Here is a 103,092-nt window from a genome sequence, read left to right on the forward strand (position 1 = left end):
TGACCACAGTTACACACCTGTAATCCCATATAGTCAGGAGGTTGAGGCAGGAGGCTCACAAGTTTGAGGTCAACCTGAGAAATTTATGGAGGCATTGTCTCAAAACAATATTAAAAAGGGTTGGGGATATAGTTCAGTGGTAGTGTGTGTCTGGCTTCAATCCCCAGTACTGCCAAAAAATTCTCTGCATTCATGAGGGAAACTATATTATTTGTCTACAGTCATGCAGCACAGGATGAGGACTCACTTTCTGGGCCACTGTTGATCATAGTAAGCCTGTTTGCTTACTTAGCTGAAGAGCCCTCCTGATTAACACTGGTCCTTGGCTTTACAGTTCATGAGGTTTCTCCCTTGCCAGGGAGAATGTGAAGATCTGAAATGAACTCATGGTCAACAAGATTCCAGGTCATCTGACTTTCTTTTCTTTAAGATGAAGTGACTATGTTTTATTACATGATCATTTTTTTAAAAAGCATATAACAATGTAAAAATTTCAATCATTCTCTACATCCAGAGACTATCATTGTTATATGTTCAAGTGTATTCTTCCAGATGTCTCTCTCAAGCTTATTCATGCATCTCTCTTAAAAATTAGATCACATATAATGCTACTGTTTTGCCATATCTTTTGTCACTTAAAAATGAAGGAATTGTGCTAGGCATGGTGGTGCACACCTGTAACTGCAGTGCCTTGGGAGGCTGAGGCAGGAGGATCTCAAGTTCAAGGCCAGCTTCAGCAATTCAGAGGCACTAAGCAACTTAGCGAGACCCCATCTCAAAATAAAGAAATAAAAAGGGCTGGGAAGATGGTTCAGTGGTTAAGTGTCCCTGGATTCAATACCTAGTACAAACAACAACAACAACAACAAAAGAATATAGTGATTATCCTTCTATGGTAACAGATAATTCTGCTTTATGATTCTTTTTTCTTGTGGTACTGGGGATTGAACCCACGGGCACTTTATATTCCCAGCCCTTTCACTAAATTGTTCAGAGCCTTATTAAGTTGCTGAGACTGGCCTTGAACTTGTGGTCCTCCAATCTCAGCCTCCCAAGTTACTGGAATTACAGGCCTGTGCCACCATACCTGGCCCTCTTCCTGTATTTCTATCATTCACTTTCAGGCAAAGAGAGCAGGTCATTCCATGAACTCATTGAACTCCATTTCCAAATTTCAGAGAGTAGGGGTGAATTGGGTGGTAAAAGAGAGGGAGAAGGGATGGGAGAGGGAGGAAGAGAAACAATGATCTGATTGGCTGATCTCATATAGCTAATGCACGCCACCTCAGAAAGTTGTTAATAGTTTGTAGAAAAAGAAGGTCAATGGTTTGGATGTATATTCAGAAGTTTTTGACTACAAGTTGGTATTTATTATGATATAACATTCTCTAAAGTCTATTTGGACTCTGTGTGTATTCTCTGAGTCAGTTACCCTGTGACATGACCTTAGATAGTTCTATCTTACCTTGGCAATTCTGAGTCTTAAGGATTTGGAGGTCTGGAGGCAATTTAGGCTGTTCTGGTGAGATGAATCACTTTCCTCCTAGATTTTCAACTACTAAATGAGAAGAATCCTGAGACTGACCAGGTCTGGGTCAGTGGTATCCATTTAAATTTCTCATACGAAACACCAGACAAGAAATTCAGACCAAGAACATGCTGGTCTTAGGCATATTCCAGGCGGTGGCACCTGCTGACATGGCTCTGGACAGTACCTAGAAGCCCTTGGGGAATACTGTTGTCAGCTTTCCTTCCTGCTGGAGGTGCCCAGCAATTTGTCTCTTTGCCTCTCTACCAGTTCTTCTCCAGACCCTCTTCCCAGCAAAACAAAACAAAACACACAGAAATTCACATTTCTGGGGATCTCCTAATTTGGTAATGCCTCATTTCCTTTTCATATCCCATTCCTACACTAGAAGCATTTAATTGCAGGGAGGGGATCTTCCCTCATGTCTAACATGCTAGCCACCTTCTGCACAGTGGTTAGGGGAGTGCTATAGTCTGAATATTTGTGGTTCTTCCGCCTCCAAAATTTATATGTTGAATCCTAATACCCCTGTGATGATGTTAGGAGGTGGGGATTTGGAAGTGGTTAGGTCATGAGGGTGGAGCTCTAGTGAACAGGATTAGCTCTCTTATAAAAAAGTCACCTAGAGCTGCTGTGCCCCTTCCATCATGTGGTGACAAAGCAAGAAGGCGCTATTTTGTTGTTGTTTTTGTTGCTAGGGATTGAACCCAGGGGTGCTTAACCACTGAACCTCATTCCCAACCCTTTTTTGTATTTTATTTAGAGACAGGGTCTCTCTGAGTTGCTTAGGGCCTTGATAAATTGCTGAGTCTGGTCTCAAACTTGTGATCTTACTGCCTCAGCCTCCTGAGTTGCTAGGATTAGAGATGTGTGCCATTGCACCTGGCAAGAAGGCAATTTTTATGAGAAAGTAGGCCCTCACTAAACAATCTGCCAGCAGTTTGATATTGGACTTTCCAGCTTCCAGAACTATAAGAAATAATTACTATTGTTTATAAGTCATCCACTTTATGGTGTTTTGTTACAGCATCCCAAACTAAGATAGGGAGGGACAGATGTTTAGCATTCTTGGTCTTCAGGGATAGAATTCTACCTCCAATCTAATGAAAACCAAAATTTCCCCACAAAGTTTCATCATTCACTTGAGGAGTAGTTTACCCCTTGGAGATAATTCCTACAGTAGACTGAAATTTTGACCCACTCAGGTCTTTTATTTGCAAGGATTTCTTTGAATTATGTGGACAATTTGGGTGTGAGCTAAATTCCTAGTACAGCATGGATTGGTTAAGAGTTTTCAGTTTCCTTCAAATTATCATTCTATTGGAGTCACCAGGTTCAGGAACATTGTCTTTGAATCCTTGGTCAACACAATTTAATCCAAGGACATGGCAAGTTAGAGCAAGTTCTTGAGTCAAAATTTCTGATTATTTGTAAGACCCAAATTGAATCCAGCATGTTAAGGAAGTGAAGCAGGACATAGCAGATGGGGTGCTAGACTGAGAGTTTGGAAATCCCTTGCTAGCGTTATGATCTTGGGCCATACAGCTATGATTGATTCCCTTCTCAGTTTTAATTTCTTTCTCTGTGAAATGGGGGAGTTGGACTACACAGTCTCAGTTCTTTTCAACTTTAAAACCAAGATTTTAATGATTTGTTTCCATTCCATCATCCATAAGATTGAGACAATATGTGCTCACCTACAAGGAGGATGACTGAATTTTCCTTAATATCAGTGAAATATTCCAAAATTGTCACCACCCCAAAGTTATGTTGTGGTAATGATTCAAACTTCCACACAGTTCCTAGAGGCCCCCAAATAGTTTCTTTTTCTTTCTTTACTTTTGTTTTGTTTTTTTTTGTAATGCTAGTGATTGAACCAAGGGCCTTGTATAAGCTAAGCAAGCACTTTACCACTGAAGTATATCCCAGTCCTTTTGTGTTTTTTAATTTTGAGACAGGGTCTTGCTAAGTTGTCCAAGTTGGCTTTGAACTTGTGATCCTCTTGTCTCAGTCTCCCAAGTAGCTGGGATTATAGGCATGTATCACCAGGCCTAGCCCAAGAATAGTTTCTTATAAAATGCTTATAGGGCTGGGGATATAACTCAATTGGTAGAGTGCTTGCCTAGCATGCACAAGGTCCTGGGTATAATCCCCAGCTCAAAAAAAAAAAAAATGTTTGTAATGATAAATGATAAATGTTTATAGTAAACTTTATAAGTTTTATTTATTAATATATGCTGTTAAAGGTGTCTGTTTCTCACAAGATAGTCATTTGTAGGGGTGGGGCAACTAAAGACAGAAAGGGTGTATATTTCATACTTTAATAGAGGAATAGGAAGGGAAGGGAACCGAAATATAGGAGAAGGGCAGGTGAAGAAATCTCTGCTTACTCGATTCACTTTCTAACCCCACAGCCATCTCCTCATATTTACCACATTACTAGTTATCAATCTTATGGCACACTGTATTGAGTTTATATATTGCTGCCTCATTTAATTGGCAAAACAACCCTATCTCAGTAGGCACTTATTAATAATTGGCAGAAAGAGAATTTAAGTCCCAAATGTGTGATCCAGAACCTAACTTTTACTTTTTAAAAATTAATTAAAATTATTTTTGGTAGTGGGGATTGAACCCAGTGGCATTTTGTCATTGAGTTCAGTCCCCAGCCCTTTTTACTAAGATGGCCTCTTAGTTGCTTAGTGCCTCACTATATTGCTGAGGTTGACCTTACACTTCTGATCCTCCTGCCTCAGCCTCCCAATTTTACTGGGATTAGAGGCATGGGACACCACGCCCACTAGAACCTAGGTTTTCAAAGCTACTTTATTTTACTAATTCTTATTTCATACTGAGGCAGAGGAAGTAGAGTGTTTTCCCTTTCCTAAACATCCTGGTTACCCCAGACACTATTGATCACTTCTTCCAGTCTTGTCTTCTGTTGACATTGTGATGGAAATCATACTTCATAAGGAATCAGAAATCTGAGTTCCAGTTTTGCTGCATTGTATTTTTGGACAAGGCATGTAAACTCTCTTAATTCCCCTTGCCATATTTGTAAACTAGACAGAAAGCTACTTGAAGGCAGGCCATTTATTATTCATTCCTCTCCCTCAAGCCTGGGAGACTGAGGAAGGACGATTGCCAGTTCAAAGCCAGCCGCAGCAACTTAGTGAGGCCCTAAGCAATTTAGCGAGACCCTGTCTCAAATTAAAAACAACAAAAAAAGGGCTGGGATGTGGTTCAGTGGTTAAGCGCCCTTGGGTTCAATCCCTGCTACGAATTCTCCCCTTCCAACAAAACAAAACACACACTTATTGACAGAGGAGTTGGAGAGTATCTAAGCTTCTTTCTCAGTTTTTGATTTTGAAATGGAACTTTGACCAGGTTAAGTGTGCCATATACACTTGCCTTGAATTGTAAAGACAGAACAAGTTTTTCCAAATTCTCATGACGTAAACCTGTATTTTGAGAGGGTTGGTTCTGTCGGAGTGGGTGGTGTTCGTCTGGACCTGTGTCTGATGTTTGTATTGAGGCTTCTTTTATCTTCTGGAGACAAGATGCTACTGTTGCATAACATAAACAGCACCGATAAATCTGTGGTAATCATCTCGAGTGTGGCCGGGAACCAAGGATTCACAGCAGCATCCTTCGGGGAAAGCGGCTCTACAAACAAGTCTTTCTAGAGCGAGGGACAGACCCGTGGCTGGGAAGGCTGATTCCTGCGTGTGCACTTTGTTACTTGACCTTGCCATAGTCGGGGCCCCTTCCCAGAGTTCAGTGTCCTCACCTGCAAAATGGTGGGGTTGTCAGAGACGGAGATCCCCGAGCTCCTCCCCAACCCTAGGTTTTTGCTCCTCCCTTTGAGGATGGGGGCGCGGCGGGGAGGAGGTTTGGCCAAGAGCCGCCCCTCTCCTCCGGGCCAGCCCTTTCCTCCTGCCCTCTTCCGCCCCCTCGCTCCGCCGCGGTGAGGTCACGCGGGGGACGTCACGGGGTTGTGACGTCACTGAAGGGTGGTCCTTCAGGAAAGGAAGGGGCGGGGCCTGCACGCGCGCGTGCGCAGTGGGCGCGGCGCGGGAGGAGGCGGAGGTGGCGGAGAAGCGAGAGGCGGCAGCGGCGGAGGTGGCGGCGTTGGGGGGGGTGGGAGGGGGGGGAGCCCGAGAGTGAGTGGCTGAGTGAGTTTCCCCCTATGAGGCGGTGAGAGGCCCGGGGCCTACCTCAAAGGAGCGGGGTCGCGGCGCCGGCTAGCAGCGGGCCCCCTCCGGTCCCCGGGCCTGGCGGCGCGGCGGCGGCTCGGTAGTGAGCAGGCGGGGAAGCGGGTGTCCGGCCCCCGCCATGGAGGGCATGGACGTGGATCTGGACCCGGAGCTGATGCAGAAGTTCAGCTGTTTGGGCACCACCGACAAGGACGTGCTCATCTCCGAGTTCCAGCGACTGCTTGGCTTCCAGCTCAACCCGGCCGGCTGCGCCTTCTTCCTGGACATGACCAACTGGTGAGCCGGCCCCGCCGCGCCATGGCTGGCAGCGGCCTCGGGGCCCCGAGGGAAGGGAAGGGACACTCGAGCCTGGCTGCAGGGCGGGCCGGGCGGGCAGTGAGGTGGACCTCTTTCTCGGGGCGGGGAGGGCTACTGGGGGAGCTCCGGGGGCATGGGGTGAAATTTAGGGGCTGAGCGGAGCTAAAGGAGAGTTAGCGACCAGGGAGACTGCGCGGGGGGGAAGTCGGCGAGGTTCTGCGGAGAATTAGGGCTCCAGGAAGGTGGAAGAGGGAAAAAGGTTTGGCCTTAAACGCGTAAGTGGGTAGAACTGGGAGAAAACACAGAAAATCTGGATCTGGAGAGTGGGATAAAAGATTAGTTTGAAGTTAGGGGCTGAGGCTGAGAATTAGGAGAGAAACTTTAGGGGAGGCTTTTTAAATGGGGACGACTGGGGGACGGGAGAGAGTTGGGAGTTACACTTAGTTGTGTGTGTGTGTGTGTGTCTTTCCGAGGAGAGATAAGGGGGGGGGGAAGCATATTTGGGAGAAGACAAATGGTTATGGTGAGGTACATGACTTTCCGAAGAGTTGTGCCAGGGAAGAGTTGTATCTGCTAGTGAATCTACTAATGGAGGAGCGGGAGTGTTAGACCTGGGACGGGCCCTGGGCAGAACCTTAGGAAAAGTGGGAGAAAGGAGATGATCTCGGGTGAAGGAACTTTCTGAAGGTACTGGAGCCCTGGGCAAAGGGTTCAGCGAGAGAATTTTGAGAAAGGCCTCCAGAATACGGAGAGTGGAGAGGAGCTTGTTTGAAAGAAAACGGAGTTGATAGATCTTTGAGAAAATGGAGAACTTTAGTTAGGCTGGGAACCAAGTATTTTTGGCTTGTAGTTAGGTTGTAGGAGACTGAATTGGGGCAGAAGACTATCGCATAAAGGAGTGTTTCTTGGCTTTGGAAGCAGCACTTGCTATTTTTGATAAGCAAAACTTCCCCCCTGTTCTCTGAGTAGGGGTTGTTGAGTTCACTCAGGGTGAGGGAGGGAGTGGACACGATTAGACTTCCTTTGAAAGGCTTTCAGGTGAATCAACTAATCTTTCTTTGGGCAAAAAGCAATGGGGTGAGTGCCCTTTGCTCTCTGTGGGGCATTCAGTCTCCTGACATTTGGAATCTTGTTTCTCTTGGCATCACTTGCACAACCAAGCTCCCCTTTATTTCCACTTCTAACGAATGCCACAGTCAATACCAGAAACAGAGGGCTGTAAGTATGGTTTTTAGCCCACTCCTCACCTACTCTGAATGATGCTCATCTGTAAATGGGAGCCTCTGTAGCTGTGGCTAAACCAAAGGTGATGTGTAAATTTTTATTTTCTGTGCAACATCTTCAGTGGTTCCTGTTGTTTTATTATTAAAACCAATCACAGCAAGAGTGGAACTGAGTTTCTAGATGTTTAGAAAATTCTTTCCAGGCATTGAATGCAGGGGATAGTTTTTAGAATTAAATGAGCATTTCTACTTCTATGTCCAGATGATCTCAGACAGGGAATGTAGTTTACTATAGTTTTCTGATCACCAACCTGTAGTGTTTAAGTAGAGTGATAGGGTTATTGCAGAGCTATTACTCTGATGAAATTTAGAAGTAAAATCTTATCTGGAGAGTTGTTCTTTGCCTGCCTGCTTCCCACCTCCAGCTTTTTCTTCCTTGTTTATACTAGTTCAGCGTAGAAAACTTGGCTTGTTGTTGCTGCCAGTTTGGTAGAGGAGGATCTTTCTTCTCCCCATACCCTGGCAAATTTAACTAACTAAATGCTGCCCTATAAGTTTTTAGTTCTTTAAAGTCAGTGTTTATTAGTACAATTATTATGGCTACAAAACTAGTGTAATGAATTTTATGTGCTTGAGGTGTGTATGATTAATATCTGAGATTGTTCGTTTTTAGGTGTTGTGAAAAGTGAGGTGGTAGGTGATGCATGGTGTGGATGAGAAAAAATAAAAACAATGGGGCTATAAAAATTCCGTTTTGAGTCTTTAAATAAAAAAACGATTAAACTCAGAGACGTGGAGTAGTATGTGTAGTGATGATGTGTTATCTCTGTATAAAACAAAATACTTTTCTGAACCAAGTCATGAGGCATTAAAAAATGTGTTCTTAGTATTTTATGTTTTGGTATTGCTGGGGATCCAACCCAGGGCCTCAAGCATTCTAGATAAATCCTCTGACCCTGTGTTCTGATTTGAAAGCAGCTGGAAGTTAGCATTTTGGGAATCTAGACAGTGAAGTGATAATTCAGTTTTGAGTCATATTACCTTATTTTTTGGCTGTATAAAGAATGTTCTTTATGAACTGAAAAAAACTTGTCTGTCTTTTCTTTCTTAGGAGATCCTGTTAGCTCCATAATCCAGTATTAGACTTTGATACCTGTGTTAACTTTTCTAAATTCATTTTGACAGATTATTTTAAAAACACCCATCATAATTAGTAAAATACAGATATGCATGCATACTTGATCAAAATATGTGTGTGCTACTGAAGTAAATATCTGTAGTCTAGAATTGTGTTGCTTTAAGTGTCATTTAATGTCTAACTTGGGCAACTGTCCAGATAGTCTAATATGGGTTGGGAAAAATCACCCAACTTGCTGTGCTGTGGTGGTTACCTGTTGAATTGGTGATGATTAACCTCCCTGTGACTTCATAAGTGCTAGTTTTGGATTATAATAAATAACCATTCACTTGTCTGATTAGTGTTAAAAATAGTGTGGTAAATTAACATTGTTTTAAAGTGACCATGAGTCTTCCAAAATGAAGCTCAGATTTGAAATATTATGCCCTTTCCCCCAAGAGTAACAATTTATTTTTTGTCATTTTTTGAAAAAGTGACTAAATTGAATGTTTTGGTTCTGAAAATTATCTTCCCTGCTAACAAAAATTTTTGGCTAGGTTGACAGAGTCATATAGGTATTTCTATTTGTTTAATTTAGAATCAAACTTTCTTTTCATTTGTAGTGTTTATATCTGAGACCAGTGATGCTGCTAATAAACACCTTCCTTAAGAGATCAGAAAGCTTTTAATTCACTTCTCTAAAAGTTTTCAACTACTTAAAATTTAAAAATGTTCAATTTAGGGGCTGAGTTGTGACTCAGTGGTAGAGTGCTTGCCTAGCATGCATGAGGTACTGATTCAATCCTCAGCACCACATACAAATAAATAAAAATATTGTGTCCATCTACAACTAAAAAGTATTTTTTAAAAAGTTCAATTTAATAGGTTCATGCTCTTTAATGTAGTCCAATTGGTTTATATACGTATGTTTTTCATGGGAATTTGCATGATTTTAAAAAAGTTGTAAAATATACATATAAAATTTTACCATTTTAGGCAATTTTAAATTGCAGGTCAGTGTCACATAAAATTTTAAACGTGCTTCTGGCTCTCAAAGGCATTTGTCTCTATTGTGTATGTGTTTCAATTAAGTTGTTCTTTAGCGTTGAAGGGGCAAGTGATATTTCTAGATTAGAGGATATTAGTCTAGGAGCTAGTATTGGACTTATTTCTCACTATAGCTGTTGTAGCTGTAGATAAATTAATAACATGTAGGCAACATTGGCAGTTTCTCTCCCTCCTGTTCATTAAGCTATTACTGTGCACTTTTGGTGTTGCGAGTACTAGGATGCCTCCAGGTAGCCTCCAGGAGCCTTGCGTGTTTTCTAACATTACACCTGTGTACGGTAAATGGAACCTGTTTTCTAGAAAAGTAACTTGGAGAAATAGTTTTGTAAAATAATGTTCTACCGAACTCAAAGGCACCCCTGCTAGATAAAGATATAACCACTAGGTGATGGAATAAATCAGAACATAAATGTGAAACTCACTCGAACCTCAGATATGATCTCATGGTGCTTCTGGCTGTTCTTTTCTTTGGGGGTGGGGTGTAGGGAGTTCTGGGAATTGAACCCAGGGTCACTTTACCACTGAGGTATATTCCCAGCCCTTTTTATTTTTTATTTTGAGACAGGGTCTCACTAAGTTGTTTAGGGCCTTACTAAATTGAGTTGCTCAGACTGGCCGTGAATTTGTGATCCTCCAACCTTGAGTCCATTGAGATTACAGGAACATGCCCCCATACCCAGTTTAAATGAATTTCTGATCTATTGTAGTTAATCTAAGAAAAAGTTCCCTTGTAATGGAAATAAAACTTGATACATTATTATTATCCTTTAAAAATGTGTGTGAGGGACTATGCCCATTGGTAGAGTGCTTGCTTGGCATGATGAACCCGTGAATTGATGAGCCCGTGAATTCAATCCCTAGTGCCTTTCCACTCCCTGCACCCCCCAAAATAAATATTCCGAATAGTAGTTTTAGGAAGAGGGTATGGAAAGGTTCCATCACAAAGACTGTGCAGTTTTGGTGTTGCAAATACTAGGATGCCTCCAGGTAGCCCTGTTGAATTGTTAAAATTGGGAATTACTGTTTTACATAGTCTCCTTTTATACTTCTTTTAACCTGGTACATATAATTTGAGACTCTTGGTTAATATAAAATAGTTTATGCTGGGTGCAGTGGCTCACGCCTGTAATCCCAGCGACTTGGGAGACTGAGGCAGGAGAACTGTGAATTCAAAGCCAGCCTTAGCAATAGGGAGGTGCTAAGCAACTTGTTGAGATCCTGTGTCTAAAAATACAAAGGCTGGGGATGTGGCTCAGTTGGTTAAGTGTCCCTGAGTTCAATCCCCCGTACAAAAAATAAATAAATAAATAAATAAAATAAAATAAAATACAGCAGGCAGAGTTCTTTTAGGTGTTTTTGTTTTTTGCAGTGCTGGGAATTAAACTTGGGCACTCCACTGGATTAAATTCTCATCCCTTTTTATTTTATTAATCATATTAATTTTTGATACTGGGAATTGAACCCAGGGGTGCTTTAGCACTGAGCTACACTCCCACTCCTTTTTATTTTTTATTTTGAAACGATCTCGATGAGTTTTTGAGGCTGACTTCTAACTTGCCATCCTACTGCCTCAGCCTCCCTTTTCATTTTGAGACAAGGTCCCTCTTAACTGCCCAGGCTGGCCTTGAATTTGCAATTCTTCTACCTCAGTCACTGGGATTACAGATGTTCATCACTGGGACTGGCTTATTTTAATTCTGAAGAGACACAATGACAAATATCTCACTGTCCTGCAGAAAGTCTTTTAATTGTGCTATTACTGAAGGACTTGCATTTCCAATCATGAGTTAGGATTAATTATCCTTTTAGCCAAGACAGGCAGATGGGGCTCCTTTACCACCTCCCATCTTCCTACTCCCTTCTACCCCAAATTGATCTAATACATAACAACAAAAACCTAACAACTAGGCAATATTTAAACAAATATGTTCTGTATAGATCCATAGCAGATAGTGTAATACAGAAGCAGAAGACAGCTCTTGTTATAATTTGTTCTCTAATAGGAAACCCGCATACCTGAAACTGTCAGAGAAAAGTTGCAGGATACTGAGAAAACATTCTTGTTAATTTTGAGTTAACCGAGTAAAATTTTATAACAGGAGTGAACTGAATCAAATAGAATCAGGATTCACAAAGATCCTGTGCCTGCTGTGGACATATTGCTTTCTTAGAAGTTAATTTTTGAAATGGCGGGTTAGAATTGATGGAAGAACAGCAGCATATTGTAGTCAGATTTCCTGAGTGAAACCAGGAAGGAAAGGTTGCTGCTTTGAATATGTATGTACATGTGTGAGTGAGTACTTGTTTGCAGTTGTTTGGGATATATACCTTGGAGTGGAATTGCAGGGTCGAAAGAGCTTTTCTGTAGTTTTGAGTGTCTTCCAAACTGTTTTCCAAGAGTTGTGGATGTAGCTCAGTACTTGTCTAGCATGTGCAGGGCCCTGGGTTCAGTCTCCAATACCACAAAAAACAACCCCCCAAAAGAAAAGTCACAGTGCCTGAATGATTTTTGCATTCCCGTGAGCAGTGTAGGAGAGTCTGTCCCAATTTCTCCAAATCCTCACCAATACTTGCTCACTTAAAAAAAAAAAAAAAAAAATTATAGCTGTTTGAGTGAATATGAAATGATGCCTCATTATGATTTTGGTTCTCATTTTCCTAATTACTAATGATATTAAACATCTTTTATGTGCTTGCTGGCCATTTGTGTATTTTCTTGGGGGAAATATCCAAGTTCTTTGCCCATTTTTAAATTGGGTTTGTCTTTTTGTTGAACTGTATGGTCTTTATATTCTAGAAATAGATTCTTATCAGATACGGGATTTGCAGGTATTTCCCCCCTTCTGTCTGTTGTCTTTTTCCTTGATTCTAATCTTTGATACTCTAATTTCTTTAGTGATTAGGTCCATGGCATTTTTTCCCCCATTGCTTGTTTTTGGTGTCATATCTTAAGAATTGATTGCTAAACCCAAGATCATGAAGATTTATCCAGTGTTTTCTTCTTAGAGTTTTATGGTTTTAATTCTTACATTTATGTCATCACTCCTATTCTGAGTTAATTTTTTGCTTGTGGTGTGAAGCATCACTTCATTTTATGGAGCTTAATTTTGGTCATGTTTATGGTCTGGAATGGTATCTCACTGATTTCTGTATTATGTATATCCTTTATTTGTATTAAATATATACTATATTCTTTTTGGCCTGTTACTAAAAGTTGGAACAGAAATGTGTGCAGTTTTCTATTGGCCCCCAAAAAACTAAATGTGTTTAAAATATCAATTTATCCCTTTCCTCTGCTTGAACCACCTTTCGTTTCTGACTTTTCCATGTTCTGTTAAATAGCTCCTATGTTCTAAACATTAGATTTGAACTGTTATCATCAAGGCCTTTTCTTTCCTTGACACACCCCAGTTTGCCAAATCCAGTTCATTTGCACCTGGATTTGGCAGTGCACTTCTCAACTGTCTCTTTTTCATTCCTTCTGCCACAACTTTAGTTTGCAGGTTATGTTACCAGTTTAACAGGGTAACAGAGGCATAGGCTCCCAATTGGTTTTCTGTACCTAATGTTTTTCATTCCAGTTCATTTTGTGGACATACCACATAAATCTTTCTAAATCACAGCTTCGATCTAGACCTACCTTTTCTCCGAATCTTTAAACAGTGTCTGTTACCTTCCAGATAGAGAGCTTTAAGCTTGACTTTCAGTGTGAAGACCCTACAAAGATTATTTTCAGTTTTTGTTTGTTTTTGCAGCTGGACATTGAACCTAGGCAGGACTTCGTGCATCCTAGACAACTGCCCTACTATTGAACTACACCTCTAGCCAAGAACTATTAAATATGGTACTTACTATAAGTACTGCCTTTCCTGGCACATCCTTGTATTAGTTATCCTGCTTTTTCTGGCCCCATTCAAACTAGACGGCTGCTCATTGCTCACACATACTTTTGCTTTCCTAATATTAAGCATTCTTCTTTCCTTTCTTCTGATGAAATTCTGTTTTATGGAACTGGCATACTAATAACTTTTAATAGTGATCTCTTCTCTGAGCTCCACTTTATTTTTTTAAAATAACACTTATCATGTACACACATCGACACTTTTTTTTGGGGGGGGGGGGTACCAGGAATTGAACTCAGGGACATTCAACCACTGAGCCATATCCCCAGCCCTGTTTTGTATTTTATTTAGAGACTGAGTCTCATTGAGTTGCTTAGGGTCTTGCTGAGTTGCTGAGTCTAACTTTGAACTCTAAATCCTCCTACTTTAGCCTCCCGAGCCACTGCATCTGGCTCACACACCCACTCTTGAGAGGAAAATGCCCCCCCCAACAGTCTTTGTCCTTGAGCATCTTAGGCAATGCCTTATACATAGTAGGTGTTGAGTAATTATCTGTTGAAGTGGAGTACATGAAGGTAGATGGAAGAAAAAGCATAATTTTTATGGAATGAAGTCTAGTGCTATTGAAATAGCAAACTATAAATTAAACCCCTTTTCAGGCTGTTTATAGATTTTTTAAAAAAATTTTAGTACTGGGAATTGAACCCAGGGTTGCTTTACCAGTGGCCTACATCCCCAGCCTGTTTATTTATTTATTTATTTTTGAGATAGGATCTCGATAAGTTGCTGAGACTGGCCTCTAACTTGTGATCCTCCTGTCTCAGCCTCCCAAGTTTCTGGATTTATAGTTGTGCACCAGCACAACTGGCTACACACACACACACACACATTTTTTAAAATTAACAATGTGATGGTGTACTTTGGTCATTTCTAGTACAGTATAATTCTTCCTCTGTATTAAGAGACTCCCATCCTATAATTACATATACTTTTATTAAAACTTGGTTTTGTTGTGTTAAGAAGTAAACTACCAAGTAGTGAGCTCATCTGAATTTATGTAGTATTATTGTCAGAGAATGCAATTTATCAGTTGATTATCTTAGGAACTCAAAATGCAATAAGACTAAAACTCACTGAAGACGTTTAACTCTTAGTAAATCATCTGTGCAAATGTAACATACATTTTTCATGTATTGGAAGAGTAATTGGTTTTTAAGTGGTGTCCTAATGATTTGTCAAAGTTTATATATGTCTTAGGAGGGGGAGCAATTTATTCCCTAATTTAGAGACTCAGTTTAAAGACTCACTGTTAAAAATGAATGTGTAATTATGTTTATCTCCAGTGTTGTGAGCCTTGGGTCTGCAACAAGTTTCGGAGGGTTCATACTTGAATTACTGTACTTGAAGTCAGTGATTTACAGCCTATTAAGGTGCAGCCACCTCCTAATGATTGATTGAATGATACACAAAGTGCTTTAAAAGTGCTTTCTGGTGAACATTTATTTTCTAAAGAAAATTTTATTTTTCACTCCCCTCCGATAACTTTGATAACACGTTCTTTAGAGAACTGATTGGAGGATGGGGTTTGCATACAACTGACAGTAACCACAGCTTAATTTTTAGAAAATATAATTTATTATTTTGAATTATACATTGTGACATAAATACTTTATGTTCATTGTGGATGTTAGAAATAATTGATATGCAAAAAGAAAAGAAAAGCCATACTCACAGGACCCAGACATAATAAATGTTAACTTTTTAGTGTTATATCCTTCTAATTCTGTATTGTTTGTGTACCTGTGATAGCTTTACAAACAGTATTTACAAATAATATTTACTATATTCTAGATATTATTTTAAGCAGTTTGTGTTTAATATGTAATTTAATGCCCACAATAGTTCTAGGAACTACTGTTACCTCATTTTTCAGAAAAGGTCGAAAGAGGCTCAGAGTGGTTAGATAACTTAACCTTGTCACATGGGTGGAAGTGAGATTCAAACATAAAAAGCAGTGTGGGACCAGAGTCTGTTTGTACTCCTGTGTGAGTTTTCTAGCATATAACAAACAGGGTGACTTGAAACAACAGAAATACGTTCTTTCACATTTTTGGAGGCAAAATACCACATTAAGGTATTAGCAGGGCTCTGTTCCCTTTAAATTCTTTATTCTTTATTTACTTATTTATTTTTCCATTTGATGTTCTAGTGAAGAATTCTTCCTTTCTTTGTCTTAGTTTTCTGTGGCTCATGCCAATTTTTGGCCTTTTGTCTGGTAGCTGCATCATTCTGACCTCCTCTTCAGTGGTTACTTGGCCTTCATGGTTTCCAAATCTCCTCATAAAGACATCATGCACATTTGGGGCATACCCCAATTTTGTGTGCCCTTGTATTAACTGATTTCATCTGCAAAGACCCTGTTATCAAGTAAGGCAACATTCCCAGGTTCTGAGGGTACGAGAGTCTTGGTGGGGAGACTTCTATACAGTACACAACACTGTAATCTGTCTTCATTTAATCTATTATGGTCTTTTTTTTTTTTTTTTTTTGGTGTTGGAGATCGAACTGATGGCCTCACAGTAAGCACACGTTCTACCGCTAACCTGAATTCATTCTGTTGTATTTTTTAAAAATATTTTTTAGTTGTAGATGGACACAGTACTTTTATTTTTATGTGGTGCTAGACAAGCACTGTACCACTGAGCCATAACCCCAGGCCTCCTTTCTGTTCTTAATAAATATGGTTCTGCACTTTTACCTTTAAAGGCTTCATAGTATTCCATTATGTGAACATAGGATAATTTAATAATCCCTTTTTATTTAATATATAAGTTGTTTTCAATGTTTTATCAATATGAATTCAGTATTGAATATTCTTGGAGCTAAATCTTTGCCCACATTCTTATTTTCTTAGGATTCATTCCTAGAATTCAATTACTGGGCTAAGGATTTGCTGGGCTAAAGATAAACATGGCTTTTAATGCTCTTAATACTTAATTGCCAAATTGTTTTCCCCACAGATACTGGACTCATTTGTATTTCTGCCACAACTATAATGAGTGACTATTTCTTTGATACCTCATCCGTGCAGCATATTGTAATTAAATTTTTTCAACTTCATAGTTTAAAAATGGGATCTTGTTTTAATTTGTATTTTGTCATTTCTAATGAGTACTTTCATGTGCTTGAAGCCCATTGTATTCATGCATTGGCTGAACTTGCCCTTTGTCCATTTTACATAAAGAGGTTTGCCATTTTCCAAAATGAAATTTTTTTCTCTTCTCTGATTATAAAAGTAATAAAGATGGATACAAAAATCCAGCAGTTCAGAAATGTCTAAGAAAGAATAAAGTCACTTGTAATACTACTTAATCACCACTGTCGGTTTGTGTTCACATATGTACATATATAGATATTCATAGGCATATCATTTATTTTATGTTAAAATTGATCATACTATCCATGTTGCTTTGTAACCTACTTTTTCACTTAAATGCACTGTAACTTTTTCTCCAAGTCCCTTTTTCATGGCTCCCAGTACAGGTAGCCTATATTTGCAGTCTTAGATTCTAAGAATTCAACCAACCAAGGGTCAAGATGTAGTTAGGCCTGGCCTGGGGTTGTAGCTTAGTGACAGAGTGTTGGTCTTGATTTTACTTTTATTGAATTTTGATTTGTTTTTTGCTGTAACACATATCTGCTATGTGTTTAATCATTTCACGTCTCTCTTAATCCTTTTTTTTTTTTTTTTTTTTTTTTTTTTTTTGCAGTACTGGTATTGAACCTAGGGGTGCTCTACCACTGAGTTTATCCCCCAGCCTTTTTTATTTCAAGACAAGGTCTTGCTAGGTTGTTAAGGTGGCCCTTGAATTTGACATTTTCATGCCTAGGCCTGGGGTCACAGACTTGTATTTTTGCTCCTGTCTCATAATCTGTTTTTGTTGTAACATATGACATGTATTTATTTGGAACAAATTTTTAGAAGTAGAATTGGCAAGTCAGAGGTATGGTTTTTTTTTGTTTTGTTTTGTTTTGTTTTTGTTTTTTTTTTAGAAATTTTGTAAATGTTTCTAGATTGCCTCCATGAAGAATGTACCAGTTAATCTTTATAGATAATGGAAAGCCTGCTTTCTGGGAGTTGCAAGTTCTTATTTTTTTTTTTCCAGGTAGATTTAATCCAGTAAGTAAAAGGTATTACTTGAAAAGGTGTTACTTGTTTTCATTTGCATTTCCTTGATTTCTGGTGAAGTTATATGTTTTGTGTATGTGTGTGATGGTTACTTATTAATATTGTTTTTTTATAAAAGGAATTGAAGCCCAGGTTCCTTAACCACTGAACTGTATCCTCAGCCCACCTGCCCTGCCTTTTAAAAAATGTTTTATTTTGAAACAGGGTTTTGCTAAATTGCTGAGATTGTTCTCAAACTTGGAATCCTCCTGCCTCAGCCTTCTGAGGCGGGATTTACAATTTGGTGGGATTACAGTTGTATACCACCTCACCCTGCTAATATATTAAATTTTTATTGTGGACAAAAGTATAATAAACCTTGTGTACCCTACCATTTAGATTTTATAATCATTAATGTTTTGCCCTTTTTCCATTTTTGTTTCCACCAGGAGAATAGTATTTTAAAACAAGTCTCAACCTCAGCTAGATTAGTGACTTTTTATTTCCATTTAAAAATATTACAGCTGCAACAGGAGGATTGCAAGTTTGAGACCAGCTTCAGCAATTTAGTGAGGACTTAAGCAACTCAGGTCTGTCTCAAAAAAAAAAAAAGGACTGAGGATATAGCTCAGCAGTAGAGGACTTGCTAGCATGTTTGAGGCCTTGGATGCAGGGGATTGAACCAGGGTCCTGCATATGCTAGCAGCTACTCTAGCATCGGACTAGGCCCCTAGCCTTTCCACATTTTGAAACTACCTTTAAATTTCTTTACCTTTTGGTGTCTAAAGCAAAAAAGAGAAAGGGAGGAAAAAGGAGTTACAATTTACATATTATAAAATGCACGTATTTGAAGTGTGTAGTGCAGGGATTTTTAGTAGAGTTGTGCAGTCACCTTTGTAATCCAGTTTTAGAACATTTCTGTCACTTCTTTGTGCCAGTTTGATTAGTTTCCACTTTTCACCCCTGCTCCAGGGAACCAGCTTTCTGGTGGTTTTGTTTGTTCGTTTGTTTTTGCAACACAGGATGGAACCCAGAACCTTACACCTGCTAAGCAAGTACTCCACCACTGAACTACACCGCCAGCCCTCACAATTCTGTTTTTGATTTTTATGGATTGCCTTTTGTGGACATTTCATATAAAAGTAAACACATAGTGTGTAGCCTTTTTGTGACTGGTTTCTCTGCCTTAGCATTGTTTTCATATTATAGCACGTATCATATGCAGAAATTCATTTTTTATTACTGAATATTATTCTGCTTGTTAATGCTTCCCCTTTCCCCATGCTGGAGATCAAACCCAGGACCTTGCGTATGCTAGGCAAGTGCTGTACCATTGTACTACACCTCCAACTTTTTCATGTTTAAAATTACCTTTTAATCGCTTTACTTTGTGGGGGTCTTGGTCATTCTAAAAATGGATTTTATTTGTTATTTATGGTTCTGGAGATTGAAAAATGGCCAGTGTGGTTGTGCACACCCTGTAATCCCAGTGATTTGGGAATCTGAAGCAGGAAGAGTCCAAGTTTGAGACCAACCTCAGCAATTTAGTGAGGACCTAAGCAACTTAGGCCTGTCTCCAAAAAACAACAACAAAAGACTGTGGATGTGGCTCAGTGGTTAAGCGCCTGTAGGTTCAATCCCTGGTACAAAAAAAGAAAAGAAAATGGTTATTTGTAAGTTTTACTTTGTTCCTATTTTTCAAATTTACTATTTGTGCCTTGCCTTTTTAAACTTCCATTTGGATATGTAATCTTAATTTTTTTTTCATTTTTTAAAATTAATCTATTTATTTTGCATTACTGAGGATTGTACTCAGGGGTGCTTTACTACTGAGCTATTTACTCTAGTTCTTTTAAATTTCTTTTATTAGCCATAAAAGTTGCCCAGGCTAGCCTTGAACTTTCAATCCTCTTGCCTCCTTCCAAGTGCCTGGGATTATAGGTGTGCATCACCATGCCTGGTATTAGTATGTATTTCTTGTGAAAAGTTTAGATAGTTCATAAATTCCTGTGCCCCCTCTTGTCCACCTCTAGAACTAACCATCATTCTGTTGTTTTTGTGCTTTCGTGGACATGCATTTAATCAGTAAGATCCCAGAGTCTTTGTGCATGCTAATGAGAAGTTATTCTATTTTCTTCCATTTTCCACTCAGATTTAAGTTCCTCTTCTCGCCTTTTTATGAAAAAGAACTGTTCTCTGTATTGATAGAAGCTGGAACAAGTAGATGTCTTTAGACTTTGTTAAGCTTGTTAGGAAATTTTCTCTCTCTTCTTTTTTGTAAATGTTTTATAATAGCTGATATTTATTTGGAAATATGGTAGGTCCATATTTAACATTTTCTAGATGATTAGTCATTTCTTCCATTTATTGAAAAATTTACATTTCCCCATGATTTGAAATACTGTCTTTTATTATATTGAAGACGTGTGTGTGTGTGTGTGTGTGTGTGTGTGTTTGTGTTTGAGCTTGTTTTTATGTGTTGTCTTCTGTTGCATTGGTGTACATTTCTTGTTTTATCAGGGCTGTAGTCAGAGTTTTATGTTTACTTAAAATTATTCTTAAAGGAGTCAGGTGCTATGTTGCACACTGTATTCCCTCCACTTGGGAGGCTGTGGTGAGGGAAGCTTAGGTGTTGGAGGCCAACCTGGGCAACATAGTGAGACCCCCATATCAAACAATAAAAGTATTTTTAAAGGGAAGTGTGTGTGTGTGTGTGTGTGTGTGTATATATATCTATATATAGATATATATAGATATATATATATACATACATACATATACATATATCTATCTATCTATCTATCTATATATATATATATATCTCCAATGTTTTTATCTGAGAATTAGTTCAATTAATGTGCTAAGATTTGTAATTGTGGGGCTGGGGTTATGACTCAGCAGTAGAGTAGTAGAGTGCTCACCTAGTGCATGTGAGGAGGCACTGGGTTCGATCCTCAGCACCACATTAAAAAAATAAAGATAAAGGTGTCCACTTAAAACTGAAAAAAAAAAAAAAAAAAGATTCTGGAATTGTGCCTAGCACACAGTAATTGTTAGTTTCCACTTACTCCATCTTTTGCTCTCTCATTTTAGTTATTTATAATTTGGCCAAAACAGTTTTCAATATTTATCTTGTTATAGCTATTTAAATACTTATTGACACTTGATCCACTATAGTATTTAGATTACTTTTCCTTTCCTGCACAGTCTTAAGCTACCCTGAGGGAGACACTTGTCTTGATTTTTTTTATTTGCTCAGTTGAATACGAAATTTTGTGGGGAGGGGGTACCAGGGATTGAATCCAGGGGCTCTTAACCACTGAGCCACATCCCCAGGCCTTTTTTTTATTTTATTAGAGACAGTCTCACTGAGCTGCTTAGGGTCTTGCTAAGTTGCTGGGACTGGCTTTGAACTCTCTCTCGATCCTCCTGCCTCAGCCTCCCAAGCTGCTGGGATTACAAGCCTTTGCCACTGCACCCAGCGAATGAAATTTTCTTTTAAACTAAGTTATCCTCAATTCCTTCCAGCTTTATAATTTCTTCTCAGTAGGTTTAGGCATTTTAGGTATTTGATCAGCTGTATCTTTTGAAGTCTTTTCTAAGGCAGTTGACCTGCTCTGATCTCTGCTTATTGAATTAAATCTGCTGCACACCTCTCACCCTGGGAATTTCATTCAACACCATTGCTGCCCCTGTTTCCTGGACCCCCCTTTTTTTTCTTAACTTCCTGAGAGTGCAGAGGAGATAAAATGTGGGTCTTTTGCATTCTGAATCTGGTGGGTTTTTGCTGTTGTTGTTATTGTTGTCGTTTTTAAATCTTACTCTGATACTTGGTTGCTCCCCCAGGGTTTGACAGGGTAGCAATTATTTAAGTTCGAAAATGCTTTTTCTCAGACTCTCCAAGGCCATGATCCTTTGTCATTTGTATTTTACCAATAATGCTGAAATGCGATAACTGTTCTGATTCTTTGTTGTCTTTGAATAAATCCTATATTCTTCCCTCTCTGGAAGCTTTTGGTAACTTTGTGTCTCTGGTGTTCTGAAATTTGACAGTGATGCACCTCAGAATGTATTTTCATACATTGTGCTCAACTTTGGTGAGCCCCTTCAATGTGGACACCCTCCTCTTGGAAAATTTCTTGAATTAATTCTTTGATTTCCTACCCTTAGTTGTTTCTGTTCTCTTTCCTCCTTCCTTCCTTCTTGATATTGGGACTTGAACCTGGGTGCACTTCACTACTGATCTACATTCCCAGACTCTGTGTGTGTGTGTGTGTGTGTGTGTGTGTTCCTTAGTGCATGCTCACCACTGAGACACATCTCCAACTGTTTTTGTTTACAGAGACAGGGTCTTACTAGGTTGTTTAGGACCTTACTAAGTTGCTGAGGATGACTTGAGCTGGGAATATAGATGTGCACCACTGTGTCTGACTCTTCTCTTTTCTTGGAGCTCCTGTTTTTTTTTTTTTTTTTTTTTTTTTTTTTTTTTTTTTTTTTTTTTTGGTGCTGGGGATGGAACCCAGGGCCTCGTGCTTGCAAGGCAAGCACTCTACCGACTGAGCTATCTCCCCATCCCCGGAGCTCCTGTTTTTAAGAGAAAAATATTCTCTAAATTTCTGTGCTTCTCTAAATGTTTTTCTCTTTTTACCTTTTGACAAAATTTTGGCTGTTTTCTGGTAGATCTCTTCAATGCTGTTTTCTTCAAGTTGCTTTTTTCTGTTTGCTTTCGTCTTTTGTATTAGATGATGAATATAAGGATGTTCTTAGCTAGATACTCCTAGAGTAAGATACAGAAATGATTGGGAGGGCACACAGCTGTAATCCCAGTGACTCTAGAGGCTGAGGCAGAGGAGTCCAAGGCCGGCCTCAACACTCAACAACTAAACGAGACCCTAGGCAACTTGTCTCAAAAAAAAAAAGGTGGGGGAGAGGGGTTGGGAGCAGTGGTATGACTGTGACTGTAAGGCTTTTTAGCTGTGGCTTAACAACCCCACCCATTTCCTCCAGGGTGGGGCAGTCACCAGGCCATGCAGTATTAAGGCTACATTAGGGGATCCTAGGTCTAGCTGTTGAGTTCAGGCAAATACATCCCTTCTCCTGTTTTTGTCCTTATCTTCACTGTCAGTTGCAGGGCACCTGGTGCTATTAATTCCTGGGCCTTTTAGGGAGGTCCTCATTGTAAATGGGGTACTTCTCTAATTTCCCACTGTATCCTGAAGAGGATTCAGCCTGCAGTTTTTAATTGGAAGTTGAAAGGAAAGACTGAATTTGCATCTAAGTTTTTATTCTGCCTTCTCATTTTTACTATGATTTTTGTGATTGAATATGACAAAATTTTGGTATGCCAGTTGAACGATTGATCAAGTTGTGAATGCTGGTAATAGGTAACTTTCCTTCACCCAAATGGACTAAAAGAATAAAGAATGAATTATAAATAATTATCATTGGCAGATGGAATTATAGTTTATTTTTATTTTATTCTGTGTGCTTTCACTTTAATTCTTCTATTTTTTACAGGGAGGCCTGGTATGGTGGCCCAGGCCTATAGTCCTAGCTACTTAGAAGGCCAAGGCAAGGGAATCATAACTTTGAGGTCAGCCTCTGCAACTTAGACCATGTCTTAAAATTTAAATCAGCTCTTGCGATAGCTCCAAAGTGCATTGTCCCTGGATTCAATCTTCCTTAAACCTCCCTCCCCCCAAATATCTACTATGAACAAGCATCTTTCGTGTAGTTAGGAAAGAATAATATCTAAATAGAGAAAAAAATGCTAGTTAATTCCTTGGATAAAAATTGACCCTGGAAATCAATGTGCTCCTCTGTTAATTAATTCTAAATCTGTCAGTTGTGCTTTTGTCCTTTGTCTCCTTTAGGTATTCTGCTATTAGAAACATTAATTTTGAGTGTGTGTGCATGTGTGTGTGCGTGCACACGCGCATTCGTGCATGTTTTGGTACTGGGGAGTGAATCCAGGGGCACTTAACTACTGAGCCACCTCCCCAACCCTTTTTTGTATTTTTATTTAGAGACAGCTTCTCTCTGAGTTACTTAGGACCTTGCTAAGTTGCTGAGGCTGTCTTTGAACTTGTGATCATTCTGTTAACATGTAATGTAGATACCATGAATTAACTCCTTTTAAATGTATAATTCAGTAATGCTTAGTAAGTTTATAGAGGTATGCAAACATCACCTCAGTTCAGTTTGAGAACATTTTTATCACTAGTAAGATTTCTTCTGCTTGTCATAGTTAATCCATTCCTGTTAATCCATCCGTGTTCCCACTCTCAGGCAACCACTAATCTTTTTTCTACCTTTAAAGATTATTTTCCTCTACTTTTTGTATAAATGAAATCATATAAAGTCTTGTATCTGGCTTCTTTCACTTAATATAATGTTTATGAATTTCATCTATGTCTTGGCATCAGTATTTTGTTTATTTTGTTTATTGGTGAGACATATTTCACTCATGGACTTTGAGGTTGTTTCTACTTATTGGTACTTTGTGTGTGTGTGTGGGGGGGGGGGGGTGGTACTGGGGATTGAGCCCAAGCCTTCACACATGCCAAACATGTACTGTACCCCACTGAACCACACTCTTAGCTCTCTTACTAACTTTTTTGAATATATTTTAAAATTTCTTTTGGGTAGATGTCTAGGAATGGAATTGCTAGTTTGGATGATAAAGTTGTTTTCTACATTCTGATCAGCATTGGATGAAAGACTTCTCTGTATGGATTTTAAACATTTTTTTTTTTTTGCCTGTGTCCTGTGGGATAAATTGCAGGCATCATGACAGCCCTAAATCCTTTAGCAGCAAAGACAGCAATGGCATCATACTACATAACTATAATATCATTGTCACCACCAAGGAATTTAATGTGGAAATTACAGTATCTAATAAGTGCCCAAACCAGATTTTCCCATTTGTCTCCAAAACACCCTTTTATAACCTTGTGTTAAAACCCAGGATCTTCTCAAGGACCACATACTACATTTGGTTGTCCTGTCTCCAGGACATTTTTTTCCCTCACTTTTTTCACTTGGGTGTTTTATGAAATTGACTTTCTTTTTTTTTTTTTTTTTTTTTAAATCCGAGCCAGTGGTCTAGAGTGTCTATTATTGGTTAGTTTTACTGCTTCCTTATGAGTAGATTCAAAATAAACATTTTGTTAGAAATAACATACAGATGGTATATCTTCTATTGTGTATCAGGAGGCATATGATAATAGTTTGTCCTATCATTGACTATGCTAAAGTTGAATATTTGGTTAAGAAAGTGCCTGTCTGGGCTGGGGTTGTGGCTCAGTGGCAGCATGCTTGCCTAGTACTCTTGAGGCCCTGGGTTCGATGCTCAGAATCACATAAAAATAAAATAAATGTGTGTTGTGTCCTCCTATTAAAAAAAAAAAAAAAAGTGCCTATCTGTTTTTCTTCTTTGTAATTAATATCTGTGGGAATGACACCCAGACTGTGGGAGTATCCTCTTTCCCAACAGTCTTACCCTCAGTTATTTTAGTATTCATTGATGATCTTTTCTTAAATTCAGAATTGCATAGGTGGTTGCAAAAGATTATTTCCTTGTTCTGTTTTTCCTTCATTTATTTAGTTGTCATTCTGTAAAGACACTAATTTTTAAGTGGAATTTACAAATTAGCTATGAAAGAACTTCATAGTAAATGAATAGAATTTTTATTATTTTTTAGTACAGATTGAATAGTTAGTCCTAATCCAGAAATCTGAATACGCTGAAATTTAAAATGTTAAAGTTGGGGGTGTTTTGGATTACAGATTTTCAAATTAGAATACTCAGGTGAGCTGACCACACCCATAGTCCCAGCTACTCAGGAAATTAGACAGGAGGATCACAAGTTTGAAGCCAGCTTGGGAAACATAGTGAGACAGTCTCCAGAAAAAACACAAACAAATAAATAAACAAAAACACCTCAATCAGTAAACTATACAAACATTTCAAAATTCAAAAATCTGAAACATTTCAGATCATAGGCATATTTTACCTAAGTATATTTGTATATTTGCTTACTTTTAGCTACACAGGATCAACAAAAATGCAGGGGTGGGGGTAGGATATTGAAAAGAGATTTCCTTGACCTTTGTGAACCTTGAAGTACATAAAACTTTTAAAATATGCTTATTTACATTATTTGGGGATGTGTGTGACTTTTCTCTTTTTCTTATTTTTGCTACTGGGGGATTGAACTCAGGGGTACTCGACCACTGAGCCCTGTTTTGTATTTTTTTAGAGACAGGGTCTCACTGAGTTGCTTAGCACTTCTCTTTTTCCGAGGCTGACTTTGAACTCTCAATCCTCCTGCCTCAGCCTCCCTAGCCTAGCTGGGATTACAGGCGTGTGCCACTGTGCCTGGCAGCCTTTTCTCTCTTTGAGAGACTTTAGAGACTCAAAAATGTTTCTACAAACATGTTTTTCCCCCTCAGTTTTACTTTTTTAGTAAACCAGATGGGCTAGATTATTTCATGTATCTTTGGATGATTTTGTGATGTTTTTGGTAGTGATTTATCTAGTGATAATTATGCAGTATCATGTAAAGTAGCTATTTTTTAAAGTCCTTTTATTCTGTAGTGCATAAGAAATACATATAGTGGGATGAGCCCTGAAACCTGGCTGCTTTGCATTGTATGTGATGTTGTATGCAAGTATAACAGGAATTTTACAGGAACTGCTTTTTAAATGTTGTAGCCCTTGTTTGTGGTCAGTGATAGTTACTATTTTAAAAGATCACCTCTCTGACATATTTATACTGTCATTCATAAGTTTGTATAAGAAAAGGGGGCCTGTTCTGATTTTGTGAGTTATTGTAAAATTTGCCTTTATCATATTTTTCCAAATTCCATCTACTATAATTGAGTCCCCTAGTAAGTGTGAAGCTTTTTAAAAGTGTGTTTTCTCAACTTACCATGGAGCAGCCAATTACTAACCAACTCCAGGTATTGATTAGTAGGATGGGATATGGTTCAGAGTTTAAATTACACGTGGCATTATTTGGTAGTGTTGGTAATATTGCATTACTTTGTTCATTGTACCTAGAATTTGGCTAAGGATTATCTTTTTGTTCTTAGAATAAATTCATAATCTAGGGCTCTTAATTTTTCTCCTGGATGTATATACCAGTGTGCACTCTGGGAGATGCAGTATGCTGAGGTTTACTTTTGTGTTATCTCCAAAGGTTGAAGGCCAGTATTGCTCATCAGGGAGATGCAACTGAAGAGAATTTTAAGCTGGTGCCTGTTACCACACTGTCAGGAAATTTCAAAGGCAAGAAATATTAGATGTGAAGCATTTTATCAAAGGTATATGTAAAAAGTAAATGGTATTTCTTATTAAAGCACTTAAAATCTGCTTTTATGCAGAAATAAGAGCTAGATTAGGTCAAAATTTTTCTTGGCAACTTTTTCTTTTTTAAAAATTTAAGATAAAAGTTCCTGGTACATTTGACCACTGCTGGCTTATTATAAGTTCTCTGTTAGGTAAACAAACTTTTGAAAACCATGCTTAATTATAGATTTATCTGATCATTTTCTAGCTGCTATTTTAAAACATGTCGGAAAGAAGGTTTCATGAACAACAAACCACAAATGTTTTCTTCATGGAGATAGCTTAATCTGAATCTTGCTTTCTATTTGACATCTGGGCCAGTGCTCCAGCTTTTTCAAAATTACAGTTAGCCTGAAACAAAGTGATTGTTTACCATCTTAGGAAGTAATGATGACAGTTAAATTCAGGGGGCAACAAAAAAGGAACTATTTCTAAATGTAAATCTTTGATGGAAAAATGAGTTCTTGGAAGAATAGTTATGATAAAGTAACTCAGCAAAAAACAGCATCATTTTAATTGTTTTATTTTTATTTTAGCATCATTTTAATTGTAATCTTTAGTATGCTTTCATATTTAGATTTTTCTTTTTAAGATGAACATTTCAATTATACAGCAAAATAGAATAATACATATTTAGCCATTCTGTTTTCTTTTTTTGGAGGTGGGTAGCAGGGATTGAACTCAGGGGCAGTCAACCACTGAGCCACACCCCCAGCCCTATTTTGTATTTTATTTAGAGACACAGGGTCTCACTGAGTTTCCTAGGGCTTCGTTTCGTTTCAACTTTTGCTGAGGCTGGCTTTGAACTCTTGATCCTCCTGCCTCAGCCTCCCAAGCCGCTGGGATTACGTGGGCCACTGTGCCCGGCTTAGTTTTTTGCACTGTGATAAATAACCATCAACTATGTGGCTTAAAAGCACAGATATAGGGCTGGGGATATAACTCAGTTGGTATAGTGCTTGCCGTGCATGTACAAGGCCCTGAGTTCAATGCCCAGCACCACAAAACAAAACAAAACAAAAACCCCCACAACTATATTATTTTAGCAGTTCTAGAAGTCCAGAGTCTGAAGTGGATCTCACTGAGCTAAGAATCAAGATGCTGTCTGGGCTCCATTTCTTTTTGGGAGAAAATGTTCCTTTGTCTTTGCCTGCTTTAGGGGCCACATGCATTCTTTGGGCTCTCCATCTTCAAAACTGAGTCTTTCGCCTATTGCAGTCTCTTTGGTTCTGTCTTCAGATTTCCTCCTCCACTTTTAAATAAGTGATTACATTGGGTTCATTTGGAAAATTCAGAATAAGTTCTCTATTTTAAAGTCAGATAATTAGCAGTCTTAATTTCCCTTTGATATGTAATTTAACATCTTCACTAGTTCTGTTAGGATGATGAAAATGTTGTAAAACATCACAGTGTCATACAACATGGTGATGGTTGTGCAGTTCTGTAGCTTTACTAAAAATTTTTGAATTGTATAATTGAAATGGGTCAATTTTATGCCACATAAATTATACCTAAATAAATTGCTGTTATTCTTTTTTTTTATTGCACCCAGGGCTTCATGAATGCTACTGCACACATTTTGCCATTGAGCTATACCCCCAGCCCAGTAAAATTCTTTAAAAAAAAGTTTTAGATGCTTTTTGACTTTTAAGATCTTTTTTGTTTTGTTTTAATATAGTACTGCTGATTGAACCCAGGGGTACTTTACCACTGAGCTACATTCCCAGCCCTTTTTATTTTTCATTTTGAGACAGTATCTTGGTAAGTTGCCCCAGCTGGTCTTGAACTTAAGTCCTTCTGCCTTAACCTTAGTTGGGATTACATGTGTGTTCCACCGTGCCCAGCCATACATATCTTTTATAACTTTTTTTTTTTTTTTTTTTTAAGAATCAGGATCTAATCAAGGACCAGATACTGCACTTGATGGTTATATCTTTTTATTTATTTGTGTTTTTTTGTTTTATATATATATATATATATATATATATATATATATATATATATATATATTTAATGTGGAACAGTGCCATCACCTTTCCTTTTTGTGGCAGAGGGTTTTGTGTTTTTTTTTTAACTTTCTACTTGGAATAAGGTAGTTATAAAGACCATTTCTAAAAAGTAATAAAACGAATGGGTCAATAAATAGCCAAGAAGAGAGAAGAAACAATTTTAAACTTGCTAGGGCCCTAAGAAGTGAATGTTGGTCTGGAATTGTGTCAGTACATTCTTCTGCAAGTTCTTCATTCCACTAGCTGTCTTCAGATATTATAGTAATACCCATGAGTTAACTTTCAGATTCAAAAACATTGACAGTCATCATTAGAATAGCTCCCATCCTCTGCCTATTGTCAACTTTCTGTTTTAATGAAATTCTCAGTTTTTTTCCTGGGCCTTAAAATGTATGGTAATTAGAAGCATGTATAGTTTGATCCTTCACTTTGGTCTTCAGTGTTAGATTGCTGTCTAGTTGATGTTGGAAAGCCCTGGCAAGAACATTTGTTTTGCTAAGTTTTTCCCCGGGCGTATCTTTTTGCTATCTTTTTTATTCAGAGGTAGGCCTTCTTGATTCCTGGTGGATTCATGGCCTCAGTAACAACATCTTTGATACTCAACAGATGAGGGAAACTAGTGGTTTGGTACTACTATGGCCTGAAGCCCTTAGATGATATTGGTCTTACCATCCATTATTCTGATTTCTATTTTAATTGGTGTTCAAATAAGATGGATAGTTTTCTTATAAGTTATTTGGGTCCTTTTAAGTTTCTCATTTGTTTGTAGAGAATGGAAAGAGAAGGCATTTACTGTTATTTCCTTGAGATTCTCAGCCAGCCAGCCTTCCTTCCTTCCTTCCTTCCTTCCTTCCTTCCTTCCTTCCTTCCTTCCTTCCTTCCAGGGATCAACTCCAGGGCCTCACACATGCTTGGCAAGTGTGCCACCACTGAACTATACCCCTAACCACTTAATTGTGATTTACTTAACTGTTTTCTACCCCTATATTTTTGGGTGATGTTCCTGTCTGTATTTTTAAGAGATAGATGGTTTTTCTTTATAAGACTAACAATCTACTGCTTTATGTGTATATACTAGTACAAAAATAAATGTTCTTTTTTTTTTTTTTTTTTTTTTTTTTGGGGGGTGCTGGGGATCGAACCCAGGACCTTGTGCTTACAAGGCAAGCACTCTACCGACTGAGCTATCTCCCCAGCCCCCCAAAAATAAATGTTCTATGTTTGTGAATATATGCAAAGTTAGCTCTTTATGTTCAAGAATTCAGTTATAACTAGGGGATTACAACTAGTTCATTTATGGTAATTAATAGGTTTTAAGAAAGTCAGGTGTTCAGAGTTTTACAATAGGTGGAATCTGGGTAAGTCAAAAGTTTTGAATAGCCTTTGAATAGATTGGTTCTCAATTCTAATTGCTTAACCTAGGGCAAATTACTTTACCTGTCACTACCTCAGTGGCCTCTTATATAAAATGAAGGTTGAACAAAATTGCATTTTTATCAGAGACCAAGTGTCATTGTCAGCAAAATTTTCAACCCCATTTCAGGTTAACTTGATCAATGCAATTAAAATGGTGTTGTGTACCAAGACTGTTTTTCACCTTAAAGAGAAAAAGCTGCCTTGGGCTGATGGTCTTTATCTGAGAGGCAGTAAGAGATACTGTTGTTTGTCCCTGACTATCTACAGTGTACTAGACTATTAATTTTGTGAAGGCAAAGGCCATGCCTTTCTCCCATCTCTAGCCTGAGGCCAGATACTTAACACATGGATAAATGCTCATTTGTTGAATGAATGACAACCAAGAATATGTTCACACATTGGCTCAGCAGTCTTCACTGCCAACCCTGAGATGCAGTGGTGGTATCAACTTGGTTTTGCCAATGAGTAACCTCTGCCTTGAGGCTTAGCCACCTGCTTAGAGCCATTCAGCCAGGGGTAGGAGCTGACTTGAAAGACTGATACTTGGGCTGGGGCTGTAGCTCACTGTAGAGCACTTGCCTCGCACATGTGAGGCACTGAGTTCAATCCTCAGTACCACATTAAAAAAAAAGAATAAAGATATTTAAAAAAAAAAGACTGATACTCTTAATTTTTTTTTAGTTATGGTAATGTAATATCTGTATGATGTAGAATTTACTATTTATCCATGTTAAGTGTATGATTCTGTGACATTAAGGATATTTATACTGTTGCAACCATTACCACCATCCATCTTAGCCTGTGCTGATTTTCACTGTTATGTTGCTTTTCTTGTTTTTTTCAGAGTGTTTCTAAAACTGAAATCAGATTAAAAACTTCTTTTGAGCAAAAACACTGAAGGAACCTGGGAGACTAAACTTTCAGACTGACCTGAATATTGGGTCAGTGTTTTTCCTTTCCCATCATCTCAGCCAGCTCTATTTCAAAGTAGAATTTCTTGTTGACTAATAATAGCTGAGCATGTTGTTTTGAACAGGAGTACATGTTATAGCTACTTTCCTGACACTGATTTGGAGCTGGTCAGTTCCTGCTGTTGCTTGATTGGGTGGGACAGTAATATAAATGATCCAAACTCAGGAACCACGTGTACCAGTCTGTGGAGCTGATGGATTAGAGTCCCACTGGGCTAAAGTCCACTTTCTGCCTTGTACTTGGGAGATGAATTTGCTTTGTCATTGTGCACTCCAGCTTCCTGCCAGGATTCCAGTTCACTACTTTCAGTTTCAGTTTGAACTTATAAAAATGTTTCTGATTCTTTGTCTTGCTGAATTACCTGCATACTACTGGTACAAATAAGCAGTTTTGTTGTCTTTTGCTATAGGAAGAATTGGAATGTGTGAAAGGAGATTTGAGGAGGGGAATGGAGCTGCCTAAGTAGGGTACCTTGACATTTCCACTTGGGTAGTGTTCTTACTATAGTGGTCTTGACATTCTCTCCTGATGGCAGAACCAAGAGGGTGAAATAAGAAAAATGCTGGAGATGAGAATTTGGCAATTGTCCAGAGTATACAAATATTTTTTTTTTTCTCTCCAAGTGTATTTTTCAGCCAGGTGAACAGAAACCTATTCAGCAGGCTATTTGCTGGAGACCTGAGAACAAAAAAATATATATCTTTTTTTCTCTTTTTTTTCCCTAGCAGTGGGATTGTTGGATTATGTGGTCGTTTTTTGTTCTTTTTAGTTATACATGACAGTAGGATGTATTTTGATATATCATACATACATGGAGTAAAACATCATTTTTGTGGTTGTACATGATGTGGAGTTAAACTGGTCGTGTATTCATATGTGAACATAGGAACAGTTATGTCTAATTTATTCTACTGTCTTTCTCACGCCCCTCATCCAATCCTCTATCCCAGTCCTCCCATCTGTTGTGAATCAGCATCCTCATAATCAGAGAGAATGTTAGTTAGGTCTTTGGTTTTTTGGGATTGGCTTATTTTACTTAGCATGATATTCTCTAGTTCCATCCATTTACTGGCAATTGCCGTAATTTTATTCTTTTTTATGGCTAAATAGTATTCCATTGTGTATATGTATCACATTTTCTTTATCCATTTATCTTTTGAAGGGCACCTAGGTTGGTTCCATAGCTTAGCTGCTGTAAACATTGATGGGGCTGCGTCACCGTAGTATGTTGATTTTAAGTCCTTTGGGTATATGCTGAGGAGTGGGATAACTGGGTCAAATGATGGTCCATTCCAACTTTTCTTAGAAATCTTCATATTGCTTTCTGGAGTGATTGCACCAGTTTGCATTCCCACCAGCAATGAATGAATGTACCTTTTTTCCCCACATCCTTGCCAACATTTATTGTTACTTGTATTCTTAATAATTAATAATTGCCACAAAAAAAAAATATATATATATATATCCTGACAGAAAGGGGCACACAGCTTTTACAAAATGTTTTCAAAAGACGGAATTGCAAACCAGGCTTATTTTTCTCTCATGTTATCCCCGATCCTTAAAGGTCTGATTCCAGATGTACTTTTGTGTCCGTTTGTGAGTGAAGGAATTCTAGAATTCCTTAAGTTTGATCAGTCACATTATCCTTTACTTTGCATTACTATCGGCTAGATAGGAAACTGCTGGGGAGACTAAAGTTCAGATCTTTGTATTGAACAGTCAAACAAACAGGTGCAGTGTGGACCCTAGCCCAGCTCTGCTTCATGTAATTTTGTCAAGCACACACAAGGGACAGATGGTGTCATAATTCCAGTTCTTACTGACTAATATGACAGGCCACCATTTCATGAAGAAGCTTGACCTGAGGTAGTCACTCTAAATATAGCCTTTCTTTTTGGCAACTGTAAACACCTGGAGAAGCAGGCAGGCCCTCAGCAGAAAAGTATTTGCTGTTAATAGCATGTCTGTTGAACATGCATACTGTCAGTTTTTTTTTTTTTTTTTTTAATGCTGTTTATGCATAGTTAAAAGCAGCCATGAATCCACTGACTTCTGGTTGGGTTATGTTTAGAAACATGCAGTTTGGGTTGTTGACTACTATGGGAATTGGGGATGATGTCACATTTGAGTGAGACCAGAGAGAAGCAGTTAATGTAATTACCAAAAATTGTTTTTGATCTTTGTAATGAACCTCGCTTACTTAAATAGCCTTATGACCTTTGGTTTCTGGCACTGATGAACCAAGCTATCAGTGATGTGATTCTGTTCAGTTGGGAAGATACTCATTTATGTGTTTGGTAGTTCCTTTCAACAAAAGGGATTTTGTAAGTTAATTACTTACAAACAACACCAACATTTCTAAAATGGTTCTTCCAAAAATGAAACTATAAATAGCTCTTATACATCTAAAAAGATACTGTTTCCCATATAAAAGTGAAAGATGCTGGGCCCAGTGGTGCATGCCTGTAATCCCAGTGGTTTGGGAGGCCGAGGCAGGAGGATCACAAATTCAAGGCCAGCCTCAACAACTTAGCCCCTAGGCAACTTAGCAAGACCTTGTCTCAAATAAAAAAGGGCTGGGTATGTTGTTCAGTGGTTGAGTGCTTCTGGGTTCAGTCTGAGGCACCCACCTCCCCTGAAAATGTATAAGGCTGTCTTTGTGTGTGGGTGTGCATGCATGTGTGCATGCATGCTGGGGATTGAATCCAGTGCCTTATGCATGCTAAGCGTGTACCCCATCATTGAACTGTGCCTCCAATCCTCATGTTAAGATCTTATTGAGATTTTTTTTTTTTTTTTAACCCGGCAGACTGGCAGAAATCAAAAATGTTGAAAAAACACTGTAAATGTGCAGATGGGGAAATAGGCACTCATAATTCTTGTGGGAGTGTTATTATACAACTTTTATTCAATGAAAGTTTGTGTGTATCTATGAAAACCACAACTATATGCCCTTTGATCAAGTTCTGTCACTTAGAGGAATTTATTTCACAAATAACTGTGCATATTTTCAAAGTGATGTGTGCCTAACCTTACTTATGGAAAAGTTGAAGATTGGGAAACTCAGAAGTCATATGATTAAATAAATAATGATACATCTATATAATGAATACAGCTATAAAAAATTGAGAATATGAATTATGTAGTGACATAGAAATATCTTTAAGCACCGTGATAAAGGAACAAAACTAAAGTAGTGGGTAAAAAAGGGGAAAATATGAATATATGTCTCATTTTCTTGTATATGCCAAGAGGAAATGGAACTGATGTTCTGGAATGATATTTAAGAAAGTAATATGTTTATTCATGTATATGTTTTGAGGGAAGAAGAGATAAGGTGGTTATTTTTCAAAAATTTAAGTAATTAGAATGTCTTTAAAAGTGGAGCTTCTTTGAATTCTGTTTCGGAGGCATTCTCTTGATTTCCTTATTCATTCTTGCATCCTTAAGTATAACAGATTTCATCATGTTGTTGCTGATGGTATGGTTTGTTACCTCTTAATGTGGGTACCTTGGGAAGAATGTGATACAAGTTTGTTGATTTGGTCCTGGTGATTTTCCATTGTTCCTCAGCCAGAATGAGTGACCTTGAAGACTTTCATACCAGAAGCTTTAGATTCTGTGACAAATGCTGAGAAACAGGCTAAAATAATATCCTTTGGCCAGGACTGAAGTCTTCGCTTTTTCTCTTTATTTGTAGGAACTTACAAGCGGCAATTGGCGCCTATTACGACTTTGAGAGCCCAAACATCAGTGTGCCCTCCATGTCCTTTGTTGAAGATGTTACCATAGGAGAAGGGGAGTCAATACCTCCTGATACTCAGTTTATAAAAACATGGCGGATCCAGAATTCTGGTAAGTGTCTGATGGGCATTTCTCCCTTGCCCAGTTTGGTTCTTTGTTTTCTGAAAAAGGAATAAGGGAATGTTTTAGTTTGTAGATCTGATTGTGTGACCCTGGGCTTTTTCTTATATATGGTATGTAGCATTTTCTTGTACTGGCATGATGACCAAATGTTGGTAAAACATCCCCTGCTTCCCCTGCTCAAGAATAGGAATAATAATTTAGGTCTCATGCTTCTAAACCATCTGAGTCTTGATGGAATCTAAACAATCAGTATTCATTTGGTACTTGAAGCTAGACTTGCTCGTGGTATTGTCTCCACCTGTACATTCTTCTCCATCATTTTATTTCTGCTCTAATAAATCTTCCAGTCATTTCCAGCAGGCTAGCAGAGGTACCTTGAATAGAACAAGGTAGTTGGAAAGAGCTGTGAGCATCTGCTCTTTTGAAAGCTTATTTCTTTGTAACTACAAAAATGATTCTCTTTGAAATTTCATTGAAAGATCTTTCTGAAATGTTAAATACACTTTGAAAAAGATTGTTGGTGGGTTTGTTCAGAAGAGGAGGGAAATTATTTATTTGAAAATAAGTGCATTGTTTTGATGTGCTGCTACCTCTTTTAAGACAAATTGGAAATAAGCTATGATTCTTTGAAAATAATGTCTGAATACATGTCTGGTAACTTAATTTACCTTTTACTTGTCAAGTTTTTTATTTCCTCAGGTTTAGTTTATCTTGTCCCATCTAATGATAATTCTATAATTCATGCTGATTGTTTGAAGTTGCTCCTTATTAGTGAAGACTTTCAGAGAAATTCTGAGTGATGAAAAACTAGGGAAAAAGTGTGTAGCTAAAAATGTGTAGGTGTTGGGGGTACCTGATTAAGCAAGGTAATTTGATATGAGATGGTAAAAAACTCTGGGGACTATAGCAAACCTCTAAAAATGACCTTTGTTTACTCAGTTTACTTTCTGTGTTTTTGTGATGGGGAAAGATTGGCTAAACTAGCCTTTTATATAAAGAATAATGTACTGCTACTTGTGGTGGTGCAAGCCTGTAATCCTGGGGTCTCAGGAGGCTGAGGCAGGAGGATCAAAGTTCAAAGCCAGCCTCAGCAAAAGTAAGGTGCTAAGCAACTCAGTGAGACCTTCTCTCTAAATAAAATACAAAACAGGGCTGGGGATGTGGTTGAGTGCCCCTGAGTTAATCCCTGGTACCAAAAAAAAAAAAAAAGAAGACTAACAAACTAAATTTAATTTTTCCCCCCTTTGGCATATTTGGAAATAATTCTCTTTGGAGGAAAGTTCAGTGTGTCGCTGACCAAATGCACATAATCTTGATAGGCTTAGTGACTTAGTACAACTGTGGTTTTATAAAATTTATTAACTTCCTTTCCCTTTTGGTCATGACATTGGCGCAGTATTAGTTTGAGAGGCCCATGGTAATATAGAAAAATAACCACATTTTCTTTCTTCCCTTTTTTTCCTCTTGGAAGTTCTTACTTGGTCAAAGTCTGATTCTTTATTTTGCTTAATTTCTTCTTCACCTCTCCTAATTTTGCTTGCTTTTAAAAACACCAAAATGGTCTTCAGTTTCTTTTCATCATGTTTTTTTCAAAATTACAAATACCAGCTGTTACTATTCAAAAATGCTTTTGAAACATACATGTGAAATTATTTTGAGTAAAGTTTGCTTGAAAAGTTTGATTTATTCAAAAGTTGTTTTTTTTTTTTTTTTTTTAAGTAACACAGGATCTTGTTTACTTATAGTGAGTTCTTAGTATTTTTAAGTATTCAAAATTGTTAGAGTACTGTTGAAATATTTTAAATACTGTCTTGGTCACAGAATACCATTTATATTTCAAAAAGCCTCTTGCTGTATCACTTACTAACTAGAAAATTCCTTGGATTAATGGGAGGGATTGGAGAAGTTGAGTTTTAATGGCTGTCATATCAAAGCTGCACCTCAAAGAGTCTGCCTTCTACCTTGATTTAGAAAAACCTCTGGTGGTGGGCCTGGTTGCTTTTTCCTTCTCCTTTGCTTGGTAACTGCAGTTTAAAAAGCTTTTGGGTCTTCTGTGGGTGAGAAGGCATTCTTGTGCCTGAATTTTTGTTGAAAAGTTGGGCAGCAGTTACTAGAGATTTTATCTTTCAAGGTGCAAAGCAAGCACTCTACTGACTGAGCTATCTCCCCAGCCCCCACAAATAGGTTTTCCATTTTTCTGGACGTTGTTCAGCCAGTTGTTGTCTTATATCTGTAAACTGAATGTTTTCTGTTTGGTTAAGGATTGACTTTCTTTGAATAGCAAATGTATTATTAAAGAGAAAGTGAATTACTTACTAATACTAGTAAAACTAAGTAATATTTTCTGAACTACTAAGAAGTCTACATAGAAGTATAATATAGATACAAAACAAGGTTTGGGGAATGAACAACTATTTCCCCCATTTTTCTTTTAGCTTATTGAAATAGTTTTCTGTCTTTCATGATTATGAAAGAGTATAATGGGGAAATTTGATTATAGAGAAGATACTTCAACACAGTTTAGTGTGTTCCAGTTTCTTTAGTAGGCACAGGGGAGAATTGGTGACAAGGTCTGGTGATGAAGGTCTTTGTTTTCTTGGAACTTAATTTGAATTGCAATCTCCACAGATAGAGGTTAAAAAAGAAATGTTCTTTGAGGTTTGTCTTCCTCATTGTTATTTGAATGTTCTTGTCTCCAAACTATTTCTATAATCACTGATAGTAATTCCCAGGTTTTCTGGAACTGTTGAATAACTTTGATTTGATTTTTGTGATGCTTTCTACGATGTTGAAATTGCTACACAACAGGGTTTTTTTGTTTGTTTGTTTTATTTTTACTTTATTTTCATTTATATATTTCTTAATTTGCTATACTGGGGTTCAAATTCAGGACCTTGTGCATGCTGAGCTACACCACAGCCCTTTCTGAAAAATTTGAGACAGGGTCTTGCTGTCCTTGAACTTGTGATCTTCCTGTTTCAGCCTCCCAGGTTGCTGGAATTACGTGCATGTGCCACCACATCTGGCTTTATTGTTTTTGTTTAAATAAAGTGATGTTTCATAACTGGAGCATCACAGTCTTAATCATATACTGGATTCTGATACTTAACTCGGATGTCATAAAACACAGATGTGTTTTTATTTTCTTCTAGATAGACCTATTCTCCATTAAACCAGTTTATAATAAAGACTTGAAGTCCTATTGCTTAATACTTCTGAAATTCAGATTCTAGGTATGGTGAGGTAGGTGACCCAAACAGCTCACCAGTATTTCCCTTCATTTTATATTGAGCATTTAGTATCTTTGACCTTTACAGAATTATCTGACCTAATAGTTAACAACAGTTACAATTCTAAGTACATCATTGATAACTCTTAGAAGGCAGATGATTTTTTTTTCTTTTTTTAAGATGATTGATTATTCCACTTCATAGCAGGTACCATGACATTGAGCAGTCATAGTTATTTGTGGTACCCAGGAGAGCAAATCCTGATGAGACCATTAAATGTTGCCCATTTGATGTTTTACTAACTCGGATTCCCTGGAATATAGAAGTGCTCCTCTTGCTGGGAGTGGTGGCACATGCCTATAATTGCAGTGGTTTGGGAGGCTGAGGCAGGAGGATCTCAAGTTCAAGGCCAGCCTCGGTAACAGTGAGACACTAAGCAATTCAGTGAGACCCTGTCTCTAAATAAAATCCAAAAAAGGGCTGGGATTTGGCTCAGTGGTTAAGTGACCCTGAGTTCGGGCCCCGGTACCAAAAAAAAAAAAAAAAAAAAAAAAAAAGTGCTCCTCTTAGTGACCACTAAGAGACTCAGCTGTCTCAACTACTTGTGGTTGTCTGCCTAGGATAGGTGAGTAGAGTCTCTCCTCACACTCAGACAGCCTTGGTTTGTTTCATTTTCTTTGAAAGTTAATAAACAGACACTTTAGGGTTTTCACATAAACAGACATTGTCTTGCTACGTGTGTGTGTGTGTGTGTGTGTGTGTGTGTGTGTGTAAGAGAGAGCGAGCGAGAGTGTTTAAAGGAATAATTTTGAATTGAGACTTGTAACAGTAGTTTACTTTTTATATGTTAGATTTTGGTCTTTAAGGAGACTTGACATTTTCTAAGGTGCTTTATGTCCATTGCTATTTGTCTTGACCTAAGAGAAATGTGCTTTTGCTAGGCCCCAGTCCTCAGAAATGAAAAGCAGAATTTTGCATGTATTGCTAGTTTATCTTCTACAATTCTTCTGCCATCATAGGTTGTTCTCTATAGTGTTAAATTAAGGGGGCACTTTGCTATCAGTTTTGTTTGGTTTTTAAAGAGGTGGAGTTTTGCCATTTTCCCAGACTAGCTCCAAGCAGTCCTCTCCTTCAGCCTCCCAAGTAACTGGGACTACAGGCATGTGCCACTGCACTTGGCTGCTGGCAGAGTTTTTAAAAGAGGTTATGCCAAGACATGTTAGACACTGCTTCAGGTACTACCTCATAAAAACCAAGAGCTGCAAAGGGTGCTGTTTATAATGGAGTTGAAATCTCAGCACTAGACCCCCATTTGCCCTTTTGGTCTGTTTCCTTCCTAGTAGTTGGCACTTTGAGAGCAAGGAACTGAGGCATCCTAGGGGATTGGTTGAAGATAAATCACAAGTACCTTCAGTCATGAGAGTCCTACTGTGTCCAACTTTTCAGAGATTTATGTTTATAACAAATGTTTATATTCCAGAAAAAAGATATATAGAGCTTTCTGTGTTTAAAAAGGAGTATATTAGGTTTGCATAGAGATTTCACAGGTAAAATCATATCATGTCATTGTGTGGCTACCTGAACCACTTGACTTGTCAGAACTAGTCAACACATAGATTTCTCATTTCGAATTACATGTTTTCAGTTTACATGTAAATAAGCATGTAAAGTACATACCAGATAAGATCTTTGGCACTTCCAAAGGAAGAAAAGCATTCCTACCAAAGCCAACCAGTTCTCTCTCTCTCTCTCTCTCTCTCTCTTAGTTGTAGAAGGACACAACTTGTGTGTGGTGCTGAGGATGGAACCCAGGGCCTCAGATGTTCTAGGCAAGCTCTCTACCCCAGGGCAAGCTATGACCCCAGCCCACCAAAGTCAGTTCTCTGTATTACCATTCCCATCCTTTCTATCAGCACCTCTGACTGATGCCACTGCTCATGGGACCATAGTTTATTCATGATCATGTCAGTGGAGATCATTTCATTGTTTGTATTTTGCCTACTGCCATTTGAACCTGAGATCTAAACTTTTATTTGATGACTCTGTCTTGTATTTGTAGATCTGAGTTTCTTGAATCTGGGTATTTTATTGTTAAGGATGCCAGAATAAAAATCATATGTCAGGCAAAAAGCAACTTTACAGTGAATGTGCTATGGACGTTTTTATTCATGTGTTTCAATCTCTTGCCTCTGCGGAAAAGTTGGAACAATCAGACATTCTTATTTGGTATCATCTTAAGTTCACATTAAAGTGAACATGTGTTACTTTTTAATACAGAAAACAGTCTCTCAAAGGTATGGACCTATGCTTCATCTTTGTGGCTCTTCGTGGACATCACTTGAAACATCCTGAAGACCTGCTTCGTCTTTGCCATAAGTGCATTTTCTTAGGAATAGACTATTGTTGATTCTGATGATTTCTTCTGATCAATTAGACATCAACTAACTAGCTCGTTAGGTAGGATTTTGTATGTATGAGAGACAGAAAAAGGGACCTCTTTTATAGTTTCATAATGTAACTATACCCAGCACAGGACTGTGATTACCTAACATTTTTTTCTTGTGCTTGAACTCAGGGGCAGAGGCCTGGCCTCCAGGGGTTTGTCTTAAGTATGTCGGGGGAGACCAGTTTGGACATGTGAACATGGTGATGGTGCGATCATTAGAGCCACAAGAGATTGCGGATGTCAGCGTCCAGATGTGCAGCCCCAGCAGAGCAGGAATGTATCAGGGACAGTGGCGGATGTGCACTGCTACAGGACTCTACTATGGCGGTGAGTATGTCCTTGTACAGCTCAGGGTGAAGGAATTAAGGTAACATCTTATAATATCCCCAGTGTTACTCACATAGTCTGTTGAATTGCATAACAGGGCATGGCCTCTTTTACCCATGCAGGTAAATGACTTGAATTTAATGAGTTGCTGATTGGAGTCGAATGCTCTCCCTTTTTAAATTTTTTGATACCAGGGATTGAACTCAGGGGCACTCAACCACTGAGCCATATTCCTAGTCCTGTTTTGTATTTTATTTAGAGACAAGGTCTCACTGAGTTGCTTGGCACCTCGCTTTTGCTAAGGCTGACTTTGAACTCCCAAGCCTCCTGCCTCAGTCTCCTAAGCTACTGGGGTTACAGGTGTGCGCCACCGTGCCTGGGAATGCTCTCCCTTTTATCCTAAGAATTTAATTAAAATTTAGCAAAGTGTATGCAGATTTTACTTAGCATTTGAAACAATGATTATGGTGTCATTAATTTTATTATATAATCTGGTAGGTGCTATAAGAAAACTGAAGGCAGACCTTATTTTCTAAGTCTCTAGGCACAAGTCATATAAAACAGATAATGCACAAAACGTATGAACTCCTTCCAGTCTAATGATCTGTCATACTACTAACACCTCTCCCTCTTTCCCAGACCTTTTGAAGTAATTTATACTGTTTCTGCTTCCATGTGTTTTTGAAAATTTTTTTTAGATGTTGACGCACCTTTCATTTTATTTGTATGTGGTGCTGAGAATCAAACCCAGTGCCTCATACATGCTAGGCAAGTGCTCTACCACTGAGCCACAACCCCAGGCCTCCTTCCACATTTTCTGTTCACTCTTCAATCTGTTCTATCCTTTACCTGGTTCCCATTCCAGCGATTGTTTTTTTATCAATGACCTCCCAGTTGATATATCCAGTAGCCTCTTTGTAGTCTTCACGCTAGTGGATGTTCTAATTTTCATTTGGTACTATACTATAAATGACTTTTTGCACTATGTACCTTCTTAAGCTCATATGACACCTCTCCTCTCTGAATGTGCTTTCTTTTCCCTTGTCTAGTCTCACCTATGCCCTAAGATTACTATATTCCAAGGTAAGTTCCATTTAGGCTCAGTGATCTCACCCACCTATATGGCTTCAATTCTCACTAGTATATCATAGGTAGTGATGTTCAAATTCATATCTATGGCTGCAGCCTCTTTTGAGAGCTCCAAACCTGTGTTTTATACCTATGGGCAGAAACCCTGAATGTTTTATAGTACAGATTTCTGAATTTCTGAACACCTCCTTCATAAAACTTACATCCTTCTCATGAGTATCCTATTAAGATAATCAGATCAGAAACCTTGGATCTATCATTCGTTCTCTGCATTTTCTTTAATCATAAACCAATTTCTGTTGGTTTCACTTTGTCTTGTGCCCTGAAGATCCAAAGAGAAATAGTAACTAGTTAAATCTTACCTGGACTGACAGCCTATAGGCCAGTAGGACCTTTGGAGTTATTTCAGAGGCTCTGGAATTCTTGTTCTCATATGTTTTTGTAACCAGTGGAAACTTTGAATATTTTTAGTTCCTAATATTTTAATAGTAGAGTTTTTCATGGTGTTTATGTGACATCATTCTTTGCCTAAAGCCTTTGTGCCTACTGTAATGCAGCCATATTCCTTGGCATATGATTAAAGCACCTCACTATCTGGCCTCATTTTTATTTGCTTTCAGTCACCTTCTAACTCCCCCATGGTCTGTCTCTGAAGATGCCGATGCCACATGTTGTCATTTCTCCATGCCTTTGCTTGTGTTCTTCCCATTGCTTGAAATATCCTTTTCTTTCCTTCCCAGCAAACTCCCTATCATCTTCAAGGCTCTTGTGGAGTTACCATTCTTCCTCCCCTCCTCCCCCTTGCTTACTGTGAAACTACCCCAAGGAAATTCACTCTCCCCCTTTTATTAATTAATTAATGTGCACCTGCTGTTTTTATGCTTAATGCAGTTATTTTAGGGGCTTGCTAACTTGTTAAAATTGTGAAGTATTGATTGAATATCAAATGAACACATAGTCACATATCAAAATGCAGAGAGATTATTTGTTCCTTTCTTTCAGGGCTCCCTTTTCAGGTGGTCTCTGCTAAGAATCTTACCTGTGGTTGGAGGGAATGTCCCCCACTGCTGAGCTCCATCACTGCATTATCTGTTCATAGCTTACTCCTTTGTTTCTCTTTGGTACTTTACCTCTTTCTACTGATTAATGATAGTTGTCTCTTTTACATGTAGAACTTTTAAGGATGGGACTGGAGTTCTGGCTCAGTGGTAGAGCATTTGCCTAGCATGTGTGAGGCACTGGGTTGATTCTCAGCACCACATAAAAATAAATAAATAAATAAATAAATAATCTGTCAACATCTAAACAAACAAACAAAAAAAAAACCAACTTAAAACTTTTAAGGTGACACCTGTGTCTGACTTACCTTTGTAACCTCAAAAGCCTGAGCCCAGTACAGAGCAAGTAATTACCAGTAAATTTTTAAGGGAATGTCAACATTTTTGAGAGGGAAGGAAGACTATGTTCATGACTAAAAAATGTAATCCCTTTGATGAAAAAATTATTTTCTGATCTTCAGTGCTTGAGACTCTAGTATTTTTGTGTGTATTTTAGTGTTAAATTAGAAGTACCATTAAGTGTGACATTAAATTTTATTGTTGAAGCAAACCTCTTATGTTGTAGATGTCAACACGACATCTACTAGCTTTGGGAGTGATAAAGAATTTAAAGCCTTTTTTGGTCTTACAGTTCTTAAGTTGTTTTTCGAGACTTTGTGGAATCTAATATCTTCCAAGGGATCTTAATAATTTATCTGAATTTTGTGGTTTTCAACCATTTTTCTTAGGCATTGGAACCTTTTCCTAGATTAAAGTGTATCTGAATACCTTCTCCCCAAAAGGGAAAGGATAAAAATGAAACTTGTTTTTGGAATTGGGCACCTCCTTGTCCTATGTTTCTTGTACTGTGAGATGACCTCCAGAACAAAATTAAGTATAAATTACAAACCTTCATCTGCTCCATTGAAGAGTTTTAATTCCGTTTTACAGACTACTGTGTTTCTCTGAATCCAAATTACTCTTGCTGTGGAACACATCGTGGTATCAGAGATAAGCGACTAATGAAATGAATATATTGACTAGAGGCATAGCTCAGTGCTGGAGCACTTGTTTAGCATGTGCAAGGCCCTGGTTTTATCCCCAGCATTGCCCCCATTTATATACGTATACGTATATGTATATTCTTGAAGCAACCCTCTCATGTTGTAGATGTCAATTGACTATAAATATACTAGCTTTGGGAGTGATAAAGAATTTAAAGCCTTTTTTTGTCATAGTTCTTATAGTTTGAGACTTTGTGGAATCTAATATCTTCAAGGGATCTTAATAATTCATATATATGTGTGTGTATATATATATGTATATGTATATATGTATATGTATATGTATATATGTCATAGTACAATTGTAAACACATGAGAAAATTAAGTTACCATAATAATGTGACTGGTTCTTCCCAGGATTTTTTGCTCACACTCAGCTTGCTGACTCATTGAATGGAATGGTGAGTGTGGACTATAGGATTGCTTAGACACAAACTTGGACACCTAGGTGACCTCTGCCCCTTATCCTTCTGTTTTAACAACAAAGGGTATTTTTCATTTTTGATGGGGTGGTCTTAGATGGTCTTCACTAGAAAGAATTCATTCTCTTTATTCTTATAACTTTTTTGTGGGGTGTGAACTGGGTGCTTAACCACTGAGCTACATCCCAGCCCTTTTTATTTTTTATTTGAGACAGGGTCTCACTAGGTTGCTTAGGCCTCGCTAAGTTGCTGCAGCTGGTCTTGGACTTGCAGGGCCTCCTGTCTCAGCCTCCTGAGCTGGTGGTATTACAGGCATGTGCTACCACGCCCAGCTACTTTTATAACTCTTAATGTTGCTCAGCTCATTTCTCTTCTTCAAAAGGAATGTTTTGCTGTTTTGATAATTTACAAGTCTTCCCTCTTCTCCTTATTTTTAATAGATTGTGCAGGGTCAGAGTTTCTTGATAGATGTACCATTAGCATGTTGTGGGGACAGTTTTGTGTCATGTGAGGCATATTACGAAAAAGATTCTTGGCCCATTTCCATTAAATACCTGTAGCTTCACCTGTTAATCTGGACAACCTAAACTGTTCTCCACTACACAAATTTCTTTCTTTTGATTGGGAATCAATAAGTATCTGATTCTTGGCAGATTTATTTATAAGTTCCAGTATTCTTTTTACTGACTTTGATATCCCTGTCACACTATCCCACCAAAGGAATTAATTTCTTAGATTTTATCTAAGTAGCAGATATAGTAGCATATATAAGTAGCAGATATAGCAAATAGTATTATTAGCAAATTCTAGTACTTGGTGTATGTTAGGTGTCTGTAAGGAGCTTATACATGTCCTTATGAAGGTAATGTTAACTACATTTTATAGATGAGGAAACTGAATACCAGAGAAAATAAGTGATTTGCCTGAGATCTAGTAAAAGTTATGGATTAGCTATGCATTAGAGTTATAAATTCACAAAAATAATTTTATGATTTTTGTCATTAATTTGGCTATACATGTTCAGTTTAATGAGGGTGGGGTGTATGATCCCTGAGTTCTTTCTCCAGTTCTAAAATAGGCCTGTGAAGGTGGGAATTAAGATCAGGGTTTGTCTTCGGCAATTGTTCCACAAATTTCTGCCTGCTTTTTAAAACAACAACAACAGCAACAACAAAACACTGCTCTTTAGGACATGGGCTCTGGATGAATGAGTACTCAGCATGAATTTGTCCCCATTTTAGCCTGAGTACCAACAGCAATGGGCTTCTCCACCTCCTGGCATAGAGGCCTCTTCCACATTCTACAGATTTACCCCTGCCTCCTAACCATTTCCTGTAAATCACAGGGGTCTCATTTGAAGTAAACTAACGTCGAGTGATACCTTGGTTACCTTGAGCTGATGGGTGTTTCTCCTACTTGAGATAATTCCTCAAAGTTAAATACCTCACATGGATTTCTAGAGACATTTCACATGTAGAATATGTATTTGCACATTATTCATTTAGTTTCTTATAGACTAGAAATGAATCTTCTTTTTTCTGTCTTCCAAACCACAGTATGCTAAGAAACTTTCCAGGTGTTCTGTGTAAGGCACAGATTGTGTATTTCCTAAAACCTTTTTAAGATCTTCTAGTTTCTCCATTTATAACATGTCTTCTCTCCTTATGCTTCTTTTATTTTTAATCGATGATGTTATTAAAGAAGCTTTGGTTTCATACATATAGACTTCCTCTCTAGAATCCCTGGTGTTTTCTGCTTACATGCTGTCCTGTCTGATATTTCTCCTAGTTCTTTTGACCTTTAGCATATTTTCTCCACCTTAAAATGTTATTTTTTTACGTTGATTTCAAAAAGTCTTATTTGCTTCTGGAATGTCCTCACCAAAAGATGCTCACTGTTTCAATTGTGATCTCTGGGTTTCTTCAGTGTCAGAAATATGAGCAACCCTTGAAAATAAGATTTTATCTTTGATAAGAGAAATGCTAGCTTAAGCTGATTGTGACTTGTATGGGAAATGTTTTAGAAAGGAACGTTTTAAAATGTAAATGAGATCTGAAATCCTAAAATATTTTCATGTTACGAGATGATAAACTACTTCACCTTCAGAGAAGGAAGTTTTTTGCACTGCTACTGGGTGGTGGTGGTGATTATTTGGTGGTCTTGTTGAGGTAGTTCTGTAGGAAATAGACATAAAGTGAGCCAAACATGGTGGTGAATGCCTATAATCCCAGTAACTCAGGAGGCTCAGGCAGGAGGATCATAATTTTGAGCTTCAGCATTTTATTGAGACCCTGTCTCAAAATAAGATAAAAAGGGTTGTGAATGTAGCTTAGTGGTAGAGCACCCCTGGATTCAGTCCCTGGTACTGCAAATAAATAAGTAAATAAAAAAACAAAAACAAAAAAAACATGATCTTTAAAAATGAAAGGGTAATGTGAAGTGACTGTATGTTCAGATTAACCTTTAAAAGGAAGACATGTGCTGGGCACGGTTGGTACATGCCTATAATCCTTGCAACTCAGGAGACTGAGGCAGGAGGATCAGAAGTTCAAGGCCAGCCTCAGTAACTTAGCGAGACACTGTCTTAAAATAAAAAGGACTGGGGATGTGACTCGGTGGCAAAGCACCTCTGGGTTCAATCACTAGTACCAAGAAAATAAATTTAAAAAAATACAGATGTGTGGGTCCAGAACTCCCATGAACTATAGAAAAGCAAGATATCAGATGAAACAGTGATTTCTTCTGTAGGATGCACTAATTAACAACATATTTACATATATATAAAGCATCAGATGTTTTAACTAATTTGTCATTAAGCTGTGAGTGAGTACTGTTTAATGTGTGTTGTTCACTGTATAATTAGTTTTGTTATTCTTCAACAGGAGCGCTGGTGTGCACGCGCACATAACAATTTTTTCTTAAATATATTTTTAGTTGTTGATGGACCTTTATTTTATTCATTTACTTATATGTGGTGCTGAGAATCAAACCCAGTGCCTCACACATTCGAGGCAGGTGTTTGACCACTGAGCCACAACCCTAGTCCCCTACCCCCAACAAATTTGAAAGGACAGCAAAAAAATAATTTGAAAGCATCATTCCTTCCCCCCCACCCCGTAGCTAGATCCCTTCTATTAAAGCCCTTCTAGATAAGTCTCTGTTCTGGAATGTTAATTTTCATTTTATTTTATTTTTTTCAGTGCTGGGGATTGAACCCAGGGCCTCATGCTTGTGAAGCAAGCGCTCTACCAACTGAGCTATATCCCCAGCCCTGGAATGTTAAATTCTAAAGATTATAAATTTAAGGAAGTGATAGTTCCTTACAAATGTTTTTAAGCAAGTATACTCTTTATTAAGATATCAGTGTACTGGGTTGGAGTTGTGGCTCAGTGGTAGAGCACTTGCCTAGTACATGTGAGGCACTGGGTTTAGTTTTCTGCGTCACATTAAAAAAATATAGTGTCAATCTACAACAAAAAATTTTTAAAAAGATACCAATATATTTAATGCGAAAAAGAAAATATGTAGTTTTAAGACCATTTGTTCTTAAAATGCGTAACTTTGGTTTTTTAAAGGTATAACTTTCCTTTAAAAAAATAATAATTCAGCTAGGTGCTTAATTACAGGCACATGTAATTCCAGCAGCTCAGGAGGCTGATGCAGGAGGATTGGGAGTTCAAAGCCAGCCTCAGCAACTTAGTGAGGTGCTTGTCCAGTCAGCAATACCCTGTCTCTAAATAGAATATAAAAAAGGGCTGGAGATGTGGCTCAGTGGTTGAGTACCCCTGGGTTCAATTCTCGGTACAAAAAAAACAAATAATTCTTTTTGTGTATGCATTATTAGTACACATCAGTATACATCAGGATAGATCTAATTAAAGATTTACTTAGAGAACATAGACTTGTCATAACACAGCATTTACAAATAGAACTTACTGCATTGCACTTCCTTGATTCTAATGTGGCAGTAATTTTCATATACTTCATTGGTTTATTCATTACTTTTCTTGTAGGGAGTAAGGGGAGAGCCACTACAGGTTAAATGAATACATTGATCATTATACGTTGTGATTTTAAAATTTTTGAAAAACAAAGGGGAAAAGGTAAGAATTAAAATTGAAATAGGTGCATTTCCCCTTCACATACACAGATGTTTAAATATATGCTCATTTGAAAAATGTTTCAAGTGAGAAATTTTTAACAAAATTTTTCTGAACTTTTAAATTTTGTGATGGGAGTTTTTGGTAAGTGCCATTGCCCCTAGATCAGACTAGAGCCTAATTATCTTATAAATTGGGAAGCAAGCATAATTACCTTTCAAATAATCAGCATATGCTTTACAACTAAAATGTGATTATTATTCAGTAGAATGTTGATTGTTGTCTAAAACAGTGTATAAGACCTTTGAGTGTTATCTAATATCTTAGTCTTTGATGCAGTTTATTTTCTTTAATTACTGCTCAGAATGTGGTCATAACATTATTTTTAGAAACCATCTATTAGCCTTGTAGTTATAGGTGGGGATCTTTGAAGAAAATAGTCTATTACTGAAAAGCAAATTGCATTCTGTTCCTGTAATAAAGGTTTGACTAGCCACATAATGCTCTAATGGATTTCCTTTGGAATTGAAAACTTATTTTTCAGTTAGAAATTAGTTCATTCTCTAATCTTTAGGGAAAAATAATACTTTTCTTTAGCTCTCTTTTTTCCTTTTTTCTTTTAAGAGCTTATGCTTTTCTTTCCTTACAAAGGGAATGTGAATATTGGATATTTGGTCTCAGGAACGAATGCTGTGAACCTGCTACTGCTAGCCTCTGAATTTTTCTTTGTAGCGATCAACGTCCTTCTAGTTTCCTCTTAAAATTTTATTAAGAGTTGTGCTTGTACTTTGTTTTGACATAGCCTTGAAAGTAATTGAATTCTACAGTGTGTTGACTTTGACTTACTAGCTACTTCAAAGTGACTTTTCCTTTTTATTTTTATTTTTCTCCTTTATATTTGGAAATCAGAAATAACTAAGAAAATAGATCTTATTTCTGACCTGAGATTTATTTGAAGACTTCTAAAAATGTTTAATAATACATTATATTTAATTCAATAAGGTCTGTTATTTCCACATATAGCTCTAGCTGCATTTCAAGTAAATCACATGTGCCTAATGGCCTGCTGTTGGATAGTACACTCTATCAATACTAATATGTTGTGCCAATTTTTTGTTTCATTTTGGGGTAAAATATTTCATAGAACCAGTGATATTATTTTAAATTTATTTTTAATTTTTACAGACTGTTTTTTGATTCATTGTACACAAATGGGATACCTTTTCATTTTTATGATTGTACACGATGTAGATTCACACCATTCCGGTGATATTTTTGCAGTTGAAACTCTGGGTCTGGAGGATTAGGTTGTCAGTTACTAATTCAGTTTATTTTTATAACTAGGATCCTAAGTTATCAAATTTATGTACATAAGGTTGTTTGTAATATCCTCTTTTCAACACCTGTATTTGGTGATATTCTCTTTAAATTCTTGATATTTTGTGTCTTCTTTTTTTCCTTTCTCTTGATACATTTCTTCATTTTATTGGTCTTTTCAAATAACCAGCTTTTCATTTCATTGATTTTTATCTATTGTGTTTCCAGTTTTATGAACTTCTCTTAATTTTATCATTTTTTTCCTTATGCTTGCTTTAGGCTTATTTTGTTCATTTTCTTTGGTGGAATCATGAGGTAATTGATTTGAGCCTTCTTTTATAATACAGATGTTTTTAGTACTATGAATCTTCCTTTATGGTTGCTTTTAGCTGCACCCTACAACTTTTGAAATACTGTGTTTTTATGTTCATGCAACTCAAAATTATTTTCTAACTTCCCTAGAGACTTCCTACTTGACTCATGGATTATATAAAAGTATGTTGTGTACTTTGCAAACTTAGAAAGCTTTCAATTTTTTTTTTTAAATTTTTTTTAGTGGTTTCTAGTTTAATTGCATTGTGGTCAGAAAACTTAATTTGTAGACTTTATTTTTTTAATTTCATTTGTTAAGGTATTTGTGACTCAGGGTATTGTCTGTTTTTGGTGAATATTTCATATGTACTTCAAAAGCATGTGTATTTTGCTACTTTTGAATGGAGTGTTCTAAAATACCAGTTAGATTTAGTTGGTCACTACTGTTGTTCAATTCCTTTATATCATTTTTTTACCCCCCCCCCTTTTTTATCCCTAGCAGTTCTGTGTATATATATTTTTTATCCCTATGTTCTGTGTATACCTGAGAAGGCTGAGTTAAAGCACCCAAATACAGTTATGGATTTGTCTATTTCTCTTTTTGCTGTTTTGTATTTTGAAACTCTTTTGTTAGGTATACACACACATTTAGGATTGCTCTGTCCTCTAGGTGAATGACCTATTTATTATTATGTGATAGCCCTCTTTTTTCCAAATAATTTTCTTGGCTCTGAAGTCCATTTTGTCTGATTATAATATAACTACTTGGGCTTTTTCTTGATTAGTTTTTGCTTTTAGAACAATGCCCTGTATTGAAAGAATTGAATAAGTGTTAGGGTGTTGGTGGTTGTTACTAAAAGACCTGACTGTGTCATGACCCTGGGTGTAGGAATCCCTTCCCAATTGTTAAGTTGTCTTATATGGACTTCCTTAAGGTTTTTCTATCCAAGATATCCCAGTGATCTATTTCTTTGGGATTTTGGTGGGAACTTGAGAGAGGATGCAAAAATCCCAAGTTATAAAACAAGAAAGGTATTGAGTGCAACTTGATATATTGCCATCATCTCACTGTAACTAATTTGGGAGGGGAGGATCCGAGTTCTGAAAACTACTTTCTGAAAAGAGTTTTGTTTGAATTTCTGATGTGTATATAAAAAGTGAGTAGCAGTAGGACTGTGGAGATAGCTCAGTTGGTAGAGTGCTTGCCTTGCAAGCACAAGGCCCTGGGTTCAATCCCCAGCACTGAAAAAGAAAAAAAAAAAAAAAGTGAGTAGCTAGTCCATAACTTTTACTAGATCTCAGGCAAATCACTTATTTTCTCTGGTATTCAGTTTCCTCATCTATAAAATGTAGTTAACATTACCTTCATAAGGACATGTATAAGCTCCTTACAGACACCTAACATACACCAAGTACTAGAATTTGCTAATAATACTATTTGCTATATCTGCTACTTATATATGCTACTATATCTGCTACTTAGATAAAATCTAAGAAATTAATTCCTTTGGTGGGATAGTGTGACAGGGATATCAAAGTCAGTAAAAAGAATACTGGAACTTATAAATAAATCTGCCAAGAATCAGATACTTATTGATTCCCAATCAAAAGAAAGAAATTTGTGTAGTGGAGAACAGTTTAGGTTGTCCAGATTAACAGGTGAAGCTACAGGTATTTAATGGAAATGGGCCAAGAATTTTTTTCGTAATATGCCTATGCTCACAGATATTCGCTTCTTAAAGGCCTAAAGAGGCTGTTATGTTTGGAGTTATTCTTAGGCATTTGAAGGTGATAAAAGGTGTTTTTTAACCCTTTCAGTATATTACTGCACCATTTGTTAAAATGGGTGTCAGTAGATGTTGGAAGGAAGAGAGAGGTTAAGACCACACAGGTAGGGCTGGGGCTGTAGCTCAGTGGTAGAGCTCTTGTTTCAAGTGTGTCTCTGGATTCGATCTTCGGCACCACATAAAAATAACTAAAGACTAACAGGTAAGGGAGACCTCTGAAGTGTATGTGCTGAAATAATAGGAAATAGTATTTGACAGTACCTTTGGTTTAAAAAATGCTTTCTAGCTTCTGATTTCCTCTTCAGCATGTTAGTAGCTTAGAAGTTGCCACTCAGTCCTAATAAATGAAAGACTAAAAAACTGAAAAATCATTAATTCTTAGATCCAACAGAGAAGTGAGATCACAGGGCAAGTCACAGCACCACAAGTTGGGTAATCAGCTATGGAGTCACAACTTATTAGAGATACCTATAAGCAGACACCTTCACAGTAACCTGGTGAGGTAGAGCAGCTTAAACTGTAACCGACAGTTTGGCAGGCTCAGCGTAGACAAACCTGAGAGAGAAAAACTCCCATGTGAATCTAATCGTCAGGGGCCACCCAGCTTTTGTGAATTTTGCCTTTCGGGGTTCTTCCAGGTTCTCACAGTGAATATTGGAGAAAATTTTTCTAATGCTCCTGGCAAAGGGAGGGGAAAGGTAACACCAGAGCATCATGTTCTTTTTAGCAAGGCTTGCCCTCAGGAGAAGCTGTCCTCCCGTAGCCTAACTGACCTGGGGAAAGGGAAATACCCACTTGTGACTTTTTTTTTTTTTTTTTTTTTTGCCATCTATCCCATTTAAGGGGAAGAAATTGAGCAACATAGGTGAAGTTCATAGTCCAGGAGTACAGTACAGACTTACCAAAGACTGAGACCTAATTGTAGGACTGTGGAATGTTACCTTTCTCCTCACACCTTACTCTATTTCATAACCAAAGGCTTCTTTGCTGCAGACCCCCGCCTAGTTGTCTCCCCACCCTCACTGGGGATTGAACCCAGGGGCACTTTACCACTGAACTTTACCTAGTGTCTCTTGTTCCCACTTGATTTTGAGACCAGCCTGGCCTCAACTTGCAATCCTCCTGCCTTGGCCTCCCGAGTAGCTGGAATTTTAGGTGTGTAACACCACTCCAGGCTACTGCAGTTCCTTTTAACCCAGTACTTCATGTCTGCCTTTCAGCAAGACATTCTAAAAGGCAATAAAACACAGTTTGAAGAGATTGAAGGGCATCAGAAACAGAGTCATTTTGGTAGAAATGTCAGAATGATTAGAGTAGGAATTTTTAAAAAACTATAAATAGCATGCTACCTTAGTAATAGAAAAAGAACATGTGAGATAGATTGATAATGTAAACAGAGATGGAAATTCTAAGAATGAATGAAAAAGAAATACTAACGATAAAACAACAACAACTCTACAGAAATGAAGAATGCCTTTATGGGCTCCTAAGTAGACTGGACACAGCTGAGGAAAGAATCTCTGAGCTTGAGAATATATATGAAAAGAAATTTCAAAACTGAAAAACAAAAAGATTTCAAAAAATTGGAACAGAATATCCAAGTCTTGTGACCCAACTGTAAAAGGTATCATGTGTGCACAGTGGGAATGTCAGAAGGAAAAGAGGAACAGCAACAATATGTTTTATACTTTTTGTCCATAGTTATGTCCAAGGTAGTGTGTGAATTTCTTGAAAAAGGCAAGTAGTGGTGGTATCTTACTATTTTGCTGTTAAGTATTCAAGACAAACACACTAGCTCTGTAAAGTTAAGTTTTACCTTAGAAAGACATGGACGAGAGGAAGATTTTGGAGACTTTTTTAAATGGACATTTAAAAGATTGAATTAGGTAAATTGGTTGGTGAGTCCAGTAGTTGACTTTCTGGTTGTTGAATTACTTAACTTGGAGTACTTGTTTGCATATTTTATTTTGAATTGCTTTTTGATGAAAATACTGTAGATATCAAGACATACCAAATGTGCTTCAGTCACTATGGTTGAGAAATTCTGCAGAAGAGGTGAAGGAGTAAATATAAAATGAGCAATATTTAAATGTTAAGCCTTTTATCTAATTTTATATTTAAGTGCTTTTCAGCATTAATACCAGAATGATTGTTAAAATGCCAGTTTTAATGTGTTGCATACAACTGGCTCTTAATGTACTTACTGTAGCCATAATTTTGGTTCTTTGCATTATCCTTAAACAATCATACTTTGAATTTTAAGTTAGTTATGTTCATAAGTGTAGTTTCATGCTCTTTTTTTTTTTTTTTTTTTGCAGTACTGGGGATCGAACTCAGGGCCTTGTGCTTGCGAGGCAAGCACTCTACCAGCTGAGCTATCTCCCCAGCCCTCATGCTATTTTTAAAATAACAAAATAACAATTTTATCAATCAATTTTTTTTTAATATTGTGCTGAGGATGGAACCCAGTGCCTCATCTGTACCTGGCAAGTGCTATACCAGAATCCCAGCCCCTCAGGCTATTTTTTTCCTGCAGTTGTGATAGCATGCACTCTGATTATGCTTTATTAGTGAGGCATAGAAGTTTATATTATTGGGATGTTGATATTTATGTCTTTTCTGTCGGTGAAAAGTTGTCCCTATAGGTGGGACACTCAAAACTGAGCTGGACCAGGCACAGTAGCATACCCCTGTAGTCTCAGTGACTTGGGAGGCCGATGCAGGAGGATTGCAAGTTGGAGGCCCTATTTCAAAATCAGCAATTTAGAGAGGCCCTATTTCAAAATTAAAAAAGGGCTAGGAATGTGGCTCAGTGGCGAATGCCTCTGGGTTCAATCCCAGTAACAAAACAAACAAACAAAATCTGAGCTACACCTGAATGGGCGTGCTACAAGGTGTCAAAGATAATAAGCATTAAAACTAGGATTAAAGAGACCTAATTTCTGCCAGGTGCAGTAGCACACATCTGTAATCCAAGTGGCTCAGGAGGCTGAGGCAGGAGGATCGCAAGTTCAAAACCAGCCTCTGCAACTTAATGAGGCCCTGAGCAATTTAGTGAAACTGTCTCAAAATAAAAAGGGCTGGGATATGGCCTGGTGGTGGGGCACCTCTGGGGTTCAATCCCTGGAACAAAAAACAAGACAAAATCTGACTTCCATTTCTGCTTCTATCACATAATAAATTACTGATTGACTTTTACAGCACTATCAAAGTCACTGGGATTCAGGTGTGTTTATTTTGATTGATTTTGTGAAGTGTATGTTTATCATCATCTTAACCATCTTTAAGTGTGCATTTCAGTGAGCTAAGTGCATTCACGTTGTTGTGCAGCCATCACCAACATACACCTCAGAAGTCTTCAATCTTGCAAAACTGAAGCTCTCTACCCATTAGTAATCAGTTCCCATGCTTCCTGTCCTCAGCCTCTGGAAACCACCATTCTGCTTTCTTTGATTTTGAGGTACTTTAGGTACCTCATGTAAGTGGAATAATATAGCATTTATCTTTTTGTGACTGGCTTATTTCACTTATCATGAGGTCTTCAAGGTTTGTTTATATTGTAGCATATATTAGAATTTCCTTTTTAAGGCAGAGTACTATTCCATCGTATGTAAATACTACATTTTATTTTTCCATTCATCTTCCAGTGGACAGTTGAGCTGCTTCCATCTTTTGGCTATTGTGAATAATGCTGCGATGAACATGGGTGTACAGATACCTCATTGAGACTGCTTTCATTCTTCTGAATATATACCTAGAGTGGAGTTGCTAGATCATGTCAGTTCTCTCTTAATTTTTTGAAGAATCATACTGTTTTCCATGACGCCTAGACTATTTTACATTCCCATCAGTAGTGCATTAGGGTTCCAATTTCTCCACATCCTCATCAACATCTGGTATTTTCTAATTTTGATCCTAGCCATCCTGATGTGTGAGAAGTAGCATCTCATCATGCTTTTAGTTGTATATCTCTGATGATTATTGGTATTGAGTATCTTTTCATGTGCTTATTAGACATTTGTATATCCTTATAGAAGTATCTGTTGAAGTCCTGGGCCCACTTTTAAATCAGGCATTTTTTGTGGTTGTTGATTGTAGTTCTTTTTATATTCTGGATATTTATCCCTATAAGATATATGTTTTGCATTTTCCCCCCCATTTCATGGTTCACCTTTTCACTGTTGTGTTATTTGACCACATGAAAGTTTTAGCTTTTATATCCAATATGTTTTATAATTTGAGGTTGTAGATGGACACAATACCTTTATTTTATTTATTTCCATGTGGTGCTGAGGATGAAACCCAGTGCCTCATGTGCTAGGCAAGTGCTCTACCACTGAGCCATGACCCCAGCCCTATAAAATTTTACTTCTTTCTGATGTCATATTCCAAAGAAATAATTGCCAAAGCCACCTGTCCCCTTTTTTCCCTAAGAATTTTATAGTTTTAGCTCTTATATTAGGTTTTGGTCCTTTTTGAGTTAATTTTTGTAAATAGTAGAGGTAAGGATGCAACTTTGTTCTTTTGCATGTGAGTATCCAGCTTTCCCAGCATCTTTTTTTGAAGACTGTCATTTGGCCATTAAATGGTCTTGGCACCTTTGTCTAAATCATTTGAACTATGAATAGGTGGATTTGTCTTAAGGCTTTCTGTTCTGTTCCATTGGTCTATATATCTATGTTTCTGGACAATACCACACTGTTTTGATTACTATAGCCTGGTAGTAAGTTGTGAAAACAGGATTGGCTTTGTCTTCTCTTTTAGAATTGTTTTGACTATTCAAAATTATTTAGTTCTTAATGATATGTTAAGGTCAATCAGAGGGTTCAGGTGATAACAGCCTCAGTACCAGCCTTTTGCTTAATAGTTTAAACCATTGTTGAGTATTGCTAGAATCATTTAATTAGAGAATACAAAAGGTGTGATTTCTTTCATACCGATTAGTTTGTGGGGACAGTTCATCAATGGTGACTTACTGAGTTTTAGTTTCTAAAAAAAGGGCTGGTTAAATGCTTAATTCTTCACCTTTGATTTCCAGTTTTTAGAGTCAGGAGTTGTTGCTCTGCTGGGTTCAGTGAAACTAATGAATGACAAAGGAATTGAAGATTTATTTTGTTTTCTTCTATTTTATAGTTATTATAAACTCAGACTTTATATATGAAACTTGTTTTCATTCTTGGAAGATAGAGGAATATCTGTTTTTAACATAGAGCCTTCATAATCTTTTCTTAACCATATTTTTTATTGGTGCATTATAGATGTGCATATTGGTAGGATTTGTTGTTATATACTTATACATGCACACAGTATAACTATATAATGGCCAATATTATTCCCCAGTATTTTCCCTTTCCTCCTCCTCCTCTTCCTCCTCCCTTCCTCTGGTCCCTCTCCTTTCCTCTCCTGATCTCCCTTCAGTTTTTACTAGACTTCCACCCTGCCCACTTTTCTTTTCCTTTTTCCTCTCTAGCTTTCATATATGAGAGAAAACATGCAACTTTTGGTCTTTTGAGTTTGACAGCCTACACGATCTTGATGGAGTTGGACCACCTACAGAGCAGACTGATAGAATTTTGTTGATTTAAAACTAGTTGTTATTCCAAACCAAAGGTGTTAATTTGGGGAGAAGATAATGTCCAGTCTTATCAAAGGCTGAAGCTCTTATCACTGTAACCTTTTTTTTTTTTTTTTTTTTTTTAAGTTCCAGGGATTGAACCCAAAGGTACTTAATCATTAAACCACATCCACAGCCCTTTTTTATTTTTCATTTTGAGACAGAGTGTCTCTAAGTTGCTTAGGACCTTGCTAAATTGCTAAGTCTAGTCTCGAACTTGTGGTCCTTCTGCCCCATCCTCCTGAGTCACTGGGATTACAAGTGTGTGCCACCATGCCCAGCTATAACTTAAATTATCCACATAAAATGTTAACATATCTTAGTAAGGAGGTCTTTTTTGCTTTTAATTAGCTATCATGTTTATAGTCTCCAACTAAAGTTAAACATACCTAATCTTCAGATCTCATCTTTAACATTGACTCTTAACTTTTGATATTCAGGACAACAAATAGTGAGCTTAGTATAAGACTTTATATTGGAATAGTTTTAGAGTTACAGAAAATTTATAAAAGTCATACGGAGTTCTCATATACCCAGTTTCTCTCATTGTTAACATTTTATGTTACTTTGGTATACTTCTAAAACAAAAACATCAGCATTAGTATGTAACTATTAACTAAACTCCAGACTTTACTTGGATTTACTAGGTTTTCTACTAATGACATCTTTCTGTTCTAGAATCCAGTCTGGGCTACCATATTATATTATACATAGTTGCCATGTCTCCCAATCTTCTCTGATCTGTGACAGTTTCTCAGTCTTCCATATTTTTCTTGATTCTTGATAGTAATTTGCTTAAGAGATTCTGGCAGGGACCCTCCAAAATGTGCCTTAATCTGAACTTGTCTGATGTTTTCCTCATGACTTGACCGATGTCATGTGTTATAGGAAGAATACTGCAGAGATGATGTGCCCCTGTAAGGGGTACCTCATATTCATCTAATATCGCTGCTGGTGTTAACTTTGATCACTTAGTTAAGTAGTATGTTGCCAGGTTTTTCTACTGTAAAGTTATTGTTTTTCCTTTTCCTGCTCAATTCTTTGGAAGGACATCACTCTATCTAGTCCACTCACAAGTTGGAGAGTGAGTGATGTATAGAATTAAACTCTACCTCTTGGAAGGGGAAGTATCTACTTGTTATTTGTAATTGTTCTATGTAAAACTCTCTTCCCCATAAGTTCAGTTGTTTATGCATATTACTGTGGACCCATTTATTTTATATTTTGGGTTTTAATATAATACTGTTCTTTATTTTATTTGTTGCTCAGATTATTCTAGCTTTAGCCAGAGGGAGCTCTCTCAGGTTGACTTTGTCCTTGAGACCTGCCTTTTTTATTATTGTGTTGTTCTCATATTCATTTTGTTTTCCATGTCCTAGCCCTAGAACCAGCCATTTCTCCAAGGAGCTCCGTTTTTCTTTTCTTTTCTTTTTTTGCAGTGTTGAAATTTTGAGTCCAGGGCCTCACACATGCTGGGCAAATGCTTTACAACATTGAGCTCCATCCCCAGGCCTTCCACGGAGCTCTTGTTTTTAATTGGAGAATGGTTTTAGAAACCAAAATCTGGGCACTGAATAAGATCGTTGCTACAGGGATGTTGCTACTCATCAGTCCTGTTAGCCAACAGAGCTAGGTAGTATATGTATGCATACTTACCTTTGTATATCATGGATATATTGATAATTGGTTGTGCATTTCTTTTTCTCTACATATGTTAAGCTAACCATGAGTTTATATTGATGTATCTGACTTTAATGCAGTACTATAGAGTTCTTTGTTTTTATTTATTTATTTTTTTGATCCTGGGGATTTATCCCAGGGGTGCTTAATCACTGATTCCACATCCTGAGTCCTTTTTATTTTGAGATAGGGTCTCACGAAGTTGCTTAGGGCCTCACTAATTTTGCTGAGGCTGGCTTTGAACTTGCAATCCTCCTACCTCAACTTCCCCAGTTACTAGGATTAAAGGTTATGTGCCACTGCCCCTGGCCACAGAGTTCGTTTTATAAAGTCTTCCATTTGGCTCATCTGCCATACCCTTCAACAGTGAGAAGCTGCTTCCCCATCTTCCACCCATTTACTTTTTTGTTCAACCCCAGTTTACATGTGTAGCGTTTTCAGAATTGTTGGTCCATATTGTCACCAGAAACACATTTACCAGTTGTGGGGATATTGCACTGGTTTTTAACAATTTTATTTTACTAGGCAAATTATAGATGCTTATTGGTGCTTATTATGATATGATTTAACCAGTGTGTTATTGTCTAATTTTAGATACGTCCAGATTTTAAAAAACATTCTTACTATAATCTGAGATGTCTCTGTATATCAATGTGATTTGTTTTGATTATGGACATGGAGCTGGGTGAAATGGTGCACACCTCTAATCCCAGCAGCTTGGGAGTCTGAGGCAGGATATTTTCAAGTTCAAAGCCAGCCTCAGCAACTTAGGGAGACCTTAAGCAACTCAATGAAACCCTCTTTCTTTAAAAAAAAAAAAAATAAAATAAAAAAATAAAAATATATATATATATATATATATATATATATATATATATATATATATGGGGTAGCAAGACCCTGTCTCTAAATAAAATATAAAAAGGGCTGGAGATGTGGCTCAGTGTGGCTTTAGTGCCCCTGAGTTCAATCCCCTGTACAAAAAAAAAGGGATGTGAGCTCCAGGTAAAACATTTTCCTTTTACTCTATACTTCAGATAGTCTAAGCTTAAGAAATAAAAAGGGTATGTTCTTTCTTTAGTAATTTTTTTTATGTTTCTATGGAAGGAAGTTTATACTTTAATAATAATGTTTGTCATCTATAAAACATGAATTAAATGGTTTAATATTCACAGACCCTCCTGTCTGCAGAGTTCTGGCTCAGGTGTTTGTAATAAAATATCTGAAGTCTAGACATTTTAAAATCTTGTTTCTCCATTTGCTAACTAAGTTCTGACTGTTCACTTGTTACTTGTTTCTACCTTCTTCACTGCTTTTCTTTAGGATGTGTTTTTGGCTTATTTTTTCTTCTCTTTCTCTTTCCACATTTTTTATTGTGCATTACAATTGAACATAATGATGGGATTTGTTTTTACATATCTGTACATGCACACAGTTTAACAATATAATTTGGTCAATACCACTCCTCAGCACTCCCCCCACCCTCCCTGTCCTTCCATTTTGTTCCCTTTCCTCTACTGGTTTCCCTTTGATTTTTCATGAGCTCTCCACCCTCCCCCTTTCTTTCCCTTTTTCCACTCTAGCTTCCACATATGAGAGAAAACATGACCCTTTACCTTCTGAGTTTGGCTTATTTTGCTTAACATAATGGTCTCTAGTTCCATCCATTTTCCTGCAAATGACATAATTTCATAATTTCAGGTGTCTGCTCATAGACTTGTTCCATAGTTTGCTCTGGTGAATTGGACTGCTATAAACATGGATATGCCTGTATCCCTATTTTATGATGACTTCAGTTCTTTAGGATAAATACCGAGGAGTGGTATACCTGGGTTATATGGTAGTTAGCTCTGTTTCTACTCTTTTGAGGAACCTCCATACTGATTTCCATAGTGGTTGTACTAATTTACATTGCAACCAACAGTGTAAAAGTGTTCCTTTTTCTTCACATACTCTCCAACATTCTTTATTATTTGTATTCTTGATGACTGTTCCTTGGCTTATTATGTCATATGTCTGTGAGTAAAGATACTAAGACCTAGGAAGTAGTAAGTAGCTATATAGTTTCCTTGATACTTGGGCTCCAAAGTTCCTATTGTGGACAAACAAGTATGTGTTTTTAGAGTCATTCTAAGAGCTGGGAGGTCTTGTCTGCTTCTAGATTGAAGTCTGACCCTGGGCTCATCTCTTTTACCAGTTGACCTCAGATTCTTTCTCCAGTAACTGAAGCAATTTCATTAGTTGATTCCTTTTTAAAAGCCTGTGGTTTAGTAAAGTATTTGGCTAGCAGTTCTCATCCTAGTAATCAAGGCATTCAGGCAGAAATTGAGAATGGCCAGCATCTGAAACAAGATTTCGGGCCATCTTTACCTTTTTATTTGTTTGATTAAAAATAATACATATCCTATGCAGGAGGTGAATACATTCTGGAGTGTATATACTCCAGAAGTGGTACTGACATGGCTGAGATTGTAGGACATACAAGGCATATTTTCCTGTTGATGATGACCCATGATGGTGATAACTTTAGAGGATCAGAATTGGTGTTTATAAACCAGTGGCTTCTCAAATGAACTTCCTTTCACAGCTGCTATGTAGAAGCAGTGCACTGGCCAAGGCAAAGAGGTGGCTTAAGTGTAATAAGACCCAGTGAGTTAAAGAAGCTTTAGTTCTCTAAGCCAGGCGAAGGAGACTTCAGTGATCATGGCTTTCAGAAGACTGTCCATTCTCATAAGCATTTAGTTCCTTGAGCTAAGAGAATGAAGCATATGACCTGTCCAGAATATGTTGAACTTACAGACTCAGAAAAGGTTTTTTTTAAATAGATGAATAGAAGACGAGAAGTTGGAAAAGTGAGCAGTAGAATATGATACCTCTGACTAGAAGTGTAGAATGAGAGAGCATGGAGCGACTCTCCCTCAGGCTGCCTGCCTTCACGTAGTTCTTTAGGCCTTTATCATGTAGGTTCTTGAGATTAACGCTGAATCTTGAACATAAGTCCTCTGACCCACCATTCCTGGCATTGCCCCAGATCTCTAAGTGAAATAGCATGCTGCTTGTACAATGCTAGATCAGTAGATTTTTAACATGGTACTAGTTTGTGTGAGGATTTACATTTTCTTTAATGTTAAGTGTGTCTGGAATGAGTGACCATGTCTGAGTCATGCTGGTGCTTCTGGTAGTTTTAGCTTCCCCTTCTCAGAGTTGAAGAGTTGCTAATTCCAGAAGTGAACAGCAGATGTCACTGCATCTCCATTTAGTAGGGTCTGGCTTCTTGAAGTTGTTTGGTACAAACATTTCTCAATACAGGTACCAGATCACCAGACTTAAGTATTTATGGCTGTATAACATCCTACGATCTCTTGCTTCTGGAACAGAACCCAGATTAAAAATTGAGGATAAACCTAAGAGGGTATTCCTTAAATTTTCATCACTGTCCTTTTTAGTGTGTGTTCTAGACCTACATATTCCTGTATTTTTAGGAAGCTGACAAAACATATTTGCCTTTTCGTATCACCCTTTCAGTGTCTATTTGGGAGCCTATATAGTTTTTCACAGTTGTTTTCAGCAAGGTTCAACGACTAAAAAGTTTCCTGGCCTTTCGGTAGCTTACTTTTTAAAAAGCGTCCAGCAGGAATGTAGAGGCCAGTGTTCTGAATGTCAGGTGCTGAATATCAAAGGAAAATAGCTACTTTCTTTATTTTTCAATTGGAATTATTAGCTTCAGCAGTTGAGAAAATCAGAAACTGAATTCTGACCTAACGTCCTATGATAATGTTTTTAAAAATCTTACCGTTTCAGTACAGATAGGTTTTTTCCTTGTTACACAAAAGCAAAGTTGGTGATGAATTGGATTACTTTACAAAGTCTGAGGCGTACCAAATTTTTGGTGTAGTTTGATCACATGGATTGAGAAAATGGCCAGAGTCACATTATGTCCCAGTTTGGCTAGGTTAGTGCTGGTTTATACAACTCTTACTGGTGTGATTATTAATAGTTCCCCCTTTCACTCTCAGTTGTCCTAGTTTGGACAATTGGACAATATACGGTCACTCTAAATTGGCCTAAAAAGACGGAGAGGGGTTAATAAGTTGCAGTTTTAGTCATTATAAGTTTTTTTGACTTAAGAATTTTGACTTCCCTGAATTTTCTGAGTTGAAAATGTACAAAATAAAGCTAAACCTACGAAAAGCTGTTGATTCTAGGAACAAAAGCTTTTAGGTTTCTGTCGATCATTGTTCTCTGCAGTAATGAATTCCAAAAATAGTTGTGCAATCAGAACCAAGCTTTTTACAGATAAGAGTTTTATGGGTCTCACCACACACCCGTACCAGAGTTTGTACTTAACATTACAAAAAAACAAATGCAGGCAATTCAGATGCTCTTGACAACTTTGTCAGCAAGCTTTTAAAACTAGCATATAGATGATGATTTCTTCTGTGGTTTGGATGATGTTTGGGGGTCTTGGTAATGACTGCCTTGGGTCTCATAGGTATGCCTGGCATTGATGTGTTTCCTTTTCATTTCAGATGTCATCTGGGTGATTCTCAGTGTGGAGGTGGGTGGACTGTTAGGAGTAACGCAGCAGCTGTCATCATTTGAAACGGAGTTCAACACACAGCCTCATCGCAAGGTAGAAGGAAACTTCAACCCGTTTGCCTCTCCCCAAAAGAACCGACAATCAGATGAAAACAACTTAAAAGACCCTGGGGGTTCCGGGTTCGACTCGATCAGCAAAAACACATGGGCTCCTGCTCCTGACCAAACCGAGCAAGATCAGAATAGACTCTCACAGAACTCTGTAAATCTGTCCCCCAGCAGTCACGCAAACAACTTATCAGTAGTGACTTACAGTAAGGTAGGTGCCCTCGGAGAAGAGGAGAAGGGATAGGTGGTGGGCCTTGGGATTCGTGATACCCCTTCTTGGCAAACCTAGAATCCTGGACTGCCACGCGGTGGAGGTGGCTCTTTAAGACTGCTCACCTCTCCTGCCAGCACCAACAACACAAACGCCTACCCCTTCTCCCCTCCCCCCACCCCATGTCCTGTGGATGTTGCTGCATCCACATTTATAATTTACTCCCATCTCTCTGTTCTGGTTTGAGTGTTGAAAGACCGACTTCTTTTTTTTTTCTTTTTTTTTTTACCTTTAGCATTTAAAAAAAAGAACAAATGTCAAAATATCACCAGCCTTGCTTCTAGTGTGAATGTATACTAAGCTTAGAGCACAACACACATTTGGAATTTGTCCCTAATTGTTTGGGAACAATTGAGAATTGCTCCCCCACAAGTAGAAAGACAAACTCAATTATTTCTTCCTAAATATTGTTGTCAGGCTGTCACTTTATTTACCCTTTTTGCAAATTTTGTTGATGTTGCTTCAGTCTGTCATGGCCCATTGACTTCCTCAACCACAACCCAGAGTGGCTCAAGTGATATTTTGACTTTCCAAATGCAGGAAATAAGTGAGAGAATTGTTAACAGTGATTTTAAATACTGATTGTTCTGAGACACCCTTGTAGCTGTTTGAGTTCTTGATTTGTTTCCCTCCCATGCTCTGCTAAGGTGGTGATGGCTCCTGTGTTGGTTTGGGTTGGTTGATCCTGGTGCGGAGAGTTCATGGTGGTAGGTGTTGACATGGCGGTGTACTGGGAGACTTTCCTTGCGTTCTTCTCTGATGGATAATGCTGTCCATTTAAGCCCTGCACCCTACCTGTACAGTCACACAAACTGAAGTCCGTTTTTGCTTCATGTTGGCATTCATCCTCAATTTTAAAATAAAATTGTTTATTTGGGGACAAGTTGCTCTGTTAAATGGTATTTTTCTGACTTCTAGTTTATATATGGTCTAGATCAAGAGACAACTTAAGAAACCTGGTGGCGTAAGTCCTCTTTCTTCACATGGTCTAATAAGAGGAACTTTAAATAGTAGTAACAGAACGAATTGATATGTCGATTGAGTAGTTGATTATTACAGAGGATTTTGTGCAGTCGTGTTAGTTGTACAGGATATAAGAGAAGCAAGTTGGCAAGACAGTATTGTATTGAGGAAGGACTTCATATCTTAACAATCTAATGAATAAAAGATTTTCTTCTAAGCTTCTAATTCTCCAGAGTCCTTAAATTTTTCTTTCTTAAATTTAACCCTCCAGAGTCTGTGCCTGTTCTGAGGGTGAATGAACAGCCCTAGGCTAAGCATGCCTTGTTAGAACAGAAACCTGAGGCAACTGAGTTTAATGGGAAGATGAAAGCTAAAAGAAGCAAAATCAGTCCTTTCTCTGCTCTCTGGACTGGAAGCCCTTTACCCAACTGTGAGCTGTCTTGCTAGGCCACACTGTAGTCTCAGGAGGGGGCTAGCCTTCCTGGCCAGGGCACTGCACTCATCTCCTGCACTGTGAACCTAGTAGGTGTCCTCTCCTTTGGGGACTGATGCTTTTTGTCCAACTCCTCCATGATGATCATCCAGAGGTTGTGATGGTCTGGTCTTTCCAGCCAGCCTTAATTAAGGCCTCACCAGCTAACTGCTTCCTTTGGAAAGACTGGACTGTGACGAGAGGTATTTCTTGAGATTGATGAGCTCTTGGTATGTTTTCATGGACTCATATCATTTAGAAGTTGCTTCCTGTTAGAGACAATATCCAAGAAGACTATTGACTAGAATGCATTGAAAATGTCAGTATTTGGGGTCTCGCCCCCACTTTTTTTAAATCTGTGCAGGATCTTATTTCAAAAGTATTTATATGAGGCAAAGTTTTATGAAAGTATTTCTGACTAAAATTGAGTCATCTCCACATTTTAGGACTCCTTAAGAATGTCATTAGTGTATAGAGAGTCATTAAGTATTAACACATCTGTGCACTGTAATCCCGTCCACTAGGAGCTTTCAGTACAGCAGGGGAGATGAAACATGCAGAGCCACAACAATTCAGCCAAGATGAAGTATGGGTTTAGTAGAGAACATGTAATTTGTTTGCCAAGAAAATGGTGGGGGTGTGCAGTAAGAGAAGCAGATGAAGTGGAGGTGTAGTTGAAGAAAAGGGCTTTTCAAAGGTGAGGTGAGATTTTGAAAGATGGACAGACAGCAGGGACAGTGGTATGGAGAACACTGTAAGTGCTGAGGGCAGAATAAGTAAGGAACCTGTGGATGAGAGTATGGGCGATAGATACAACGATGCATGCCTGTAATTCCAGATACTCAAGAGACCAAGGCAGAAGGACTGCAAGTTGGAGGCCAGCCTGGGCAACTTAGCAAGACCCTGTCTCAAAATAAAAATAAAAAGAGTTGGGCATGTAGCTCCATGGTAGAGCACTTGCTTGGGTGGAATCCCCAGTATAGGGGGATGGAGTTGTCCCTTTGAGGAGTAGTGAATAAAATAACTATGTAGAGCTTTTAAAAACATTAGTACTTTATTTAAATGGATACAAGTGGACATCTGTCTTAAATTTTTGCTAAAAGTGAGATTTAAAAATGAGATAATCCTAAATATTTATATTTGACTTGCAAATACATGGTTAGGTTTAAAAGCTAGCATGCTTGGGTTCTGAAGTGTATACTTGACAAAGTGATGAGATCAGGTATATACTGGAGTTGGTTTTTAACAGTTAAGTACTAGACATGCCTCTGTGTGCCTTACATGTATCATCTCATTTTTAGATGAGGAAACAAAATCTCTGCGAGGCGTAGCTGGGATTGTAATCAAGGTACCACATTTCCACAAGGTATTTCCTGGTAGGTGCACTTGGTCTTGCCCTAGATCTCTCGTTGAGCTGGAAGCTGTGTTGAGGGCCAGCGTGAACTGAGTTGACTAGTATCATCGAGGCAGGAAAGAAGCAGAATCCGAATAAGATAAGTAACTCTAAAGTAAATTGAGCATTGTCTGTGACATCTTTCTTCACAGAGCTCCTGTTTGCTGGGTGTTTAAAATAGTAATGACTTTTCCTCAATAATGATAAAATAGTTTTAACTCTCGGGTGGTGTTATAATAAATTGCACCCTTTCATTTATGAATGAGTAGAAAAGAAGAAAGGGACCCTGGGCTTTGGTGGTGGAAAGTGCTTTCAGTTTACCCCAGGTGCCATCTTCATTGGATGAGGAGGAGGGATGTCAGGGATCACTGAGTTGGCAATAGACTTGATTTACTCTATAGAAATCACCTGCCTTCCATCAAGGCTGGGAAAGAACATGATACTCTTGAAGCCCATGACCACAGTTTTAGTAGGCAGGTAGTTTCCTGCTACCTCCATAGTTTTTAATTTGCTAAGGTTGGTAGGATGAAAAGAATTGCTCGAGGGACCTGCTCTTTGAGAATTGGATGAGTATGTCGACAGAGTGGCCTGTCTGTCAATGTCAGGAAGTCAGGAACTGAACTCCCCAGAGTCTTTCCCCAGCTGCCCTTGAATAATCATAAGCTCTCTGGACTCAGTGCTTCATCTCTGAGGGGGATACTCAGGGCAGAACCGCTGCGCAACTGTATCTGGCAGTCCAGAGGCCCTGGCCCCTCCCCGTGAGAGCTGTCAGTGAGTCAGCAAAGTAAAGAGTATGCTGACCTGCTCCAAAGATGTATAAATTTGGTTCCTTGGTTTTGTTAGAAATTTGCTATTTTCATTCTCAGTTGAATTGTGGCTGACTTATCTCAGATAAACAATGAGATCAAACATTGATGAAGGTTAGGAACTGTTTTAATTAGCAATTTGAATGTGATCACTCCAGAGCCTCTGAGGACCAATAGTCACAACAGCAAAGGTGCTCACTCTGCTGGCTCAAAGGTTGGCTCACAGTGAATTCTAACACCCTGACTCATCTTTGGGGCCAGAGTAGCTTCTGTTTGGACAATATGAGAGTATTGTAAAACAATTTACAGAGGGGTAGAAGAAGGGGGGAAAGGCCTATTAAAATTAGAAATGCCTTTTTCTTTTAAGCCAGTGATTTTTAAAATATCTAAATGTTTATTTTTGTGGCACTGCAGAACGAAACTAAGGGGCACTTTACCACTGAGCTACATCCCCAGCCCTTTTTATTTTATTTTTTGCAGTGCTAGGGATCGAACCCAGGGCCTTGTGCTTACAAGGCAAGCACTCTACCAACTGAGCTATCTCCCCAGCCCCCTTTTTATTTTTATTTTTGTAATTTTGAGACAGGGTGTCCCTCAGTTGCCAAGGGTGAACTTGAACTTGCTATCCTCCTGCCTGAGTAGCAGAAATTACAGGTATGTGCCACCTGCACCCAGCTCTAAATGTTTTCTGAGAAGGACTTGCAGAGCAGCAAGACACCAAATGGTCTGATTTAGGACAGCTGAAAGTAAAGGTGTGCTGCAAAACCCATGGGGCTGTTCTTCAGAGCAGCCAAATACTTTGCTTTCTTTCTCTAAAGGAGTAAGATTTTACACTGGGGGAGCTGGAGAGGATCCCAAATTCATTTATTTTGTTACTTGGGCTAAGACTATTATTTTGTGTTTGGCCCTACTTTAGAAAAAACATGTTTTGGGCTGGTATATGTCGTATACTTCTACTTTAAACTGGATTACAGTCTGAGCCACTGTTATTACCTCTGCCAAGCACTGTTTCTAGAGAAACATGTTATTATCTTTGTGGGAAGTTGATCCCGGCTCCTTCAGCTCCTCAGCATCAGAGCTGCCGAGTGCCATCTGCCCTGCCTGCCCACATTCCCTCACCCTCTCCCCTCGGAGCTACAGCAGGAGTCAGTCTGCTTTTATTACATCAGAAGTCATCTTTTTACCCAGAGGCTGTGTTGATTAGGGCACAGAGGAGTTATTTTCTTTTCACCCACTTGAGGGTTTACAAATCGTTCTAGGGAGTACTAGAGGAGATTTGGAAAAGGTCGTCTTTCACTGTTTGAGCCTGAAGATGTATGGCTCGTGGTCTAATATCTACTTTGAAGTGACCTGTAAGTTGAACATAATAAGAATGGTTGACTTTGGGGTGACTTAGTGAAATTAAATCTAACATTTGCTTAGTTTCTGGGCACTGAGTTTGATCAGAAGCCTGGTGATGGTGTTTTTAGCTGGACTAATAGATGCTAGAGGGCGCCCATTGCCATGAAACCTGAGTCTTCTCCATTCTCACGTGCAGATCCTTTCCATGAAAAGTTTAAAGGTGGTTCATAGAGAAACTGTAAGGACAACTTGTGTCTCTTGATATTTCGTTCAGCTTATATTGTCCTCTGGCAAAGGACAGGTAGCAAAAAACATTCCCAAGATTCCCAAGCCAATGAAAATGCAGTAGCCAAATCTGTAAAACTGCCATTTATTGAGCACTTACACTGTGCCAGGCACTGTGCTGAAGACTTTTTAAATTTAATGTTGTTAAAATTATCAACGTGCCTAGTTTAAGCATCCAAGTAGTTTTACAAAACTGGTGACAATAAACACCAGTCACCTTTCTGCTTCTCAGCTCCCAGTTTTTATTCCCCAGAGGCAGCAGCCTCAGTGCTTGATATTCATTATTCATTTAGTCCCCACCAATAGTGCTGTGACCGTGGGTACCGTCATCACTCCTCCTTTACAGTTACTGAACCTTGAAGCATATAGGTTCAATGACTTGCTCAAGGTCATGCAACTAGAAAGTGGGGAGGCCAGGATGTGAGCAGAAGCACTTGTCTTCACTCCTGAGCCTACTCTGCGCTTTTAACTCTACACTCTATCGCGTTCCAGTTCCAGTGCTCAAGTGCACATTTAATTAGCTAACATCTTGGGCTTTCTGTCATGTATGGCTGCATTTCAAATGAGGATCAAGGCAGATACCAAATATTGTGTGACTTCTCCATTACTAAGCCCGTTCTTCCCACAAGCTACTATTTTCTTTCTATCCTCTAGGAAAGGAATGATTCCCTAGAAACTTCAGTAGCCAAGCCACATGGGTTTAGATTTTGTTGGCATTGAAATTTCCTCTAAGTCACTCTTATGATAGCAATACCTATAGCTCTTAAAGTTATTAAAAACTGCCTATCCCTTGGTGGTGGCAAAACAATAACAGTCTCAGTGGTTTTGTTTTTCTGGAGCAAACTTAAAATTTCCCCTTGAACATACTGAGTATTTTGTTTGTCTCTTTGTTTTGGGAATTGAACCTGAGGGATGCTTAACCACTGAGCCACATCCCCAGCCCCCAGCCCTTTTTACTTTTTTAAAATTTTAAGGCAAGGTCTGAGACCAAAGCTAAGTTGTTGAGGCTGACCTCAAACTTGGTGATCCTCCTGCCTCAACTCCCCGAGTGACGGAGATTACAAGTGTGCATCATTATACCCAGCTGCATACCGAGGATTTGAGAGTTAAACGTACTTAGAGGTTGGTCCACAGTTCCTTTACAGTCGTCCGTCCCACCGCCCCCACAAAAGCTGTCTGGCGAAAGAATATTTTAGGCCAAGAGGCAACTAGTAAAAGCCCCGAGGTGGCTGTGCTGGTGCCTAGCTGGCGTGTTTGGGGAATGACAAGATGGCTAAAGCCTGGAGGAGAGTGGTGAGAGGGAGAGGAGGAAGTAAGCCAGAGCACAGAAACCAAATCCTAGAGGACTCTCAGGATCCTTAAAGAGCTGTGGGCTTTTGCTTTGAGCGGGAAAGGGAGTCATTAAAGGGTTTTGAGCAGAGGAGTGATCTGGCCTGACAGTGCTGTGAAAGGATCGCTCTGGCCCCTGATTGACAAATACAGGGCAAGGTGAGAGACAGGGATAGATGGAAAGTTGATGCAGCTGTCCAGGCAGAGAGCATGAGGCCAGGGTGGTGGCAGCAGTAGTAGAAGTGGTCCCTGTCTGAATCTGTTGTGTATCTGGAGCTAACAAGATTTGCAAGTAAGTTGAAAGGAGATGTGAGAGAGAGAAGAGAATGACACCAGCGTTTGTGGCCTGAGCAGTGAGAAGGGCGTGTTGCTTCCAGTGAAGAGAGTCAGGCTGTGGTGGAGGTGGGGAGGGATCAGGGGTTGTTCGGGATGTATTGGACATTCCCCGTCCCTGGAAGTGGTGATTGAACTCAGGGGTGCACTACCACTGAGCTCCGTCACCAGCCCTTTTTATTTTTATTTTTTTGAGACAGGATCTTGGGATCCTCCTGCCTCAGCCTCCCAAGCAGCTGCGATTACAGGACTGCTCCACCATACCCAGATATATAACATTGGAGATTTTTATAAAGATCCAGATGGAAGTGTCTAGTGGACTTTTGCATATCCATGTTAAGTGTAGAGTTTAGGAGAGAAATCTAGGTGGAGATGAAAATGTAAATTTGAACATGGTGTCACATCAATAGTGTCTGATACCATGAGACCAAATGTGATCCCCTAAATGATGAGCACAGAGCAGGATTTCTTGGCTGTGACTACAACTGCTAATGTTTTGAGCCAGATAAACTTTTTTCTTTTTTCTTTTTGGGCATGGCAGGAGTGTGTGTGTTCTTATGCACTGTCTGATGTTTAGCAGCATCTCTGGTATTTACCCACTAGTTGCCATGAGTACCTTGCTCTCTCTTTACAGTATAACAACCCAAAGTGTCTCCAGATGCTGCCAAGTGTCTTTGGAGGAGCAGAATCCTCCCACTGATGTAGAGAAGAGGTCCAAGGATGAGGCTTAATATTATCTGTCTAACATGCTGTCCAAAGCATCGTTGATTTTTCTTTTAGGTGCTGGGTTGAACCTCCTACCTCATAAGAACATGTGCTTTACCACTGAGCTGCACCCCCATTTTATTTTTATTCTTAATTCACAACATTCTTGTAACTTTTGTAGTTATATAAAACAGTAGGGAAGCTTTAGGTGACTACTGACATTCCCATAGCAAATTGAGATTGGGTCATGGGCTGGAACTGAGGGACCCAGTTTGATTCTGATGTTATAGATGAGGTTTGCTGGGAAGCAAAGTTGCTTGCCCAGGCACTAAAGGTAGTTTATACACTAGTGTCAGGTTGTAGAGACCTTCCTGTTCACATGTGAGAGCTGCAGAAGAATTTGTGGCCAAGGAGGAAGCAGTGTAGAGCAACTAAGGGACCTGTCCCAGTTCTGTAGTAGTCGAGCACATTCTGTACCAGAGGGGCCTTGCCAGAAGACTTGATGATATTATGATGATTCTCTTTTGAAAACCCAGAAGAGCCAGGAAAGTTCTCCCAGCTTTGCTGGTGTTTGCATTGGCATGGGTCATGTGTGCATTTTTTAAATGAATTAAACAAACACTGTGGGCCTTAGAAAATGTCTTTTGTTGTCTGTAACTTTGCTATCTGAGAATAAAACGTATGTCCAGGAACTCTCCCTTTTGTCCCTCAACAGCTTCAAAACTGTCCAGCTTCATTTTATTTGCTTTGGGGCTCGGAGCATTGTGGTAGACCATTGTGATGCTGGGCAGTCTTGTAGCCTAAATGGAGCTAGTGTCCAGGATTGCCGTTATACTTCATTTGGGTTGTAAGAACTCTTTCTCCTATCCTCAGAATTCAGCATTTTCATTTCTAATGAAAGTTTCAGAGTTCAAATAGATAAAAGTGTAATTCTAAAGTGTGTGAGTTTATCTGCACGTATGGATGTTAGGTTTCGAATTAATTATTCTCAGCCCGCTATAACTGTATTCTAACAGGACTAATATAAAATGTCTTACCTCAGGGAAGATGGGAGCTTCCTTAGAGCTCAACTTAAAGTGAAGACCTTTCCAGAGTCATGAATGGTCCCCTGGAAAGACTTGAGGGTCTTGGGCGTTTTCCTTTGATGTTATTGCCTTAAGGACCATTTAAAAGGGAGTGCTTTACACATAGTTAGCTTTGATATTGAGTCAGAAAGCAAGACCTCGTGGGTACTCATCCTGTGCTAATTCCTGTCTCCAGATAATTTACTATCTGATTACAAAGTGAGTCAACCATAGGACAAATCAGAGCCAGGAAAGATAAAGTAGGTGAGTTCTCGCTGGCTTTTAAGTGCTCACAGGTGTTTGGGAGAAGAAAACAGTAAGGCTTGGAATAGTCAAAGTGGTATCTTGATGGATTTGAACTGAATTAGAAGGAACAAGCACCACATACAGAAAGGCCCAGAGGCAGCCACGGGCAGGGTGTGTGCAGGGGACACTGACCCTGCAGCTAAGTGAGGTGAGCTTAGAAAGGGTGGGGCAAATTTCCTAGGAAGACCTCTGAGAACCACGCACGCAAAAGAGCGTTTGTGTTCAATGTGAAAGGAAACGGAGCCAACAGTACTTTTGAGCAGGGAAGTGTCAAGATGTAACCAAATATGATTGGGACCAAGGAGAGACAACTTACTGTGTTCCTTTAATCAGCCAACCATTATGAGGGATGATGCCTGTGAATCAATCATGATATGGACAAGGGGAAATGATAGCTTTTAAGGACACAGCCTTACCTGTGTCTTAACAGAGCGCCCATAATGCGTGCCAATGGCTGTGTGACTAGGAACATGGATGAGCTTTTTTCCTTTGTGTGTCTTCCCTGTAGGAACTCCTGCCAGTTCTTTCTTCCTTTTTAGGAATCCCCTTACCCTAGGAGATGCCCACAGAGAACTGTGCCAGCATCCTACTTGAATTCTAGCATATTGGTTATTTCATGGCATCTTTGGGGCTAGAAGACCAAATAGCAGATAACTTTTTCTGACATCTTTCTGAAGATTGAAAGGGAAAGTCACACTCAGCTAGGATCCCTCATCTCCTTTTAGAACTATTAATAACCGTGTCATTGAGCTATGTTCCAAGGGTGGCTTGGATGGGTGGGAGGAGGGAGGCTGGAGGGTGAGGGGAGGAAAGGAGGGAGGGAAGGAGGCTAGACGTGGGAGCTAGGGAGACTAGAAGGCTGCAGTGAAGGGTTGGTAAGTGGAAGCAGGATGAATGGATAGAGGAGAAGTTCCCCAGCAGACTTATATTTAGTTAAGAGCAATAGAAAAACTGTTGTAAGAGGTAAGTATAAAAATGGTTATACAGGGCTTTTAAAAAAGATATTGAGGGGCTGGGGGCATGACTCAGTGGTAGAGTGCTTGCCCAGCACGTGTGAAGCACGTTTGATTCCCAACACTGGGGAAACAAAAAGATTCAGCACATGGATAACTAAGTTAAGCTTTTTTTTTTTGGTACCAGGGATTGAACTCAGGGGTACTTGACCACTGAGCCACATCCCGATCAGCCCTATTTTGTATTTTCTTTAGAGACAGGGTCTCACTGAGTTGCTTGGTACCTCACTTTTGCTGAGGCTGGCTTTGAACTCCTGAGCCTCCTGAGCCGCTGGGATTACGGGTGTGCGCCACCATGCCCGGCCTAAGTTAAGCTTTTACAAGCACTTTGCACATGCAGAAGGCTGTGAGCTAAGCCTGCCCTGCGATCAGCCCTTATGCCTTAAAAGTAAGTTATTTCCTGTTCTTTGCTGGTTCTCACACTTATCCTTAGCTATTACATCAAATATCTTTGAATTTGAGGGACTTTCCTGTGAAAGTGGCTTGAAAAGCAGTGTTAAGTCATCTGCAGAAGACCTCTAATGCTGAAGTGGCCCTTCTATACCATCAGCAAGCCTCCCTGAGCAGTCAGCAGTCACCAAGGAGGGCCCTGGTTGCAGTATTCCGAGAGGAGTGCTCATCATCCTGCCCGTTGCTCCAGCAGGCTTAGTTTCATTTCTAGTTAATGAGAGGGTAATGGTTGATCGGGCGGGCCCCTGCCCCCCAGACCAGGCCTGTGAGCAGGGCCTCACCACAATGGTTTGCAGTACAGGATCAGGACAGAGCTTGGTACTAAACCCTGTATTCTTCTGTGTTTGCATTCAGTGTACATAAGTGATACAAAAGGAGCACTAGGCGGGCAAATCGCTGACCAGGACTGGCCCAGGAAGTGAGGAGGAGGAGGAGGAGGAGGAGGAGGAGGAGGAGGAGGAGGAGGAGGAGGGGGGGAGGAGGAGGAGGAGGAGGAGGAGGAGGAGGAGGAGGAGGAGCAGCAGTAGCAGCTGCTCATGGTGTTATCTGATGCTGCCATCAGTGTATACTGGGAGAGCATGTTATTTCACAGCCATGCAGCAAATGCTCCTGTCTTTTATTAACCTGTGTGAACCTTTTTATTTATTTAAACCAAGTCACAAATAAAAGCGAAATAAAGACAGGTATGTGAAAGTTTCTGTGTTGTGGTGGTTTATCTTAAACAAGTTTTCATATAATGAAAGAGTAACCCAAAAAGCTTTCAGTGAGACATCCTTTTTTCATTAGGAATTTTGGCTGCCTTCTTTTTTTTCCTAGAAGGTTAGAAAACAGAGAATTGGCTCACTCACCCGTGCTGCACATTTCACGGTTCCTTCGATCATTTTACTGATATTTCAGTCCACTGTGTGCAAGACACAAATACTTAGCAAGAACAGGTTCTACCCTCTCACAGGCAGCCTGCTGTCCTGATAGCACTACATTGTCTACTGTTAAAAATTGAATAAACTTTAAAAATTTTCTAGCTGAAAGAGAACTAGTTCCTGGTTTTTAGTACTTCGGCATGCAGTTAATGTTTTCTCATTGATAGTTTTTTAGTATAGATTCGAGCATCCCTATTCAGAAATCCAAAATGCTGCAAAGTCAGAAACTTTTAGGACACCAGTATAATACCACTAGTGGAAAATCCCACACCATGAAACTTTGTTATATGCATAAAATTATGAAACCATAAAATTATCTTCAAGCTTTATGTATAAGATATATATGAAACAAGTGAATTTCATGTTTAGACTTGGATCTCATTCCCAATGAAACCAGAAAATAATTTGTGGCTGGGAGCCATGGATTGCTTTAGCTCAGGATACCAGCGTGGGCAAGGAAGAGACCCTGTCTCTTACATATCTTGTCCCGTACCCCCCCCCCCCCCGCCCCCTCCGTGCCAGGGATTGAATGCAGGGCTGCTTTACCACCTAGCCACAACTCCATTTTGTTTTGAGACAGGGTCTCACCAGTTGCTGAGGCTGGCCTTGAACTTGCAGTCCTCCTACCTTAGCCTCCCCAGTTCCTGGGATTATAGGCATGTACCACCATGCCCAGCTTAATATATCTCATTCTCTATATACACATCTTCAAAAATCCAGAACACATCTAATCCCATCCACTTCAGGTAAGAGATACTCAATGTGTCCTCCATTTGGAAAGGTTATTTTGTCCTCTGTAGTTTTGGGAAGAAGTCTAAGGTATTGAATGTGACCTTCACATACATCAGTGATGACCAAATCACTGGCTGGGAGTGATGGTTGCTCTTCCACAGGGGCAACTATAAACTGTTATGAAAAAATCAGAGATAGTTGTTACTTTTAGGTTTGCTTTGAGGTCAGGATCACAAGTACTTTGGTATTAAGTTATTCTTTCAGAAGATTGTGATAGGTAGGAATGAGCTGATGTCTATAAATGTTCTCTTGAGAATAATATTTTAGAAATTGACCTGTTGTTTGCAGTAGTTCTGTTGCATTGTGGGAATGCAGCTCAGGACCTAACCTCATCGCTGTTGTCATTCAGTTGCCTTGAGGCAAAGCTCCCTTCCCCAACACTGGTGAGTTGGGAGGCACCTGTGTCTTAGCTGGCGAGTACAGAACTTCTGTGCTTTTAGAGGACTCACCAGGCTCAAAGTGTAACTAAGTGGTGGAATACTTACCTAGTGTGTGAGTCCTCAAATTTAATCCCAGCATTATTTTTAAAAGTTGGGTGGGGGGGCACTGTTCTGCTCCTTAGCCAATTTGAGCTTGGTTTGCAGTGTTCAAAACTATGGCAGTGGTTCAAGCAAAGCTTAGGGAAGACTGAAGCAAGACAGGCCACACCTCAGCTACTATGGACCTCAATGGTTTTTTATAGTTTGTATAAGGTATATGTGAAACAAAGGAATTTTATGTTTAAACTTGGATCTCATTTCTAATATATCTCATTCTGTATATACAAGTATTACAAAATCTGAAAAAGATCCAAAGCACATCTGGTCCCAGGCACTTCATTCAGATAAGAGATACTCAGTGCGTACCCCTTTTTTGGAAAGGTTATTTTGACCTCTGTAGTTGGGGAAGAGCTGTAAGGTACTGCAGGTGTGGGGCTGCTCCAAGCACTGTAGCCTTTTGAAAACCATGCAAATTGAGTAGGTCCTGGGGAACTGACTGGTAGACTAAAGTAGGATAGAAACATTTTTGTTTGTTGTTGTTTTTTGAGACAGGATCTCTTCCTTGCCCACACTGGTATCCTGGGCTCAAGCAATCCATGGTTCCCAGCCACAAATTATTTTCTGGTTTCAAGTATTTGTATCCTCTATAAACATGGTTAAATTAGTCTTGTTGCTGATCTGTATGTGATGGGACCTGATTCCTCATAGAGGATGCTGGCCTTCTGCATCAGAGTCACCAAATCATGGTGATGTGACCTTAATTTTTTGCTTGGGTCAAAGTTGAATTTGCTGTTCTCTGACACCATCTGATTCTTCTAACTTTGCTTTACTTATTAGCAGTCACACAACTGTTAAGAAGACAAGTCATTGATGCAAGGTTAGTTAGTATTTGGCACCTGCTTTTCCTGCAGATAAGGAGCTGCTAGTTTCCCCAGAAGAGAGTGAACATTTTCTGTATTGCCCAACCCTTCCTTCAGGCAGGGAGTGGCACTGGCCCCCTGAACCTTTACACTGGTTCTTAGAACCTGAATGTGGATAGGCCTTCCGTTTTGAACATGCCTCCATCCTAGTGTTAGGAAAGGCACTTCCCACTTGGTCTTCTGCCATGGGACGCCCTGGACAAGCTGTTCTTGGATTCTCTGACAGCTTTTTCCTCTGCAAGTGGTGTTGAGTGGCCTGTGTTCTGTGATCCACTGTAATCCTACATACAGGGAACCTAGATCATAGCATGGTTTCGAAATAGGGTTGGCTCCTTCTCCCTTCCTTGAAGTGATGGTAGTTAATTGGGGGAAGGAGAATTAACCTGTTTTTCAAGCTACCTTTCTGCTCCAGTTAAACATCAGTCACTCCAGTATGTCCTCCTCTGGGTGAAAGGGAATTGGGTAGCATTTTTTTTTTTTTATATTTTTTAATTGTAGATGGACACAATATCTTTATTTATTTATTTTTATGTGGCACTGAGGATCGAACCCAGTGCCTCACAAGTGCAAGGCAAGTGCTCTACCACTGAGCCACAACCCCAGCCCCTGGGTAGCATTTTTCCTCTTGAAAAGCACAGAACCTCAGTCATTAAATAGAGGATCAGTGGTAACTAAGCTAGTTTAATCCAACACTTAATGATCTGAGGGCCGGGATGGGAATCTGAAAGTGCTCAGAGCTTTTCCCTAACAATTGCACAGAACCCCTTTTATTTATCTGTGAAATGGGAAGCACTTAGGAAAGTCTTGTCTTCCCTTCCCTAAGTGTTCAGACAAGTCACAGGCCCGCCCTTGCTTGATAGAGACCCATGGGAAGTGTGGAGCTTTGGACCAGGAAGCAGGTACGTTTAGAGTAAAGGGGAAATCATTGCTTTTCGAGTTTTCTTTGTGCACTTTTTTCCTGCACAGAGGCCTGGAGCATCACTTTGGTTTTGAATCTTAAGAGAAACAGCTTCTGTGGCTCTCCTTGGGTAGTGCTGAGTGAGCAGCTTGTTCTAAGCAGCTTTACCTCCTGCCTCGGGTGCATCACCTTCCTTCCCGGCTGCACAGTGGAGTCTCAGCTCTGTGCCACCCTCCATCGAGCTGGTGGAGGCTGAGGCTGCTGGCGGAGCTGCAGCCTTTGCTTGCTTGCTGGAGGCATGGTTGGCTCAGGGTCCAGCAGGTCTTGTGGCATTTTGGCATTTTAAACACCAGCTGCTCCATTCACCAGGGTTGCGCCCTCCATCAGGTCACCTCACTTCTCTGAGCCGGGAGATCATGTTTGTCTCAGTGGAACCTTTGTGAGGATTAGAGAGAACATGTTAAGTGCTGTGACAGCACCGGGCTCATGGTTGATGCTCCCTCACTGTTGGCCTCCCCGTCCTGTAGCTTCCCTCTTCCCAATGTTTCGTTCAGTGATACTATGAAGCACTAGACTTCTGGTCTTCGGGGGCTTTATGTGAGAAAAGAAATCAGGAAAAAAATTCTGTGTTCCCCTACCCTGCCAAAAAAAAAAGGAACTGTGGAAAATTTAACCTCATGTTCCCTGTTCTTGGCAGCTTTGACCTATGGCCTAAGCATGGCCAGAGGGTGTTTTTCTTGGAATATTGTTTTGTAGCTTCCTGAGCCAGACAATTTGTGTCAACTCCTAAAACCTTAGCTCTGGAAAGATAATGGAACAACTGAGGTGGTGGGGGGAAGAGTCCCCACTGGGGTTACCTGGCGAGTGGGTGCAGAGTTGGGAGCGCCATCCAGATCTCCTCCTGGGTCTGCACACCTGCATCCCACTGCAGTGGCAACTGGGACAACACTGCACCTCTGATCAACTGCCCTGGCCTTTCCTGTACCCTAGGAGGCTGTGACCAAACGGACGGCACAAACCAGACACTTGTCCTTAAACCTACGCAACTATTTAAAAAACCTGGCTTTGGAAGGGCCAGTGTTCTAGGACTTAGAGAGGGGTCTGACACTCCAGGCAGCAGTATGAGAAATCCTGTTCTCCTTCAGTTACTAAATCAACAAATGTCTCTTGGGTGTCTGCTAAGGACTAGGCACTATGCTAGCAGGGTGGTAGCAGAGAAAACACTCATACTGAAGAGGGGTTCTGACCACCAGCAATCCTGCAAATGGGCACTTTTATTCCTTTTCAAAGAAATGCTTTTTTTTTTTTGTTTTGTTTTTGTTTTTGTTTTTAAGCGTTCCTTCTGGCTCTGTGCACATACCATCAAACTCATGGAAACATGCGACCTTAGTCTCCCTTGTGCCGACGTGCTCTGAGTTGTGCTCAGAGTCAGGATTCTTGCGTGGTTGTCCAGTATTGGGAAGTCTCCTCTGGTGTTTTTCATGGGGATGGATGTGTCCTTGTTCTCCACACTAGTTAATCCCTGCAGTCTCTGGTCCAGTGTGGGGTATAGGCGGGACTGGTTACCAGTCCGCCTTGCCCTCTCAGGTCTTAGCATTAAATGGTCTTGCCAAGGAAGAGGGGAGGGTAAAGGAGGGCACATACCACCCTTCAGCATGTTGTTGTGACTGCTTTTGGTGTGGGCACATCTCATTTGGTGTCTCATTCTGAATCTAAAGAAAATGCAAGGTTGGGAAGCCTTTTCCACCCACCCAAGCAGCATAGAAAGTGACTTTGGGAATTTATAATAAAACCTTACGGGCAAGGGAGAGCAAAGAACTGCAACCCCTCAAACTTGATTTTGAGTCCTGACTGTACTTCTTACCAACCATGCGACCTTAAACAAATCTTTTAGTCTGTGCAGTAAAATAGGCAGCATTCAGATGGCTGTGGCTGTATTCACCTGCTTTCAGGGCAGAGTGCAGGACAGGCTCCCAGTACTGTGCCTAGCCCCTGGTCTCTGGGTGGATGATGCTGTTCCTGCCACGTTGTCTTCATTGTTACAAGTGCATTAGCCAGCAATAGCCCACAGCCGAAGTTCAGGCACAGAAGGCGGTGCACAAGGGTCTTCAGCAGAAGGAAATGGAAAGCTTTGCAACCTGGGTGCAGGAAGGTTGGCACCAGCTGATCCACCTGCGCCGGAGATGGGCAGTGTATCTGCTGCCTTGCCCCCCACCCCATGTGATTTGGTGAGAAACTTAGCAACTTGAAATGTCCTGAGGTTTTGTGTGGCAAGGGCAAACCCTCAGGCCTTGTCTGCGACAGGTCTCCTTCTGACTCACCTTCTGGGGACAGTAGAGTCCTGTGCTTGGTTTGATTGTCAAGTTGCACTGCTGTGTCTGTTGTCACTGACTGTCTTCACTTTCTTCCAGGGGCTCCACGGGCCTTACCCCTTCGGCCAGTCTTAAACGGGTGTCAGCAAGAAGAAAAATTAACAAAAGACAGAAGGCCCGACTTTGGGGGGAGGGCAAGGGGTTCCTCTGGATTACAGACCACATCGCACGGACCCCCGGCTCTGACCCCCCTCCCGGAAGAAGAGGAAGAAGCAGAACAGACTAGTTTTGAGTAAACTCAGTATGCATGTGTGAATGCTGAATCCCAGGAATGGTGTTGAGGCTACCAAGAAGAAACCCGTGCAGCCACCTTGGGTTTTGTTAATTAGGTGTCAGTCTACCAAGTCGTTAGGTCACTCGGGAAGGGGAGACATTTTTCAATGGGGGAAAACAAGCCATCTTTTTAAACAAAAATTATTTTGCCTACAGAGAGGTTGTAGCTTGGAGCACATGTCAATTTGTCCCCTTTCTTCCCCTCTTTTATTTTTTTAAATAAGGGATAACATACTCTGTAGAGTAGTGCTTGCTCTGGAAGCGATTCAGGCTGAAGCCGGCGAGGCGTGTTTGGAGACTGCGGGTCACTGCTGCAGGAGCACACTGCCGTGCCACCTGATCCAGGAGTCTGGCCCCTTTGTTTTTAGTGGCATCGCCCTTCCTCCTCTTTTCTCTTTAGTCTTCTGTTGATTTACACCTTTGGCATTAGTGTGTGTCAGCATCAGAGCCTCTGAAGACCAAACTTCCCTGTGTGGCCGGCAGAGGAAGCCTTGAGGACGGGTCTCGGGTGACGTGGGGGTTTCTGAGGCCGAGAAATGTCCTTCCGCACACACTTGTGACAGTTCAAATCGCCTCTTCCACGTTCCTCGTGGCAGAGATTGCCGCCACACTTCCTGCCCTCCGTTCTTCACGCCGTGGCCCCCATTCACCCTGGGGACAGTGCCTCTGCTGGGTGGATGCGTGTGCCTCGTGTGCACACAGGGTTGGCGCAGCTCACCAGCTGGTGCCCAGCAGCTAGTGCTTCTCTGTCACCATACAGTTCCCTTCCCGTGTCCTCTCAGTCCTGTGTGTTGTTTCACAGCCTCGTGAAGGCTGAGCTGTTGAGATATGAAATGTAGCCCCACATGGGGAATTTGTCATGGGAAGGGCCACAGTCACTGACTACTTGATCCTGGAGACCACATTTCAGTGGAAATGAGAGACCCCCGCCCCTAGCAGGATGCCTGGTTAATGGTGGGGGGTGGGCCTGCTGGTGTCCCATGGATTCCAAGCAGGTGAGATGTGCATGTCTCATGGGAAGCTTGAATCAGGCTAGAACAGCTGTCTGCCAAAGATACAAGAATATGCAAAGTCCCCCTCTCTTCTCAGCCCCCTCCTTCCCTGAGTCTGGTTGGTCTGAGAGCAGGGAGATGGATCCAGGGTGTGGCTGCAGGGTCCCCTGCCTGTGACCACACCCCTGTCTGCTCCAGGGCGGTGAGAAGAGCAGGGAAACCCTGGATGAGTGGCTGCAAGGGGTCAGATGGCCTGGGTGTGGGTGAGGGTCTGCCCGTCTGTCTGTCTCTGTCTGGGTGTCTGAGTTCCAAAAAATGTGTGGTGTGTGTTCCTCCTCCTCCTCTTCTCAGACTGTTTTTAAATGCTTGAGTGTGGGAGAAAAACTTGTATGAAATTTCCCTTTCATCTCTCCACCTCCCAAAAAAACTAACCGGGGAGTAAATGGGCTCCCTGGGAGCCTGGGGAGGGCCACACTGTGGGGGCCATGCGGCTGTGCTGGGCTGGACCAGGGCTTCTCCGGAGCACCTACTTTCTATGCATATGAGTGCCCACTCCCCGGCAGAGTCCATGGGAGACCCTGCCCCTGCCAGGGTTCCACACCACACGGCTCAAGATAGTTTTTTGTTGGTGCCAATCTCCTAGGACACTGCCACCCTGGAACATGCACCTGCTGGCTAGCCTTGAATCAGGGCCTCTCCAGCGGCCTTTGGGAGGATCATGGGAGGCTTCATGACCTCTCCATTCCTGGCTTCCCCACCTGCCCCACACTATAGGTCCCCTTTCTACTTTCCCATGGGGCTGCCTGCCCTGACTTAGGGGCACCAGCCAGCCAGCCACCCTCAGTAAGTCCAGCCCTGCCAGAGCCATCCTGCACCTCTTGCTTGTGGGCAGCGTTACCTGGCAAGTTAGATGTCCCATGCACCTTGACTTCCTTCCTAAGACCAGTTCCTGTGCCCAGCCTTGGAGAGGCGAGCCTCAGAGCAAGTGCAGGCCCTGGTCCGTGGCTTCCCAGGGCCAGAAGAGGGTCTCTGCCATTTGTCTCCCTCCCTCAGTGGCATGGCTTCCGAGCAGTGCCTGGAGCCCTGTTCTCCTCCCCTGCCCCCTCGGCTAGTAGAGGCGCCTCTCAGCTCCAGCAGTCCTTGCCCCACTTAGAATCTCTGGACAGGACCAGCAGCGTCAGGCACACCAGAGGTGAGGGCAGGCACCATCCTTGGGCCCAGTCAGGATGGAGGGTGTGGTCTTGGGAAGAGCCTGTCTGTGTGCATGGAGTGAGGGGTGTGTGTGCGTGTGTGTGTGTATGTGTGCATGCCTTTTCTTTTTGCCATGGGGACATTGAATTTGGGGCATTTTTCTACAAGAAACAGACTTCTCTCCCCCGGTAAGGACTGGCTGTAACTTCAAGGCACTTGCAGCCTGGGAAGAACCTCACCAAGACAACCTGTGGCCTGAGGGTGGCCGAGGTGGGAAGTGGGCATGAGAATAAATACCTCCCCAATTCAGTCTGGTCCCCAGCAGGAGAGCATGAGGGTGGCCAGGGCTCAGAAGTGTGGACCGTCCCCCGCCCCGCCTCCATCTCCCTTTGTTCCCTTGGGTGAGTGCAGGAGCGCGAGGGCTGCCCCTTCCACTGGACATGGTGTGTGTGGCGAGCAAGCTGGGAGGGTGTTTGTGGTGGGGCCTCGTGGTGCCTAGGAGGAGATGAAGATGAGGAGGTTTTTCCTTACTGTAAAAATGAATATTTGTATGATTAAATTAACACACAAAAAAGCCTGCTGTGTCTTTGTGGGTTTTGTTGCATCTTCGAGCCTGGGCGTGAGCCGCGTGGTCTGAAGACGGCTCTGCCTTGTACACTTGTGGTCTTTGGGTCTTTCCCTCCTCACGGGGAAAGCCGAGACCCAAGAGTCGTCGTGCTTTGGGGCAATCAGTCCCGGGGTTACCACTGGATCTACTGTCCTTCCTGGTGCCCAGTGCCCAGAAAGGTAAAGAAACTGCTTCCAAATGACCTCTAGGTCACCAGGGTGCCACACCTCTGTTGATCACTACTCTGTTCCCAGCACATTAGAAACAACAGCCCGGTGGTGGGGATCAGCGGCAGGCATTGCTTAGGCCCCTGCTGTGTCCGGCACGTGGCATACTGAGATGGCAGAGCAACTTCCTGTCGGGATAGCAGACAGGCCAGGGCTGTGGAGTCCTTCCCACCTGGGCCCCTGTCCTCTGAGATGAAGATGGAATGCATTTTAGCTGGTCCCACAGTGGCTGGGTGAGGTTCCTGGTTGCTTACAGTGCTCCTTGAGGTTCATGGACTAGGGCTTTTTGGGGAGTCAGGTTGAGCCCACAGTCCAGGTAGTGGACAAACCCACCCCACGTACTTACATGAGACAGCTTGACTTTACGGGGTGCAGGAGTCAGCCTGAAATAAACTCCATCGACCAGTCCCACAGCACATGGTGGGCTTTCTCACATCCTTCCAGGTGAGTGGTATCTTCAGAACTCAGGTTTGTCCCCATTGTCACCTGCTGTGTTAGATCTGAGAGGGAAGGGAGTTGCCTTAGCTCAGGGAGGAGGCAGGCTCAGACCACCGCTTCCGCTGCTGGCTTGTTCGCTGTACTGAAAAGCAAGACTTAGGGGGGTCTTCTCCCTGCCTGGCAAAACTGTTCAAAGGAATGGTTGTGCCCTAGGAACCTGTGGTTCAGGAGGTGAGGGAGGACGTTCCTTGGCGCCTCTGGGTAGGCAGCTTAGTGAGGGAACTTCTGGCCACAGAGTGCATGAAAGAAACAGGCCCCACAAGGAGCTGGCCCCCTGCCCCAAGGGCCTGAATGCAGGCCTGCTGTTTCTCAGGGAGCAACCTGATCAGGGCCCAGGGTGAGGAGCCTGGAGACCAGCCCAGAGACCCCCTGGGGCAAGTGCCCTCCACCTAGGGCAGTGCACCTGCATCCTGCTTCCTTCCAGGTGCCCACAGCTGTTTGTTCTCTGCAGGGGAGGGACCTCCACCCTGTCACCTGGGTCTCCTGGCAGCTCAGGCCCACTCCCAGGCCTCCCAGCACCCCCACTGCTGAACAGTTATTTGCTTGGCGGAATCTGTTTGTCTTTGGGGCTGTAACCTGTCAAGAAGTCACTGGGCCCTGGGAGAAAGGAGCAAATTTGGTGGTAGCTTCTGGCCTGAGCCATTCCCACGGGGGCTGGGTGACAGGGAGAGGGCTTTCAGCTGAGGCTGGGGGACGGGGAGGGCAGTGGCAGTGGTCTGGGCCCAGCCCTCCTGGCAGAACAAGCTCACCTCCCTGCCCAGCTCGGGTTGTGCCTGGGTGCCTCCCACCCTGTTCCTAGGAAAGGCCCTCCCTCACCTGTCAGCTGTGACCCAGCCATTTCCCAGACCCCTCCTAGTGTCCAGCCCTGTCTGGTTGCCAAGAGAATAGATGCTGGGGCCACTCATGGTAACCGTGGCTTTCAAAAATGAGGAAGAGGAGGCACAATTGCTTAGAGGCAGGGGAGAATGTGTGAGTTTGGGAGCCGAGGGGTGCTCAGAGTGAGTTCTGACCTGTCAGCATGATGGCTGACAGGTGTCTGTCAGATGGAGATAAACTAGAAACCGGGACTGCACATTTTTTAATTAAATATTTTTAATGTTTTTTTAGCCATTGGTTCTGAGATTCTGTGATCTTGAACAATTCTTAATTGAACTTGAATGTGTTAAAATGCAGATTCTGGATTGACGGGTCTTGGGGTTGAGAGGGACAAGATTGTACATTTCTAGCAAGTTCCCAGGATGCTGCTGGTCCTCTGTGGACAGCACTTTGTGCGAGGGGAGCAGGGGCGACCTGTGAGACTCGGCCAGGGCTGCAAGGGCCAGGCCCTGCAGAACTAGCAGGAGCTGACATCATCAACAAAGTGACATTCAAGATGGGGGCCGTGGCTCAGCCGGGCTGTGAGTGCCCAGTGAGCGCTCTTCTGTCTCAATGACGAGTGAGCATCCACTGTGGGTAGGGTTGATACCAGCTGACTTATTGACCGGCTCCTGTAGAGTGATTTATTTCTGTGAATGACCTCATTTCACCCACAGCCGCCCAAATATGGCTGTGGAGGGCAAGCGGGCCTGGTGCTGAGCTTGTGCACACCTAGCTCCTAAGGTCATGGGTGCCTGGTGGGCATGGAGTCAGGAACCATGGCTCAGTCCAGGAGTATCTGGAGGCTTCTCTGAGGAAGTGTCAAGGTTGTGGTGGAGACCCTGGTAGAGATCTGTGCTTCTGAGGAGCGTTCCCTTCCCGTGGGCCTGGGGCTTGACTCTGGGGCTTTCGCCTGTCCAGGAGGCACCAGCCTAGCCCCAGGGAGCTCTGCTCGCCCACCCCTTTGCAGTTCATTTATTTGTTAATTGAACATTATTTATGTACCAGGCCTGGTTTGGGGTGCCAGAGATGTAGCAGTGCCCTCATGGAGTTACATCCTGGTTACAGTTGACACATACAATTCGTCAAGAGATGCCAGGCTGAGCTGGGGTTGTGGCTCAGTGGTAGAGTGCTTGCTTGCCTCGCGTGCGTGAGGAACTGGGTTCAATCCTCAGCTCCACGTATAAATAAACAAAATAAAGGTATCGTGTCCATCTACAACTAAAAAAAAAAAAAAAAAAGGAGGTGCTTTGGGGGAGGGGCTCAGGGGGAGAGCCAGGACCAGAGTGCAGATGATGGGGAGGATCAGGGTTCATCCAGGACAGTCGGGGTCCTGGGGTGTCTGAGGCGGGAACACTCCAGGCAGAGGGAACAGCAAGTCAGAGCACCTGGGTGGTAGGAGGAGGGTAGATGGTGTCTGAGGCAGCTTGACTTCCCTCCAGGGTGAGGTGGGAGCCACTGAAGCTTCGCGGGCAGAGGCTGCCACACACCCAGCCTTCCTTTCCAGAGCCCTCTAGCCTCGGTGCTGAAAGTGAACTGCCAGGCCAAAGCAGGAGCTGGGAGCCAGAGGTTGTTCCCGGGAAGTGGCAGAGGAGGGGTGGGGGTGGATCGAGCATGAGGAGGGGGCGGGTCGACCCTGAGATTTGGGCCTGAGCATCTGGACACGGAGTTACTGGTGCCTGACTCCGGCAGACCAATGGGTGGGCCAGACGGGAGATGTGGGACCCTCCTGGGACCAGCTTGGTGTGAGGGGCCTATTTAGGCCCCGAGGGAAGGTGCTGGGCCACCAGGCAGAACAGCTCTTCAGTCAGGAGCGTGGGGAGTCATCAGCAGTGAGATACAATTTAGAGCTTCAGGGCCAGTTGAGATTATTACAGGAGTTAGACGGTGGCCCTCATCCGTCACCCGCCCGCTCCCTCAAAGCCTGCTCTTGCCCTAACCCACCGAGAGGACCCCCTCAGACCCAGCACCAATGGTTGCAGTTGACCTTCGTCCAACCTGGCAACCCCTATCCTGTCCCTAGACCCTTGTAACCAGCCTTCTCCCTGCTGGTCACCGTGGTTGGCCGCAGAGAGGAGGAGGGCGTGGAGGGTGTCCAGGCCAGGGGTGGCCCAGTCGGGAACCAGCAGCAAGGACAGGGAGGAAGGAGCCAGAGCCCAGCAGGTTGTAGCTGGTTCCCATGGTCCTGTCCTGTCCTCCCCTGACAGGCTGGGGCAGCCAACTGACATTGGCCACACTCACCTGCACCAGGACCAAGACTGCCAACAGCCAAGACGCCCTAGGTCACAACTCAGTGCCTCAGAGCAGCCAGGCCCACCCTCCCTGTCCTCCTTATCTCAGGGTATGGCTTCCCTGAGCCACGCGGGTGGAGGGTGGAGAGTCAGAGAGGTTGGGGGCGGTGGGGAGAAGACTGGGAAGGAGACTGGCTCAGCGGGTGCAGGGTGTGCCCAAGACCAGCAGAGGGCGCCACGGGGCCCAGCCCACCTGGAGTGCCAGGCCACTGTCCAGGCTGGGCCTCCCTGGGCTGTTTCCTACGTTCCTGCTCAGGTAGGCGAGCTTGAACTTGAACCCAGGCTCTGCTGCTTGTCACCTGAGTGAGTACTGACAGTTTATTTAAGGCATTCAGAACCTCAGTGCCCTAATCTGTAAAATGGGGACAATTCCTACCCCAGAAGTGTTATGAAAATTAAAACTATCAAAAATGTTGGGCATGGCTGACCTGGCACATGGTAAGCATCCAATAAATAGTGACCATTATTACACTCTGACCTGCTGGATGCAAGGAGGCCTGGGCCCCCAGGAATGGAGGCAGGACACTGAGCGTTAGGAGGCAGAGTCCAAAACATCTATAGCCAGCTCAGGGTCTCGGGTGTCCCCCGGCACCCAGCTCTTCTCTCCCACAAACTCCTGTCTTACAGGTGTTTCTTGTTTGGGGTGGGAGTTGGGATGCATGTAAGGACCATCCCAGAAGAAGCACGGGAGGTCCTGACCTCTAAAACAGGCTCTGAGGAGAGGAGGTTGCCTCTGCAGCCACGTGCAGGGAGCTCTCGGTGCCTATTTACTGGGGGAAGAGACCAACCGACATGGAGGAGAGATGGGGCAGAGCCTCGTGTGGGGCGGAGCTGATTTCTGGAGATAGGCACTGCCCAGCCCAGTTCAGACACCAGACAGTGGCAGGGACTCCTGGACAGGGGTGGGTGTCACAGATGTGCCTGTGGTTGAGAATGACAGCCCAGAATCCCAGGTACAGGAACTGGTTTGGCCACCGTGGTTTACCACTTCCGAGGGTGGAGCACAGGGCCCGCATGTCTGCAGCCAGGTGCCCACAAGGAACTGCAGCGGTGCCAGAGCCAGGGCCAGGGCCGCAGGTGGGCACCAGGGTGGCCTTCGCTGGTGGCTGATGGCACCCCACCCCACCATCCCCAACTCTTGTGTGTCCTGCACTTGGCTCACTGGCTGTCCCCACCACTGTTCCCAGACACATCAGGTTCTGGTGATTGAGTCCTCTTTGCCCAAGTGCCCTGGCCCACCCAGGTGAAGGCCTGGGCTGGGGACAGTCGTTGCTGGGCTTGTTATGAAGGAAGTCCGTGTTGAGCCTCCTCTGGGTCCTCTGATAGGAATCATCCAGGACTGATGAGGGTGCCTGTCCCTCATGGGGACACGGAGCCTAAGAGATGAGACAAGTGAGCCCCCGGGAGCGTGGGGCAGGCAGACCAAGGTCCCAAGTGAGACCAGTCAGCGTGCCTGCAGGAGCGTCTGGGAGAGCCACACAACTCTCCAGCACCTTGGGTGGGGACACTAACCAGAGCACATGTGGTCCCCAGAGTCCCAGAGTCAGCGTCAGCTCTTCTTGCCCAGGTCCCCTCCCTGACACCTGAGCCAGCAAGGAGAGCCAAGGCCCCTCAGGGAAGTGAAGGAGCCAGCGGTTGGTTGGGAAACAGGATCCCCAAGCCAGGCTGTAGCTGGGGTGCCATGGGGAACAGCCGTCGCAGCGGTGGTTGGGCCTGAGGGGATGCGCTGTTGGCTCTCGGAACTGTTTCGCATGGTGCCAAGCGGGGGTTTCATCTGAGCAGTCAGCCGTGGGAAGGAAGGGAGAGCTGGGCGCCTCTGCCAGGACCTGGGCCTCCAGCCTCCCCAAGTGGGCGCCTTGCAGCCAGCCAGCCCCTGGGTCCCAGGGCCTTCGACTCCAGGGGCAGCTTTGTCCTGTGTAGAACATGCTGGCTCAGGAACAGAGCCCCTACGGACCTGCATGTGCACGCAGCCGCTTGGGAGCTGAACATGCGTGTGCGGACTCCTGCGGACTGGAGGTTCACGCGTCTCGCCGAGCCCACGTTACCTTGGCTTGTGCACAGACACGCCCACAGGGCTGTGAGATCTCAGGCCACGCGCCCTCGCAGGCATGCCTCACCTTGGATCATTTTTTTTGTTTTTTCTTTTTTTTTTGGGTGCTGGGGATCGAACTCAGGGCCTTGTGCTTACAAGGCAAGCACTCTGCTGACTGAGCTATCTCCCCAGCCCTTGGATCACTTTTACTAGATTTTTCTGTAAATTATATTTGAATCCTTTCTTTTCCATCTTCACAAGGCAAGTGCTAATCTGGTTTTTTTATATTTTGTTTTTTGGTTTTTTGGTACTGGGGATTGAACCCAGGGGCGCTCAACCACTGAGCCACATCCCCAGCCCTTTTTTATATTTTCTTTAGCGACAGGGTCTCACTGAGTTGCTTAGGGCCTCGTTAAGTTGCTGAGGCTGGCTTTGAACTCGCCATCCTCCTGCCTCAGCCTCCTGAGCAGCTGGGATGACGGGTGTGCTCCACTTGTTTTCTGTTATTGATCTTTAACTTACATACAGGAAAGAAAGCAAAGCTGATGACTCGGCCTGGTGGCCTCTCCTCCACCAGGCACAGCCGCTGACCATCCCAGGTCTCAAGGTTTGGAATGTGTTCCCCTGTCCCAGACGCTCCTGTGTGCCGCCTCCACCAACAGCCCACGTGAGACGAGCCATTGTTCTGTAAATATAAGTGCCATCGTCATTCCCATTTAACAGGTGAGAAGACAGGCTCCGCACACGGTCACCCCCTAAAGAAGTGGCCAGCCTGGTAGTAGCTCTGTAACTCTGGACCACCACAAAAAATATCCAGCAGCCTCCACAAGCACACCCTCGCGTTCATAGAGGACTGGATTGCAAAGGGCCAGTGGCCTGTCCGATCTTGCCAGGAAGAAAGCAGCCGAGAAAGAGTGAGCTTCATGTCAGCGTTGACTTGCACAAGCCAGAGCCCTTCCAAGGACCTGTCCTAGGATCCCACACCCAGCAGCTCCCTTCAGAGCTTTTTGGTCAGAACTTGGCTGCCTGTTCCTTTCGTCTGTAAGGAGTCCTGACTTTATTTCCTCCAAGAAGATCTGGATTCCCTTTGTAAGAAAGAAGGAGAAGCCGGTACGGTGGCTCACGCCCACAGCTCCAGAGGCTGAGGCAGGAGGATCACGAGTTCAAAGCCAGCCTCAGCAAAAGCGAGGTGCTAAGCAACTCAGTGGGACCCTGTCTCTAAATAAATACACAATAGGACTGGGGATGTGGCTCAGTGGTCGAGTGCCCCCGAGTATAGTCCCTGGTACCCCCCAAAAAAGAAGAAAATATATTCGGGAGACAGCTGGCACTCTTTCCCTCACTCTTCTATATCTACACCATTGAAAACTTAGGCTGTCCCCTCACCCCAACTGGGGCCAGGTAGAGAGCCTGTGGAAGCTGCCAGGGAGCCAGGACAGGGAACAGCCACCTGTGGTGTCCAGCAGAGGGTAGGCAGGCCTTGTCCTTTACCCCCACCTCCAGCAGGGACCCAGAGCAGCTGTGAAGCCTGCTCTGGTGCCTGCCCCCCGAGGTGCCCGTGCAGAGATGTCCTCCAGCAGACCTGAACCAGAAGTAGACGGTTTCTGGCTCCTCTGAGTGCCAAGAAGACAAATGAGGGAGCAACGGGGGGGCAGGTGCCGGGGAGCACCAGGCCTCAGTGCTGGGGAACCGTGGCTGAGGGCAGCCCTCAGGACGTGGCCCCATCCCAGACTCCTGAGAGCACAGCTTCAGACCAAGCCCCAGGCAGGTGTCAGGTGAGGCCCCAGCCTGGAGGAGGAGGAAGTCGCAGGCGGGTGGGGAGGGCCCCGCTCCAGTCCTGAGGTGACTCAGAGGAGCTGCCTGGTCCAGGACGGTCCTCTGAGTGGTCCTCGCTCAGACGGGGCCCAGGCGTGTGCTCCCTCAAGTAGAGCCTGCTGGACGAGGCAGGGCCCCCGGCCAGGCCCCCAGCCAGCTGTCCAGCAGCTCTACCCTGAGCCCACCCTGTGGGAGGAGTGGCCCTATGTTGCCAGGGCATGACCGCTAAGCCTGTAAGCCCTTCTTTGGGAAGAAGCTGCCCAGGGTGCTGGGAAGGGGCCCCCAGGTTGCCTGCAAGTCCTCTCTCCCCGGTGTGTCCCTGAGGCCCTGGGGAAGATCAAGCAAAGTTTCCTGCCAGGCTGTGTCCGGCTGATGGTCGATGCTGCTGTTTGGAAGTAACAGCAGCTCCCCTGGCCCTGAGGTGCGGCCCGCTGCAGGCGCTGCCCGGGGCCTCCTGGGGGCGCTGTGAGAAATGCTCCACCCACTTGACAGGAGGCTGAGGCTCAGAGGGGAGGGCCCTCAAAGGGCCTGGGGACGAGGCAGTGGCTGAGGCTGAGGCAGCAGAGGACCAGGATGTCAGAGGACCTTGTCCTGGGGCAGCCATGAGCACTGTGGGGTCACCTTCCCCCACCCCCACCCCCATTCCTGGGACCACTGTCCCGTTATCCTTGAAACTTTTCTCCATCAACCCAGAAGGTATGTATTATGCCCATTTTACAGTACAGGAAAATGAGTCCCAGAGAGGTTGACACCCTTGTCCAAGGTTTTGGGGTGTCTTCCAGGCCTTAGTTCCCAGCACTGGGTGAGACATGGGCTCCAATGGCACTCCTGCCTTAGCTGACACCCAGTTCCCGGGTAGGACCCGGGGCAGGTGACCCATCTGCTGACCTCAGTCCCTGAAATGGGGCTAGTTCCCGCCTCACTGTGCTGGACTCTGGCTCCCCCGGGGCCCCGCCTTCCTCGGAAAGCCAGGCAACAGCTGGGGGGCAGCTCCTGGCCGGACGGTGCCCCTTCCCTGCCCTGGCCCTGTGCCAGCCAGGCCCGCCCGCACCACATCTTCCAGATGGCACCATAAAGCCATCCCTGAACCTCAGCTGCCCGGACAAACAGCCCCTCCCGAGGCCCCACCTGCTGGAGACCACGCCAGCCTGGGCCGGCCAGGGGTGTGGGCAGCAGGGCAATTGGGGCTGAGGCCCGTCCTCCGCCTTCCTCGCCTCCCCTGCTGGCCCTCAGCTCTCCCTGCCCTCCTGAAGGGACATGCTGATCCTCCTCCCGCCAGCGTGGGACAAGTTCAGCTCTCTGGGCTCTGGTTTTCCCTCTGTGAAATGGGGGTGAGAACCCAGCACCCCTCCTGGGCCAGCTGCGGGGCTGAAGGCAGGCTTTGGGCGGCCCTGGCGGAAGGGCGTCCTCTGACCTGTCGCCTGAGCCCCTCTCCTGTGTGGCCAAGAGGGCGAGAATTCCAGGGGGCCTGGGGCAGAGCCCCAGAGAGCCTCCGCCCAGGCCCGGCAGAGCCCGCACCCCCTGCTCTTTGGCCCCAGGAAATCACCCCTCATCAGGTTCAGCCCTGCTGCGCCTGGGACCCTGCGGTTGTCCCATCTGTGCAGCAGAAGCCGCGGGGCTGGGGGCTCCGCAGAGCGTGCCGGCTCCTGGGCGCAGCAAGCGTATCGAGTGCCTTGACCAGGCCGGGCGCGGAGGCGCTCACCTGCATCCCAGCAGCTCCAGATTCAAGGCCAGCCTCAGCAACTCAGCCAGGCCCTGAGCAGCTTCGCAAGACTAAATAAAATACCAAAAAGGGCCGGGATGTGGCTCAGCAGTGAGTGCCCTGGGTTCCATCCCCAGTTCAAAACATAAAGCCTTGACCAGCCTCGAGATCTGAGCCTCGAGATCTGAGCCTCGACCCATCCATCGCTCGGTCCCTGGCCCCCAGCACTCCAAGTACCCGTCGCCAGCACCCGGCTTGCTTTTCTGCGACGTGCCGGCCTCATTGGTCGATGCCAGTGGAGGGCCACACGGGAGGATGGAGCCTCCCAGAAGGCAGGACCCGCTCCCTGGAGGCACCGGAGGCTTGTGGAGGAGCCGCGCAGAGGATGGCCTTTGTGACCCGAGGTAGCCGCCATGGGCCCCTTTGTGTGAAGTGACGGCTGTGCAGAGAAGGTGTGGGAGACTCGGGGTTCCCAGCAAGCTGTGAGCCGCCCCAGGCGGCCTGGGGCTGGAGCGCCCCGTGGGAGGGGCGGGGCTGGAGACCGGGCTGCTCACTGCGCCCACCTAGCGGCTCTGCGTCCTGAGCCCGGCTCGCCTGCTCTTGGTCTCCATCTCATCTGCAAACTGGAAAAGACTCCCTGGCAAGGCGTGGAGAGGAAGCGAGGCCATGTATGTGAAGAGCTCACCCAGTCCATGAGGCGGGGTCGTGGGGTGGCCAGCAAAGTGGACCCCAGGAGGCGCCTGGTGGAAGGGTCCCCCCGGGCAGACTGTCTAATCCAACCTCAATCTCAGCTTTCAGAACAAGCTGAGACCCAGAGAGGAAAGGAACTTATGGGAGTTGTACCCTGAGCCGAACGCAGCTGAGGCCGGAGCCAGGGGGTCACCGCAGGCCCTGCCTGCCTCCATCTATCTATCTCTAAAGCGGTTGTTGGAAAGACCCGTGGTGACCCAGGCCAGCACACAGCGCCAGTCCCTGCCATCCACGTGTTAGTGCCAAGGCTGACTCTCACCTCAACCACGACTTGGCACCATCACCTCCCTGCCAAGGGCTCGCCCAGGCCACACCAGCTGTCCTGCAGAGGTGACCACTCACTGGGCCGGGGTAGGGTGCGGGCACAGGGGGCTCACGGACCCCCACGTCCTCAGGCCCAGCCTGGCCCCTGCCCTGCAGCCCCAGCTCCAGATGCATAACGGGCTGAACAGAGGAGCAGCCAGGGACCAGGGAGGGAGGTGGGCAGGCCGGGCTCCTTGCCTGCGGGCAGGGACGCCTGCACGGTTCCGAGTGACACCTGAGAGGCACCGGGCCTGCTTCCTGCAGTTGCTGCCAAGAGCGTCCCAGACTGGGCACGGGATCCCGGTTTCTCCAGCATGACGCAGTAGCCACGTCAGGGAGCAGAAGAGTCCAGGGGTCACCGGCAGGGGGTGGGGCAGCTCTGAGGCCACTCAGTGCTGCTGGGACAAGGCCAGAGCACAGGTGATCAGAGATTTCCAGAAGTGGAGGAGGGAACTGGACAGAATATCTTCCCCAGGGACCAGTGGAGCCTGTGACCCCCTCATCCAGGGTCAGCTCATGTGTAGGCAGGACAGAGTGGTCATCACCATCATCACCATGTGGGCTGAGCTGGCTCTTTCTTACTAGCTGTGTGTCCCTGGGCAAATTAACTCACCTTCCTGTTTACTCATAGGCAAATGGGGATTATGATACCCACCTCATAGGGTTGTTATGAGAATTAAGTGAGATTATGTAGAAAAGCATTAGTCCACCTCACTTACATCATAGAAAGAGTTCAATAAATTTAATAATGATATTATAATTCTGTTACTATAAAGGCATGGAGACCATGAGAGACTGAAGTCAAGCCACATAGCAGGAGCCAAGGCAAGACAAGATCCATATTTGGTGACTATCACTAGAACCAACAAAGCATCATGTTACTTACAAGGGTTTGGAGCCAGGTTACCTGGGCTTGCAAGCTGTGTGACCTCAGTTAACTTCCTTAACCCCTCTGTGCCTCAGCAGCTCCGGCTGTAAATAGGGATTATATTAGCTAGCTGCCTCATAGGGTTGCTGGAGGGATTAACTCAACAGGTAGAAAGCCTCTGGAAGAGTGCCAGGTACAGAGAAAAACTCCAGAAGCCCAAAGGTTATAGGGCTGCATGATATTGAGCACGTCCCTTCCCTCTCTGGGCCTCTAACCAGTTCTGTAAAATGAATCACAAATTTAAAAAGCACCTCTGGGTTCAATCCCCAGGACCAGAAAAAGAAAGGAAATGAAAACAAGCAGGCACTGGATTAGTTCAGCTGGGGCTCCTCGAGCTGCGGTCCATAGTTCTGGGGAGGGGAGTCCCATGGGGCTCCTACACCAACCCCGTTTTGACCATCCCGGGATCCCTGAGGACAAGGCGCTGCTCAGCCTCTGCCCGTCTTTCCCACCTTTAGGGACAGCAGCTGAAGCCAGAGGTTGGCCTCTGCAGTCCCAGCAGCTCAGGAGGCTGAGGCAGAGGAAGCGCAAGGTGGAGGCCAGCCTCAGCAACACAGCGAGATCCTGCCTCAAAATTAAAAAACTCCAGGTCTGGGGATGCGGCCCAGGGTAGGGCGCCCCTGGGGTGACCCCGACCCCCGATGAACCAAGCCAACCCAGCGGCTGAAGGAGAGGAGCACGCCCCAGGGAACGAGCAAGTGGGCAGTGGCCACAGGTCGGGACCCTGGGACAGGAGAGGGGACGGTCCTTTCCTATAACCTCCCGCCTGCTGCCCTTGCTAAGGGCTGGCAGCCGGGGCGGGTGCTGCCCTGTCCACTGGGCGACCCCAGGCAGATCCCGCTCGGAGCCTGTCCCGGCCGGGCACAGTGCGGGCCTCCTGGAGCTGGTGACATGGTCGCCTCCGGGGTGGGGTCGGCGCCCCCCGTGGGCCTGACTGGGGGCCACCTGCCCGAGCTCGGCCACCTGGGGGAGGCGCCCTGCCTGCAGCCGGGGCGGGGTGGGCGGAGGAAACCCGCACCAGGAAGCAGCCACGGTTCCCGCCACCTCCCCGGACCCTCCCAGTTCCCACGGCCCGTGGCCATTGTCGTCCAGGCGGTGGGTCCCACGGGAACCAGGAGGAGAGGACTCGCCCAGCCTCTGCCTCCCGGGGACCATCCCACGCCCTCCGCAGACCCGCCGGCCCAGCAGGCCCAGCCACCCGCCAGCCGCCCCTCCGCGACCCGGCCCCGAGCAGGGCTGCAGGGCAACGTGGGATGTGCTGGCCCGGGTCCCAGGAGCGGCCCGAGGGGCGGCTGCCCGGAGGAACAGCGCAGGCGCAGGCGCTGGGTACCGACGGCCAAGGGCCCGTGAGGGGTCCTGTGCGGGTCGCCGGAGTCCAAAACAGGCAGATGTCTGCGCCGGGATCGCTGCGCCGCCTGCGACCCGCGGGCTCGTCACACTCCCAGGAGCGGTGGGAGCCACAGAGGGTTGTTAGTGAGGGTCGCCCCCTCAGGTTCCCGCCCTGTCCCCTGACCCTGACTGCTGTGATGCTCAGTCCTGCCCCTGGCCCCTTTCCTCGGCCAGCCCTTGATCTGTTGCTTTGTTGAAGGAAGCACATATTAAGCACCTGCTGCATGCTTGGGTTTGATGTGAGCTGGAGGTGAATCCCACCTCCAGCCCCTGGTGTGACTCGGCCACGCAGGACGGGCCTCCTGTCGTGCGCGCATCTGAGGCCCGGGCTCCCCCGTGCTTGGCAGATGTGGAGAGAGGCCAGCGTCTGGCAGGCGGAGGCCACGGTCGAGGGAGGGGCTGCTTCACTCCCGCCTGGCCTGGACCCCGCTGTCGCTGTCCTGCCGGGGAGCTGGCCCTTCCGCCCCAGATGCTCCCTCTCTGGCTCACTTCTCACTTTCTTCTTGGGCACCTTCTGGCCGGAGGACAGGAGAGGACCCTAAGGTCCCAGGGGCCAGGCCTGTGGGAGGTGGGCCCAGAGGGCTGAGTTGGGGTTAAAGGGACCCAGCCCGTGTCCGGGACCCCTCTCTTCTAGGCCAAGGAGCAGGGCAAGGGCTGGAGGGGCCATGACAACCCCGTCCTGCAGGGCGGAGTCGGTGGGCGGTGCTCTGACCCCAGCTGTGCCTCCACCGCACCTGGAGGACCAGGGCGCCTGGAGCCCCCGCCAGCCACCGCGAGCAGGGGGCCTGGGGTGCAGCGCGCTGGGCACTCGCCGTGCATGGACCCTGGCGGGCGGCCACCAACCCAGGGTCACGGCCCACTAAAGCCGTCTTCGGGAGAGCTGGGCACACGGGGGGGGCCAGGCTCCCCGTACCGGGCTCTGGCCCACCCTGGCGGCTCCCTCTTCCTCACTCCCCGCGATCCCCCTCTAGGAAGAGACCCGATCCTCGTGCACCAGAACGGCACTGAGGGAGTGACCTGCTGAGGACACCAGCGGGGCTGGACTCTGTCCCCAGCTCAGTGCCCTTTCCTAAAGCCCAGCCGCCCCAGCTGCAGCTCACTGGGAACGTCCATTCTGTGGACACTGGGCATGTCCCTAGTGGGCCCGAGGCGGTCACCCACCAGTGACCCAGTGACTTCCACTCCACTCTCTTCTATCCCTGGAGCTCATCTTGGGGGCCACCCAAACCAGCTCTGCCTACCTGGCCCCTGGTCCCTTTGCAGGAGAGAGACTGCGTGGGGCCAGTGGAACTCGGGCGGGGCCTCTCCTGGAAGGGCCAGTCCTGGAGGCGGGGCCACTGGAACAGCTCTTCCATGGGACAGATGGACCCCTATGACAGTGACCCAGGGCCAGTGAGCCCAGGTCGCTGAAGCCCAGTCTGGCATGTACTCCCTGTGGTCTTGAACCAGAACCCAAACCTCACCCTCAGCTCCCTCAACTGGCCACCTGCTGGACTGCCAAAGGCAGGGTCCAATGACTGTTATCTGCACCCCACCTGTTTCGCTCACTCTAAGAGTGACCAGAGCTGTCCTGAGTGGGGCCCTGTCAGTGCCCCCTCCCTGCCTGTGGGCAGCAGGAATGGGGGAACAGGTCCTGGCTGGATCACAGAGCTCCTGCTTTGTTGTCATTGTGCTGTGTGACTTTGGGTAACTCACCACCCTCTCTGAATCTTACTGAAAAGGGAGGCTGTTGGACTGACGAGTTTCTACCTTCCTCCTGGCTCTGCCTCCCGGGTTTGTAATTCTCACTCCATGGTGGGAGAGGGTTAGACTCCCTCAGATCTTCATTCAAATGGGACCTGATAGGGCAGGCGCCTCTCAAACACGCACACATTTAAACTCGTCCTGGACACTTCCTACCCTACTTTCCACCTATTTCTGCCCCACACCTCTCACCTCCTGACATTCTAAATCCTACTTATGTGCGTGTGTTTATCCTCCGTCCCCAGCTCGGGAACGTCAGTTCCGCGGGAGAGCAAGATTGGTGGGTCCCGGTCCCAGCCAGGCCCCCGGTACTGGTGTGTGGTGGGTGCTCAATAAACATTTGCTGAAGGTGTGACTTGGTGGGGGGTCAGGCACATCGCAGGCAGGTCCTGAGGGAGCTGCGGGCACCAGGAGGGAAGGAAGCTGGCCACCTGGCGAGGGCTTCGGGCGAGGCTGGCCTGCCCAGGTGGGGGTGCCTGTTTGGCAGTGATGTCCCCTGGTCCCTGCGCATGACTGGGGGCTGGGGCCTCCCCTGCTGCCCCCACCCCGCCATCTCCTCTGGGCCGGGCGGAAGGCAGCGGCTGGACACAAAGGCCTCAGCCTCCCTGGAGAGCCGCAGGGGCTGGAGGCTCTGATAAGGTGGGTAAATTTCAAAGGGGCTCCCGGGGAGGCCAGAGCTGCTGATAGCAGGGCCAGAGGCAGCGTGGCCTCCCCCACTGCCCGCCGCCAGGTGGCCCGGCCCCATGCCACCACCACTGGGCTCAGAACAGGCTTGATTGTGCTCTTATCTGGCCTGTGGTTTGTAGGCCCAGCCGCTCTGCGTTAATGGGGGAAAGGCGGTGGCCAGCTCCCGGGTGTGGACTGTGTCGTGGGGCCCCGCCCCCACCCCCCACAGCGGGCCTGGGGGACACCTGGTGCGCTGGGGGGCGGGGAGGGCAGCTGTCGGAGCCCCGTGCAGGGCGGGGCTCTGCGGTGGCCTGGAGCTCTGTTCCTGCTCCTCACCCTGCACTGCCAGCCCTGAACCTCCAGGACCTCAGTTTCCTCACGGAGGTTAAAATAGGAGGCTTGCCTGCAGTCCCAGTACTCAGGAGGCCGAGGCAGGAGGATCACCAGTGCGAGGCCAGCCTCAGCAACTTAGCCAAAAAGATAGGAGGCTCGTGGAGCATGCTGCCTCGGGGCTGCTGAGGCCAGGGAAGGAGCTGCTCAGGACCCCTCAGAGCGCTCAGCTGCGGAGAGCTGGGGGCGCGGCCGTGGCCCTGCACACCTGGGCTCGAGTGCCCCTTTCCAGGAGGTCCAGCTGTCCCCCGTATTCCCAGCTGTTCTGCGGACTCCCATGGCAGCTGGCACCCTGGCCTGGTCACCTCCGCATCCTCCTGAATCATTTCTTCTTCTCCTCAAGGATGTGAACCCAGGAGGTGCCTGCTGACCCCATGACCTGGCCTGGCCTCCGTAGGCCTGTGGCCGCCCTGAATTCACAGGACAGAAACCCAGCCGGGGCTAGGCTGTGTCTGGGGACGCCTCCCAGGTCCAACAGCAGAGGCTGTGTGTGCACCTGTGTCCTGTCTGTCCCCCAGATGGACCTACGGGCCCCCCAGACTTGCAGCTCATCTCCAGCAGCTGCCCGTCTGGACAGGTCCACAGGAGAGGGCTGGGGCCCTGGGCAGGGCGACTGGTGATGGGCAGGTGGCACAGAGGGTGACATCCCGTCTCCTCAGCCCCTCTCAAACGTGGGGGCCCTCTCTGAGGGTCAGTCTGTGCCCAGGCAGGACAGAGTCTTGGGGAAGAGACCCTGGGCCTGCATAACCAGGTCCCAAGCCCCCCACTGTCCGTTTTCCCTGGAACGGAGACGGTCACACAGAAAGCCTGCAGGTGGCCGCCTTGGGAGGGGTGCTGGGGTCATCTGTACCCTCTGAGGCAGAACGACACCAGGTGACGGGGCCATGGGCACCAGCCCCTCAGAGGCGGGCTGGGCGGGTGTGCCGCGTGCGGGAGGGGCGGCCCAGGCCTAGCACCCAGTTGTGTGGCTGTTGAGGATGCAGCCACCACTCCTGGGCCATCCTGACCCCCTGGTCCACCGTCCAGCAAAGCACAGTGTCCTGGAAGGAGATCCCAGCAGACCAGCCCAATTTAGCCCTGACTTTGGGGAGTCAAATGAGCCTCTCTCCTGGTCTGAGTGGGGTGGGCAGCGGACCCCTCCAGCGTGAGCACGGGCTGGGGTCTGGATTCAGATCCCAGGCCTGCTGTGTGTCCTTAGGCCTGTTTCCCTGGCCCCTCTGCCCAGAGTCTTCTGAACCTGGCCACCGATGCCCGGGTCCCAGACGCCAGGCTCCTTGCACCTCAGCAGGGGACCCACCCTGCCCCTCCCTCGCCCGCCCAGATGTCCCGTCTTCCTGCAGCTGGAACCTGGGCCTGGGCCTGGTGTCAGCAGGGAATGTCTCCACGCTGGCCTGGGTCGCAGTCTGGTCTCCGCCATCGCCCTGGCCTGGAGCTCCTTGTGGGGCAGGACCCAGGGAAGATGGCGCAGGAAGGACACTAGGAAGTGGTCAGATCGACAGCTGGCAGACAGACGGACAGTCTGCTCTTTCCAAGGTCCTCACTTGTGTTGTCACTGTGCCACCTGCCACGATGGCCCCTCAGGAGGGCAGGGCTGCTGTACGAGCTGTACCCTGGGGAGGTGAAGAGGCCCCAGGGTCCGCCTGCGCCCACGCCACCCCGTCGGCGGCACCCACACGACCGGCCCGGCTCCCGTCCCCTGCTCCTCTGGCTCACCTCGGGTGGGCAGGCAGCTGGAGAGGGTCAGCCACTCCAGGACTGGGTCCTGGGCCTGAGGGTCGCTGCTGCAAGGTCCCTGCCCTCAAGGAACCTGGGGAAGGTAGAAATGCCGTGAAGACCAGAGACCAAGCCGGGGACCCGGGAGGGGACCGTTCAGCAGATTTCAGACGCCTGCCCCAAAGCGCAAAGCTGGAAGGTGGCAGAACCCAGGGGCGAACCTGGGCCAACCCCAGGGGTTCCCTGACACCGTGCTGGGTGGATCGGGTGTGGACGGGGGGCATGTTACCCAGCCTCCCCTCGTGGGTTCGGGGTGGGCATCAGCCGGTCCTCCTTCCCTGGAGCCCACAGCACTGCCTTGGTGGCCCCTCAACCCACCGCGGGCTGGTCACTGACGTCGGTCCCAAGCAGCCTCTTGCCAGGCCAGGCGAGCTCCGGCTTGCGGGAGGAGGAGTACCTGCCTGCTGTGTCTCCGTGGTCTCCTCCACTCCCAGGGGCTCCTTCTACCTCCCTGCTCAGGCCTGGGTGGTGGAGCCCCGCGGCACACCTGGCCTCTCACTCCCGGAGACTCCATGAGGGGCCCCGTGGGCCCCGCATTCAAGGGACAGATGTCCCAAGGTCCAGGTTTTCTGTAAAGTGCTCAGTCTCCTTATGCCACCAGCAGTCACAGATTCCCTGGCTGCAAGACTGTTTTGTCGTCATATTTTCGCCCATCTCTGAATAACAGAGACCTTAAACAAAAGGAAGACCTCTGTTGCTCTTCGAGAAGTCCCGAGGCAGCACCAGATATGGTGGTCACGCCTGCAATCCCAGCAGCTCAGAGGCTGAGGCAGGAGGATCACAAGTTTGAGGTTAGCCTCAGCGACTCTGTGAGACCCTATCTCAAAATCGCAGAATTAAAATGAAAAGGGCTGGGATGTGGTTCAGGGGTACAGGTTGGTGGAGGGCAGGGGGATTTGGAGAGAAGGTGATAAAGGGTGCATGTGGCCTACTTTTAAGATCCTTAGGAATCTTGGCACATCTCGTTTGACCTCACGGTCATCCCTAGCTGCAAGGGAGGCTGACATCATCTTCATTCCAGGCAGCCACGTGCCGGCTAAAGATCACAAGCTTGCTCACCAGGGAGAAGGGAGTCTGGACGTGGGGGTAGCTAACTTCCCCTGACACCTCTCCACTCAGTGAGCATTTACTGGGCACACCTTGTGCTTCCCTGTGACATCACATCATAATACCTTGCGTTCCTCCTGCCTCAGCCTCCCAAGCTGCTGGGATCGAAGGCGCGAGCCCCTGACCCTGGCAGTTCATCTTTGTGAATCGTTTGTTGGCGCGTGACACTTCTGCGTCCTAATGGGATCCGTTGTGATAGACGTGCAGAACTCACGATTGGGTCTGTTTCGTTCCCACATGTTTCATGTCCAAAGGTGACTTTTGAAATTAGAGAGTGGCAATAAATAGGGTCTGAAACAC

The 103,092-nt window shown here is 43.4% G+C and overlaps 1 protein-coding gene and 1 non-coding gene across 3 annotated transcripts; one reads left to right on the plus strand and one right to left on the minus strand.

Annotated features, from left to right (window-relative positions):
• Positions 1-5,676: 5,676 nt before the first annotated feature.
• Ilrun (inflammation and lipid regulator with UBA-like and NBR1-like domains) lies at positions 5,677-81,774 on the plus strand. Of its 2 annotated transcripts, none has more exons than XM_047558067.1 (5): positions 5,677-6,021; positions 34,910-35,064; positions 40,882-41,079; positions 64,031-64,359; positions 81,300-81,774. In XM_047558067.1, the coding sequence occupies exons 1-5, from the start codon at positions 5,864-5,866 to the stop codon at positions 81,333-81,335; spliced, it is 876 nt and encodes a 291-aa protein (XP_047414023.1). In that variant the 5' UTR covers positions 5,677-5,863; the 3' UTR covers positions 81,336-81,774. The 2 variants fall into 2 exon arrangements, with proteins under 2 accessions (XP_047414023.1, XP_047414025.1); XM_047558069.1 differs by having other exon boundaries at positions 64,031-64,134.
• Positions 29,942-30,015, minus strand: Trnat-ugu (transfer RNA threonine (anticodon UGU)). Its single transcript has one exon. It is a non-coding gene; the product is annotated as a tRNA-Thr (tRNA).
• Positions 81,775-103,092: the final 21,318 nt, after the last annotated feature.

Source organism: Sciurus carolinensis, chromosome 7, assembly GCF_902686445.1.
Source record: "Sciurus carolinensis chromosome 7, mSciCar1.2, whole genome shotgun sequence".
In the NCBI taxonomy this organism is placed as follows: Eukaryota; Metazoa; Chordata; class Mammalia; order Rodentia; family Sciuridae; genus Sciurus; species Sciurus carolinensis.

Coding starts and splice junctions, on each gene's coding strand:
- Ilrun (XM_047558067.1), top strand. CDS start 5,864: ATGGAGGGCATGGACGTGGATCTGGACCCGGAGCTGATGCAGAAGTTC. Junction 6,022..34,909: donor TTCCTGGACATGACCAACTG/GTGAGCCGGCCC, acceptor CTTTATTTGTAG/GAACTTACAAGCGGCAATTG. Junction 35,065..40,881: donor ATGGCGGATCCAGAATTCTG/GTAAGTGTCTGA, acceptor GCTTGAACTCAG/GGGCAGAGGCCTGGCCTCCA.